This window comes from Grampus griseus (assembly GCF_964374135.1).
Source record: "Grampus griseus genome assembly, chromosome: 12".
NCBI lineage: Eukaryota > Metazoa > Chordata > Mammalia > Artiodactyla > Delphinidae > Grampus > Grampus griseus.
In genome coordinates this window covers 15820769-15941477 of record NC_139006.1, presented here as the reverse complement: position 1 = coordinate 15941477, position 120709 = coordinate 15820769, and the positions used below count along the sequence as shown (strand labels likewise).

The following is a 120709-nucleotide window of genomic DNA, read 5'->3' as shown; positions in this document are numbered from 1 at the left end:
ATTGGACTTTTTTCTTTTTGATATTGAGTTGTGTAAGTTCTTTTTATATTTGGATATTAACCCCATATCAGATATATGATTTGCAAATATTTTTTCCCATTCGATAGGTTGACTTCATTTTGTTGATGATTTCCTTTGCTGTGCAGAAAGAAGCCTTTTAGTTTGATGTAGTTCCACTGTTTTTTCTTTCCTTTTTTAATATTTACTTATTTATTTGGCTGCTCCGTGTCTTAGTTGCAGCATGCAGGATGTTCATTGCCACGTGAGGGATCTTCCTTGAGGCATGCAGGATCTTTAGTTGCAGCACGCAGGCTTTTAGTTGCGGCATGTAGGATCTAGTTCCCTGACCAGGGATTGAACCTAGGCCCCCTGCATTAGGAGCATGGAGTCTTAACCACTGGATCACCAGGGAAGTCCCTAGTTCCACTTGTTTTTGCATTTGTTGCCTTGGCTTTTGGTGTCAAATCCAAAAAGCCATTGTCAAGGCCAGTGTCAAGGAGCTTACTGCCTATGTTTTTTTCCTAGGAGTTTTATGGTTTCAGATCTTATTTTCACATCTTTAACCCATTTTGAGTTAATTTTTGTATATGGTATAAGATAGTGATGCACTTTCATTTTATGCATGTGGTTGTTCAGTTTTCCCCTTTATTGAAGAGACTGTTCTTTCCTCATTGTATATTCTTGGCTTCTTTGTTGTAAATTAATTGACTATATATGTATGAGTTTATTTCTGAGCTTTCTATTCTGTTCCATTGATCTATGTGTCTGTTTTTATGCCAATACCATAGTGTTTTGATTACTATAGCTTTGTAATATAGTTTGAAATCAGGAAGCATTATGCTTCCAGCTTTGTTCTTTTTTATCAAGACTGCTTTGGCTATCTGGGGTCTTTCATAGTTCCAAAAAAATTTTAGGATTATTCGTTCTATTTATGTGGTAAATGTCATTAGAATTTTGATAGTGATTGCACTGAGCCTACAGATTGCTTTGGGTATTATGGAAATTTTTTTTTTTTTTTTTTTGCGGTACGTGGGCCTTTCACCATTGTGGCCTCTCCCGCTGTGGAGCACAGGCTCCAGACACGCAGGCCCAGCGGCCATAGCTCACGGGCCCAGCCGCTCCACGGCATGTGGGATCCTCACGGACCGGGGCACGAACCCGTGTCCCCTGCATCGGCAGGCGGACTCTCAACCACTGCGCCACCAGGGAAGCCCTATTATGGACATTTTAACAATAATAATTCTTCCAACTCATAAACACAGAATATTTTTCTATTATTTGCATCTTCTTCCATTTCCTTCATCAATGTCTTATAGTTTTCAGTGTATAGGTCATTCACCTCCTTGGTTAAGTTCATTCCAAGTATTTTATTCTTTTTGATGCAATTATAAATGGGATTGTTTTCTTAATTTCTCCTATGATAGTTTGTTATTAGTGTATAGAAACACAACTAATTTTTGTATATTGATTTTGCATCCTACAACTTTACTGAATTCATTTATTAGTTCTAACAGTATTTTGGTTGAGTCTTTAGGGCTTTTTATATATAACATGTCATCTGCAAGTAGTGACAGTTTTACTTCTTCCTTATTTTTTTTTTTTTTTCCCCGTACGCGGGCCTCCCACTGCTGTGGCCCCTTCTGTTGCAGAGCAGGGCTCCGGACGTGCAGGCTCAGCAGCCATGGCTCACAGGCCCAGCCGCCCCGCGGCATGAGGGATCCCTCCAGACCGGGGCACAAACCCACATCCCCCGCATCAGCAGGCAGACTCCCAACCACTGCGCCACCAGGGAAGCCCACTTCTTCCTTTTTGATTTGGATGCTTTTATTCCTTTTTCTTGCCTAACTGCTCTGCCTATGACTTTTAATACTATGTTGAATAAAAGTGGTGAAAGTGGGCATCCTTGTGCTGTTACTGATCTTAGAGGAAAAGCTTTCAGCTTTTTCACCACTGAGCATAATGTTAGCAATGGGCTCAAATTTCATTCTTTTTTTTTTTTTTTTTTTTTTGTATGCGGGCCTCTCACTGTTGTGGCCTCTCCCGCTGCGGAGCACAGGCTCCGAACGCGCAGGCCCAGCGGCCATGGCTCACGGGCGCAGCCGCTCCGCGGCATGTGGGATCTTCCCGGACCGGGGCACGAACCCTTGTCTCCTGCATCGGCAGGCGGACTCTCAACCACTGCGCCACCAGGGAAGCCCAAATTTCATTCTTGAGTAGAATTCATCATTTGGGGTGGGTGTAGACCAAAATCTCACTGAAGTGTTCTCTTAAAAAAAACAAAACAAAAAACAAAGGCAATCTTTCTCCACCAATGAAAATGCTGAGCAACTTTAAAATAATTTTTCACCTGCTTCTATACATAAAGCTGTCAAAATATTTAAGCTCCATTATTACACAACCTAAATGTACAATGTTAGATGAATGGATAAAGAAGATGTGGTACATATATACAATGGAATATTACTCAGCTGTAAAAAGGAACAAAATTGGGTCATTTGCAGAGATGTGGATGGACCTAGAGTCTGTCATACAGAGTGAAGTAAGGCAGAAAGAGAAAAACAAATATTGTAAATTAATGCATATATGTGGAATCTCGAAAAATGGTACAGATGAACCTATCTGTAGGTCAGGAATAGAGTTGCAGACGTAGACAATGGACGTGTGGACACAGGGGGGTAAGGCGAGGGTGGGACGAATCAGGAAATTAGGTTTTACATAAATACACTACCATGTGTAAAATAGCTAGCTAGTGGGAACATGCTGTATAGCACAGGGAGCTCAGCTTGGTGAGCTGTGACGACCTAGATGGGTGGGATGGCAGAGTGGGAGGGAGGTGCAAGAGGGAAGGGATATAGGTATACATATAGCTGATTCACTTCACTGTACAGCAGAAACTAACACAACATTATAAAGCAATTTTACTCCAATTAAAAAAAAAAGGCTATCTTCCTCCAGCAACAAAAATGATGAACAACTTTAAAATAATTTTTCACCTGCTTCTATACATAAAGCTGTCAAAATATTTAAGCTCCGTTATCACACTCCATACTACATGTCATGGCTCCAGGTGATTACTCGGGAATGAGGAGATGAATCTTTCGTAACCCTCCCCCCAGAAATATGCACACTCCACCACCTTATGTTCTGTTATGGAAAATCTTTCTAATTCCAGATGCTGATTGGTGGGGGGAGCTAAATACTTTGACTATGACCTTACCTATGAGATAGATTTTGTGTCTTTGAAACCTGTAGCATAATGAACTATAATTACAGACATTTCAAATTCTCAGTAGTTTCTGCTTAATCAGAGTCAAAGGCAAAATCTGCATTTACTTGTGGGAGAACCTTTCGGTGAAATTTTAAGATAAAACTCAAGGCCTATTCCTCACTAGAGTGGTTGAGACATGATTTATATACAGCTCGACTAAACTTAAAGATGAGCTGTCTTCAGTGTAGGCAAAATTACATCCTTATGGAGCTCATTGTAATGTTGATCACTGAGAAGGAAGGATTTTGTTGAGAGAAAAGTTGGAAGTTGGGGACCTAGGGTTTGTTTAAGAGGGTCCAGGTAAAGGACCGAGGCACAAGAGGCTGGAAGATACTGCCCTCTGGAAGATTGCTGCCTCTTGAGTTTTGATGCATTGATGTCACACATCCATTATCTCCTGTTTTCTGAATTGTAATCCCTGTTATTTTCAGAAAGCCCAGACCCAAATACTTTTTAAAAATGGGATCCTATCCTACATGCTCCATTTATTTTGGACTCCCTCCCTTTAAGAAGATGCTATCTTAATTTATTTCATGATCATCTCCTTTTACCCCCTTCACTGGCTGCAGCTCTCCTCACTTTGTTCTTGAAAGTCACTGCTAACTTAGTGTACAACTTTCCATATCCTTTTCCATAGTCATGTAAGTATACATATATAGAGTGTGTATATATATATATATATATATATATATATATATAGTGTGTTTTAGGGGTAATCTTTTAAAACTGAGTTCACATTATTTATATTCCTTTGAATCTTGCTTTTCTCTGCATAGTGGCAAGCTCAGCAAGTCATCCTATATTTCGAAATCATTTCTTTTCATGACTGCATAGTATTCCATGGTATTTTGTTAAGTATCTTCTACAGTTAATTCAACCATTTTCAATAGTTGGCCATGAATTTTGTTTCCATGGTTTTGTTTTTAGCCTCTACAAATAATACTGCCAACAAAATACTTCTAAATACACAAATCTGAATATAGTACATCTAGGATTTTCTTCTGGGCCCTATTCTCCAACTGTGCTATCTTCCTATTATTCCTTTCTCTTCTCCACCACTCCTCTTGGCAGAATTCTACTCTCAGGATGACTGACAGACATGTTCAGGAAACTCAGACCAGGTGAGAAGCACCTCCCAGTATCATGCTTCAAGCAATCCTGTTACCTTGAGTTAACTCAAGCTTTGGCTGCTTGTGTTGTGCTGGTTCTGAGAGGCAGTAACTCCACAGCTAGAATTCATTATTGTTAGCAGGGGATAAGGCCGAGGTGATTTATGGGAGCCTGCCCCTCTCCTTTAAGGCCTTGCGGAGGTAGTTTCAGAGGACATCTCTCTATGAAAAAAAAATTAACAAATTTTCCCAGACACCTCATTAAGGGTTTAGGAATAGTACGTTGGGCTTTGGGGCCTTCTGCTCCTTCAATGCACTCACTAAAATGGAATCTAAACTTCTAATCCAGGCATACCACTTCCTATACCACTGGCCAACTCTAGGGCTATTTTGAGAGGTTGGCTAACTCATTTGGGTTTTGAAGTCATAGTGATTTAGGTTTGAATCTCTACTCATCTTTCTTAGCAGTGAGTTTGGATAACTTAATTTTACCCTATGAACATCAGTTTTTTTCAACCATAAAACTGGATAAATCATAAATACCCTGCAGTGTTATCGTGTGGATTACTAATATGTAAAACTTTTAGACTTCTGCTCAGAACAAAATAAAGTCAATAAATATTTGTCCAGGTTACTATTGTTTTCCTTTGTTGCATATCATATTAACAAATTAGGTCTTTATAGGGTATTTCCTGCCCATCCTACATCCTCTTAATTCTCCACAAGTTGTAACAAGTTATAAATCCCAGAAATTTCTAACTAGGGTCTACCCTGGAATGAGGACTCAGTTTATGCTTTCCAAAAATTCCACCTACATTTAACTAGATCAAACTGTCTTCTTTTTTGTAATACTTATCTTCTTAAATGAATATTTATGGGAAAAAAACCTGTCAGGAACTTATAGAAGAAGAGGGAACTGGTAGAGTGGTCAGAAGGATCTTCAGAGAAGGAAAGTAAGGAGCTGAGCTAGCCTCAGCGTATGTGGTTTTGCCTAGAGTTTAGTGGTCAACAAGTATTGACTAATAAGTCTCTTATCGGGACCCAGCTCCACGGTTGAGCTATTCACATTCATACCTGACCATCCATTAGATGTCCCAAACTGGTACTTTCTCATGTCTTTTCTTTTTTTTTTCAATTGAAGTATAGTTTATGTACAATGCTATATGTTACAGGTAGACAGTATAGTGATTCACAATTTTTAAAGGTTATACTCCATTTACAGTTATTATAAAATATTGGCTATATTCCTTGTGTTGTACAATATTGTCTTTTCTTATTAATAACACAAATGTCTTTGAGGTTAATAGAAATAGCTCAATTTTATATATGAGGCTCAGAAAGGAGAACTGTTTGGCAATGTCACATAGTTAATTAGTAGCAGAGTCAGGACTGGAATTTTAGGTCATTTGATTTCATCGTCAGTTTTCTTTTTGGTATTAGTGATGTGCTGGAGCAAGTTAATATTGCTGGTGAGAGCTCACTGTAGCATATCTTACCAATTCTGTGTTCAGTGACATCATACTGGTAGCTTGAAATTGGCCATGGTGGTGGGAGTATTTACAGCACAGAAATAGGTAAATCATACAAATTTGAGTACCAATTGTCAAACACTTACGAGCATATCACCACAATTATTTCTAGTAATACAAAGAAATTATAAACCATGTTCCCTGAATCCAAGGAATTTATAATCTACCTGTCTTTGTAGACAAAACAATATTATATGAACCCAACTGGTTGTGATATGTATAGGACTAACTGTAAGTTCATTAACAGAATAATGTAAGTTCATAACACCAAATAATGGTCAATTGATCAAATGTAGGCGATAAATCCATGGACCTTGACTTACCCTAGAATTATGAACCAGGATTAAAATTGAGGGACTTCCCTGGCGGTGCAGTGATTAAGAATCTGCCTGCCAATGCACGGGACATGGGTTCAATCCCTGGTCTGGGAAGATCCCACATGCTGCGGAGCAACTAAGCTCGTGCGGCACAACTACTGAGCCTGCGCTCTAGAGCCCACAAGCCACAACTACTGAGTCTGTGCCCCTAGAGCCTGTGCTCTGCAACAAGAGAAGCCACCGCAAAGAGAAGCCCGTGCACCGCAACGAAGAGTAGCCCCCGCTCGCTGCAACTAGAGAAAGCCCACGTGCAGCACCGAAGACCCAACACAGACAAAAATAAAATAAATTAAAAAATAAAAAAAAATTAAAAAAAGATTAAAATTGAGAAACTAATGGTCAATATCTTTACTGTGAATTGCTATTAAATATGAAATCTGACCTCAACACATTTGTTCATTTTTTCATTGATTCATTCTTTCATTCAAGCTTTCACATTCAAGCAACATTTATATGCCAGGAACTGCACTAGATGCTGAAGATAAAAACACAGATTCTGGATGTGGAAAAACTGGAATTTCTACATATCATTGGTGGGAATTTAAAAATGGTGCAACCACGTTGGAACAAAGTTTGGCAGTTCCACAAAATGCTAAACATAGAGTTACCATATGACCTAGCAACTCCACTCCTATAAACATATATATCCAAAAAATATGAAAACATACACCCATACAAAAATTTGTACACAAACGTTCAGAGCATCACTATTCATCCCCAAAGTGGAAACTATGTAAATGTCTATCAGCTGAAGAATGGATAAATAAAATGTTGTATAGCTATACAACAGACCATTATTCAGCAATAAAAAGGAAAGTAGTATTGATACATGCTACAGTATGGATGAATCTTGAAAACATTATGCTAAGTGAAAAAAGCTAGTCACATAAGGTCACATATTATATCATTCTATCTATGTTAAATGTCCAGAATAGGCAAATCCACAGAAACAGAAAGCTGGGGTGGAAGAAGCTGAGGGGGAAAGTGAGGAGGGACTGCTAACCAGAACAAGTTTCTTTCTGGAGTGATAAAAATGTTCTAAAATTAAATTGTAGTGATAGTTGCACAATATTTATTCTAAAAACTTTTGAATTGTGAGCTTTAAAAGGGTGAATTTTGTAGTAGCTTAATTATACATCAATAAAGCTATTTTTAAAAGTAAAAAAATTAGGGAATTCCCTGGTGGTCCAGTGGTTAGTACTCCACACTTCCACTGCAAGGGGCACGTGTTCGATCCCTGGTTGGGGAACTAAGATCCCGCAAGCTGCGTGGTGTGTACCAAAAAAAAAAAAAAATTATAAAAGTAAAAATATTAAATATAAGGCTAAAGTTCCCTTTTATCAGTAGTCCTAATCACTTCCTAATCCTCCTCATTGGGAACCATTATTATCAGTTTAGTGTATTTGTTTCTAGACCTTCTCTTAAGGTAGAAAGAAAATATATAGTATTGTTTCATGTATGTAAGTATAACATAAATAGTACCATGCTTTTTTTTTAACTCATTATGTCTTGAAGATGGGTCCATTTATATATAAGCTCCTCAAAGAAAGTGCTCTGGTGGGATCTTGGGCATTATAAATGCTTACTGTATTTGATGTAATTCAAATAAATAGCATCAAGATATTTGGGGAAAGGCATTGTCATTTCTGCAAAGGATTTCATGCCTGGCTAATTCCCTGGACCTCCATGGTGGGTTAAATATTCCTGATGATATAGTAAGAACTTTGCTACAATCTTCTTCAATTAAAAAAAAACTTTGCTCCAGCAAAGGGTTGAGAGTACAAGCCCTGGGACTTTGTATGGAGGAGCCATACTGGAGGTAAAATAAGAAACAGGAGAGGGTCACGTCTGGAAAGCCAAGTGCAAAAGTGTTTCAAGGAGTGATCAACAGTATTTATGTAGGTGATTAACCAAAAAGCTTAACTAAATGGGATTCTAAAAATTAATATGAACATACTTTAAACAACTTGAATATTCATCTATTGGACTATTGTTTGATGTGGTAGGTAAGAACCTTTATTTCTGTTTGGTTCATTAATGGAAGTAAAATGTAAATAGAGAATGATTCGTGATTTTTTTTAAAAGAGCCTCTCTGCCATTTACAGTTGTCGTGTTCACATCTAATGCTATAACATATATTTTCAAGTAGCTTTTCCAAATCATTTGACTCAATGCAAAAAAGTTTTCTCTTTACAGTCACATCTTAACACTTTATGTAATATTTAATTGGGTACTATAGTCATAGGTACCATAGTCATAAGTATAACTGGCACAAATAGGTTTGGAAATAAACATATCTTGGTACTTGGTGGAAGCAGATATGTAAGGAAAGTAGATATTAAAGTATAGCCTACTAATGCTAAATGTCCAGTGAGTTGTGACTGTCACTTTGTTTTAGAGAAAGAATGGAGAACATCAGTTAATGAAATGAGTAGGTCACTTTGTTTTACAGAAAGAATGGAGAACATCAGTTAATGAAATGAGTAGGTAAGTGAAGGGTAAGAGAACTTCCAGTACAAACCAAAATATTAATGTTAAATGAGTATGTTGGGCATTATAGGATACTTTAAAACAATTACAGTCATCACCCCAAACTTGTAAGGTCAATTAGGCTGCAGTTTAAAAATGTGTCCTGAAAAGACAGACTCTTCAGCAAGTGCTGTTGGGAAAGCTGGACAGCGCATGTAAATCAATGAAGTTAGAACATACCCAAAAATAGACTCAAAATGGCTTAAAGATGTAAATATCAGACATGACACCATAAAACTCCTAGAAGAGAACATAGACAAAACATTCTCTGACATAAATCATAGCAATGTTTTCTTAGGCCAGTCTCCCAAGGCAATAGAAATAAAAGCAAAAATAAACAAATGGAACCTAATCAAACTTAAAAGCTTTTGCACAACAAAGGACACGATCAACAAAACAAAAAGACAACCTACGGACTGGGAGAAAATATTAGCAAATGATGCAACTGACAAGGGCTTAATTTCTAAAACACATAAACAGCTCATACAATTCAATAACAAAAAACCAAACAACCCAATCAAAAAATGGGCAGAAAAGCTAAATAGACATTTCTCCAAATAAGACATACAGATAGCCAACAGGCACATGAAAAGATGCTCAACATCGCTAATTATTAGAGTAATGCAAATCAAAACTACAATGAGGTACCACCTCACAGTGGTCAGAATGGCCATCATTAAAAATTCTACAAATAATAAATACCAGAGAGGGTGTGGAGAAAAGGGAACCCTCCTACACTGTTGGTGGGAATGTACATTGGTGCAGCCACTATGGAAAACAGTATGGTGATTCCTTAAAAAACTAAAAATAGAGTTGCCATATGATCAGCAATCCCACTCCCAGGCATATATCTGGACAAAACTCTAATTCAAAAATATACATGCACCTGAATGTTCACAGCAACAATAGCCAAGACATGGAAGCAACCTAAATGTCCAGCAACATGAACATAAATGGATGTTCATGAATGGATAAAGAAGATGTGGTATAGATATACAATGGAATACTACCTCAGTCATAAAAAAGAATAAAATAATGCCATTGGCAGCAACATGGGTGGGCCTAGAGGTTATCATACTAAGTGAAGTAAGCCAGAAAGAGAAAAACAAATACCATAGGATATCACTTATATGCGGAATCTAAAATATGACACAAAATGAACTTATTTATGAAACAGAAATGGACTGACACACATAGAAAACAAACTTATGGTAACCAAAGGGGAAAGTGGGTAGGAGAGGGATTAGGAGTTTGGATTAGCAGATACAAACCACTATATACAAAATAGATAAACACAAGGTCCTAATGTATAGCACAGTAAACTACATCCAATATCCTGTAATAAACCATAATGGAAATGAATAAGGTGTATATATGTATATATATGTATAACTGAAGAATAGGTATATATATGTATAACTGAAGAACAGGTATATATATATGTATAACTGAATCACTATGCTGTACACCAGAAACTAACACATTGTAAATAAAGTATACTTCAATAAAAATAAATAAATAAGCAAATAAATAAATAAAACTGGGAAAAAATTCATGGGAAAGGGAAAATCCTAGGAAAGTTCTCAGTCAAAAGGGAATATGTGAAGGAAGTTGATAATAATATCCTGTGCCTGTGTAGCACTTTTTATTTTACAAAGCATTTTTACAAATATTATTGAATCATCAGAAAAGCTCATATAGATATTATTTCCACTTTACAAACGAAGAAGCTGATGCCCAAAGAGAGTAAATGACAAAAATAAAAAAATTTGCAAATAAACAAACTGAGTCTTGAATTCGGGTTTCTATGTTAAAAAAAAAAAAACAAAAAAAAACCTTGTAGTAAGGCTCCATATCACAGTCCATGAAAAAAATTGATTTACCATAGGATGTAGCATTCAATTTCTTAAAGGCTACAAAACAAATTTAAATATAAGGAAGAGACATTTTCAGAAGGTGGCAGCAGCAGTGCAATTTTTAAAACTCTCCTCAAGTCACCCCATAAAAACAGACAAAGCACTATGATGGTAAAAAATCAAACCCTACAAGCAACAACAAAAAAAGGTGATAAGTCATCTTACAAACCCCAAGGTATGGTGTATAAGGACAAACTACCAATAACTCCAAGACCCAAGTGGTAAATAGTACCTGTCATGGAGAAAGCAGAGAGAAGTAATGGGATGCCTATTGGACCTGAGAACAGGATAAAACCGAATATCCAACAGATACTCGCTGGAAAGCATAGTGAGCCAATTTGAAAAAAAGCACCTGAAACTGAAGTTTCTGACACTTCAATTTTGGGGAGAATGCAAGGGGTCGATTGTAAGGGGTGAAGGGGCCAGAGAAGTCTGAGGCCTACAACTTTAAAAATTAAAGGACAAGGGCTTCCCTGGTGGCGCAGTGGTTGAGAGTCCACCTGCCGATGCAGGGGACACGGGTTCGTGCCCCGGTCCCGGAAGATCCCACATGCCGCGGAGCGGCTGGGCCCGTGAGCCATGGCCGCTGAGCCTGCGCGTCCGGAGCCTGTGCTCTGCAACGGGAGAGGCCACAACAGTGAGAGGCCCGCATACCGCAAAAAAAAAAAAAAAAAAAAATTAAAGGACAAAGTCTTCTAGGACAAAGTCTTATGCTGGGGAGAATCTGCTGTTAGTAGAATTCAAATTGTCCAGGACGAAAAGGCAAAGGAAAGAGATTTTAACTGGAAACACTTCCATCGTTTCACTAATTAATATGTTATTTGGCATTACATTTTGGTAAGTGGTCTTTACCATGTTTATGTAGTATCTTTGTTTTCCCATTAAAGTTTTAAAATAGGAATAGCCAGTGAATTTTAACAACTTTTTGGCATGCATTCATATGTTTATATTTATTTCTCCTTTAACTTTTTTGTGTGATGAATTATGATGATACATTTCTTAATGCTAAACTCATGCTTATGTTTCTGGCATAAATTCTTTTTGAGCATGGTGTTTTCCTTGAATATACTACAAGGTTCTATTTCTAATATATCTTTTAAAATTATTTTAATCTACATTCAGAAAAAGTGAAATTTATTTTGGAGTTTTAAAAAATGCCATCTTTATCAAGTTAGGGAATTAAGATTATATTACCTCCAGGCTTCCCTGGTGGCGCAGTGGTTAAGAATCCGCCTGCCAATGCAGGGGACACGGGTTTGAGCCCTGGTCCGGGAAGATCCCACATGTCGCGGAGCAACTAAGCCTATGAGCCACAACTACTGAGCCTGCGCTCTAGAGCCCACAAGCCACAACTACTGAAGCCTGTGTGCCTAGAGCCCGTGCTCCACAACAAGAAAAGCCATCACAATGAGAAGCCCGCACACCGCAATGAAGAGTAGCCCCCGCTCGCCACAACTAGAGAAAGCCCACGTGCAGCAACGAAGACCCAACGCAGCCAAAAATAAATAAATACATTTAAAAAAATTATATTACCTCCATAAAGAATTTTTCATATTTTCCTTTGGATTTTAAAATTTAGCGATGATAGAGTTGCACAAATAGTTTTGTATAATTTAAAATCCTCTGTACCCATATTATACATTTCTAACATTCATTTTTGTACTGTGGTAAGAACGCAACAATTTTTAACAAAAATTTAAGTGTACAACACAGTATTTTTTTTTAATTGGGGTATAGTTGTTTTGCAATGTTGTGTTAGTTTCTACTATACAGCGAAGTGGAGTTCTCTGTGCTATACAGCAGGGTCTCATTAGTTATCTATTTTATACATATTAGTATATATATGTCAATTCTAATCTCCCAATTCATTCCCACCCACAACACAGTATTGTTGACTCTAGGTACAATGTTGTACAGCAGAGACCTAGAAATTATTCATCTTGCTTAACTGAGACTTGATGTCATTGATTGGTAAATCCCCATTTCCCCATACCCCAGCCTGTGGCAACCATCATTCAACTCTTTGATTCTATGAATTTGACTAATTTAGATACCTCATATAAGCAGAATAATGAGGTATTTGTATTTCTGTGACTGGTCTATTTTACTCAGCATAATGTCCTCAAGGTTCATCCATGTCGTCACATGTTGCAAGATATCCTTATTTCTTAAGGCTGAATAGTATCATATGTATATCACATTTTCTGTATCTGTTGATGAACATTTAGGCTGTTTCCACATCTTAACATCTGGTTATTGTGAATCTTGGCTGCAATGAACAAGGGAATGCTAATATCTCTTTGATATCATGCCACTCCTTTCTGGCCTGCAAGGTTTCTGCTGGAAAAAACACTGAGAGTCTTTTGGATGTTTCTTTGTATGTTACAAGTCACTTTTCTCTAGTCTCTTTCAAAATTCTCTGTCTTTGACTTTTGACAATTTGATTATATGCACCTCAGTGTGGATTATCTTTAGATTCATCTTGCTTGGTGATCTCTAGAGTTTGTGGATCTGTATGTCCACTTGCTTCTCTATATCTGGGAAGTTTTCAGTCAATTTTTTGAATATGCTTTCTGGTCTTTTTTTCTCTCTTCCGACTGGGACTCCTATAATGGTTGGCTTGATGATATCCTGAAAGTCCCTTAAGCTTTCTTCACTGTTTTTCATTCTTTCTTTCTGTTTTCTCCTCTGACTGCATTATTTCCAAAGTTCACTGATCCTTTCTTCTGGTTGATCTAGTCTAATGTTGAACCCTTCTAGTGAATTGTTTTTCAGTTCAATTATTGTGTTCTTCAGCTCCATGACTTCTGTCTGGTAGTTTTTAATATCTTCTATCTCTGTGTTGAAATTCTCACCTTGTTCATGCATTGTTCTCTTGACTTCAGTGAACATTTTTAAAACAGTATTTTTGGATTCTCTATCAGGTAAATAATACACGTTCATTTCACTAGGGTCAGTTTCTGGAGATTTATCTTGTTCCTTTAATGTGGAACATCTTTGCCTAATTCTTCATATCTTTGACTTTCTGTGTTGGAGTCTGTGTATCAGACAAACCAGGCACCTCTTTCAATCTTCATAGACTGGCCTCATACAGGAGAAGACCTCAACCAATAACTCTGGCCAGAGATTCTAGGGGCCTCTACCAACTCTTTCTCTCCCCAGGAAGCAGCAGGCATCTGTGTTTTTTATATGCTTGCTTTGTGCTAAGCCAAGGGGAGGAGCTGTCTTTAATTTCTGCCAATTTCATTACTGTGTGTCTTGGCATGTTCTTCCTTGGGTTTATCCTGCCTGGGACTCTGTGTACTTCCTGGGCTTGGGTGACTGTTTCTCTTCTCATGTTAGGGAAGTTTTCAGCTATTATCTCTTCCAATATTTCCTCAGGTCCTTTCTCTCTCTCTGTTCTCCTTCTGGGACTCCTAGTATGTGAATGTTGGTGCATCTGACGTTGTCCCAGAGGTCTCTTAGACTGTCTTCATTTCGAGTCATTCTTTTTTCTTTATTTTGTTCTGCGGCAATGATTTCCGCCATTCTGTCTTCCAGGTCATTTATCCATTCTTCTGCCTCACTTACTCTGTTATTGATTCCTTCTAGTGTATTTTTCATTTCAGTTATTGTATTCTTCATCTCTTTGTTCTTTAGTTCTACCAGGTCTTTATTAAACATTTCTTGTATCTTCTCGGTCTGTGCCTCCATTCTGTTTTCCAAGATCTTGGATCATCTTTACTATCATTATTCTGAATTCTTTTTTGGGCAGATTGCCTACCTCCACTTCATTTAGTTGTTCTTCTTTGGGGGTTTTATCTTCTTCCTTCATCTGGTACATAATCCTCTGCCGTCTCATTTTGTCTTACTTTCTGCAATTGTGGTTTCATTCTACAGGCTGTAGGGTTGTAGTTCTTCTTGCTTCTGCTGTCTGCCTCCTGGTGGATGAGGCTGTCTAAGAGGCTTGCACAGGCTTCCTGGTAGAAGGGACTGGTTCCTGCCCACTAATGGGTGGAGCTGGGTCTTGTCCCTCTGATGGGTAGAGCTGTGCCAAGGGTTGTGTCTAGAGGGCTATGGACTCAGGAAGACTTTAAGCAGCCTGTTGGCTGATGGGTGGGGCTGTTTCCACCCTGTTGGTTGTTTGGCCTGAGATGTCCCAGCACTGGAGTCTGCAGGCTGTGGGGGTGGGGCCAGGTCTTAAGAAAATGGTGGCCTCCAGGAGGGCTCAGGCTAATGAGTACTTCCCAGATCTGCTGCCACCAGTGTCTCTGTTCCTGCAATGAGCCACAGCTCCCCACTGCCTCCACAGGAGACCCTCCAATACTAGCCCAGTCTAGTAGGCCTGGCCCAGTCTCTTACGAGGTCCCTGCTTTTTCCCTGGGTCCTGGTGCACATGAGACCTTGTGTGCATGCTCCAAGAGTAGAGTTTCTGTTTCCCCCAGTCCTGTGGAATTCCAGTGATCAAGCCCTGCTGGCCTTCAAAGCCAGATTCTCTGGGACCTCCTCCTCCCATTGCCAGACCCCCAGGCTGGGAAGCCAGACGTGGGGCTCAGTACTTTCACTCCTGTGGGAGAACTTCTGTGGTATAATTATTTTCCAGTTTGTGGGTTGCCCACCTGGCAGGTATGGGATATGATTTTATCATGATTGCACCCTATCCTACCATCTCACTGTGGCTTCTTCTTTGTCTTTGGGTGTAGGGGATCTTTTTTGTTAGGTTCCAGCACTTTTTTTTTTTTTTTTGTCAGTAGTTGTTCAGCAGTTAGTTGTGATTTTGGTGTTTTCATAAGAAACAGTGAGCTCACATCCTTCTACTCTGCCATCTTGTCTCTGTCTCAAGCTAAGGTTCTTGACAAGAGCTTTTACTTTTGATGAGGTCCAATTTATGGATTTTTTTAATGGATCATGCTTTTTGGTACCATGTTTAAGAATTCTTCACCAAGTCTTAGATCCTGAAGATATTCTATGTTTTCTTCTAAAAAGTTTTATATTTTACCTTTATATCTATGATCCATTTGAGGTGATTTTTTTTTTTTTTTTGTAGTACGTGGGCCTCTCACTGTTGTGGCCTCTCCCGTTGCGGAGCACAGGCTCCAGACGCGCAGGCTCAGCGGCCATGGCTCACGGGCCTAGCCGCTCCATGGCATCTGGATCTTCCCGGACCGGGACACGAACCCGTGTCCCCTGCATCGGCAGGCAGATTCTCATCTGCTGCGCCACCAGGGAAGCCCCTGAGGTGATTTTTGTATGAAGTGTTAGGTTTAGGTTGAGGTTCCTCTTTTTTGTCTATGTATATCCAATTTTCCAGCACAATTTGTTGAAAAGATGCTCCTTCCTCCACAGAATTGCTTTTCCCCTTTTGTCAAAAATCAGATGAACATACATGTGTGGGTTCTCTATTTCTGAATTCTCTATTCTGTTCCATTGATCTATGTGTCTATCCCATCACCAATACTACACAGTCTTGAAACTCAGTAGAGTGGTCCCTCCCACGTTACTCATTCCCAAAATTATTTTAACTATTCTAGTTTTTTTGCCTTTTAGAAAACATATATTCACAATAAATAAATATTTCACACTGTGTACATATATATCAAATCATCATATTGTACACTTTAAATATATAAAATTTTATTTGTGAATTATACCACAGTAAAGCTAGGGGGAGAAAGTTGAGAAGAAAAAAATGCCAAGAGCTTGATAGAAAAAGGGGAAAAGACATTAACCGACAATTGTTAAAAGATATAAAAATGGCCTTTAAACATATTAAAACATTTCAAATTCACTCAAAATCAGAAAAATACAAATTAAACAATATCGACCTGCTACTTATCACCTATCAGTCTGGTGAAAATTAAAACGTATGGCATGGCAATATACTCTGTTGCTTAGACTCTGGGGAAACAGGCACTCTGATACACTGCCAGTGGAAATGAAAACTGGCAAAAACCTTCTGAAGGGGAATTTGGCAATATCAAACAAAGCTACATATGCAATTAGCATGAACACTACCTTCTCATTTCTAGGAATTTTCCTCCACAAAAATATATATGTGCAATATTATTTGCTGATGATAGTGTATAATTTCAAAATAATATAAACAATGCAAAAACCCATACATAGGAGAGTGATTGAATAAATTATGGTACATCTATAAAACTACTATGTAGCTATAAAAAAGAGAATGAGGAATATTTCTATAAACTGATATGGAGTGATTTACAGGATGTATCTTTAAGTTTAGAAAGGAAGTGGAAAATATTATGCTACATTTACATAAGAAAAAAGGGGATACAAGGAAATGTATCTGCTTATTTGTGCAGAAAGAAATACAGGAAAAATAAACCAAGTACTATTGAGACTGATGAATGAGAAGCGGGTGGAAAGAATAAGGACATGGGAACAGGTTAAAGGCTTTGAATACACGTTTTTGTATAGTACTGACTTTTAGAATCATGGAAACATTTCACATACATTTCCCTCCAAATCATCAGCAACATCCCAAATGTGGGGGCAAACCAGAATGAAATACAAACAGTAACATATGACCCTAACTGAATTAAAAATGAATAACATGACCATACTGAATAGGTCTGGATAGAAAAGTACCAATCTAAATAATTTTGGGAAACATTATTGCAACCTCATACTGTAAGGCTAAAGATAAAAAGAACTGAACATATTGGGTTGACCAAAAAGTTCCTTTGGTTTTTAAGTAAAAATAAAAGACACATTTTTCCTTTTCACCAAGAACTTTATTGAACAACGTATTCACCATTTTGTTCCACTACCTTCTGCCATTTTTCAGGCAACTTCATAATTCCATCTTCCCCAACCTTTTTAATCTTTTTGAGCAACGAACTGTTCCAGGTGCCTTTTACAGTCTTCCAGGGAATTGAAATTTTTTCCATTAAGAGAATTTTGTAAAGACCGAAATAAATGGAAATCCGAAGGTGCAATGTCTGGTGAGTATGGCAGATGAATCAGAACTTCCCAGCCAAGCTGCAACAGTTTTTGTCTGGTCATCAAAGAAACATGCAGTCTTGCATTATCCTAATGGAAGATTGTGCGTTTTTCTGTTGACTAATTCCAGATGTTTTCCATCAGGTGCTGCTTTCAGGTGGTCTAATTGGGAGCAGTACTTGTTGGAATTAAACGTTTGGTTTTCTGGAAGGAGCTCATAATAGAGAACTCCCTTCCAATCCCACCATATACACATCATCACCTTCTTTGGATGAAGCCTGGCCTTTGGTGTGGTTGGTGGTGGTTCATTTCACTTGCCCCACGATCTCTTCAACTCCACATTATTGTACGGTATGCACTTTTCATCACCCGTCACAATTTGTTTTAAAAACAGAACATTTTCATTATGTTTAAGTAAAGAATTGCATGCAAAATACGGTCAAGAAGATTTTCTTCACTTAACTTCTGTGGAACCCAAACCTCAACGTGAATAACATAACCAAGCTGGTGCAGATGATTTTCAACGCTTGATTTGGATATTAGGAGTATGTCGGCTATCTCCCATGGTATAACTTTGATTGTTCTCAATTAACGCCTCGATTTTTAAAAAATATTTTAATTAATTAATTTATTTGGCTGTGCTGGGTCTTAGTTGCAGCACGCAGGATCTTCATTGCAGCATGCGGGATCTTTAGTTGAGGCATGCAAACTTTTAGTTGCAGCATGTGGGATCTAGTTCCCTGACCAGGGATTGGACCCAGGCCCCCAGCATTGGGAGCTGGAGTGTTAGCCACTGGACCACCAGGGAAGTCCCTAATATCTCAATTTGATCACTAACAACTTCAACTAGTCTACCCGACCATGGAGCATCGTCCAGCAAAAAATCTCCAGCACGAAACTTTGCAAACCACTTCTAACACATTCAATCAGTCACAGCACCTTCTACATACACTGCACAAATCTTTTTTTGCATTTCAGTTGTGTTTTTACCTTTCTTGAAATAATAAAGCATAATAAGCCGAAAATGTTGGTTTTTTTCTTACATCTTCAATATTAAAATGGCTACGCAAAAATTCACCAATTTTGATAAGATTTTTTAAAATGCATGCTGATATGACAGCTATCACGATACAATCTACCAAAATTGTTTCAAATGAAGTTAGAGACAACTAAGCACTACTAGAGCCATCTTACAGAAAAATCTGAACGAACCTTTTGGCCAACCCAATAAACACTGTTCTCCAGTTCATATATTTGCTTTTCACAGAGGCATGGGTTAGTTACTCTAAAAATACTTTACATGTATCCTAGGATTGAGCAACTAAACAAACATATTGTGAATAATTTTTTTTAAAAAAAGGAAAAGGATTGGATGTTTGAAATGGGCTGTATGGTACAGAGTAGGGAATGGTGCAAAAGGCATTAAACAGCAGAGGCCTGTGACCTACCCAGAAATCCACAAACCTCTGCTCTGGAAGTTAAGTTTCAATGACTCAAAAGAGTACTGGATGACAGGAAGGGAAGGCTGTTCCATGGGAACTGGGACTAAGGGAAGAGGTTATATATTTTCTTTTCTTGGGGCCTGATCCTGGATCGTTGTACTGACTGGACCTCTGAAAGTTTCCTCTCCTTGGTATACTCCTCTATGAAGACAGCAGGAGCTCAGCTAAGGAGCACTAAAACTGTTGTTCTTTGAGGGTGGTTGCAAAGTAAGGACACTCCAGAAGAGAGAGAGCTCAAGAGGAGTAGGAAGAGACATAGTCAAAAGGTAGGTGTCATCATGTAATACTCTGAGGGTGGGAGCAGCTATCCTTCTGGCAGGCAGCATAGCTTTGATCTTTGGCCAAACAACTGTGTCACTGACAAAGACTTGGGTCCAAGGGAAGTCAACTCACAGACAGAGGTCTGGGATCATTTGCTGTTTCACTTGGGCCATGACAATGACAACCCCAGTTAGTTACTTTGCCTGCCCCCTGTCTTGTCTTCTATGAAATCAAGTGGTCATGGATAAGGTTTGGAGTGATGTTTCTTCAAGGAATGCCGCTTAGGGCATTTGAGAAAGGGCCCTTCCCATATTAAGCTGCATGTCACTTTATTGGTAATTGTGACTATTCTTCCAGGGATGCACTGTAGTGGGAATCTCTTTATTATGAAATAGTCTTCCCTAGGAACCTGATGATGTTCAGAGAACTAGAAGAAAAAGCAGAAAAGGTGTCCAATGTCCTGCTCAAACAAGAAAAATGGCATACTATTAAGTTGAAGCAAAAGAAAGAATTATTTGTCAAGAAGTTCCCTGTTTATACACATCAAAATGGGAAACTAAAAAAAAAAAAAAAAAAAAAAAAGGGGGAACTAGTCTTGCTTTTATTCAGGATGACTGAGTATTCAGAGGACGACCTGGATTCTTTTGTGACAATCAGCACTTGCTCAGGGCAAAAGGGAATCCTGACCTTAGATGGCACTGTCTTTGGTATCAAGCCTATATATATTGAGCATATATGGTTTACAGCATATCTTTAAAATCAGGTGAGTCTTGTGTAATCCGTGGAGATAAGCAAGAGGAGCTCTTAAGCACTTCACAATTTCAGAGCAAAATAGAACCTTCCTCAGTTCCTATGTCCTATATGTGGCCACTTCCCAAGTATGTACAAGTTGATTGTGGTTGACAATAAGTGATTCCAAATGTGGAATAATAATGTTACCAAGACCACAAAGATGTTAATAGATGTCCATGCTCTGGTCAATAGGTACACGAAGGATATAACATGAAAGTGGTGCTTACTGGGTTAGGGATATGGATAGAGAAAACCCTTGTGCAAATCTTCCTGAATTTGCAGGAAACACTTCAAAATTTTATACACTGGAAAGGCCGGAATCTCTTGAGAGGGGTGAAACATGGTGCTGCTCATGTGATTATTGGCCAAATTCTTGGGAAGTATGAGGGCCATGCATTTCTCAGTGGTTACCTGCATTGCCAAGAATGAAACCATTGCTGAATCTTTCTTTCATGAAGATACACCACATTTCACAGCTTTCATAGCTCATGAGGTTGGCCATGACTTGGGAATGAAGCATGACCACGTGGCCTGCAAGTTCCATGGCCAGCACCTCTGTACTACGCATGAATTTATTACTGTAGATATGGGCTTCAGCAACTGCAGCTTCCACTATTTCCACCAGCTGTTGCATAAGCACAGAGAGGGCTGCCTATTTAATAGAACTGAGCTCCAAAGCTCTTTTTGAAAGCCATATTGTGGGAATAAGATATTAGACAAAGGAGAAGAATTTGACTACGGCAGTGTTCTTGACTGTCAAAAGGATCACTGTTGTCTGCCCTCATGCCAGCTGAGGAAGGGTTTAAATTATGCATTTGGATCTTGCAGCAAAAACCGCAAATCTCTAAAAGCAACCACAACTTGCCACCTCAGCGTGGATAAGTGTGACCTCCCAGAATACTGTAATGGCACCCCCAAGTGCTGCCACACGGACACCTACAAGCAAGATGGCACTCCTTGCAAGGAACAAGGTTACTGTTGCCAAGGCCGGGGTTGAAGCCTGGAGAATCTGTGTGTTAAAATCTTTGAAAGGGGCACAAAGGTTGCCCAGGAAAGTTGCTAACATTAATGAATACCAAGGGAGACAGGTTTGGAAACTGTGGCAGTGAATCTAAAGGGATATTTAAAGTCTTCAGCAAGTGCAAGGCCAGAGATGTAAAAAGTGGGAGGCTGCTATGAGAAAACATCCAAAGGCTCCCATGCATTGAAAAACATCAAACACCCAGTTCCCCATGCAGAACACATGGTATTGGGGTGCAGAGATTTTTTGAAGCTACAGACTGGGCTGATGAGGAGGAGGTGAAGGATGATACAACATATGGTTCAAGGAAGATCTGTATTAATCAAAGCTGCATAGATACAACTGTACTCCACTATGACCGTAAACTGGACAAGTCATGAAGTCATGGGAGGGGTATTTGCAGAAATTTTAAGAACTGCCACTGTATCTATGTCTATGCCCCTCCTACATGTGAATTCAAGGGTTACATAGTTTGAATAGTGGCCCTCCTACTCTCAGCATGACGAAGAGTTGATAATCCCAATCTTGCCTACCATTTTATTATTTTCCATTCCTACTATCTTTTTATTTGCCTACATCTATAGAATATCTAAGACCAGTGTCAATGCAAAAAATTCATCAGAGAAGCAAGATGAACAAACCTGACATATATTTGATAATTATCTTCTTTCTGGTAATAAAGTCAAATATGAAGTGATACCAATAGGACATTTTAAGAATTGGACTCCTAAATTCTGGTGTCCCTCAAGGTCTACGGAAATGAGAATCTTGCTTCCATCTGTCTTTCTATATGCTGAATTCTTATTAGTTTTTAAATTAAAAGAAGTTAAAGCGGCTCTCTAGGTAAGGCAATCTTTCTTGTTCTGTGCTACCCAGTAATCTGTGTTATATGTCTTAGGAGGCCTCAAGATGTGTTCTTGACATAATGAAGTCAGGTTACCATCCATAGTAAGGCTGAAGCTCATGGCCTAAAACCTAAAGAACTATTATTGAGCTCCCTAACATTTCTACTGAGAACTCCTTTGGAAAGATCTCTGGAACTTACTTTTCAGAGTATACTGTCTAATGCACCATTATAATCTACTCTGTCAATTTCCTCTAATCTTAAGGATTTTGCCTTGCACTGATGAAGGGAATTTACCAGGTGAAAAGTATCTGATTATCAGTTCCAGATGTTTTAGTTGATTGTCATTCCAGTTTTTGTCCATTTGGCTTTCCCCTTTGTTTTGGCATCATAGTATCTGATGCCCTGGCCTCAGTTTGGCCTTGTTAATGACTTAACTGGAGAGACCAAACATCACTTGTTATGTGACTAAAGAGGAAGAAACATTAAACATCCCTACCCATGAATGAGGCTCTTCAGTGTGGGAATCTTTTATTTCCCCAAAGGTTAAATTCTACTTGTTAGTCATTCATTCATCTGTTCATTCATTTATTCAATACACATATATTTAGCACTTACAGCCAGATTGAACCATGTAAAATTGATATTAGACCATTTTCACCTACAAAAATGGCAAGTTCATATGGTTCAACCTAATTCTACGTCCAAGCACTATGAAACCTACCTTGGGTTTTTGCTTATAAATGAGAGTTGAGAAGTTTTTGATTCAGAGTTTTAGTCCTGATTTCTCTTAAATCTTATTATCCACTGTAACTTCAAAAGACTGGCCTTAATTTTATGGAGCAGGAAGGTTCCTATTGCTAAGGCCTAGAACGGCATGGAATATGTAAGAGACTAGGATGTGGTGTGTATGAGGATCCCACTATCACTTTTTTTTAAATTAATTAATTTATTTTGGCTGCGTTGGGTCTTCATTGCTGCACGCGGGCTTTCTCTAGTTGCGGCGAGTGGGGGCTACTCTTCTTGCGGTGCACAGGCTTCTCATTGAGGTGGCTTCTCTTGTTGCGGAGCACGGGCTCTAGGTAGTGCGGGCTTCAGCAGTTGTGGTTCGCGGGCTCTAGAGCGCAGGCTCAGTAGTTGTGGCGCACACACTTAGGTGCTCCACGGCATGTGGGATCTTCCCTGACCAGGGCTCGAACCCGTGTCCCCTGCATTGGCAGGCAGATTCTTAACCACTGCGCCCCCTACTATCACTTTTTTTGGCAGCTTCTGTCCTTGCTTCTTCTGAGTTTCCAAAACTCTTCAAAAAATGTAAACCCAGGACTTTGTACAACCAAAAGGAGAGTAATAGCAATGTGAAGATCTGAGAAAGTTGCTGCATGCCACACTACTTCCCCCACAACCATGGAGTAGAGAGCCTGGAAATACTTTATATAAATAATAACTTGGAATTTATTTTTTGTAGAAGAGACTTAGACAAATCTAATATCTATTGAAATAATGAGTCTATCTCTTAGGTGGAAAGTGGCTTCATCTCCCTGAATAGTGACTTTACTTGTGAATCAGAGAATAATGATTAGATCCCACCCACTTCACCTAGAGTGGCTACTAACCATGGCACTACACTCCCTTTCACTTCCGTAGTTTAAGGCATGGTTAGAAAAGACTTAAGATGTTCTTCCCAAACATTCCTCCCAAACCATTAGTGTAGAATCATTCCAGTTCTGGATGTTCCAGTTTTACAGTTTCAAAGAATGGTGGAGGTGCTAGTAGCAAAAGCAATGGTAGACTCCAGTGGATCTAGGCCTCTGCTATAGAATCTCTTCTGTGAGCATAATAATGGTGTCTGGGTGTCTGCATCATGCCGAGCTTCTTGCTTTAGTTGGTAGAACTTGTACTGTGTCCAGCTGTATACTCCACAGTTGAGCAGACCCTGAGATGATGCTGTTAGAGCCTGGAGGAGATGAAGGGGTGATGGAGCCCATCCTTCAGATTTTCAGAGATTTGGGGAATAGTTTCCATTCCTCTTATTTATAAATCACTGTTATATTTATTCTATCTCAAAAATCAAAATTTGGTATCAGTTTTTAAAAAATATTTTTCTAGCTCTTCCTGAACTCACTCTTCACACCATACCTTGTTATGGATGACTGAGAGTTAGTCATATTTCTTAGTATATACATAAGGATAATGAAGTCGTTTCAATGGCCCTCCTTATTGCCCCATTTCCCAGGTTAGGCTTGAAGAAACTGCCCTATCACCATAGTCGGATAGCCCAAAAAACCCTTCTTAAATCTGATAAAGGATGAAAAGAGAGAACCATTTTTTCTTTACTTCTCTCTCTCCATTCACCTAGAATAGCTAATTTATCCCATTCATTTCACTCTGGGTGAGAGAGAATCATGTCACTATCAGAGTTTCATAAGAACATTATCTGGTAGATCTTTTCTTTTGTTACCCATCCCTTAAAAAAAAAACACATCAATGAAATGAAGTTGGCCTGAGATATACATGCTCTGGAATGCATGGCAGCACTTTCACAAAGGTATCTACCTCATCTGTGAGGAAATTTCCACATTCTTCATGACTGAATATAAATAATATATTTCTCTCTTGCAATGCAGAAAGAAATACCCTAAGGGGAAAAATTGTGCTTACTGAATAATGGCAATGTAAGAGAACAGGATAAGAGAGTATAAGAACAGAAATGCTGGATGTTCAAGGTGTTACCTGGAGAACATAGAGGGCCATGTGAAGTTTGGTGTCCTGTGGCTTAGTCATCTTTATGATCATCAGAATGACAGCTGTGGAAACACAAAGTATAAATCTTGCTGCCAGCCCTGGCTGCCTGAGCATAATTTTTTTCAGTATACACGCCTAAGCATTGTGAGAATTATAGGCATAATGAAGACTAGCAGTGAGATTAACCAGTTATATAAACCACTGGCCTCAGATCTCCAACCGCCATTCCTCATTGATTAAACTTTGCAGATTATTAGAGTAGCAATGGTGGCAAGACATACTACAGGAACATCATAAGTTACAATTCTTAACTTCTTATGTTTACCAAGCCCTTTCATAAACATTATCCTATCTGATCCTTACACTTTAACTTTATGTAGTAGAAAGGGCAGGTGTTAATGTCTCTGAGTTCTGTCAGTACATTTCCTCTCATATCATCTCACATCTAATTCTCTTAATTTCTAAAACATAAGAAGATACGGGTGGAATGAAGGTAAATTTTACATGCTGGACAGAAATTTGTAGTCATCCTTCTTGGTGAGACTACTTTGCTTGACCACAATCTAATGGTTACCCTTTTCATTGCCCAAATCTTTCCATTAAGATACCCACCTGGGCCCCAGCAGCAAAAGAAGGCCACGGGGTAGAAGCGTACTCGCTGCTCCACAATGTGAATCACTGCCCACTGTTCACTCCCCAGAAAGCCAGTCGATTTCAGAAACTTCTTGTAAAGTGCCTGGGCTTGAATGAGTAAGACCTAAACATGAGTATAGCGGTGAGTAGTCTGCCTAAGGCTTACTAAAACTTCCCAGGTCTAGCCTATCATTTTGGAGAGATCCTTCTCTTAGGATCTGACAGCAGGAAAGACCATCCTCCTGTCTTTACCATCTGAGACCAGGCTTTTTTTGAGAGAAAATTATCTCTAGAGTGATCTTTTGCTTGGCCAGGTAAATTGACATATATTAGTCAAACTATATATGTTCAATACATAAACCTTACATCAACCCTCAGGCTTTCATTTTTCTCAATGAAGTTAATCACAATATGCATGGGAAGTTAAAACTAAGATCTAACCAGATTCTCTTTTAAAACACTTTATTAAAGGCTGTGTTGCAGGGAGATCAGCTCGGTGCTTTGTGACCACCTAGAGGGGTGGGATAGGGAGGGTGGGAGGGAGACACAAGAGGGAGGAGATATGCGGATATATGAATATGGTGAATTACATGTACAGTACAGCTGATTCACTTTGTTGTAAAGCAGAAACTAACATACCATTGTAAAGCAATTATACTCCAAAAAAGATGTTTAAACTAAATAAATAAAGGTTGTGTTATTAAGTGTTCTGTGCTTAATACCCCTAAAATAAATACTTTAGCACTGTGACAGAGCTTAAATTCTCAACTCCCAGAAAAAAAGTTTTAGGAAGTCTCTTCTTGCACTTAGATGGAAAACAGATTGTTTTTCCCTTCCATTTGGGAGCAATTTGAATACGGTTTAGTTAATGAAATAAATATAAATCAGTTCAATGTCCTTTTTGTGGGGAGTAAATTAGGTAATAAAATCTGTCCAAATCTGAAACTTTTTCTAATAATCCAGATCCACTCTGTAAGTTAATAACCCAATTACTTAAGGTTAGCCATGTGGTTTCCTTTCCCCACAGACATAGGAATCATAAAGAGGCTTGAACTTATTTGAGAATATTTACATCTAGTAGAATCAGTTCACCGTTTGCTGATTACAAAAGAATCAGAATGCCAGTCCTGAATGCCCACTGAAGCCTGGGTTATTCTGAAGGAGCAAACAGGAATCCCTAGGGTGCCAGGTTTTGGGACACATGTCTCTCCTGTCAATCAGTTCTAAATGAAAACCATCAAGGCCATTTTAATATAAACTAGTCATTGTGCATTCTTTACAAAGTTGCTGATTTGATCTAAGCTATCTCCATAACTTATTTTTGAATTGTCAAAGAAAATTTTCCACAATTGTATTTCATTCACAGATGTTAGTTGTGTTAGCAAAAGGAAAAAAACTGTGGGATAAAGTTGGTCTGCAACCAGATAGTTTATAATTCCTGAACTAGCATATGAAAAGTGGAGAAAATGATACTGGAAAGTAGATATGACAAATAAAAAGGCATGTTCACTTGCTTACTGATTTCGTACTGGGCAGTTATATATAAATAATGTATTGTCCCATGGATGATTACTTGTCCATCAGTCTGATGATGTCAAATGAGTATTTAATAACTGTCTGAGTCACTCAGCACTTTAAACCCAGTTAGACATAGCATAAATGCAAATTTATAGTCAATAAAGAATTGAGAAAAGAAAACTCTTTAATTATTTGGAAAATTAAAACAGAGAAGATGTCCTGTGTTCCAGAGTATCATACTTTATAAAGAATATACCCGACACATACTAGTTTTCTGGTCTGGTCCTCCATGAGGATCCACAGGAACACATTATTTCTAGAGTGAGCATAATTCTCGCATAATGAATATAGGCTCTTTTCCCCACTCATCATTTGATCTTGGGAAGTCCAAAAGACTGAGGTAGTAATTAAATTATCAATATCTGCTAGACACTTTCTTAGTTCTAGGACTATGAGAAGTGCCTCTCCGCCCCATCTTTCCCAGGCCTGGGTATACTGCCCCATCCCACCCAACCGCCCCCTCTCTTTCCATAAAGGCAAGTAGGGTGGCACCATACCACAATGGTGAGGAGGCTGAGTAGAAAGCTGGCCAGGAAAATGATAAGCCCATAAAAATAAAGTGTGCTACAGACTGATATGTTGGCAGAAGGCAGGACTTTAGCCATGGATGTTGGTGGTGAGTACATCAGGATACACCTAGGAAGAGAATCAATGGTCAGGAATGTTGCTACAGGTATAAGACCAGAGAGATACCTATTTGGTGCAACAAAAGTTAATGAGTATGTAATTTAACTTATCATTTAGCTAAGCCTTGCCCATAATACCTTATTCCTTCTGCCACATAATCATCTAGTCATTTTGTGTTGTATTTCTGCTTATATATTTTTGGCCTTGACTGTACAACTTGTCCAAAGCCCATTTCAAATACAAGCACCTTGGCCAGAATGTATGTACAAAGTCTTCCTCCATCTTTGTTTGTAGAAAAGAATAGGTGTAGTCTATTATAAAAATGATAGGTTTGGTCCTTACTTACCTGTGGCTCTGGCTGAAGTTGCGGAAACATTCACTGGCATTGCCCAAACAGAATACAGGTATCATCAATAGTAGAGGTATCAGGCTGGGAGGAAAAAAACTTATCACCCTAATATTCAAACTTTTTTATGCCATTTTCCCTTTGCAAAATATTCTCCTGTCCTTCTTCCAACTCCATCACCCCACCAGCTCTCCGCAAATACATATATTTAATTCCTTCAAGAAAAGTACCTCAAAAACTTTAAGTATACCTTCTCTTCAAGTTCTGGGGGAAGTGGAGTGGGAAATGTATTTTATACCTAGGTTAATAAACCCTAACAGAGTTTCACAGAGAGTCTCTGGGAGCTGTATGATCAGATTAAAAATCCAAGTGGGTAATCGTGAAATGAAAAAGCTACCAAGGAGCTCTGTGATCAGTCTGTTTCACTTTTCATGGTGACCAGTAATAACTTCATTCTCATCAGCTCCTTCCTGAGAGCTTTTCCAAAGCACAGCTTTAAGCAACCAGTTATTTATGCAGCTAAATATATCCAGATCCCTATAAGAGGAAAAGATCTAGGAGTAAAAGTTATAAAGTCTAAAACCAACTCAATGTGACTACCACTTTAGGTGAGATCCAGATCCTTTCTGAGCTTAATAATTTTAAGAGTCTCACCCAATGTTATAAAGGTGAATAAGATCTTGAAAACCACCTACTACAACTTTTCATGATATATGAAAAGGAATTAGAAGTCAAAAGACTTAAAGGGAACTATTTATTGAAGGTCACACAGAGTTAATGGCAGAATTGGGACTAAAACCTAATCTGAAACTTCAAATTGCTTGCCTATTTTACCTGGGAAAATGGAATCAATGATCACACATTTGTTGTTTCTTACTTAGTAAAGCTCTGTGAGGACTCAGGAGTGACAGAATCAATGGAAATAAGGGCATTGTCCTCCTATTTGTTCCTACCTAGACCCAAGACTAACAAGAATCTACGCCTTGCTAGGAAGGAAAGCAAAAATCTTACCTTGACAAAATGATGGCTATTTGACTAACTCGACAGGTATAACCTATAACCTATGAAAAGAATAAATGTGAGTAATGTCTTAGGATATTGCCAATCATATTACAATAAATACCAGATCATCACTTACCATTTGATAGTACAAAAATTCCCAACAGCAGGTTTACTTCAGTTAAGCAATATTTGATATAAAATTCAATGAAATAGGGGGCTTTCCTGGTGGTGCAGTGGTTAAGAATCCGCCTGCCAATGCAGGGGACATGAATTCGAGCCCTGGTCCAGGAAGATCCCACATGTCACGGAGCAACTAAGCCCGTGCACTACAACTACTGAGTTTGCGCTCTAGAGCCCGCGAGCCACAACTACTGAAGCCCGTGTGCCTAAGAGCCCGTGCTCCGCAACAAGAGAAGACACCGCAATGAGAAGCCTGAGCGCTGCAGCGAAGAGTAGACCGTGTGCAGCAACCAAGACCCAATGCAGCCAAAAATAAATAAATTTATTTTTTAAAATTCAATGAAGTAGATAGTTCCTTAGCACTGAAGATAACAGAATTTTATCTGTATTACTACATTCTAAAAAGTACACCAAAAGCCACAAAGAGGGTCTGTAGAAAGTAGCTTAATATAAGATTTGGATACCACAACAAATTCTCTTAAGAAGAAAGGCAAATATGAAATCACACCATAATCCTTCATCTTCTAATAATAGTTCAATCCTCTCCTCTTTTAGATCAAGGGAGGTGTAGACTTTTCAGACCATATGGTTGGAGTAAAAGTCTATGTATAAGACGACCAGCAGAAACCATTATAGGCCAGTTTCAGTATAATAGGGCAGAGTCAGAAAAGCCCTTTGAATATAAGACCTATCTAGAAGAAAGAACATTTCAAAAATTCCCAGTTGCATTAGACACTGTAAAACAACTTACAGAAGAATGGCCCATATCCACTAGGAGTCTATGGAGAGAGATTTTGAAGAGAACGTCTTAATATAATAGAAAACAAAATTTTTTCTATTGGGTTGGCCAAAAAGCTCCTTTGGTTTTTAAGTAAAAATAAAGACACATTTTTCATTTTCACCAGGAACTTTATTGAACAACGTATTCACCATTTTGTTCCACTACCTTCTGCCATTTTTCAGGCAACTTCATAATTCCATCTTCCCCAAACTGTTTAATCTCTTTGAGCAAAGAACTGTTCCAGGTGCCTTTTACAGTCTTCCAAGGAATTGAAATTTTTTCCATTAAGAGAATTTTGTAAAGACCAAAACAAATGGAAATCCAAAGGTGCAATGTCTGGTGAATACGGCAGATGAATCAGAACTTCCCAGCCAAGCTGCAACAGTTTTTGCCTTGTCATCAAGGAAACATGCAGTCTTGCGTTACCATGATGGAAATTTATGCGTTTTCTGTTGACTAATTCCAGATGATTTTCCTCAAGCGCTGCTTTCAGTTGTTCTAATTGGGAGCAGTACTTGTTAATCGTTTGGTTTTCTGGAAGGAGCTCATAAAAGAGGACCCTTCCAATCCCACCATATACACAACATCACCTTCTTTGGATGAAGACTGGCCTTTGGTGTGGTTGGTGGTGGTTCATTTTGCTTGCCCCACAATCTCTTCCATTCCACATTATTGTACAGTATCCACTTTTCATCGCCTGTCACAATTTGTTTTAAAAACAAAATGTTTTCGTTACATTTAAGTAGAGAATCACATGCAGAAATACAGTCAAGAAGGTTTTTTTCACTTAACTTCTGTGGAACCCAAACCTCAACGCGATTAACATAACCAAGCTGGTGCAGATGATTTTCAACACTTGATTTGGATATTTTGAGTATGTTGGCTATCTCCTACGTGGTATAATGTTGATTGTTCTCAATTAATGTCTCAATTTGATCGTTATCAACTTCAACTGGTCTATCCAACCATGGAGCATTGTCCACCGAGAAATCTCCAGCACGAACTTCGCAAACCACTTTCGACACGTTCGATCAGTCACAGCACCTTCTCTATACACTGCACAAATATTTTTTTGCACTGCGTTTTTACCTTTCTTGAAATAATAAAGCATAGTATGCCGAAAATGTTGCGTTTTTTCTTCCATCTTCAATATTAAAATGGCTACACAAAAACTCACCAATTTTGATCAATTATTTTAAAATGCATGCCGATATGACAGCTGTCACAATATGATCTAACAAAATTGTTTCAAATGAACTTAAAGACAACTAAGCACTATTAGAGCCATCTTACGGAAAAAGCCAAATAACCTTTTTGGCCAATCCAATATTTTAAGGCAGAGATCATATTATATTCTGGAATGCCATTGCTAGGGATCAATAAGGATTAAGTGAGCAATTAATCAATAATCAGAGCTGGGGGCTTCCGTGGTGGCGCAGTGGTTGAGGGTTCGCCTGCCGATGCAGGGAACACGGGTTTGTGCCCCGGTCCGGGAGGATCCCACATGCTGCAGAGTGGCTGGGCCCGTGAGCCATGGCCGCTGAGCCTGCGCGTCTGGAGCCTGTGCTCTGCAATGGGAGAGGCCGCGGCAGTGAGAGGCCCGTGTACCGCAAAAAAAAAAAAAAAAAAAAAAAATCAGAGGTGGGTAACTGATTTTCCCTAAGAACTTTGGATCAGGAATAGCAAATGATTTAAAGTAGAACAGCCAGTGTCGACTTCAGGTAAAATGGGAAATAAGTAAAATTAGTCTTTGGTGACCTCTCCCACTCACGTTTCTTCTTCTCTTTTTATTCTATCTTCTATCCATCATCACGTGGCTACCCTGTGTTTAACTGCTGTTCTTATCCACTGTCAATGAATCTCTGGTAAAAAGCTTACTAGTAATAGTTTAGGGCCGAAGTCTTCCTGGGGTATTTAAAAGAGAACTCAAAAATGAAAAACAAATCTTCAAGGCTCCTGATATAAAGCTATAATGACAGAATAATAGGCAGTGGGGGCAAATTTGGAGATAGAGTTTGTTTTCTTGGAATTAGTGTCATAGCATGGGTTATAAAGAGAAGTATCAATACTGCATTTGTATGCATAGAAAGCAACAGAATATTATATATGAGAGTTAATCTTACATCTCTCCTTCTATTTTCCTTCAAAAATTAAATTGCTCTGTAAGCAACAAGGATATATTATATGGCACAGGGAAATATAGCCATTATCTTGTAATAACTTTATTTTTTATTATTATTATTATATTTTGCGGTACATGGGCCTCTCACTGTTGTGGCCTCTCCCGTTGCAGAGCACAGGCTCCAGACATGCAGGCTCAGTGGCCACGGCTCACGGGCCTAGCCGCTCCGTGGCACGTGGGATCCTCCTGGACCGGGGCACGAACCCGTGTCCCCTGCATCGGCAGGCAGACTCTCAACCACTGCACCACCAGGGAAGCCCCTGTAATAATTTTAAATGGAGTATAATCTATATAAATATTGAATCAATATGTTGTACACCTGAAACTAATATTGTAAATCAACTATACTTCAATTTAAAAAAAAGGTTAATTTGTTCTACTACCAGGAGCCCAAGACTCAGGATAATATTCCCCCATGTTGTCTCCATCCTTGGCTTCTGGTCTCATGACTACTTCTTTAGAGAATAACTCTGTGCCTGAAGAACTTCTCTCAAATTCCAGTTAGTCTCTTAGCTTATGAGTGAATGAATGAATAAAAACTTTAAATACTATATCTATACATTTCTTGAACTTCTTTGATATTAATCTGCTTGAAGGGAGGGAACTGAACTAATTGTTTCTTTGTAGTATCTTCTAGCTCCAGGATTGTAGGATTATGTAAACAAACATGTAAAATGGATATATAGCCGTGGGTCATTACTAAATTGCAGGGAGTTAAGAAACTATACAAGTTGAAAATATAAAAGAATAATTATAAGGGTTGAATCCTCAGAGGTAAACAAGAGATAAAGGGATCAGAATATAGTCCTGGGCTGTACAATACAGTAGCCACTAGCTTCATGCGGTTAAATTAAAATTAAGATTAAATAAAATAGAGATTAAAAAAAATTAAATGAAATAAAAATTCAGTTCCTCAATCGCATCAGCCACATTTCAAGTGCTCAGTAGCCACATATGACTAGCGGCTATAGAACTGAACAGTACATAAAATATTTTAATCATTGCAAAGAGTTCTATTGACAGTACTTGTACAGACTGTAATATCCTGTCTGGGATGCTGATAAGGGGGTCTCGTCATATTAATTTTTCAAGGATTTCCTTACCGCACTTTGTCCTTACAACAAAAAAGAAAAAAAAGAGAGGAAAAAATTTAAAAGCATTCTATACTCCTGCCCTTTTCCAGCAGTATGTATCTAGAGCAAGGCTACAAAAAGCAAGAAGAGTATCTTCTTAAGAAGTCAGTCAAGTGAGAATTTAAGAGTATTGTAGCATTTTAGAGCTGGAAGAAGACATTAAAAATCACAAAGACCAGCACTTCATTTTTATGATGAAAAGTTGAGGCCCAAGAAAGGGAGATGACATGTCCAAGGACATACAGGAGATAAATGACAGAACTAGGTTTATAAGACAGATCTCCTGATTCACTTTCAAATGCTCTTTTCACAGTGCTATAATACCATTTATTCATTCAACAAACATTTGCTGAGTTTCCCCATATACGTGACAGTATACCACTTTCATTTGTTCTAGAACTGATGTGTAGGCTCTGGAAGAAGTATGTTGGGAGGATTTCCAGATTCACTTACTCCATGGTGCTCTTGAACAAAAATTTCCCTTCAAAAAGCCACAACAGAATGGATACTACAGAAATAAAAGGGCTAGAATATTTGTAAGATATGTATAGTAAGATTAAAATACATAAAGACATTTAAAGAAATGAAAATTGCTAACATCAGAAAAATGTCTTCTGTTAAATCACTTAGTGATTTACTGAAAGAATCAGAAATAAGAAACTAAGTGTACTATACAATAGAATACTACTGAGCAATAAAAAGGAATGAATTACTTAGACACACTACAATGAATGAACTTCAAAAGCATTATGCTGAATAAAATAAACCAGACACAGAGACTACATTTTGTATGATATATGAAATGTCTATATGAAATGTCCAGAAAAGGAAAATCTATAGAGACAGAAAGTATATTAGTGGTTGCCTAGCGTAGGGTATGGAAAATGGATTAACAGTAAATGTGCATGAAGGATCTTATTGGGGCAAATAAAATATTCTGAAACTGATCTATGATGATAATTTTACAACCTGGTAAGTTTACTTTTAAAACCACTGAATTGTACACATGAAATAGGTGAACTATGTGACATGTAAGATATGTATACACAAAAAAGAATCCAGATGTACTGACTCACTGACTTTGTGTTCTCCTCTCTTTTTGTAATGCTAGACAGTGCCCCAAACTCTTTGTGAACCAAAGAAGGAAAGACAGTTGCTCCCTGGATCCATCTTGTTTTCTGATTACCACACATGAATTCCTCTGCCCTTCTTCACACCAATACCTGTTACCCACACATACCAAAGAAATACATCAGAGAAGAACAAACACCCTCCCTTTCCAATACCTGTAACCCAAATCCCATGTTAGCTGGCTGAGCACTTTCCCTAACTGCTCTCCAAGATCTTTTTCTTTACTCTAAAAATAATGACAGATTGGCATAGAGCCAAGAAGGAGTTCCCTTACTGAAGGGAACCAGGCAGGAATGGCAATACTATAAATAATATTTCCTATAATCAAATCCTGTTGGTGGTGGCGGTGACGGCAAGAGAGAAGAGGAAGTCATGTCAACAGACTGGAAACTACGCCAGTGTTGTTTGAGTGCTGTTTGTCAAGGATGTATGGGTTTGTCTTAGCATATTGTTCATAACTATTAGCTCTGAATAAAACTTACCAGTGGAACTGTGCTCTGTCCACTCTGGTGGGGTTTCATCCTCAGCTCTTTGTACAGGTACCAGATGTAATTGACAGTGTAGAAAAATGAGGAAATGTAGAGTATCTAGGTGAAAATCAAAACAGCCCATCATAACTGTCCCACTATGGCTTCCTTCAATTTTCTACATTATTTTCTGCTGTAAGAATCCTACCTACTGGTCTATTAGTAACTTACCATCTACTATCCATACCATGCAAAACAGGGCCAAGTCTGGAAAACCTACCCAAGGCCTAAAATATGTCCCAGGTTTCTTATTTTATCCTTTTGAATATTCAGAGGAACCACAGCATTATCTACCTCCTCTCACCCAACTGTTCTAATTTTATGAGGATATCATAGAATCTTCTTCTATTTTATTTTTTAATTGCAAAGGACATAAGAAGGGTACAAATGACCTTGTTTACAAAACAGAAGTAAAGTCACAGATATAGAAAACAAACTTATGGTTACCAGGGGATAAGGGGTGGGGGGAGGGATAAACTGGGAGATTGGGATTGACATATACACACTACTATATATAAAATAGATAACCAATAAGGACCTACTGAATAGCACAGGGAACTCTACTCAATACTCTGTAATGGCCTATATGGGAAAAGAATCTTAAAAAAGAGTGGCTATATGTATATGTATAACTGATTCACTTTGCTGTACACCTGAAACTAATACAACATTGTAAATCAACTATACTCTAATAAAAATTTTCAAAAAAGAAAAGGCCATAAGAATTTCCATTTCTAATAATGATAGCCTAGGCTGTCTTAACCAAACTTTCCAATCAAAAGAACAAAATATGTTGAATAAAATGTTTTTTAAATCTTTAAAAGCATCAAAGAGCTGACAAAATCACAATGAACCAGCAGCACAAAATCCAAGAGAAGGAATTTCTGCTTCCACCTTTGATGAAATAACATGAATAGAATTTGTCTTTCAGCCTTAAAAACTAAAAATTGGACAAAATATATGAAAACACCCTGTTTTCAAACACTGGATAACATCATTACAGAACAGTAATCCCTGAAAGAAGAAAAATGAACAAATTGAGTTCATCAAGTTCCCCAGCTACCTGGCTAGGAAAAGTGAGTACAGTGATGGGGAATCCAAACAGAGACAAGCTGTCCTGGTGAGTTGAGGAGACATTTCAGTGTTTGGGGAGGCCAAGGCAGCTAAAATGTGTGAAGCAAATTATCAGAGAAGAGGCAGACACACAGAGACATAGTGCTCTGGAGATGTGCAGAGGTACCTTCAAGTCTTTGATTAAGTATTGATCTACACACATGGGAGAGAAAACCATGAAGAGAAGAGAAAGAAGCACCAGAAAGGAATAGGTGGAACAATCTCCAAAGGAATCCCTGAAGGAGTAGTTTGTGTTCCCATCAGCCAGTGTGGAATGACTTCCTAATCCATAGGCTGGAAGGGCAGTACTGTAGAATAATAAGGTAGAATCATAAGAAGAGTATTGCCTTACTATTGGGACCAAATTAGCTGTACATGAAATACTTTCCTAACTAAAGCTTGAAAGCAAGCCTTCAAAAAATAAAGGATCAAACAGACTCAGTTAACTATATATAAGACAAAATCCCCAAATTTAAATGGGATTTATATATGTATATAAAATTTATGCATGTATATAAAACCTAATACCCAACAATGTTAAATCTAGAATGTCTGGTGTCTACTAAAATATTGTAAGTCATATAGATAAGCAGGAAATTATGGCCCATAACTAAGAGGAAAATTAATCAACAGAAATGGACCCAGATACAACATAGATTATGAAAATTAGGAGACAAAAATGTTAAAGGAACTATTGTAAATATACTCAATATGTCCAAGAAGGTAGAGGAAAGCATGAGCACAACATTGAGAAATGGAAGATATAAAAAAGATCCAAGTTGAAATTCTAGAGATTTTAGAAAAATTCTAGAAAAATATAATATATGGAATTTAAAATATGGAAAATTAAAAACCGCAAAAAATTAGTAAACTTGAAGACACAGAAATAGAAATTAAAATGAAACATCTAGAGAAAAAAGACTGAAAAAAAATGAACAAAACTTCAGTGAGCTGTGGAATACAAGTGGGCTAACACACCTGGGATTGGAATTCCAGAAGGAGTAGAGAGGAAGGGAGAAACAAAGAAAATATGTTTGAGGAAATAATAACCAAAAATTTTCCAAATATGATGAAAATATTAACCACCATGTCCAAGAAGCTTAACAAAACCAAACATAAGAAACATGAAGAAACCACACCAAGGCACAAGGTAATCATGAATATAGATGCAAAAATCCTCAACAAAATATTAGCAAACCAAATTCAACAACACATAAAAAGAATCATACACCATGATCAAGCTGGATTTATTCCAGGGTCACAAAGATGGTTCAGCATATGCAAATCAATCAATGTGATACACCACATCAACAAAAGGAAAGGCTAAAACCACATGATCATCTCAATAGATGCAGAAAAGAGCATTTGACAAAATTCAACATCAATTCATAATAAAAATTCTCACCAAAGTGGGTATGGAGGGAAGACATCTCAACATAATAAAAGCTACTTACGACAAACCCATAACCAACATAATACTCAATGATGAAAAGCTGAAAGCCTTCTCACTAAATTCAGAACAAGACAAGGATGCCTACTCTCACCACTTCTATTCAGCACAGTATCGGAAGCCCTAGCCACAGAAATGAGACAAGAAAAAGAGATAAAACGTATACAAATTGGAGAGGAAGAGATAAAACTGCCACTATCTGCACATGACATGATACTCTATAGAGAGAACCCTGAAGTCCCCCACAAAAACTGTTAGAACTAATAAATGAATCCAGCAAGGTAGCGGAACACAAGAATATATAGAAATCTGTTGCATTTCTTTGCACTAACAATGAAATATCAGAAAGAGAAGGTGAAAAAACAATCCCATTCTAAATTGTATCCAAAAAAAAAAATACCTAGGAGATGAAAGACCAAGGAGATGAAAGGTGTATATACTGAAAACTACAAAACATTGATAAAGGAAATAGATGATGATTCAAAGAAATGGAAAAATATCCCATGTGCTTGGACTGGAAGGCTTAATATTGTTAAAATGGCCATACTACCCAAAGCAATCTACAGATTTAATGCAATCCCTACTAAAATAACCATGACATTTTTCACAGAACTAGAACAAATAATCCTTAAATTTATATGGAACCACAAAAGACCCAGAATTGCCAAAGCAATTCTGAGGAAAAAGAACAAAGCTGGAGGCATAATGCTTCCAGATTTCAGACTATACTACAAAGCTACAATAATCAAAACAGTGTAGTATTGGCACAAAAACAGATATGTAGTACAACAGAACAGAACAGAGAGCCCAGAAATAAACCCACGCACCTAGAGCAAAAAGACACATAACATACATAGGTCAACTAACCTATGACAAAAGAGGCAAGAATATACAATGGAGAAAAGACAGTCTCTTTAACAAGTGGTGATGGGAAAGCTGGACAGCCGCATGTAAATCAATGAAGTTAGAACACTCACTCACACCATATATAAAAACAAACTCAAAATGGTTTAAAGCCTACATATAAGACATGACACCATAAAAGTCCTAGAAGAGAACATAGGCAAAACATTCTCTGACATAAATCGTAACAATATTTTCTTAGCTCAGTCTCCCAAGGCAATAGAAATAAAAACAAAAATAAACACATGGGTCCTAATCAAACTTAAAAGCTTTTGTACAGCAAAGGAAACCATCAACAAAATGAAAAGACAACCTATGGAATAGGAGAAAATATTTGCAAATGATGCAATGAACAAGGGGTTAATATCCAAAATATACAAACAATTCATACAAATCAATATCAAAAAAAAAAAATCAAACAACCCAATCAAAACATGGGTAGAAGACCTGAATAGACATTTCTTTAAAGAGGACATGCAGATGGCCAACAGGCACATGAAAACATGCTCAACATCACTAATTATTAGAGAAATGCAAATCAAAACCACAGTGAGGTAACACTTCACACCAATCATAATGATTACCATCAAAAAGTCTACAAATGAAAATGCTGGACAGGGTGTGGAGAAAAGGGAACCATCCTACATTGTTGATGGGAATATAAATTGGTACAGCTACTATGGAGAACAGTATGGAGGTTCCTTAAAAAACTAAAATTAGAGTTACCATATGATTCAGCAATCCTACTCCTGGGCATATACCCAGAGAAAACTCTAACTTAAAAAGATACATGCACCCCAATGTTCACAGTAGCACTATTTACAATAGCCAAGACACGGAAGCAAACTAAGTGTCCATCGACAGATGAATGGATAAAGAAGATGTGGTTATACATACACAATGCAATATTACTCAGCCATAAAAAAGAATGAAATAATGCCATTTGCAGCAACACAGATGGACCTGGAGATTATCATACTAAGTGAAGTAAGTCAGGGAATTCCTTGGTGGTCCAGTAGTTAGGACTTGGTGCTTTCACTGTCATGGCTTGGGTTCAAACCCTGGTCGGGGAACTAAGATCCTGCAAGCTGTTCTGCGTGGCCAAAAATGAATAAATAAATAAGTGAAGTAAGTTAGACAATGAAAGATGAAACATTTATATACGGAATCTAAAAAAATGATACAAATGAACTTATTTATAAAACAGAAACAGACTCATAGACATAGAAAACAAACTTATGGTTACCAAAGGGGAAAGGTGGGAGGGGGATGGATAAATTGGGAGTTTGGGATTGACGTATACACACTACTGTATTTAAAACAGACAACCAACAAGGACCTACTGTATAGCACAGGGAACTCTGCTCAATATTCTGTAATAACCTAAATGGGAAAAGAATTTGAAAAAGAATAGATATATGTATATGTATAACTGAATCACTTTGCTGTACACCTGAAACTAACACAACACTAAATCAAAATAGTCCAATATAAAATGAAAACTTTTAAATAAAAATAAATTAAAAAAATAAAAATTAGGTCTTCGCTGGTGGCGCAGTGGTTGAGAGTCCACTGCCAATGCAGGGGACATGGGTTCGTGCCCCAGTCTGGGAAGATCCCACATGCCGCGGAGCGGCTGGGTCCGTGAACCATGGCTACTGAGCCTGCGCGTCCGGAGCCTGTGCTCCACAAAGGGAGAGGCCACAACAGTGAGATGCCCACGTACCAAAAAAAAAAAAAAGATGGAAAAAAAAATTAAAAAAAACGTTTTTAATTTTAAAAAGTTTTAAAAAAAGATGTGGTATATATACAATGTAGTATTACTCAGCCATAAAAAAGAATGAAATATTGCCATTTGCAGCAACATAGATGAACCTAGAGAATATTATCCTTAGTGAAGTAAGTCAGAGAAAGACAAATATATATGATATCACTTATATGTGCAATCTAAAAATAATACAAATGAATCTGTACACAAAACATAAACAGACTCAGATATATGAAACAAACTTATGGTTACCAAAGAGAAGAGGGAACGGGGAGGGACAAATTAGGAGTATGGGGTTAACAAATACAAACTACTGTACATAAAATAGATAAGCAACGAGGATTTCCCATATAGCACAGGGAATTATAGTCAATACCTTGTAATAATCTATAATGGAAAATCTGAAAAAACATATATATAGAACTGAATCACATTGCTGTACACCTAAAATTAACACAATATTGTAACTCAACTACACTTCAATTTAGGAACTTCCCTGGCAGTCCACTGGTTAAGACTCTGCACTCCCAGTGCAGGAGGCACAGGTTCGCTCCCTGGTTGGGGAACTAAGACCCCGCATGCCTCATGGCACGGCCAAATAAATTAATGAATTAAAAAAAACTATACTTCTAATTAAAAAAGCGGACATCATAATCAAATCACTGAAAGTCATGGGAAAACAGAAAATACCAAAAGCATCTAAAGCAAAAAGACACATTACATACATAGGAACAAAGATGAGAATGATAGCAGACACAATGCAGAAACAATCAGAAACAATGCAATCCAGAAAACATTAGAAGCAACATCTTTAAAATACTGAAAGGGAAAAAAAAATCTGTCAACCCAGAATTTTATACACAGTGAAAATACCTTCCAAACAAAGGAAAAAAATAAGGACTTTTTCAGACAAACAAAAGCTGAGAGATTACACCGAAGCACACCATTACTATAAGAAATGTTAAAGGAAGTACTTCAGGGAAAAAATGTAATAACAGATAGAAATTTGGATCTACACAAAGGAATTAAGAGCATCAAAAATGTGAATCATTTGGTGCTTCCTCAAATAATTAAACATAAAATTACTGTATGATTCAACAATTCCACTCTTAGGTATATACCCAAAATAATTGGATATAAGTATTCAATCACATGCACGTGCATGTATATAAAGGTGAAAAGGTAGAAGCAGTGCAAATGTCCATAATCAGAAGAATAAATAAGCAAATTATGATGTATACACACAGTGGAATATTATTCAGCCATAAAAAGGAATGAAGTACTGATACATGCTACAATGTAGACGATCCTTCAAGACATTATGCTAGGGCTTCCCTGGCGGTGCAGTGGTTAAGAAGCCGCCTGCCAATGCAGGGGACATGGGTTCAAGCCCTGGTCCAGGAAGACCCCACATGCTGCAAAGCGACTAAGCAACAACTACTGAGCCTGCACCACAACTGCTGAAGCTCGTGTGCCTAGAGCCTGTGCTCCACAACAAGAGAAGCCACCGCAATAAGAAGCCTGCGCACTGCAATGAAGATTAGCCCCCACTTGCCACAACTAAAGAAAGCCCACACACAGCAACGAAGACACAATGCAGCCAAAAATAAATTTATTAAAAAAAAAAATCTTCCCTGTGTAAAAAATAAAAAAAGACATTATGCTAAGTGAACAAAGCCAGACACAAAAGGTCACATTTTGAATGATTTTATTACTACATCAAATAATATAGAATAGATATAGCCATAGATACTAAATTCAGACTGGTGGTTCCCAAGTGTTGGAGGTAGGAAAGACGGGGAGAAACTGTTTAATGAGTAAGCTGTTTTACTTTGGAAGGACAGAAATGTTTTGGAACTAGATAGAGATGGTGGTTGCACAACACTGTGAATGTACTAAATACCACTAAACTGTTATTCACTTTAAAATGGTTAATTTCATGTTATGTGAATTTCACCTCAATAAATTATTTTTTAAAACCTTCGTGCATGAAAGGACATTATTAAGAAAGTGAAAAGACAACCTAAAGAATGGGAGAAAATATTTGCAAATGATATATCTGATATGGATCTATTATTCAGAATATATTTTAGGGCTTCCCTGGTGGCACAGTGGTTGAGAGTCTGCCTGCCGATGCAGGGGACGTGGGTTCGTGCCCCGGTCTGGGAAGATCCCACATGCCGCAGAGCGGCTGGGCCTGTGAGCCATGGCCACTGGGCCTGCGCGTCCGGAGCCTGTGTTCTGCAATGGGAGAGGCCACAACAGTGAGAGGCCCGCGTACCGCAAAAAAAACAAAAACAAAAAACCAGAATATATTTTAAAAACTCTTACAACTCAACAACCAAAAGACAAAGCTGTGGTGTCACTCTACACAGCTCACCTCCCAATACACACCGAGAGTCCACACAGGCCTCCACCAGCTCTATGGAGCAAAGAGGGCCGAGAGCAGTGGAGGCTGGGAAAGTGATTGGCTGTGAGGGACAAAGGACACCTGCATCCGAGGCTGCATCTGAGTAGAGTCGCAGGCACTTACACAGGCAGCACATCAGACCTGTATCTGCACATGGGCCCCCCCCCCTTGCTTTGGCACTCCCCTCCTCAGGGGCAAGAGACCTGGTGTGGGGAGAGCGAAAAACACACACTTAAAGGGAACAGAGCCAGCCTGAGTCCAACCCTCAGGGGTTCTGCTCCAGTAACTTGGGATCAGACCCTGCCCCACGTAGGGTCATGATGGCCACTGAGCAGAGGGAAAGCCCTGCCTCACACAGTGCCAGTTCGCGCCCCTCCATCTCCAGCCCCACTCCCTACTGGGGTGATAGCTGCCAGCACACCCTGTGGAAATATGTGACTGGCATACAAGTCAAATCCAGCTCTCCCACCAAAGGCACCGGACACATGCAGTCCGTATAGGGACACTCCCTCATAAGAGCACCCCTTCAAAACTGCAATAGGTAACTATTTCACCTAAATTCATAGAGGCAGAGAAAGTTACACAAATGAAAAAAGCAGAAGAACTACTCTCAATTGAAAGAGAAAATCCCTGAAAAAATGAAATAATGAAATGGAAAGAAACAATTTACCAGATAAAGAATTCAAAACATTGGTAATGAAATTACCAATGTTAACTGAATTAGGGAAAAGAATTGATGCAAACAGCGAACATTTTAACAAGCAACTAGAAGATATAAAAAAAGACCCAATCAGAAATGAATAATTCAATAGCTGAAATAAGAAACAACACACTAGACGGGATGAATAGCAGACTAAGTGATACAGAAGAATGCATAAGTGATCTGGATGACAGAATAATGGAAACAATCCAATCGTAACAGCAGAAAGAAAAACAACTTTTTAAAAAATTAAAGCAATTCAAGAGATCTCTGGGATAACATTAAGCATACCAACATTCACATTATAAGGGATCCCAGAAGGAGAAGAGAGAGTGAAGGGGATCTAAAATGTAATTAAGGAAATTATAAAACTTCCCAAACCTGAAGAAGGAAACAGATATCCAGGTACAGGAAGCACAGAGGGTCCCAAACAAGATCAACTCAAACAGACTCACAATAAGACATATCATAATTAAAATGGCAAAAGTTAAAGAGAATACTAAAGTCAACAAGAGAAAAACAAAAAGTCATATACAAGCGAATCTCCATAAGGCTAAGAGCTGATTTCTCTGCAGCAACTTTACAGGCCAGAAGGGAGTGGCATGATTATTCAAAGTGCTGAAAGGGAAAAACCTGCAACCGAGGATACTCTACCCAGCAAGACTATCATTTAGAATAGAAGGAGAGACAAAGAATCTCTCAGATAAGCTAAAACTAAAACAGTTCATCAATATTAAACCTACCCTAAAAGAAATGTTGAAGGGTCTTCTCTAAGTGGAAAAGAAATAAGAATCTACAGGAAAGGGGAAATCCCACTAGGAAAGGCAAATATATATATGGTAAGGACTGGGGATCAACCATTAAATAAGCCAGTATGTAGAATAAAAGATAAAAAATTGTAAAAGTGACTATGACTACAATAAATAGATAAGGGATAAGCACAAAGATGTAAAATATGGCATCAAAAATAAAATGTTGGGGAGGTGAGTAAAAAATGTAAATATTTTAGAATGTGTTTGAACTTAAAAATTACCAGTTTAAAACAAGTTGATATAATTATAGGTCAACATATATGAGTCCCATGGTAACCACAAATCAAAAACCTACAATAGATACACAAAAACTAAGAAGAAAGAAACACAACTATACTTCTAAAGAAAATCATCAAACATAGGGGAAGAAACTAAAAGAAGAAATGAACAGAGAAGAACTATAAAAACAATGAGAAAACAAGCAATAAAATAGCAATAAGTACATATCTATTAAAAATTACTTTAAATGTCAAGAGACTAAATACTCCAATCAAAAGACAGAGTGTGGCTGACTGGATGAAAAAAACAAGACCCTTCAATATGCTGCCTACAAGAGACTTCACTTCAGGGCTAAAGACACATACAGACTGAAAGTGACAGAATGGAAAAAGATATTTCAAGCAAATGGAAATGACAAGAAAGCAGGGGTAGCAATACTCATATCAGACTAAATAGACTGTAAAACATAGGCTATAATAAAAGACAAAGAAGGGAATTATATAATAATAAAGGGATCAACACAGAGGAGGCTACTACACTCATTAACATATATGCACCCAATACAGAAGCGTCTAAATATATAAAGCAAATACTAACAGACATAAAGGGAGAAACTGACAATAATAAGTAGGGGACTTTAACACCCCATTTACATCAATGGACAGATCACCTAGATGGAAAATCAGTAAGGCAACAATAGACTAGTTGGACTTAGATATCAACAGGCCGTTACACCCCAAAACAGCAGAATAGACATTCTTTTCAAGGGCACATGGAATGTTCTACAGTATAGATCACACGCTACACCACAAAACAAGACTCAACAAATTTAAGAGGATAAAAATTATATCAAGCATTTTTTCTGACCACAAAAGTATGCTAAATACATTAAAGGGATCATACACCATGATCAAGTGGGATTTATCCCAAAATGCAAAGATGGTTCAATATCGGCAAATCAGTGTGATACATCACATTAACAAATTGAAGAACAAAAATCATGTGAGAGGGGCTTCCCTGGTGGCACAGTGGTTAAGAATCTGCCTGCCAATGCAGGGGACATGGGTTCGAGCCCTGGTCCTGGAAGATCCCACATACCATGGAGCAACTAAGCCCGTGGTCATAATTACTGAGCCTGTGCTCTGGAGCCTGTGAGCCACAACTACTGAGCCTGCATGCCACAACTACTGAAGCCTGCATGCCTACAGCCCGTGCTCTGCAACAAGAGAAGCCACTGCAATGAGAAGCCCGCACACCACAATGAAGAGTAGCCCCCGACTGCCACAACTACAGAAAGCCCGCACACAGCAGTGAAGACCCAATGCAGCCAAAAATAAATAAATAAAATAATAAATTTATAAAAGAAAAAAGATCATGTGACAATCTCAACATATGCAGAAAAAGCTTCTGACAAAATTCAACATTCATTTATGATAAAAACTCTTAACAAAGTGAGTATAGAAGGAACATATCTCAACATTATAAAGACCATTTATGACAAGCCAACAGCAGCATCATACTCAACAGTGAAAAGCTGAATGCATTTCCTCTGAGATCAACAACAAGACAAGAATGCCCACTCTTGTCACTTCTATTCAACATAGTACTGGAAGTCCTAGCCACAGCAATCAGACACGAAAAAGAAATGAAAGATAAAAGGAATGCAAATTGGAAAGGAAGAAGTAAAACTGTCACTGTTTGCAGATGACATGACACTATGCATAGAAATCCTATAGACACCAAAAGACTATTAGAACTCATAAATCAACTCCATAAATTTTCAGGATACATAATTAATATGCAGAAATCTGTTGCGTTTCTATACACTAACAATGAACTACTAGAAAGAGAAATTAAGAAAACAATCCCACATACAATAGCATCAAAAAGAATAAAATACCTGGTAATAACTCTAACCATGGAGGTAAAAGACCAGTATTTGGAAAACTTTAAGACACTGATGAAGGAAACTAAAGATGACACAAACAGATGGAAAAATATCCCATGTTCATGGATTGGAAGAATTAATACTGTTAAAAAGAACATAGTACCCAAGGCACTCTACAGATTCAATGCAATCCCTATCAAAATACCAATGGTATTTTTCACAGAACTAGAATAAATAATTTAAAACTTTGTATGGAAACACAAAATACCTTTAATAGAGAGAACAATCTTGAGAAAGAAGAACAAAGCAGGAAGAATCATGATCCCTAACTTCATATTACACTACAAAGCTACAGTCACCAAAACAGTATAGTACTGGCATTAGAAACAGATACACAGATCAATGGAACAGGACAGAAAGCCCAGAAATAAACCCATGCACTTATGGTCAATTAATCTACAACAAAGAAGGCAAGAATATACAATGGAGAAAAGACAGTCTCTTCAATAAGTGGTGCTGAGAAAACCAGACAGCTACATGTAAATCAAATTAGAACATTCCCTAACGCCATATAAAAGAATACATTCAAAATGCATTAAAGACCTAAATGTAAGACCGGATAATATAAAACTAGAGGAAAACATAGGCAGAACATCCCTTGACATAAACACAGCAATATTTTTTTGGATCCTTTTCCTAAATAAAGGAAATAAAAGCAAAATAAACAAATGGAACCTAATTAAACTTAAAAACTTTTGCAAAGCAAAGGAAACCATCACCGAAACAAAAAGACAACCTACAGAATGGGAGAAAACATTTGCGAATGATATGACTGATAAGGGATTAATATCCAACATACATAAACAGCTCACACAATTCAACATCAAAAAGCAAATAACCTGATTAAAAATGGGCAGAAGAACTGAATAGACATTTTTCCAAAGAGGAAATGCAAATGGCCAACAGAAACATGAAAAGGTGTTCAACATTGCTAATCATCAGGGAAATGCAAATCAAAACCACCATTAGAGAGGAGCTTCAAGATGGCGGAAGAGTAAGACGCAGAGATCACTTTTCTCCCCACAAATACATCAGAAATACATCTACATGTGGAACAACTCCTACAGAACACCTACTGAACGCTAGCAGAAGGCCTCAGACCTCCCAAAAGGCAAGAAACTCCCTACCAGGGTAGGGCAAAAGAAAAAAGGAAAAACAGAGACAAGAATAGGGACGGGACCTGCACCAGTGGGAGGCAGCTGTGAAGGACGAAAGGTTTCCACACACTAGGAAGCCCCTTCGCAGGCGGAGACTGCAGGTGGTGGAGGGGGGAAGCTTTGGAGCCACGGAGGAGAGTGCAGCAACAGGGGTGTAGAGGGCAAAGCGGAGAGATTCCCACACAGAGGACAGGTGCTGACCAGCACTCACCAGCCTGAAAGGCTTGTCTGCTCACCCGCCGGGACGGGTGGGGGCTGGGAGCTGAGACTCGGGCTTCAGTCGGATCCCAGGGAAAGGACTGGGGTTGGCTGCGTGAACACAGCCTGAAGGGGGCTAGTGTACCACAGCTAGCCGGGAGGGAGTCAGGGAAAAAGTCTGGAGCTGCTGAAGAGACAGGAGACTTTTTCTTGCCTCTTTGTTTCCTGGTGCGCGAGGAGAGGGGATTCTGAGCACCGCTTAAAGGAGCTCCAGAGACGGGCACGAGCCGCGGCTATCAGCGCGGACCTCAGAGACGGGCATGGGACGCTAGGGCAGCTGCTGCAGTCACCAAGAAGCCTGTGTACAAACACAGGTCACTCTCCACACCTCCCCTCCCGGGAGCCTGTGCAGCCTGCCACTGCCAGAGTCCCATGATCCAGGGACAACTTCCCCGGGAGAATGCACGGCACACCTCAGGCTGCTGCAATGTCATGCCGGCCTCTGCCACTGCAGGCTCGCCCCGCATCCGTACCCCTCCCTCCCCCCGGCCTGAGTGAGCCAGAGACCCCAAAGCAGCTGCTCCTTTAACCCCATCCTGTCTGAGCGAAGAACAGATGCTCTCAGGCGACCTACATGCTGAGGCGGGTCCAAATCCAAAGCTGAACCCCAGGAGCTGAGCGAACAAAGAAGAGAAAGGGAAACTTCTCCCAGCAGCCTCAGGAGCAGCGGATTAAATCTCCACAATCAACTTGATGTACCCTGCATCTGTGGAATACCTGAATAGACAATGAATCATCCCAAAGTGAGGAGGTGGACTTCAGGAGCAACGATATATATATATTTTTTTCCCTTTTTCTCTTTCTGTGAGTGTGTATGTGTATGCTTCTGTGTGTGATTTTGTCTGTATAGCTTTGCTTTTACCATTTGGCCTAGGGTTCTGTCTGTCCAGTTTGTTTTGGTTTTTTTTTACTTAAAAATATTTTTTTCTTAATAATTATTTTTTAAATAACTTTATTTTATTTTATCTTCTCTCTTTCTTTCTTTTTTTTCTCCCTTTTATTCTGAGCCGTGTGGAGGACAGGCTCTTGGTGCTCCAGCCAGGCGTCAGGGCTGTGCCACTGAAGTGGGAGAGCCAAGTTCAGGACACTGGTCCACAAGAGACCTCCCAGCTATACGTAATATCAAACGGCGAAAATATCCCAGAGATCTCCATCTCAATGCTAAGACCCAGCTCCACTCAACGACCAGCAAGCTACGGTGCTGGACACCCTATGCCAAACAACTAGCAAGACAGGAACACAACCCCATCCATTAGCACAGAGGCTGCCTAAATCATAATAAGGCCACAGACACCCCAAAACACACCACCAGATGTGGACCTGCCCAACAGAAAGACAAGATCCAGCCTCATCCACCAGAACACAGGCACTAGTGCCCTCCACCAGGAAGACTACACAACCCACTGAACCAACCTTAGCCACTGGGGACAGGCACCAAAAACAACAGGAACTATGAACCTGCAGCCTGCAAAAAGGAGACCGCAAACAGTAAGTTAAGCAAAATGAGAAGACAGAGAAACACACAGCAGATGAAGGAGCAAGGCAAAAACCCACCAGACCTAACAAATGAAGAGGAAATAGGCAGTCTACCTGAAAAAGAATTCAGAATAATGATAGTAAAGATGATCCAAAATCTTGGAAATAGAATGGAGAAAATTTTTTAAATGAAGAAACATTTAACAAGGACCTAGAAGAACTAAAGAGCAAACAAACAGTGATGAACAACACAATAAGTGAAATTAAATATTCTCTAGAAGGGATCAATAGCAGAATAACTGAGGCAGAAGAATGGATAAGTGACCTGGAAGATAAAATAGTGGAAATAACTACTACAGAAGAGAATAAAGAAAAAAGAATGTAAAGAATTGAGGACAGTCTCAGAGACCTCTGGGACAACATTAAATGCACCAACATTCGAATTATAGGGGTCCAAGAAGAAGAAGAGAAAAAGAAAGGATCTGAGAAAATATTTGAAGAGATTAGACTTGAAAACTTCCCTAATATGGGAAAGGAAATAGTCAATCAAGTCCAGGAAGTACAGAGAGTCCCAACAGGATAAATCCAAGGAGAAACATGCCAAGACACATATTAATCAAACTATCAAAAATTAAATACAAAGAACAAATATTAAAAGCAGCAAGGGAAAAAAACCAAGTAACACATAAGGGAATCCCCATAAGGTTAACAGCTGATCTTTCAGCAGAAACTCTGCAACCCAGAAGGGAGTGGCAGGACATATTTAAAGTGATGAAAGAGAAAAACCTACAACCAAGATTACTCTACCCAGCAAGGATCTCATTCAGATTTGATGGAGAAATTAAAAGCTTTACAGACAAGCAAAAGCTAAGAGAATTCAGCACCACCAAACCAGCTTTACAACAAGTACTAAAGGAACTTCTCTAGGCAGGAAACACAAGAGAAGGAAAACACCTACAATAACAAACCCAAAACAATTAAGAAAATGGGAATAGGAACATACATATTGATAATTACCTTAAATGTAAATGGATTAAATGCTCCAACCAAAAGACACAGACTGGCTGAATGGATACAAAAACAAGACCCGTATATATGCTGTCTACAAGAGACCCACTTCAGACCTAGGGACACATACAGACTGAAAGTGAGGGGATGGAAAAAGATATTCCATGCAAATGGAAATCAAAAGAAAGCTGGAGTAGCAATTCTCATATCAGACAAAATAGACTTTAAAACAAAGACTATTACAAGAGACAAAGAAGGACACTACATAATGATCAAGGGATCAATCCAAGAAAAAGATATAACAGTTGTAAATATTTATGCACCCAACATAGGAGCACCTCAATAAATAAGGCAAATACTAACAGCCATAAAAGGGGAAATTGATAGTAACACAATCATAGTAGGGGACTTTTAACACCCCACTTTCACCAATGGACAGCTGATCCAAAAAGAAAATAAATAAATAAACACAAGCTTTAAAGGATACATTAAACAAGATGGACTTAATTGATATTTATAGGACATTCCATCCAAAAACAACAGAATACATATTCTTCTCAAGTGCTCATGGAACATTCTCCAGGATAGATTGTATCTTGGGCCACAAATTAAGCCTTGGTAAATTTAAGAAAATTGAAGTCGTATCAAGTATCCTTTCCGACCACAACGCTATGAGACTAGATATCAATTACAAGAAAAAAATCTGTAAGAAATACAAACACATGGAGGCTAAACAATACACTACTTAATAACCAAGAGATCACTGAAGAAATCAAAGAGGAAATCAAAAAATACCTAGAAACAAATGACAATGAAAACACAATGACCCAAAACCTATGGGATGCAGCAAAAGCAGTTCTAAGAGGGAAGTTTATAGCAATACAATCCTGCCTTAAGAAGCAAGAAACATCTCAAATAAACAACCTAACCTTACACCTAAAGCAACCAGAGAGAGAAGAACAAAAACCCCCCAGTTAGCAGAAGGAAAGAAATCATAAAGATCAGATCAGAAAAAAAATGAAAAAGAAATGAAGGGAACGATAGCAAAGATCAATAAAACTAAAAGCTGGTTCTTTAAGAAGATAAACAAAATTGATAAATCATTAGCCAGACTTGTCAAGAAAAGAGGGAGAAGACTCAAATCAATAGAATTAGAAATGAAAAAGGAGAAGTAACAACTGACACTGAAGAAATACAAAGGATCATGAGAGATCCTTTGTACAAGAGAGATCATTTGAGATCCTAGATACAAGCAATTATATGCCCATAATATGGACAATCTGGAAGAACTGGACAAATTCTTAGAAATGCACAACCTTCCGAGGCTGAACCAGGAAGAAATAGAAAACATAAACAGACCAATCACAAGCACTGAAATTGAAACTGTGTGTAAAATCTTGCAACAAACAAAAGCCCAGAACCAGATGGCTTCACAGGTGAATTCTATCAAACATTTAGAGAAGAGCTAATACCTATCCTTCTCAAACTCTTCCAAAATACAGCAGAGGGAGGAACACTCCAAAACTCATTCTACGAGGCCACCATCACCCTGATACCAAAACCAGACAAAGATGTCACAAAGAAAAAAAACCACAGGCCAATATCACTGATGAATATAGATGCAAAAATCCTCAACAAAATACTAGCAAACAGAATCCAACAGCACATTAAAAGGATCATACACTATGATCAAGTGGGGTTTATCCCAAGAATGCAAGGATTCTTCAATATATGCAAATCAATCAATGTGATACACCATATTAACAAACTGAAGGAGAAAAACCATATGATCATCACAATAGATGCAGAGAAAGCTTTTGACAAAATCCAACACCCATTTATGATAAAAACCCTCCAGAACGTAGGCATAGAGGGAACTTACCTCAACATAATAAAGGCCATATATGACAAACCCACAGCCAACATCGTCCTCAGTGGTGAAAAACTGAAAGCATTTCCACTAAGATCAGGAACAAGACAAGGTTGCCCACTCTCACCACTATTATTTAACATAGTTTTGGAAGTTTTAGCCACAGCAATCAGAGAAGAAAAAGAAATAAAAGGAATCCAAATTGGAAAAGAAGTAAAGCTGTCACTGTTTGCAGATGACATGATACTATACGTAGAAAATCCTAAAGATGCTACCTGAAGACTACTAGAGCTAATCAATGAATTTGGTAAAGTAGTAGGATACAAAATTAATGCACAGAAATCTCTTGCATTCCTATATACTAATGATGAAAAATCTGAAAGTGAAATTAAGAAAACACATTTACCACTGCAACAAAAAGAATAAAATATCTAGGAATAAACCTACGTAAGGAGACAAAAGACCTGTATGCAGAAAATTATAAGACACTGATGAAAGAAATTAAAGATGATATAAATAGATGGAGAGATATACCATGTTCTTGGATTGGAAGAATCAACATTGTGAAAACGACTCTACTATCCTAAGCAATCTACAGATTCAGTGCAATCCCTATCAAACTACCAGTGGCATTTTTCACAGAACTAGAACAAAATTTTTCACAATTTGTATGGAAATACAAAAGACCCCGAATAGCTAAAGCAATCTTGAGAAAGGAAAACGGAGCTGGAGGAATCAGGCTCCCTGACTTCAGACAACACTACAAAGCTTCAGTAATCGAGACAGTATGGTACTGGTTCAGAAACAGAAATGTAGATCAATGGAACAGGATAGAAAGCCCAGAGATAAACCCACACACATATGGTCACCTTATCTTTGATAAAGGAGGCAAGAATATAAAATGGAGAAAAGACAGTCTCTTCAATAAGTGGTGCTGGGAAAACTGGAGAGCTACATGTAAAAGAATGAAATTAGAACACTCCCTAACACCATACACAAAAATAAACTCAAAATGGATTAAAGACCTAAATATGAGGCCAGACACCATCAAACTCTTAGAGGAAAACATAGGCAGGACACTCTATGACATAAATCACAGCAAGATCCTTTTTGACCCACCTCCTAGAGAAATGGAAATAAAAACAAAAATAAACAAATGGGACCTAATGAAACGTCAAAGCTTTTGCACAGCAAAGGAAACCATAAAAAAGACAAAAGGACAACCCTCAGAATGGGAGAAAATATTTGCAAATGAAGCAACTGACAAAGGAGTAATCTCCAAAATTTACAAGCAGCTCATGCAGCTTAATATCAAAAAAACGAACAACCCAGTCCAAAAATGGGCAGAAGACCTAAACAGACATTTCTCCAAAGAAGATATACAGATTGCCAACAAACACATGAAAGAATGCTCAACATCATTAATCATTAGAGAAATGCAAATCAAAACTACAATGAGGTATCATCTCACACCGGTCAGAATGGCCATCATCAAAAAATCTACAAAGAATAAATGCTGGAGAGGGTGTGGAGAAAAGGGAACCCTCTTGCACTGTTGGTGGGAATGTAAATTGATACAGCCACTGTGGAGAACAGTATGGAGGTTCCTTAAAAAACTAAAAATAGAACTACCATATGACCCAGCAATCCCACTACTGGGCATATACCCTGAGGAAACCATAATTCAAAAAGAGTCATGTACCAAAATGTTCACTGCAGCTCTATTTACAATAGCCAGGACATGTAAGCAACCTAAGTGTCCATCAACAGATGAATGGATAAAGAAGATGCGGCACATATATAAAATGCAATATCACTCAGCCATGAAAAGAAACGAAATTGAATTATTTGTAGTGAGGTGGATGGACCTAGAGTCTGTCATACAGAGTGAAGTAAGTCAGAAAGAGAAAAACAAATACCGTATGCTAACACATATATATGGAATCTAAAAGAGAAAAAATGGTCATGAAGAACCTAGGGGCAAGATGGGAATAAAGATGCAGACCTAGTAGAGAACGGACGTGAGGATACGGGGAGGGGGAAGGGTAAGCTGTGACAAAGTGAGAGAGTGGCATGGACATATATACACTACCAAACGTACAATAGATAGCTAGTAGGAAGCAGCTGAATAGCACAGGGAGATCAGCTCGGTGCTTTGTGACCATATAGAGGGGTGGGATAGGGAGGGTGGGAGGGAGGGAGATGCAAGAGGGAAGAGATATGGGGACATGTGTATATGTATAACTGATTCACTTTGTTATAAAGCAGAAATTAACACACCACTGTAAAGCAATTATACTTCAATAAAGATGTTAAAAAAAACACCATTAGATTTCACCTCACACCTGTCAGAATGGCTATTAAGAAAAAGTCAACAAATAACAAATGTTGGCGAAGATGTGGAGAAAAGGGTACACTTGTACACTGTTGGTGGGAATGTAAATTGATGCAGCCGCTATGGAGAACAGTAGGGAGGTTTCTCAAAAAACTAAAAATGGAACTGCCATACAACCCAACAATTCCATTCCTGGGTACATATCTGAAAAAAAACAAAAACACTAATTTGAAAAGATATATGCAATGCAATGTTCATATCAGCATTATTTACAATTGCCAAGACATAGAAACAACCTCAAAGCCCATCAGCAGATGAATGGATAAAGAAGAAATAGTATCTATATACAATGGAATACTGCTCAGCCATAAAAAAGAATAAAATTTTGCCATTTGCAGCAACATGGATGGACTTGGACAGCATTATGCTGAGTGAAATAAGTCAGACAGAGAAAGACAAATACTGTAAGATATGTGAATTCTAAAAATACAACAAACTAGTGAATATAACAAAAAAGAAGCAGACTCACAGATATAGAGAACAAACTAGTGTTTACTAGTGGGTGGGGGCAATATAGGGATGAAGGAGTCAGAGGTACAACTATTGGGTATAAGATAGGCTCAAGGATGTATTGTACAACACAGGGAATATAGCCAATATTTTATAATAACTGTGAATGGTAACCTTTAAAAATTGTATAAAAAATAAAATAAGTAAATTAACTGCAAAGAAAAAAAAGGAAGATTCTGAACATCACTGAGATCACTCAGCATCACTGAACATCATCTGAGAAATACAAAATCAAACCACCATGATGTATCACCTCCCACCCATCAGAATGACTATTATAAAAATGACAACAAATAACAAGCGTTGTAGAGGATGTGGAGAAAATGAACTCTAGTGCACTGTTGGTGGGAATGTAAACTGGTGTAGCCACTATGGAAAACAGTAAGAAGGTTCCTCAAAAAAACTAAAATTTGGGCTTCCCTGGTGGCGCAGTGGTTGAGAGTCCGCCTGCCGACGCAGGGGACACGGGTTCGTGCCCCAGTCCGGGAATATCCCACATGCCGCGGAGTGGATAGGCCCATGAGCCATAGCCGCTAGGTCTGCGAGTCTGGAGCCTGTGCTCCGCAACGGGAGAGGCCACATCAGTGAGAGGCCCACGTACCGCAAAAGAAAAATAATAATAAAATAAAACTAAAAATTGAACTACCTTATGATCCAGCAATTCCACTTCTGGGTATTTTTTGAATACAACAAAACACTCGAAAAGATATATACACACATATGTTCACTGCAGCATTACTTACAATAGGCAAGATATGGAAGCAACCTACATGCCTATGGATAAAGAAAACATAGTGTCTGTGCATGTGTGTGTGTGTGCGTGTGTGCGTGTGTGTGTGTGTGTGAGAGAGAGAGAGAGAGAGAGATGGAATATTACTTGGCCATAAAAAAGAATGAAATCTTACCATTTGCTACAACATGGATGGACCTAGAGGGTATTATGGTAGGTGAAATAAGTCAGACAGACAAGGACAAGTACTGAATGACTTCACTTATATGTGGATTCTAAAAAACCAAACAATGAACAAACATAACAAAACAGAAACAGAGTCACAGATACAGAGAACAAACTGGTGGTTGACAGAGTGGAGAGATGTTGGGGGATGAGTGAAATAGGTGAGGGAGATTAAGTGGTACAAACTTCCAGTTGCAAAATAAATGAATCTCGGGGTGAAGTGTACAGCATGGGGAATATAGTCAATAATAATGTACTATCTTTGTATGGTGACAAATGGTAACTAGACTTATCATGGTGATCATTTTGTAAAGTATAGAAATGTAGAATCACTATCTTCTGCATCAGGAACTAACATAGTGTTTGTAGGTAAATAATGCTTCAAAAAACAAAGTCATAGAAAAAGAGATCAGATTTGTGGTTACCAGAGGTGGGGGTGGGAGGAGGGGGAACTGATGAAGGTGGTCAAAAGGTACAAACTTCCAGTTATAAGATAAATAAGTACTAGAAATGTAAAGTACAACATGATAAATATAATTAAAACTGCTGTATGGGGCTTCCCTGGTGGCACAGTGGTTAAGAATCCGCCTGCCAATGCAGGGGACACGGGTTCGAGTCCTGGTCCGGGAAGATCCCACATGCTGCAGAGCAACTAAGCCCGTGCACCACAACTACTGAACCTGAGCACTAGAGCCCACAAGCCACAACTACTGAGCCCGTGCCTCACAACTACTGAAGCCCGTGTGCCTAGAGCCCGTGCTCTGCAACGAGAAGCCACCACAATAAGAAGCCTGCACACTGCAACGAAGAGTAGCCCCTGCTTGCCGCAAGTAGAGAAAGCCCGTGTGCAGCAACAAAGACTTAACGCAGCCAAAAATAAATAAATTAAAACAAACAAACAAAAAAACTGCTGTATGTTATACATAAAAGTTGGTAAGAGTAAATCCTAAGTGTTCTCATCTCAAGGAAAACTTTTTTCCTTTTCTTTTATTTTTATCTACATGTGATGATGGATGTTCACTAAACTTATTACGGTAATAAATTCCTGATTTATTTAAGTCAAATCATTATTCTGTACACCTTAAACTTACACAGTGCTATATGTCAATTATATCTCAATAAAACTGGAAGAAAAAAGTTTATCTCCTATTGACAGCAAATAGTTGGATCTCTGCCTCGATTCAATTGTTTAATCCGTTCACATTTAATATTATTATTGATATAGCTGTATTTTATCTGATATTTGCCATTTATCTTCTATTTATCTCATGTCTACGTTCTCCTTTGTTTCTCCTTTATTACCTCGTTTTTGCTTAAGTGAATATTTTCTAGTGAGCCATTTGAATTCTTTAATTTTTTTTTTGTGTGTGTGGTATGCAGGCCTCTCACTGTTGTGTCCTCTCCCGTTGTGGAGCACAGGCTCCAGACGCGCAGGCTCAGCGGCCCTGGCTCACAGGCCCTGCCGCTCCGTGGCATGTGGGATCTTCCCAGATTGGGGCACGAACCCACGTCCCCTGCATCGGCAGGCGGACTGTCAACCGCTGTGCCACCAGGGAAGCCTAATTATTTTTTTTTAAACATCTTCATTGGAGTATATTTGCTTTACAATGGTGTGTTAGTTCCTGCTTTATAACAAAGTGAGTCAGCTATACATATACATATATCCCCATATCTCCTCCTCTTGCGTCTCCCTCTCACCCTCCCTATCCCACCACTCTAGTTGATCACAAAGCAACGAGCTGATCTCCCTGTGCTATGCGGCTGCTTCCCACTAGCTATCTATTTTACATTTGGTAGTATATATTAGTCCATGCCGCCAGTCTCTCACTTTAATTATTTTAAACTATACTTTTGGAGCTAATTTCTTGGCGGTTGCCCTAGGTTTTAAAATGTACATTTTAATTTATCAAAACTGACCTCATATTTATACTAACTTAATTCCAATAGGATATACTCCTATATAATCTTTAGATACATATTTATACTAATTTAATTCCAGTAAGATTACTCCTATATAGCTCCATCTACTCTCCTTTTTATTTCTATTTTTTATTCGTATTACATCTGTATATGTTAACTATACATTGTTACAATTATTGCTTTCTATAATGTCTTTTAATGAACCTAAGAGAAGAAAGGGGAGGACAAATCTATAAAGTTATATTAACCTTCTTATTTATCACTTTTGGTTCCCTTTATTTATTCATATGATTTATCATCTAATAAAATGTTCTTACTGCAATATAGCCTTATTCCCACCTTAACTTTTGTGTTGTTATTGTTAAATATATTACATTTATGTATGTTATAGGCCCAACAATATAATACAATTTTATAGATAGTTTTATGTGATTGCTTTTTAAATGTAAGCTGGGACAAAGTGAGAGAGTGGCATGGACATATATACACTACCAAATGTGAAATAGATAGCTAGTGGGAAGCAGCCACATAGCACAGGGAGATCAGCTCGGTGCTTTGTGTCCACCTAGAGGGGTGGGATAGGGAGGGTGGGAGGGAGACGCAAGAGGGAGGGGATATGGGGATATATGTATATGTATAGCTGATTCACTTTGTTATAAAGCAGAAACTAACACACCATTGTAAAGCAATTATACTCCAATAAAGATGTTAAAAAAAAAGAATTGAGGGCTTCCCTGCTGGCGCAGTGGTTGACAGTCCGCCTGCCAATGCAGGGGACACGGGTTCGTGCCCCGGTCCAGGAAGATCCCACATGCTGCAGAGCGGCTAGGCCCGTGAGCCATGGCCGCTGAGCCTGGACGTCCGGAGCCTGCGCTCCGCAACGGGAGAGACCACAACAGTGAGAGGCCCGCGTACAGCAAAAAAAAAAAAAAAAAAAAAAAAGAATTGAGAAGAAAGAAGCAGAAATATGTAATCACACTGTCTTTCACCATTACCTACATAATTATTTTTATTGGAAATCTTTATTTTTTCATGTGGATTCACATTATTGTATTGTATCACTTCCTTTCAGCCTAAGTAACTTCTTTTAATATTTGTTGTTTTTTTTTTGGCCACACCACGCAGCTTGTGGAATCTTAGTTCCCTGACCAGGGATCAAACCCAGGCCCTTCAGAAATTGAGACACAGATGTAGAGAACAAACGTATGGACACCAAGGGGGGTAAGCGGCAGGGCGGGCAGGGTGGTGGTATGATGAATTGGGTGATTGGGATTGACATGTATACACTGATGGGTATAAAATTGATGACTAATAAGAACCTGCTGTATAAAAAAAAATTAAATTTAAAAATTAAAAAGAAACGAATATATATATAGGAATACAAAAATATCCAGCACCCAATTAAAAATTACCAGGCATGCAAAGAAGTAGGACATTAAGGCCCATAATGAGGAAAAATATCAATCAACTGAACCTGACCCAGAAACGACACATATGATAGAATTAGCACACAAAAATAGTTATAAAAACAAAAACCCGGGCCCTTGGCAGTGAGAGCACGGAGTCCTAACCACTGGACCACCAGGGAATTCTGTTTTAATATTTCTTGTCTGCTAGCGACCAATTCTCTCCATTTTTATTCATTTGGGAGTGCCTTTATTTAATCATCATTTGTAAGAAATAGTTTTGCTGGGTATAGGACTCTCTTGGTTGGCAGAATTCTTCCTTCAGCACTTTGAATAAATATTCCTCCACTTGTTACATGTCTTTAGGAAAATTCCCAGGGGCTTTAAATAGTTGTTCTTTGTTTTGTGTTGTTTATAATTTTGACAGTTAAATAGCTGCTTCACTGGGGATAGTGTCTGCCAGGCTCTTCATAGCATCTTTCCAGAAATCCGGCCTCTGTGATATTCAGATTTTTAAAAATATCTTTTAATCACCAGGTTCCCCTTCCATTTTTTGGTCTTTTTTAAATAGAAGAAACAAGATTTTTTTTCCCTATAGTTCCCCACAGTCTAGATTTTTCTAATTGCATCCCTATTGAGACAGGCTGGGACCTGGGACCCAGGTCTCTTTGCTGCAGTGCTTGCACCTGGGTCTCCTCAAGCAACAAAATACAAAGAAACTACACAGGACTAAAAATAACTGTGTACACGTGCAGTTGGGGCAAATTATGAACAAGATACAAAAAGACCAAAACCCCACATAGCACCACCAAGGGGATAGGCAGACCACCTAAGCCACCCCTCTGCCCCAACCCCTGGACCACCCTTACCCTCACTACCCTCAGGGAGTGAGGAAGGGAACCTGTTACTTGTTTTTGCTCCCCCTGCTGCAGCAGGGGCCCCAATAAAGCCTTGCCTGAATTTTTTGTCTGGCTTCTTATCAATTTCTATTGATTAGGCCAAGAACCCTGGTTGATAACACTATGGTATAGTTTATCATATTTTTCTGTCTCTGTATTTCCCATATATTAGATATATACCACCGTCCCAATAGGTCAATTTCAGGTTTGATAATTTTTTGCCAGTAATACTTCGTAGTTTGTGTTGTGTTCTTCCATCGGAGACACATAAATCAGATACTCTCTCTTTTTGTAATATAAGCAGTTGTCAGTGTTCAATACTTCCATCTTCTAGTTTATTGGGGAAACATTACTTTTAAAGGATGGATACTGTTCACTACGTGCATGTACCATTATTTAGTAAATCATTCCGTAAGAGGGATATCTGGGTTCCAACTTTTTGCTATTATAAAATATTATGTATGAATATCCTTGCAATTCTTTGCCCAGTTGTGCATACATTTCCTAGATTCCTAGAAGTAAAATTGCTGTAAGATATGAAAAATTATTATTTTGAGAGATGTCACCAAATTGCCTACCAAAAATTTTTTTACCAATTTATATTTCCATCAAATATGCCTGTTTTCTCACATTCTTACCAGCTGGCGTTACCTGTCTTTTAAATTTTTGCCATCTCATTATCACCTTAATTTATACTTTAATTATTAGTGGGGTTGAACATATTTTCATTTATTTGCCTTTGTACTTCTTCTGGGAGTTGCTCATTTACACATTTTGTGGGTCAAATTCCTTCACCTCTTGCAAAGTCCACCAGACTCAGCCAAACAATCAAACTCACATGACTACCATTAGCCACATTTTATACTCAGAAAGATACGGGCCAGGAGACACAGTGTAGGAGCAGGGCAGCATCAGGCATTTCTCTTCATTGAAGACTTTGTGGCACTCCAGGAACTAGTCACTGCCCCCATCCACACCAAGTGAAAGCTTAAGTATTAGGGGACACAATCACATTGTCATTATCACGGTGTGAAAACCATCTTGGTTTATGTCTCAAATAGGAACCAATATCTCTTTTACTGTCCATGAACTTAGCTTCCAGGTTCTCTGTAAGGAACATGCCTAATTCCAAGATTCACTGTATTCAGAGAAGCCTAAAGATATCACTTCCTAACAGATATTTATATTTTATCTACAATCTTCCTGGTCTAGGTGTATTTTATCTAGCAGAGGTCATTTTTACCATAATCAATGTTGCCTGGTAACAGAACTGATGTTCCATCTTATCAGGTATCCAGGAGAAGAGAGTAGAAAATTAATTCAAGGTCACATTTGTCCACAGAGACAGAGAAAGGAGTTTTTCTTAATACTTTTCCCACACCTTTCTAAGCCTCAGTTTCAGTACAAGAATAAAAGTATCTACCTTTGTAGGGTTGCTGTAAAAATAGCATGAAATAATATATATAAAGTACTTTTTGTAGTCCATGGCACATAGTTTAAGCATTCAAAAACTAGTATGTGTCATTATTTACAGGGATTTTGCAAAGTTATATTGTGATATTTAAATAAAACTAACAGGGAAGTTGTTATTAAAAATAACAGAGAAAATAATGGATGTCAGTTGAGTCACAAAAAGATATGGGGTGTAGCAGTCTCAGTGTCAGAAAGGAAATCAGTGGCAAGAATTTGGGTGAACTACATGAGCTCGTGTACAAACAGCCTGAATGAGATCACTGGGTAAAATGCCAGGTCTCCATTTTTCAGTGGCTAATCATAAAGTCATGTACTACCTATATCTGCACTGCCCAATAAATTAGTTACTAGACACATGTTGTTATTTAAAATTAAACTAATAAAGTTGAAATATAACTTAAAATACAGTTCCTCACTCATTCTAGCCATATTTCAAGTACTCAATAGCCCAGTGTGATTACCGGTTACCATACTGGACAGCGCAGACAAAGAACATTCCTATCACCACTTATCTTGAGGCCTGACGTTACATCCTTCCTTACATTGCCTGGCTTCAGACCATTTTACTGTTCAAGTTGCTCAGGAAAATAATGAAAGAGAGGAACCTCAGATAAATACATTTTGTTCCTAAGATGTATAGTAAGAAGAGGCTGAAACTTTTGGTTAAGTGAAACTTTTGGTTTTGTTACCCTTTCTGTGATATTTTTCTCAATTTCTCCAGTTAGAATCAATCACTTCTTTCATATTCCTAGTTTATACTTTTATTAAAGAACTGAATTTGCTTTGTGCTGTAATGATTTATATAAAGTATATATGTCCATCCTCCCATTAGGTTTTAAGCTCCTTGAGGTGAGGAACCATATTTGTATCTATATTTATACCACCATACACAGAGCCAATCTCACCTTCTAGAAGCTTAGCACAGAGCTTTATATACAGCAGGCACTCAACAACATGAGGTGAATTATTACTAGAACTGTAAACTCCATGAAGGTAGGAAATTTATCTTTTTCATCAATGTGTGCTCCAGAGTGTAGTATAGTGACTGGCACATTGTAAACACTCAATAAATATTTATCTAATAATTTTGAGTTCCTTTATCCAAGGCCACAGGCAGGTACAAATTTAGCTTTCTGAGAAGATGTGTAGAGAAAGATCCCCCAAACCTAACCATCATTACTAAGGTAGACATGTGAGAGAAGTGATGGTCTATAATAGGAAATAATGTCCTCTAAATTACATGGCTCTCCAACACTGGCAGTAAAATTTTAAATGTGATCTGATTCCCTTGTCTTCCCCTCTCCTATTGCTTCCATGCTGAGGCTGAAGTCTTATGAAGCAGTAGGTAATTTCATTCAAGCCCAGTAGAGGGAATCAGGATGTCATTATATCCGATACATTCCTCCACCCTCACACTAGACACATAAACATTCTAAATTTGACCTTTCTTGCAATTTTCAGATTTAAAAGTTTGTTAAAGCCTGAGAGGTATTCTTGTCAATAACCTTGACCATTATGATTAATGTTAACATTCTACAATGTCAAACAGAATTGACTAATCATAAATTTATCATCTTAACTACTTTGTATTCTTTTGAGAAACTTAAGACTCATCAAATCCATCATCTTTATTTTCCTAAAATCCCAGTAAGGCAAATAGTTATTGAATGGTTACCATGTACAAAGGAGAATCTATAATAGGGAAGACAAACAAGAACACTCCACTCAATCTTATATTTGTATGATGCTTTATAACTGAAAAGTACTGTAACATATATGCTGGCATTTATTTACCCAATTTTTGTGATGAGAAAACCAAGACTATAAGTGATTTAGTTTTTTAAAGTGACTGAAGGTCTGTTCGGTGGCGGAAAGTATTTTGCTTCTATTACTAAATTAATAAAAAACTAATGTAAAAAGTTATTTGCCCAAAATCTCTCCTACACCAGCTGGAGGCAGATCCAAGAAGGTAACTCCAGAGCCCTGGTTTTCAACCAGACTTTTCAATTGCCTGTGTCTAAATGAGACCTCAATAGCTTATTTAGTGCACTCTTTTACAAGATGAACATATCTAAAACTATCTCAAACATGTAGTTTTCTACTTCTTTGTAAAATTGTCTTGAAAAGATGGCAGCCCAACCTTGTCACAGAAAATAGAGACAGAGTACAATTAAGTACAAAAATACTCTCAGATGAGGTTTTCCGAACAATTTAATTCTGCCTCTATGCAGTCAGAAGCCATTTTCTGAGGAACAGAATAAAAGATGGGAGAGTTCCACTCTAATGTAGACTCTAGACATCCCAAAACACTTAGGATGATAGGTAAAGCTATTTCTATTACATGGACCTAGGGTACAACGGATTTTTGTTGCTGTTTTTCAGTGCTTACTCCTAACAAAGGGAATTGGTCATGATACAAATCTGTTCTGCTGCAGATCAGACATGGTGCCACGGCATTAATCAGATGTTGGCTAAAAGAGGTAAAAGCTAGCTCAAGGGGGCTAGGATCAGAAATATACCCATATAGAATGGCCTAGTGCCTCTCAGCATAGCATTAATCCAGGGAGGTGAGCTATGAAATAGCAAAAATTATTTGAACTCTTTTGATATTTAATCCATTAGAAGACCCTAAAAATCACAGTAAGAATGTTATGTAAACCCCCAGCCACTCTAAAATTTAAGCCTTGAAGTTAGGCAGGTTAAGTCCAAGAGGTCAGAGGGGCAGTGAGAATACATTAACTAGCAAAGATCATGAAATCTAATCCTAGATGAAAGAATCTTTTATTAGACCCAGATTTCTATTGCCAGACAGATTCAGAAAGTAACAGATAAGTAGCTACGTGGAGGAAAAGAAAGGCCTGACGGTCAATTCTGTTCTTAAGGAGGTAAGCAGAGATTCTATTTTACCTCCAGAAATAATTATAATTTTAAAAACAACAATAGTTTACTCTAAGGGCAAGCACTTTGCATTTGTTATCTATTTAATCTAATAAAGAATCCTACCATTATTCCTATTTTACATGGGGAAACTAAGACTTAGAGAAATTAACCTGCTTAAAAATCACACAGATAATCAGAGATGGGATTTGAACAAAGGTCTGTTTGACTCCAAATCCTTTGCCTTAACTCTAAGCTACAAACTTCAAGTCATTTGCGATCTAAACTGGTATCTCTAAATTACCTGACTAGCACATTCTTTCAGGAAATGAAACGGTTCATTCAGAAAAGATGACTGTTGACATTTCAACTTGTGCCAAAATAAACACTAGAATAGCCAAGAGTAAATAAGAGAGGCTGGACAGTGTCTGGCGCTGTCATTTCCCCCCCATCTTGTTTCTCCATAGCAGTTATTTTTGATAAACAAAAATATTAGCACAGTAATACTTCCAGACCCTTTTGGGAAAAGCATGGAATTTTTTCCTGACCCCAAGACTGATCTGGGGGACAATCATACACAACCAAATTAATCCTCTCAGTGAAGAGCTAGTCATCTAACAGAATTTTTTAAATCTCAGTATTTTAGACTATGGATCAGATTCCATCTTTCTGAGCCTGATGCTGGAGTCTAGACAGAGTATTCTGATCCAAATACTATTCCAGTACTGTAACATCTACTTAGCTGGTTGCCTGAGCTCACAAAGAAACAGCACTTGGAAAACCCCACATCTCAAGTTCTTAATCAAAGACTAAAATTACTTCTGATGGTTTGGTTCTCAAACTTACTTTGCTCCTCAGGTAAGTTCCAGAACAAAAGACTGAGATCGGCTGGGACCTGGGACCCTTTACCAGAGTGCTTGTACTTGCACCTGAAGAAACATCTCCTCCAGCAACAGAATACAAAGAAACTATAAGGGACTAAAAATAACTGTATGCATATGCAGTTGGGGCAATTATGAACCAATAAGATACAAAAAGGCCACGAATCAACTGCCATTTCTGAGGTGCTGGGAGCAAAGGCAGGTACTGCGCATGATCCCTGCACACAGCATCACCAAGGGGGTGGGTAGACCACCTAAGCTGGCCTCCTGCCCAACCCACGGATCCACCCCTACCCTCACCAGCTTGCCACCCATCCCACGAGCAAGGGCACCTGTTACTTGCTTTTGCTCCTCATGCTACAGCACGAGTCCCAATAAAGTCTTGACTGAATTTCTTGTCTGGCCTCTTATCAATTTCCATTGATTAAAGAGTCCAATGATCCCAGTCTGTAACAATAATAGCTCTTGGTAAATGGTTGATTTCTTCTGTTTCAGTTCAGTGAAGTGGCATAAGAGTGACCCAGCTATATTGAGCCAGTTCTCTCCCCAGTCAGCTCTGGGTTTCCTACAAAACTCTTTTCATTATCTGAATCAGGCAGGAACCCAATAACTGTAGGCACATAATAAAGTTATAAGAAGTGAATAAGCCTGGTTCTAATTTGCACCCCACATCCACCCCAGCAGAGGAGAAAAAGCTTAAAACAGAAAAATATTCATGCGTCCTGAAGCTTTAGCATCCTAAACCTGGAAAAAACTTTGAAAGGAGATTTAGTACAATAATTTCCAAATGCTGGTTTACAAATTAGTGCTGATCCCTGACAAAACAGTCATTAGTCTAAGAAATACTGAGAAAAATATAGGCTATGTTGTAAGTTTTGCATACGGCTAAATTTACTGATTTAAAGAAATGATCCTTTATTCTGAGATTATATTTTGCCCAGTTTTTAAGTATCAATTATTATTCCCACAACTAGGGTGCCTGTAGGCTGCTGGTGGGGGACTCTGACGCCCAAGGAGATGGGAAGAACCCCAGAGTGAACCGGTAGGATGTAGGGGGACTGAGGGGGGGAGGAGGAGTGGAGGCCAGACAGGATTGGCGACCCTGAGATGAGGGAGATCAGGAGAGGCAGGTGGGAGGGACTCTCCGGGAGGAGCTAAGGGTGATGGCCTGGCCCACTCGGGGCGGGGAGCCTGCTGAGCTCCCAGGCTGGTCCCCTGCCATCCAAGGCACTCCCTTACCCACCTGGCCACATTGGTCCTGGGGCCATAGGAGGGAGGCCAGGAAGATCAGGAGAGTCAGGCAGGAGGGGCCCTCCCAGACCCCAGACCAGAGGAGCAGGAGAGGAGAAGAAGGCGTTTGCCCTGCCCACTCGAACCCAGGAAGACTGCTGGGCTCCCAGGTGAGGTCTGCTGCCCTCTGAAAACAGGGGTTGGGGGCATGCCTGGGCCCCTTCTGTTCCTTGAGCCTAAGCCCCACTGCCCACAGCCCACAGGGGTCCTAAGCATTGGCCCTGCCCACCACCCAAACCTCGCCCTTTTTTTTTTTCTTTTTTTTTTTTCCTCCTCCTCTTTTTTACTATTGTGGTACTGATGTACCTTCCGGTTGTGATTCACCTATATTTTTATTTTTACATTCTTTCTATCATGTCTGTTAGTTTCCTAGTCTAATCTTACTTTTTGACTTTGGTATTGTTTTTTTTGCCACCCCACGTGGCTTGTGGGATCTTGGTTCGTGAGCCTGGGGTTGGGGGTAAGCTCCTGCGCTGGGAGCTCTGAGTCCGAACCACTGGACTAACAGAGAACCTCAGAACCCAGGGAATATTCATTGGAGTGAGGTCTCACAGAGGTTCTCATCTCAGCACCAAGACCCAGCTCTACCCAACAGCCTACAAACCCCAGTGTTGGGAGTCTCAGGCCAAACAACCAATAAAACACGAACACAATGCCACTCATAAAAAAAAAATGAGATGGCAAAAAAATATGTCACAGATGAAGGAGCAAAGTTAAAACCTACAAGACCAAATAAATGAAGAGAAAATAGGCAATCTACCTGAAAAAGAATGCAGAATAATGATAGTAAAGATGATCCAGAATCTCAGAAACAGAACGGAAGCAAGGATTGAGAAAATACAAGAAAAATTTAACAAACATCTAGGAGAACTAAAGAACAAACAAACAGACATGAACAACATAATAACTGAAATGAAAAATACACTAGAAGGAATCAATAACAGGATAACTGAGGCAGAAGAACGAATAACTGAGCTGGAAGACACAATGGTGGAAATAACTGCTGAGGGGCAGAATAAAGAAAAAAGAATGAAAAGAATTGAAGACAATCTCAGAGACCTCTGGGACAACACTAAATGCACCAACATTAGAATTATAGGGGTCCCAGAAGAAGAAGAGAAAAAGAAAGGGTCTGAGAAAATATTTGAAGAGATTATAGTCGAAAACTTCCCTAACATGGGAAAGGAAATAGTCACCCAAGTCCAGGAAGCACAGAGAGTCCCATGCAAGATAAACCCTAGGAAAAACACACCAAGACACATATTAATCAGACTAACGAAGATTAAATTCAAAGAAAAAATATTAAAAGCAGCAAGGGAGGGCTTCCCTGGTGGCGCCGTGGTTGGGAGTCCGCCTGCCGATGCAGGGGACACGGGTTCGTGCCCCGGTCTGGGAAGATCCCACATGCCGTGGAGCAGCAAGGCCCATGAGCCATGGCCGCTGGGCCTGCGCGTCCAGAACCTGTGCTCCGCAACGGGAGAGGCCACAACAGTGGGAGGCCCGTGTACTGCAAAAAAAAAAAGCAGCAAGGGAAAAACAGAAAATAACATACAAAGGAATCCCCATATGGTTATCAGACGATTTTTCAGTGGAAACTCTGCAAGCCAGAAGGGAGTGGCAAGATATACTTAAAGTGATGAAAGAGAAAAACCTATAACCAAGATTACTCTACACAGTAAAGATTTCATTCAGATTCGATGGAGATGTCAAAAGCTTTTTGACAAGCAAAAGCTAAGAGAATTCAGCACCACCAAACCAGCTTTACAACAAATGCTAAAGAAACTTCTCTAGGCAGGAACCACAGGAGAAGAAAAAGACCTTCAAAAACAAACCCAAAACAATTAAGAAAATGGTAATAGGAACATACATATCAATAATAACCTTGAATAAATGGATTAAATGCCCCAACTAAAAGACACAGACTGGCTGAATGGATACAAAAACAAGACCCGTATATATGCTGTCTACAAGAGACCCACTTCACACCTAGGGATGCATACAGAATGAAAGTGAAGGGATGGAAAAAGATATTCCATGCAAATGTAAATCAAAAGGAAGCTGGAGCAGCAATACTCATATCACATAAAATACACTTTAAAAAAAGACTGTTACAAGAGATAAGGAGGGACACTGCATAATGATCAAAGGATCAATCCAAGAAGAAGCTATAACGATTATAAATGTTTATGCACCCAACATTGGAGCACCTCAATATATAAGGCAAATGCTAACAACCATGAAAGGAGAAATCGACAGTAACACAATAATAGTAGGGGACTTTAATACCCCACTTAACAGCAGTGGACAGATCATCCAAACAGAAAATAAATAAGGAAACACAAACTTTAAATGACACAATAGATCAGATAGTTCTAACTGATATTTATAGAACATTCCACCCAAAAGTTGCAGATACACTTCCTTCCCAAGTGCACACAGAACATTCTCCAGGACAGATCACATCTTGGGTCACAAATCAAGCCTCAGAAAATTTAAGAGAATTGAAATAGTATCAAGCATCTTTTCTGACCACAACGCTATGAGACTGGAAATCAATTACAGGAAAAAAACTGTAAAAAACAAAAATACATGGAGGATAAACAGTGTGATACTAAATAACTAAGAGATCACTGAAGAAATCAAAGAAGAAATTAAAAAATACATAGAAACAAATGACAACAAAAACACAACGACCCAAAACCTATGGGATGCAGCAAAAGCAGTTCAAAGAGGGAAATTTATAACAATTCAATCTCACCTCAAGAAACAAGAAACATCTCAAATAAACAATCTAACCTTACACTTAAAACAACTAGAGAGGGCTTCCCTGGTGGCGCAGTGGTTAAGAATCCGCCTGCCAATGCGGGAGACACGGGTTTGAGCCCTGGTCCGGGAAGATCCCACATGCCGTGGAGCAACTAAGCCTGTGCGCCACAACTACTGAGCCTGTGCCCTAGAGCCTTCAAGCCACAGCTACTGAAGCCCACGTGTCTAAAGCCCATGCTCCCCAACAACAGAAGCCACCGCAATGAGAAGCCCATGCACAGCAACGAAGACACAATGTGGCCATAAATAAATAAATTTAAAAAAAAAACTAGAGAAAGAAGAAAAAAGAAAACCCAAAGACAGTAGAAGGACAGAAGTCATAAAGATCAGCGCAGAAATAAATGAAATAAAAATGAAGAAAATAGCAAAGATCAATAAAACTAAAAGCTGGTTTTTTGAGAAGGTAAAGAAAACTGATAAAGCCTTAGCCAGACTCATCAAGAAAAAAAGGAGAGGACGCAAATCAATAAAATTAGAAATGAAAAAGGAGAAATCACAACTGACACTGCAGAAATAAAAAGGATTATAAGAGACTACTACAAACAACAATATGCCAATAAAATGGACAACCACAAAGAAATGGACAAATTTTTGGAAAGGTACAATTTTACAAGACTGAATGAGGAAGAATTAGAAAATATAAACAGACCTATCACAAGTAATAAAATTGAAACCGTAATTAAAAATCTTCCAAAAAACAAAAGTCCAGGACCAGATGGCTTCACAGGCGAATTCTATAACACATTTAGAGAACAGCTAACACCAATCCTTCTCAAACTCTTCCAAAAAATTGCAAAGGGAGAAACACTCTAAAGTTCATTTGACAAAGCCACCATCACCCTGATACCAAAACCAGAAAAAGATATCACAAAAAAGAAAATTATGGACCAATATCACTGATGAACATAGATGCAAAAATCCTGAACAAAATACTAGCAAACAGAATCCAACAGCACTTTCAAAGCATCATACACCATGATCAAGTGGGATTACCCCAGGGATGCAAGAATTCTTCAATATATGCTAATCAATCAATGTGATACACCACATTAACAAATTAAGGAATAAAACCATATGATCATATCAATAGATGCAGAAAAAGCTTTTGACAAAATTCAGTACCCATTTATGATAAAAATCTCTCCAGAAAATGGGCATAAGAGGGAAACTACCTCAACATAATAAAGTCCATATATGACAAACCCACAGCAAGCATCACACTCAATGGTGAAAAACTGAAATCATTTCCACTAAGATCAGGAACAAGACAAGGATGTCCACTCTCGCCACTCTTATTCAACATAGTTTTGGAAGTCCTAGCCATGGCAATCAGAGAAGAAAAAGAAATAAAAGGTATACAAATTGGAAAAGAAGAAGTAAAACTGTCACTGCTTGCTGATGACATGATACTATACATAGATAATCCTAAAGATGCCACCAGAAAACTACCAGAACTAATCAATGAATTTGGTAACGTTGCAGGATACAAAATTAATGCACAGAAATCTCTGGAATTCCTATACACCGACAAATGAAAAATCAGAAAGAGAAATTAAGGAAACACTCCCATTTACCATTGCAACAAAAGGAATAAAATATTTAGGAATAAACCTGCCTAAGGAGGCGGAAGACTTGTACTCAGAAAACTATAAAACACTGATGAAAGAAATCGAAGATGACATAAACAGATGGAGGATTATACCACGTTCTTGGATTGGAAGAATCAATATTGTGAAAATGACTATACTACCCAAAGCAACTTACAGATTCAATGCAATCCCTATCAAACTACGAATGGCATTCTTCACAGAATTAGAACAAAAAATTTTACAATTCATATGGAAACACAAAAGACCCCGAGTAGCCAAAGCAATCTTGAGAAAGAAAAATGGAGTTGCAGGAATCAGGCTCCCCAACTTCAAACTATACCACAAACCTACAGTAATCAAGACAGTATGGTACTGGCACAAAAACAGAAATGTAGATCAGTGGTACAGGATAGAATGCCCAGAGATAAACCCATGCACAGATGGTCACCTAATTTACGACAAGGGAGGCAACAACATACAATGGAGAAAGGACAGCCTTTTCAATAAGTGGTGCTGGGAAAACTGGACAGCTACATGTAAAAGAATGAAATTAGAACACTACCTAACACCATACACAAAAGTAAACTCCAAATGGATTAAAGACCTAAATGTAAGACCAGACAATATAAAACTCTTAGAGGAAAACATAGGGAAAACACTCTTTGACATAAACCACAGCAAGATCTTTTTTGACCCACCTCCCTGAGTAAGAGAAATAAAAATTAAAATAAACAAATGGGACTTAATTAAACTTAAAAGCTTTTTCACAGCAAAGGAGACCATAAACAAGACAAAAAGACAGCCCTCAGAATGGGAGAAATTCTTTGCAAATGAAACAACAGACAAAGGATTAATCTCAAAACATACAAACAGCTCACGGAGCTCAATAACAAAAAAAACAAACAATCCAGTTAAAAAATGGGCAGAAGACCTAAATAGATATTTCACCAAGGAAGACACTCAGATGGCCAACAGGCACACGCAAAGATGCTCAATATCACTAATTACTAGAGAAATGCAAATCAAAACTACAATGAGGTATCACTTCACACCAGTCAGAATGGCCATTATCAAAAAATCTAGAAACAATAAATGCTTGAAAGGGTGTGGTGAAAAGGGAACCCTCCTGCACTGTTGGTGAGAATGTAAATTGATAGAACCACAGTGGAAAACAGTATGGAGGTTCCTTAAACAACTAAAAATAGAAGTACCATATGACCCAGCAATCCCACTACTGGGCATATACCCTGAGAAAACCATAATTCAAAAAGGGACATGTACCACAATGTTCATCACAGCACTATTTACAACAGCCAGGACATGGAACTAACTTAAATGTCCATCGACAGATGAATGGATAAATAAGATGTGGCACATATATAAAATGCAATATCACTCAGCCATGAAAAGAAACGAAATTGAATTATTTGTAGTGAGGTGGATGGACCTAGAGTCTGTCATACAGAGTGAAGTAAGTCAGAAAGAGAAAAACAAATACTGTATTCTAATGCATATATATGGAATCCAAAAAAAAAAATGGTACTGATGAACCTAGTTGCAGGGCAGGAATAAAGAAACAGACACAAAGAATGGACTTGAGGACACGGGGTGGGAGGGGGAAACGGGCAAAGTGAGAGTAGCATCGACATATATACACTACTGAATGTAAAATAGTTAGCTAGTGGGAAGCAGGTGTTAGCACAGGGAGATCAGCTCAGTGCTTTGTGATGACCTAGAGGGGTAGGATAGGGAGGATGGGAGGGAGGCTCAAGAGCGAGGGGATATGGGGACATGTGTATGCCTATGGCTGATTCACTTTGTTGTACAACAGAAACTAACACAGTATTGTGAAGCAATTATACTCCAATAAATATCTATTAAAAAGAAAAACCTAAATGATGAAAATATTCCTTTTTTAGGGAAGTAAGTATTTCTGTCTTGATATCCAGGTTTCTAAAGAGTATTAAATTAGGTACCAGGATGCTCCAATAACATGGAAAAAGAAAAAAGAGTCAAATTTGGGTTTGCTTTTGTGACATAATAAGAAATATAAGAGTAAGCTGGGACAAAGTGAGAGAGCGGCATGGACATATATAGAGTGGCATGGACATATATACACTACCAAATGTAAAACCGATAGCTAGTGGGAAGCAGCCACATAGCACAGGGAGATCAGCTCGGTGCTTTGTGACCACCTAGAGGTGTGGGGTAGGGAGGGTGGGAGGGAGAGAGACACAAGAGGGAAGAGATATGGGGATATATGTATATATATAGCTGATTCACTTTGTTATAAAGCAGAAACTAACACAACATTGTAAAGCAATTATACTCCAATAAAGATGTTAAAAAAAAGATTAAAAAAAAAAAAAAAGAAAGAAATATATATTTGGTCTCTGTCCCTGGTTGCTGACACAGAGCTCAAAAACCCTTGGAATTTCCTGGGTGACAGGAGTGTCTTTTGTTCTAATGAGGCAATTCGTGGTAGGCTCCTGGCTAGCTTCAGGATTGGGGCTGGTCACCAAACAGATCAAGCCATAATTAGAGGCTTGGAACTTTCAGCCCTATGCCCAATCCTCCGGGGAGGGGAGAGAGATTGGAAATTGAGTTAATAATTGATCATGCCCACATGATGAAGACTCAATAAAAATCTCTATAACAGTGGAATTCGGAAAGCTTCCGGGTTGGTGAACACATCTGTGTGCCAGGAGGGTGGCCCACCTCAGCTCCATGGGGACAGAAGCTCCTGTGCTAAGGACCCTTTTGGACCTTGCCCTCTCTCTCTTTTTAAAAAAAATTATTTATTTATTAATTTATTATTATTGGCTGCACTGGGTCTTCGTTGCTGCGCACAGGCTTTCTCTAGTTACGGTGAGCAGGGGCTACCATTTGTTGCAGTGGGCAGGCTTCTCATTGCTGTGGTTTCTCTTGTTGCAGAACACAGGCTCTAGGTGCATGGGCTTCAGTGGTTGCGGCAAGCGGGCTCAGTAGTTGTGGCTCATGGGCTCTAGAGCGCAGGCTCAGTAGTTGTGGTACACAGGCTTAGTTGCTCTGCAGCATGTGGGATGTTCCTGGACCAGGGCTCAAACCCATGTTTCCTGCATTGGCAGGTGGATTCTTAACCACTGCACCACCAGGGAAGTCCCCGTATCTCTCTCTTCATCTGGCTATTCATCTGTGTCCTTCATTATATTCTTTATAATAAACTGGTAAATGTTAAGTATTTCCCTGAGTTCTGTGAGCCATTATAATTGTATTATTAATAGCAAATTACCAAACCTTAGGATGGGGTCATGGGAACCGTGATTTGTAGCCAAGTTGGACAGAAGAGAGGGTAACTTGGGCACCCACTTCTTGCAATTGGTGTCTGAAGTGGAGACCAGTCTTGTGGGACTAAGCCCTTAACCTGTGGGATCTGTGCTAACTCCAGGTAGTTAGTGTCAGACCTGAACTGTAGGATACTCACTTGGTGTCTGGAGAATTGAGGAACTGGTTGGTTGGGAACAACACATTTGGTGTCAGAAATGTTGTGAGTAGAGAAAGTTTTCCTTTAGCTTTTTAATGTAATAATAGAACAATTATATCATCTAATTCCCAGCTCAAAAGTGGAGAAAATAGAAAGTATTCTTAAACAATTCTTACTGAGTAGTGGTAAAGGTGAAGGTTAGGTCCTAAAGACCTACTTAAAATATTTTCATCTGAATTTGTCTAAGGAGAAATTTAGCTATGGTACCAGACTCAAGGTGATCTCTTAACTAACTAACTAGTTATGATCTCATAAGTAGTGCTAGGAAACTCTGATTCTGTAAAACTGATGCCTGGGTGTGCTCTCAAGTTAAACAGGTAAACAGTAATGGATTATCAGAAGATCCAGACTGGCTATATAAAAAAAAATGACTCTGAATGGAAATTTCCACTCTATAGACAGGTGAAAAGGGAAGAAACGAGGGTCTCTCAATCCACCCTTTTCCACTGGATTCCAATCAGGTAAGGGAAGAAAAAGGCAGTTCTCCTTTCAGGGGTGGCTGTGGCTCACTATGGGGACAAGGACACAGGTGGTAATGGGGAATATTCATTGGTATGAGCTCTCCTGAAGGCTGCCATTTTGACACCAAGACCTGGCCCCACCCAACAGCCTATAGGCTCCAGTGCTGGGACATCTCAGGCCAAACAACCAACAGGGTGGGAATGCAGCCCCACCCATCAGCAGACAGGCTGCCTAAGTCTTCCTGAACCCACAGCCATGTCTAAACACACCCCTTGAAATGGCCATGTCCACCAAAGAGACAAGATCCAGCTCCACCCACCAGTGGGCAAGCACCAGTCCCTCCCACCAGGAAGCCTGCACAAGCCTCTTAGACCAGCTTCACCCACCAGAGGGCGGACACCAAAAGCAAGAGGAACTACAATCTTGCAACTTGCAGAACAGAGGCAGCAAACACAGAAAGTCAGACAAAATGAGACAGCAGAGGAATATGTTCCAGACAAAGGAACAAGATAAAACCCCAGAAGAAAAACTAAGTGAAGTGGAGATAGGAAATCTACCTGAAAAAGAATTCAGAGTAATGACAGTAAAGATGATCCAAGATATCGGAAAAAGAATGGAGGCACAGATGGAGAAGATAGAAGAAATGTTTAACAAAGAGCTACAAGATATACTGAACAAACAGAGTTGAACAATACAATAACTGAAATGAAAAATACAGTAGAAGGAATCAATAGCAGAATAAATGAGTCAAAAGAACAGGTAAGTGAGTTGGAAGACAGAATGGTGGAAACACTGACATGGAACAGACTAAAGAAAAAAGAATGAAAAGAAATGAGGACAGCTTGAGAGACCAACATTAAACACACCAACATCTGCAGTATAGGGGACCCAGAGAAGATAGAGGGAAAGGGCCTGAGAAAATATTGTAAGAGATAATAGCTGAAAACTTCCCTAACGTGGGAAACGAAACACTCACTCAAGTCCAGGAAGCACAGAGAGTCCCATACAGGATAAACCCAAGGAGGAACATGCTGAGACACACAGTAATCAAACTAACCAAAAATTAAAGAAAAAGAGAAAATATTAAAAGCAACAAGGGAAAAGCAACAAATAACATACAAGGGGATCCCCATAAGGTTATAAGTTGATTTTTCAGCAGAAACTCTGCAGGCCAGAAGGGAGTGGCATGATATATTTAAAGTGATGAAAAGGAAAAACCTACAACCAAGAATACTCTACCCAGCAAGGCTCTCATTCAGATTCAAGGGAGAAGTCAAAAGCTTTACAGACAAGCAAAAGCTAAGAGAATTCAGCACCACCAAAACAGCTTTACAACAAATGCTAAAGGAACTTACCTAGGTGGAAAAGAAAAAGCCACAACTAGAAATAAGAAAACTACAAATGGGAAATCTCACCAGTAAATGGAAACATAAAGTTAGGAAATCATCCATAAACAAAGCCAGCAATCGTGAGAAGAGGAGAGTACAAATGCAGGATATTGGAAATTTATTTGAAATAAAGAGACCAGCAACTTAGAACAATCTTTTATATACATAGACTACTATATCAAAAGCTCCTAGTAAGCTCAAACCAAAAATCTACAATAGATGTACACACTAAAAAGAAAGAGGAATCCAAACACAACATTAAAGATAGTCATCAAGTCACAAGAGAAGAGAACAATAGAGGAAGGGAAGGAAAAAGACCTACAAAAACAAGTCCAAAACAGTTAATGAAATGGCAATAAGAACATACATATTGGTAATTATCTTAAATGTAAGTGGATTAAATGCTCCAACCAAAAGATACAGACTGGCTGAATGGATACAAAAAACAAGACCCGTATACATGTTGTCTACAAGAGGCCCACTTCAGATCCAGGGACACATAGAGACAGCAAGTGAGGGGATAGAAAAATGTATTCCATGCAAATGGAAAGCAAAAGAAAGGTGGAGTAGCAATACTCATATCAGACAAAATAGACTTTAAATAAAGACTGTTACAAGAGACAAAGAAGGACACTACATAATGATCAAGGGATCAATCCAAGAAGAAGATATAACAATTGTAAATATATATGCACCCACCAAATGAGCCAGAAAAGGAGAAATTGACACTAACACAATAATAGTGAGGGACTGAAATATCCCACTTACATCAAAGAACATATCATCCACACAGAAAATAAATAAGCTAACACAGGCCTTTAATGACACACTAGACCAGACAGACTTAAATGATATTAATAGAGCATTCCATCCAAAAGCAGCAGAATACACATTCTTTTCAACTGCACATGGAACATTCTCCGGGACAGATCACATGCTAGGCCATAAAGCAAGCCTCAGTAAATTTAAGAAAACTGAAATCATATCAAGCATCTTTTCCAACCACAATGCTATGAGATTAGAAATCAACTAGAAGAAAAAAAAAAACTGCAGAAAACACAAACATGTAGAGGCTAAAAATATGCTACTAAACAATCAATGGATCACTGAAAAAATCAAAGAGGAAATAAAAAAAATACCTAGAGGGCTTCCCTGGTGGCGCAGTGGTTGAGAGTCCGCCTGCCGATGCAGGGGATACGGGTTCATGCCCCGGTCCGGGAAGATCCCACATGCCGCGGAGCGGCTGGGCCTGTGAGCCATGGCTGCTGAGCCTGCGCGTCCGGAGCCTGTGCTCCGCAACGGGAGAGGCCACAACAGTGAGAAGCCTGCGTACCGCAAAACAAAAACAAAAACAAAAACAAACCCTAGAGATAAATGAAAATGAAAGCATGATGATCCAAAACCTATGCGATGGAGCCAGCCCTTCTCTGGCTGGAAGCAGCATTTCTCTGGGCGCCAAGGTGAGAGTGGAAGTGGTGTTGTGCAGGGAGTGGGGGGCAAGGCACCACGGGTCGGCAGGCAAGGCGCGAGGTTCACGGTGCTGGGCTGGATGTCAAGGATGCATTCCAAGACAGTTCTAAAAATATGTCACCAGCTCCAACCTTATAGTTGACCTAGCCATGGAAAACCTCATTGGAACCTCACGAGATCAGACCATACTGAAACTCTTAAAAACCCTTCCCATCAAAAAGTATCGGGGGGCTTCCCTGGTGACACAGTGTTTGAGAGTCCATCTGCTGATGCAGGGGACACGGGTTCGTGCCCCGGTCCAGGAGGATCCCCTGGGCCCGTGAGCCATGGCTGCTGGGCCTGCGCGTCCGGAGCCTGTGCTCCGCAGTGGGAGGGGCCACAACAGTGAGAGGCCCGCATACCGCAAAAAAAAAAAAAAAAAAAAAAGTATCAGGAAAGAAAATCAGGAATGATATATACCTACGACTTCAAGAAAGTTCCTGTATAAGCTAACAGTTTAGCAGATCAGCTAGCTTCTTTGATCATCAAGCAGACGTAGTCAACCCAGTAACACAAAAGAGGAAAACGTCTCTATATCAGTGTTTTTCACATTATGCATGTGACCCATTTAGTAGGTCATGAAATCAATTTTGTGAGTCACAATGAACATTTTTAAAAACAAAATAAAAAATATCAGAGTGCTTTGCATGAATCCTTTCCCAGAATTTTACACCTTGCAAGGAATACTAAGGTCAGTTTCAATATGTGGAAAGATATTTGATGGAGGGGATATGAGGAATAGAATGTACATTGATTGCCTAAGAAATGGTTTTTCAATCATTTGTCTGCTGATGTCTTATTTGGTTTTCATAATAACAGGTTGATGTGCAATCTAGTTTATATATTACCATGACTTGCAACTGGATATAAAGTCTGAGATGTTCCACTGAGATGCAGCTGCAAACTGCATTTTTTGGAAAGATGTTATCTAGGCTATAAAAAAAATATATATATATATATACATGAATGGCAATTATAGTTAATGGCAAATATTATAACTGCCTCTTTTCAAAATTGCTTTTAAAATGGATCATTTCTTTTTTAAAAGAAAGAGGAATAATGACGTGAAATATGCAGAAACATGTTCAAGTTCTACAGCTGGATCTCCAAGTATGAATAGTGACAATACTGAGAAAAATGTTGACTCTAATCTGCAAACATCAACTTCGTTTGAGCCACATTTCAAAAAGAAAAACGTAACTGCAAGACATTATAATGAAGATTATTTAAAATATGGTTTTATCAAAAGTGAAAAACCCTTTGAAAATGACAGTCTTCAGTGTGTTATTTGTAATAATATTCTTGCAAATGAAAGCTTAAAACCTTCAAAATTAAAAAGGTACTTAGAAACACAGCATGCTGAACTTATTGATAAGCCTCTTGAATACTTTCAAAGAAAGAAAATAGATATAAAGTCATCAACACAATTTCTTAGTTGCTCTACTACTGTTAGTGAGAAAACATTATTATCATCATATTTAGTTGCATATCATGTGGCAAAAGAGAACATGGCTCACACAGATGCTGAAAAAATTATTCTTCCAGCATGTTTGGATATGGTGCATACAATTTTTTACTATAAATCTGCTGATAAAGTAAACACTATTCCTAGTGATAACACAGTATCTCTTCAAATTTGTACGGTTGCCGAACATTTAGAGGCAATGCTTATTACTCAGTTACAGTCGGCAATAGACTTTGCAATCCAGCTTGATGAAATCACGGATACTGGAAGCTGCACAGCACTTTTAGTCTATGTCAGATATGCGTGGCAAGGTGATTTTATGGAGGATTTTTTGTGTTGTTTAAACTTAACCTCACACCTAAGTGGATTAGATATTTTCACAGAATTAGAAAGGTGCATTGTTGGTCAGTATAAATTAAACTGGAAAAACTTCAAAGGAATTACAAGTGATGGAACAGCAAACATAACTGGAAAACAGAGCAGAGTAATTAAAAAATTGCTACAAGTTACTAGTGCTGCGTGGAGTCACTGTTTTATACATCGTGAAGCGTTAGCGTCCAGAGAGATTCCACAGAAGCTCATGGAAGTACTGAAAAATGCAGTGAAAGTTGTTAACTTTATTAAAGGAAGCTCACTAAATAGCCGAATTCTTGAAACATTTTATTCGGAGACTGGAGCTAATTATACCCACTTACTGTATCATACCAAAGTTCGTTGGTTGTCACAAGGGAAAATACTAGGCAGCGTTTACGAACTCAGGAATGAGATCCACGTTTTTCGCATTGAAAAGAAATCTCATTTGGCAACTATTTTTGAGGATGATATTTGGGTAACGAAACTGCCATATTTAACTGATATTTTTGGAATCTTTAATGAACTACGTTTAAAGCTACAGGGGAAAAACAGTGATATATTCCAACATGCCGAACGTATCCAAGGACTCCAGAAGGCATTATTGTTGTGGCAAGTGAGGCTTAAAAGCAACCGTCCTAGCTACTACATGTTTCCAAGGTTTTTGCAGCACATTGAAGAGAATGTTGTTAATGAAAACATTTTGGAAGAAATAAAACTAGAGATATTGTTGCATCTCACTTCTCTATGTCAAACTTTTAACCATTTATTCCCAGAAGAGAAATTTGAAACATTAAGACAGAATTGTTGCATAAAAGATCCGTTTGCTTTTTGAAACCTAGAATCAATAATTGAGTTAAACTTGGTGCCTGAAGAAGAAAATGAATTATTGCAGCTCAGTTCTTCATATACATTGAAGAATGATTATAAAACACTAAGTTTATCAGCATTTTGGATTAAGATAAAGGAAGACTTCCCTTTGATAAGTCGAAAGAGTATCCCGCTATTATTACCATTCACAACAACTAGTTTGTGTGAACTAGGATTTTCAGTCTTAACCCAGTTAAAAGTAAAGGACAGGAATGGATTAAATGGTGCAGCAGATATGCTAGTAGCATTATTCTCCTGTGTTCCAGACTGGAATGAACTTATGAACAGGCAAGCACGCCTACCACGTTAAATAAATCTTTTTTTTTAATTGGAGTATAGTTGCTTTACAGTGTTGTGTAAATAAATCTTACCTGGGGTTTTTTTTTTTTTGCAAAAAAAAAAAAACCTATGTGACACATCAAAAGCAGTTCTAAGATGGAAGTTTATAGCAATACGACCTTACCTCAGTAAACAAGAAAAATCTCAAATAAACAAGCTAACTTACACCTAAAGCAACTAGAGGAAGAAGAACAAAGAAAACCCAAAGTTAATAGAAGGAAAAAATCCTAAAGAGCAGAGCAGAAATAAATGAAATAGAGATGAAGAAAACAATACAAAAGATCAATGAAACTGAAAGCTTGTTCTTTGAAAAGATAAATAAAATTGATAAACTGTTAGCCAGACTCATTAAGAAAAAAAGGGAGAGGGCTCAAATCTATAAAATTAGACATGAGAAAGGAGAAGTTACAATGGACACCACAGAAATGATCCTTTGATCATAAGAGCCTACTACAAGCAACTCTATGCCAATAAAATAGACAACCTAGAAGAAATGGACAAATTCTTAGAAAGGTACAATCTCCCAAGACTCAACAGGAAGGTACAGAAAATATGAACAGACCAATCACAAGTACTGAAATTAAAACTGTGATTTAAATACTCCCAACAAACAAAAGTCCAGGACCAGATGGTCTCACAGGCGAATTCTATGAAACATTTAGAGAACAGTTAACACGTATCCTTCTGAAACTATTTTTTAAAATTGCAGAGGAAGGAACACCCCCAAACTCATTCTATGAGGCCACCATCACCCTGATACCAAAACCATACAAAGATACCACAAAAAAAGAAAATCGTAGACCAATATCACTGATGAACATAGATGTAAAAATCGTCAACTAAGTACTAGCAATCCGAATCCAACAATACAATAAAAGGATCACACACCATGATCAAGTGAGATTTATCCCAGGGATGCAAGGATTTTTCAGTATTCTCAAATCAATCAATGTGACACACCACATTAACAAGTTGAAGAATAAAAAACATGATCATCTCAATAGATGCAGGAAAAGCTTTTGACAAAATTCAACATCAATTTATGATAAAAACTCTCCAGAAAGTGGGCATAGAGGGAGCATAACTCAACATAACAAAGGCCATATGTGACAAACCCAGAGCTAACATCATACACAACAGTGAAAAGCTGAAAGCATTTCCTCTAAGATCAGGAACAAGACAAGGATGTCCACTCTCGCCACTTTTATTCAACATAGTTTTGGAAGTCCTAGTCATGGCAATCAGAGAAGGAAAAGAAAGAAGAGGAATCCAAGTTGGAAAAGAAGAAGTAAAACTGTCACTATTTGCAGATGACATGATACTATACATAGAAAATCCTAAAGATGCTACGAGAAAACTACTAGAGCTCATCAATGAATTCAATAAAGTTGCAGGATACAAAATTAATACACAGAAATCTGTTGCATTTCTATACACTAACAGTGAAAGGTCAGAAAGATAAATTAAGGAAACAATCCCATTTACCATCAAATCAAAAAGAATAAAATACCTAGGAATAAACCTACTAAGGAGGCAAAAGACCTGTCTCTGAAAACTATAAGATGCTGATGAAAGAAATCAATGATGACACAAACAGATGGAAAGATATACCATGCTCTTGGACTGGAGGAATCAATATTGTGAAAATGACTATACTACCCAAAGCAATCTACAGATTCAATGCAATCCCTATCAAATTACCAATGGCATGTTTTGCAGATCTAGAACAAAAAAATCTTAAAATTTGTATGGAAACACAAAAGACCCTAAGGAGCCAAAGCAATCTTGAGAAAGAAAAACGGAGCTGGAGGAATCAGGTTCCCTGACTTCAGACTATACTATAAAGCTACAGTAACCAAAATACTATGGTATTGCACAAAGACAGACTTATAGATCAATGGAACAGAATAGAAAGCCTGGAAATAAACCCACACGCCTATGGTCAATTAATCTATGACAAAGGAGGCAAGAATATACAATGGAGGAAAGATAGTCTCTTCAATAAGTGGTGCTGGGAAAACTGGACAGCTACTGTAAGGGAATGAAATTAGAACATTTTCTAACACCATACACAAAAATAAACTCAAAATGGTTTAAAGACCTAAAGGTAAGACCAGATACTATAAAACTCCTAGAGGAAAACATAGGCAGCACACTTTTTGACATAAATTGCAGCAAAATCTTTTTCAATTCGTCTCCTAGAGTAACGGAAATAAAAACAAAAATAAACAAATGGGGCCTAATTAAACTTAAAATCCTTTCCACAGCAAAAGAAATCATAAAACGAAAAGGCGACACAAAGAATGGGAGAAAATATTTGCAAATGAAGTGACTGACAAGAGATTAACCTCCAAAAGATGTATGCATCTCTATGTTCACTGCAGCACTATTGACAGTAGCCAAGACATGGAAGCAACCTAAATGTCCATTGACAGAGGAATGGATAAAGAAGATGTGGTACATATATACAATGGAATATTACTCAGCCATAAAAAGAATGAAATAATGCCATTTGCAGCAACATGGATGGACCTAGAGATTATCACACTAAGTGAAATAAGCCAGACAGAGAAAGACAAATATATGCTATCAGTTATATGTGAAATGTAAAAAAAAAAATGATACAAATGAACTTATTTGCAAAACAGAAACAGACTCAGAGACTTAGAAAATAAACTTATGATAACCAAAGGGGAAAGATGGGGGGAGAGAAAAATTAGGAGGTTAGGATTAACATATACACACTACTATATATAAAGGGAACTCTACTCAATACTCCGTAATAACCTATATGGGAAAATATTTTTTTAAATTGGGGTATAGTTGTTTTACAATGTTGTCTTAGTTTCTGCTGTACAACGAAGTAAATCAGCTATATGTATACATATATCCCCTCCCACTTGGACCTCCCTCTCACCCACCCCTATGCCACCCATCTAGGTCTCCACAAGGCACCAAGCTGAGCTCCCTGTGTTATAGAGCAGGTTCCCACTAGCTATCTATTTTACACATGGTAGTGTATAAACATCAATCCCAATCTCCCAATTCATCCCACCCCCATTCCCACCTGCCGTGTACACATATCCACTCTCTACATCCGTCTCTATTCCTGCCCTGCAAATAGGTTCATCTGTACCATTCTTCTAGATTCCACATATATGCATTAACATATGATATTTGTTTTTCTCTTTCTGACTTACTTCACTCTGTATGACAGACAGGAAAAGAATTTGAAAAAGAATAGATATGTGTATATGTATAACTGAATCACTTTGCTGTATACCTGAAACTAACATGACATTGTAAATCACTTATACTCCAATATAAAATTAAAATTTAAAAAAAGGAAAAGAAAATGGCTCTGCCTGTTTACCTAGGGCTGGTGGAAAACTATACTTAAGCCAGACTTGGAAAGTTTCAGGCTTCAGTGCTATTCAGTTTAAAAAGAGACTTCAGAGACAAGAGAGGTCTCACTGGGTGGTTAGAACCTTAACTCTTAAAAGAGGTGTTGAGGGAGTTCTCTGGTGTCCTAGTGGTTAGGATTCCTGGCTTTCACTGCTGTGGCCAGGATTCAATCCCTGGTCAGGGAACTGAGATCCCGCAAGCCGTGCGGCACGGCAAAAAAAAAAAAGAGGTGTTGAACTATATACAATGCAGTTCTGGTTTGATATTGACCAAGATTTCCTAATCTCTGATTCAGTGTACTTTCTACTATTTCTTTTCTAATGGATTGTACAGCTGGAGCATATTTTATCTTCTCATCGGCTCTCCTGGGCCTGTTAGCTTTTGGTAAATGATTGATTTCTTCTGTTCCAGTTCAGTGAAGTGGCATAAGGGTGCTGTGGCTGTATTGAGTTAATTCTCTCTGACCAGCTCTGGCTTTCCTATAACTAGCCAAACATCTGGAACAGAACATCTAGGCAATTTCTGACCAATTTTGGGAGGAGGCACTAATGCCTCGACAGATCAGCACAGTCAACCTATCTTGTCAAGAGAAGTTTCTGCCTTATCAAACATATTTCTCCATAGGAAAGTATCAAAAATGAGGTTCTGAAACCTTGCCAAGTAGAGAGATAAACTGAATCCACTTTCAGGACTAGGAAGAAGCAACTCTTGGTATAGGATACAAGATTAACATACAGAAATCTGTTGCATTTCTTTACACTAACAATGAAGTATCGGGAATTCCCTGGCAGTCCAGTGGTTAGGACTCTGCACTTTCACTGCTGAGGGCCTGGGTTCAATCCCTGGTTGGGGAACTAAGATGCCAGAAGCAACATGTGGACATAAATAAATAAATAAATAAGTAAATAAAGTGTTCATCTGTTTTAAAAAAAAGCAATGACGTATCAGAAAGAGAAAGTAAGAAAACAATCCCGTTTAAAGTCACATCAAAAAAAACAATAAAATACTTAGGAATAAACCTGACCAAGGAGGTGAAAGACCTATATACTGAGAATTATAAAACACTGATAAAGGAAATTGAAGATGATTCACAGAAATAGAAAGATATCCCATGTGCTTCGATCGGAAGAACTAATATTGTTCAAATGGCCATACTACCCAAAGCAATCTACAGATTTAATGCAATCTCTATCAAATTACCCATGACATTTTTTACAGAACTACAACAAATAATCCTAAAATTTCTATAGAACCACAGGAGACCCAGAATTGCCAAAGGAATCCTGAGGAAAAAGAACAAAGCTGGAGGCATAACCCTTCCAGACTTCAGAAAATACTACAAAGCTATAGCAAACAAACAGTGTGGTACTGGCACAAAAACAGATGCATGGATCAATGGAACAGAACAGAGAGCCCAGAAATAAACCAACACACCTACAGTCAATTAATCTTCAACAAAGGAGGCAAGAATATACAATGCAGTGTATAATTCAGCCAGTGGTGTTGGGAAAGCTAGACAGCCGACATGTAAATCAGTGAAGTCAGAACACTCCCTTACCCCCTACACAAAAATAAACTCAAAATGTCTTAAAGACTGAAATATCAGATATGACACCATAAAACTCCTAGAAGAGAACATAGGCAAAACATTCACTGACATAAATCGTAACAATGTTTTCTTAGGTCAGTCTCCCAAGGCAAAAAAAATAAAAACAAAAAAATAAACAAATGGGACCTAATCAAACTTAAAACCTTTTGCACAGCAAAGGAAACCATAAACATAATGAAAATACAACCCACAGAATGGGAGAAAATATTTGCAAATGATGCGACTGACAAGGGATTAATCCAAAATATACAAACAGCTCATAGAACTCAATAGCAAAATACCAAATAACTCATTCAAAAAATGGGCAGAAGACCTAAATAGACATTTCTCCAAAGAAGACACACAGATGGCCAACAGGCACATGGAAATGTGCTCAACACTGCTAATTATTAGAGAAGAGCAAATCAAAACTACAATGAGGTACCACCTCACACAGATCAGAATGGCCATCATTAAAAAGTCAACAAATAACAAATACTGGAGAGGGTACGGAGAAAAGTGAACCCTCCTACACTGTTGGTGGGAATATACACTGGTGCAGCCACTATGGAAAACAGTATGGTGGTTCCTTAAAAAACTAAAAACAGAGTTGCCATATCATCCAGCAATCCCACTCCTGGGCATATATCTGGACAAAACTCTAATTTAAAAATATACATGCAGGGCTTCCCTGGTGGCACAGTGGTTGAGAGTCCGCCTGCCAATGCAGGGGACACGAGTTCGTGCCCCGGTCCAGGAAGATCCCACATGCCGCAGAGGGGCTGGGCCCGTGAGCCATGGGCGCTAAGCCTGCACGTCTGGAGCCTGTGCTCCACAACGGGAGAGGCCACAACAGTGAGAGGCCCACGTACCGCAAAAAAAAAAAAAAAAAAAAAATATATATACATGCACCCAAATGTTCACAGCAAGACTATTTACAATAGCCAAGACATGGAAGCAACCTAAATGTCCATTGACAGATGAATGGATAAAGAAGATGTGGTATATATACACAATGGAATACTACTCAGTCATAAAAAAGAATAAAATAATGCCATTGGCAGCAACGTGGATAGACGTAGAGATTATCTTACTAAATGAAGTAAGTCAGAAGGAGAAAAACAAATACTATATGATACCAAATTTGTGTGGAATCTAAAATGACACAAATGAACTTATTTATGAAAGAGAAATAGACTCACACACATAGAAAACAAACTTATGGCTACCAAAGGGGAAAGGGGGTGGGGGAGGGATAAATTAGGAGTTTGGGAATAGAAGATACAAACTACTGTATATAAAATAGATAAACAACAAGGTCCTACTATATAGCACAGGGAAGTATATTCAATATCCTGTAATAAACCATAATGGAAAAGGATATGAAAAAGAATAGGTATATACATGTATAACTGAATCACTTTGCTGTACAGCAGAAATTAACACAACACTGTCAATCAACTATACTTCAATTTTTAAAAAAGAGAGAACATTGGACAACAACAACAAAAAAGAAAAGAGCCACGTAAAATACTATTTTTTTTCCCTCCAAACTGGCAGAATTTATCAGGAGGAAATGCAACGGGGAATATTAAAAGTTTTACTTTAATCTGGAAGAAACTGGACATTTTTTTCTTTTCTAAAGAATAATTTAGACATTCACTAAGAATTATTTATATAGTATATTCTCCTGAATCTGCCAAGTTAACCCTGAATATCAAAAGGCTTAAGTTTTTTAGCATAATCTCAGTCCCTGAGCTTTATTTATGACATCTGTACCAAGCACCTGTGATTTAAAAAACACTTGATATTACAATAATAACACAATGAATCCTGGCCTAATAAACATCACATAGGTGGTTAAAAAATACACTTTATAGGGTTTCCCCGGTGGCGCAGTGGTTGAGAGTCCGCCTGCTGATGCAGGGGACACAGGTTCGTGCCCTGGTCTGGGAAGATCCCACATGCCGCAGAGCGGCCGGGCCCGTGAGCCATGGCCACTGAGCCTGAGCGTCCAGAGCCTGTGCTCTGCAACAGGAGAGGCCACAACAGTGAGAGGCCCGTGTACCGCGAAAAAAAAAAAAAAAAAAAAAAGAATCTGCCTGCCAATGCAGGGGACACGGGTTTGAGCCCTGGTCCGGGAAGATCCCACATGCCACGGAGCAACTAAGCCCGTGTGTCACAACTACTGAGCCTGCATACCACAACTACTGAAGCCCGTGTGCCTAGAGCCTGTCTCCGCAACAAGAGAAGCCATAGCAATGAGAAGCCTGCACACTGCAACGAAGAGTAGCCCCCACTCGACACAGCTAGAGAAATCTTGCGCACAGCAACGAAGACCCAATGCCAAAATAAATAAATAAATAATTTTTAAAAACCCACACACGGGGGCTTCCCTGGTGGCGCAGTGGTTGAGAATCTGCCTGTCAATGCAGGAGAAACGGGTTCGAGCCCTGGTCTGGGAAGATCCCACATGCCGCGGAGCAACTAGGCCCGTGAGCCACAACTACTGAGCCTGCGCGTCTGGTGCTTGTGCTCTGCAACAAGAAAGGCCATGACAGTGAGAGGCCCGCACACCACAATGAAGAGTGGCCCCCGCTCGTTGCAACTAGAGAAAACTCATGCACAGAAGCAAAGACCCAACATAGCCAAAAATAAATAAATAAAAATTAAAAAACAAAACCCACACACGTGTTTAAAAAAATAAATAAATTTATATAAGATAGGTAACATATTAGTACATGGATTTCATACCACTAACTACATATTAGTATTTTCCTACTACATTGAAACAAATTTCCCCTCTAGTAACAAATCCCAGAGGAAGCATCCAGCAGTGAGTACAGACTGCATATTAACCTCTACTTTTTTCACATCCCAAGTCTCAGAAACATTATATACTGATGGTACTATGTGGGTGAATCCATTGATAAAATCTATGAAAGATATATAACTCATATATAATCATATGTAGTATTTCCAAAAGTTAATGTTTATTAATGTAATAAAAAACATGCAATGATCTCAAAAGATGTAGAAATATATTCCATTACATGGAAATATGGTCACACTATGTTGAATAATAAAAGCAGATTACCAAAAGTATTAATGTGTTATTTGTTCTAAAATGCATATACCTAAAGAGAAGAAGACTGGAAATATATAATATACATAAAATATTAAAGAATGATTATATCTGGGTGATTTTAATTATCTTTCTGCTTCTCTGAATTTCCCAAATTTTCTGTAATAAATAAGTAGTTTTTTAATGGGGAAAAACAATAAAAGCTATGTTTCAAAGTATAACAATAAACAAAAGGGTCCTGCTTCCCAGGATGGATTATCTTTGCTTCTTATTTAAATAAGCGTGTGCCTTTCGTACAAGGTACTATCACAATCTAGAAGCACTCACCTGTCCAACTGCTTGCAAGTTATAGCAGACGATGTCCTTATTGGCTGCTGAAGTTCCATAGAGAAGTGCCTCAATGAGCCAGTATATCCCCAGGAGGAGGTCAGAGAAGCTCAGATAAATGAGTGGCCTTATCTGTAAAGGAATAAAATTCATAATTTCAAAAATGATATAGACAGGAGAATGTAACAATTAATTACTTTTATGTTTTACCCTTCTAGTAGAAATCTGGGCGTAATTTTTCTGGGGCCTCTGCTATTGGTTGACTGGGGAATATAAAGGAATACTCCAGGTAGGAAGTAATCTGTAATCACAACTATCCCAACTGTTCTGGAACCAGACTATTCATGGAAGTATTAGCATTGGAAATTCTTCCTCAAGGAAAGAGTGAAAAGATGAGAAATTCTGTGATGGAGACATACCACAAATGGGAAATTTTAACTGCTCTAGCTGCACAGTCAACATCTTCTAACAATAAGAAATGAGGGGCTTCCCTGGTGGCACAGTGGTTGAGAGTCCACCTGCCGATGCAGGGGACATGGGTTCGTGCCCCGGTCTGGGAAGATCCCACATGCCGCGGAGCAGCTAGGCCCGTGAGCCATGGCCGCTGAGCCTGTGCATCCGGAGCCTGTGCTCTGCAGTGGGAGAGGCCACAACAGTGAGAGGCCCGCGTACCACAAAAAAAAAAAAAAAAAAAAAAAAAAAAAATGAGATTATCACCTGAGTGTTTTAGGATATGGTTGAGAACTCAAAGAAAATGAAAACAGGTTTTTTTTAATCTTCATAGAGTTTAATTTGCATTTTTCTTTTTTTCTTTATTGAAGTATAATTGCCAAATAAAACTGCAAGATAAAGTATATGTGATGATTTGATGTACATATACATTGTGAAAGGATTTCCCTCAAGTTAATGAACACATCCATCACCTCACATATTTACCTTTTTGCATATGTGTGTGAGAACATGTACGTTCTATTCTCTGAGCAAATTTCAACTGTACAATAGTGTTATCAACTATTATCACCATGTTATGTACTAGATCCTAAGACCTTATTCATTTTACAGGTTTTCATATCAATGAAAGTCAAGGCGGAGAAAAATATCAGCATGAATTGTATATGTTGTCTTTCAATTTCTATCTACATTGCTGAAGTCTGTCTTTCTCATTTTTAGTATCCTTCTCCTTTTGGCCTCCCCAATCCCACTCTCCTGAAAATAGTTTTGGCCCCTCTGTAGAGAAAATTATAATATGTTTATTGAAAGATACCAAAGATCTAAGGTGAAGAAATATACCATGCTCATGGACTGTAAGATCCAATGTTATGAAAATGTCAGTTCTCCTTAAAGTGATACACAGATTAAATGCAATCTCAATTATGTATCAACATATCTTCTTGTGGAATTTGACAAAGTTGGCTCTAAATCTGATACTGAAATACAAAATATCAAGTTAACTATGACACTCGAAGAAAAAGGAGAAGGAGGACTTGTCCTACACATACCAAAACAACATAAAGCTGGACACAATATAAAGCAGATGCAGTGGACTAGCCCAGAGATGGACAAATAGACCAATGGAACAGAACAGAGAGCCCAAAACAAGCCTAAGCATATATATATAAACGTTTTTTTAAAAATAAGTTTATTTATTTATTTATTTTTGGCTGCACGTGGGCTTTCTCTAGTTGCAGCAAGTAGGGGCTACTCTTCATCACAGTACGTGTGCTTCTCATTGTGGTGGCTTTTCTTGTTGCGGAGCATGGGCTCTAGGCAAGTGAGCTTCAGTGGCTGTGGCACGTGGGCTCAGTAGTTGTGGCTCACGGGCTCTAGAGCGCAGGCTCAGTAGTTGTGGCGAACAGGCTTAGTTGCTCCGTAGCATATGGGATCTTCCCAGACCAGGGCTCAAACCCATGTCCCCTGCATTGGGAGGTGGATTCTTAACCACTGCGCCACCAGGGAAGCCCCTATAAACTACTGATATATGATAGAGGTGGCTTTTTAGATGAATGGAGAAAGAACAGTCTTTTCAAAATGTGATACTAGAACAACTGGGTATCCATATGGATAAAAATTAAATTGGGCCCCTACTTTCTACCTCACATGCTCAAAAATCGGTCCCAAGTAGTTTAAAGGCCTAAACGTGAAAGACAACATTTATAAAGGTTTTTTTTAAGATAATATAGGACAATGTCTTTAATTACTGGTTAGGGAAAGTTTTTCCTAAGCAAAACACAAAAAGATCTAAAAGAAATAGTTGAAAAATTTGCCCACATTCAAATGAAAAATGTCTGTGTCAAAAGACACCATAAAGAAAGTGAAAAGACATGCCACAAAGTGGGAGAAGATATTTGTTAACACATATGACTAACAAAGGACCAGTATCGAAACAATATTAAAAACAAAGCACGGACTTCCCTGGTGGTCCAGTGGTTAAGAATCCGCCTGTCAATGCAGGGGACATGGGTTTGAGCCCTGTCCTGGGAAGATCCCACAGGCCGCAGAGCAACTAAGCCCGTGTGCCACAACTACTGAGCCTGTGCTCTAGAGTCCACGTGCCACAACTACTGAGCCCACGTGCCACAACTACTGAAGCCCGCACACCTAGAGCTTACGCTCGGCAACAAGAGAAGCCACTGCAATGAGAAGCACGTGCACCACAGTGAAGAGTAGCCCCCGCTCGCCGCAACTAGAGAAAGCCTGCGGGCAGCAACAAAGACCCAGCGTAGCCAAAAACAAATAAATAAATAAAATTTACTTTTAAAAAACAAAGCAAACAAAAACTCTTACAGAGCAATAAGAAAAACCAATAGAAAAAAAATGGACAAAAGATTTGAACAGGTACTTAAGAAATCCAAGTGGCTGTAAAAATGTGAAAATATGCCTGACCCCATCAGTAATCAAGGAAATTAAAAAATTAAAACTATAAGGAGAACAAAAGTCAATAAATCAATCAATCTACAATGGGATGAAAATTACACACCCATGGCAAAAATTTTTAAAGTCTGACAATATCAAATATTAACAGGAACATGAAGCAATAGGACATTTCATACACTGCTGGCACAACTATTTGGAAAAAGTCTGGCACTATCTAGGGGATATGAATATCCTATATTCTGTTATTAGGTAAAATCACTAGAGAAATTTTTGCATGTGTGCATCAGAAGACATGTACAAGATTGTTTATAGCAGTACAGATAGATATATTGTGGTATGTTCATAATATAGAATGCTAAGCATCAGTGAAAAAGAAATGAACCAGAGCTGTATGCACACAACGCCATGGACAAATCTCAGAAGTGATACTGAGGGAAAAAAGCAAATCACAAAGCAATACATACCAAAAAATAGTATTATCCCATTTATGTCAAGTTCAAAAATGCAAAACTAAATTGTTTAGGGATATATACATTACTGGTAAAACTATACATAAAAGCCAAGAAATGATTAAGCAAAAATCTGGATAGTAGTTACTGCTAGAGGTGAGGTTGTGATTGGGAAGGAGCACAGTAGGAATGTTTGGGGATATGAGCGATTCCTATTTCTTGTCCCAGGTTTGGTTTATAGCCATCCATTATATAGCACACATGAGTTTTATGCCTTCTAAACCATGGCTGGTATATCTCACAGTAAAAAAGTAAAGTTAAAAATTTTTGGTGCCCCCACCACTGGGCCCACAGGCTGGCCCGGTCCCTGGGATGTGCCCCCCCTGCAAAAAAATTACTAAGTTATCAACAGATACTACCTGATATAAGAACTAATCTCCTCAACTGTACAAAAGGGAATTTTTCTCATACTTTTCTTCCAAATGAGAGGAAAGTTAAGATGCTAATACCTTGCTAATAGGGATAAATGGTCAAGCTGCTTTGGCTAACACAAGCAAAAACAAGTGAAATAATATTTTAAACTGTATTTACTAAATATCAGATACAATTATTTTAACAACATATATCCTTTGCTACAAGGAAGCCTGTTAAGGTTCCAGCCAGGTGGCATATTCATAGATTTTACTGGTCTATGACCTATCACAAGTTTATAACTGTTAATGGGTGAAAAATTAAAACTGAATACAAAATAAACTCTGGAGCAGAAAGGCGGCCAAGCAGCTTTTGTGAGCAAGAACATAATTATGGTCATTGAGTCAACAAATAGCCTTATATATAGGGAACTGTTGGCCATTAAAACACACCTAAGGTCTTTGGCACAGAAATAAAGGATAAAAAGAGGTTTATATACTTTCACTCATGGTTGGAAAATCATGAGTTGTAGTAACAGGAGATAAAATCAATCAATTAAACAACAAAACTTAACTGAGCACCTAGTATTGAAATTAAAAAAGATTTCACCCCTTCTATGTTTAACAAGATACTGTGTCAAAGGTAATACAGAGAAATGTATGATACAGGTCATGCTTTAAGAAAAATACAAACAATAAAAAATTTTTAAAAAGGGACTTCCCTGGCAGTCTAGTGGTTAAGACTCCATGCTTCCACTGCAGGGGGCACAGGTTTGATCCCTGGCTGGGGAACTAAGATCCCACATGCTGTGCAGCGCAGCCAAAAATATTTTTTTTAATAAAAAAATTAGGGCTTCCCTGGTGGCGCAGTGGTTGAGAGTCCGCCTGCCGATGCAGGGGACGCAGGTTCGTGCCCTGGTCCAGGAAGATCCCACGTGCCGTGGAGCGGCTGGGCCCGTGAGCCATGGCCGCTGAGCCTGCGCGTCTGGAGCCTGTGCTCCGCAACGGGAGAGGCCACAACAGTGAGAGGCCCGCGTACCGCAAAAAAAATAAATAAATAAAATTTTAAAAATTAAAAAAAAATTTAAATTAAAATAAATAAAAATACAATCAGCATAGTGCATGGTAATAAGAAGAAAAAGCTTAAAACATGATCCTAAATATGAAAGCAAAAACTTTAAATATATTTGTACTTGTTTCATTTAAATCAAGAGCAAAGTAAGGTGCAGGGACGGAATGCATTGTGTGAAAGGCTTTCCCTAAGGAGGTCCTGGGTCCATGTCTAACCTGGTAAGGTAAAACACCTAAAGCAACTCATATTTATACTCTTCCAAACCCTGCTTCCTGATATTTCTAGTGAAATCAAGTTACAAAGAATATCAAAAGTGACCTTCACAAGGAAATGAAGTGCACTTCACACAAGTGCAGCAAAGTATATCTGCCTCGTGTTTTTTTTTTTTAACACTGGCTGGCCTGGGTTACTTTCTTCTCTCTTAAGGTTGCCTCTCTGAGTTACTCTGAGTTACTGTCTAATCAGCTAGTCCCCTCAAAGATTTCCCATGGATTTCTCCAATTTACTATAATCATTAATTTAATAATTTTTGTCTTTTTCAGATTATGCCTTCCATGTGTTTATGCTGTTAAAAATGTTATCTGATGAAGAAATAAAGGAAAACGGTGGAGCATGGCTGACATTTTTAAGGTGGAAAAATTGGAATCTTCCCTATGCCAAAAAAGCAGAATGTGTAGGAACCACTGAATTAATGATTACTAAGGTCCTTCAGGCTCTGGTTATGTGAAAGGTATGAGAACCGAAGCCAGAGAAATTAAAGGTCACATCCCAGGCCAAACCAGACCCTACATCTTTATAAAGCTCTAACCCACTGTTATGGCAGAGGTCACCCTAGAGCAGTGGTTTTCAACCAGGAGTGACTGCCTCTCTCAGAAGACATTTGGCAGTATTTGAAGATATTTTTGGTTCTCACAACTGGGTGAGGAAGGTTGCTGCTACATCTATTGGGTAAAGTCTGCTAAATATCCTAAGATGCAGGACAGCCACCCATAACAAATAACCATCTAGCCCAAAAGGTCAGTAGTACTGAGAATCTCTGCTTACCTCTCTCCACAACGTAACTTATACTTTATTAACTTAACCACATCTGAACTCAAATTTCAACAAACATTCAGGAAAGAAACATTAGGGAAATCCACATCACAGGAAGATGTGTGGCCTAAGATTACTTTGGCAGGCAATTGACAATACAGTATCAAGACTTCTACTTTCTAGTTTTACTTACATAGTCACATTCTACCTCTGAAATTCAAAATTCTCTTTTCATTAGACATTATATTTCAGTGGTTTAAAAGTGTATGTGAGAAGAAGCTTTGGAACAAGACAAGTCTGCCTCAACTTCTAGCTCTAACACTTACTAGCTATGAGACCTTAGCCATAGCTAAGCTAAATGTGTCATTTTCCACTTTACAAAAGCTCTCTCATACATGTCCTAAACTACATTTTGCTTAATTTTGTGCCACTTGGCCTGATTAGAAAAACAGTTTTGTTACATTTTTCTTAAAATCTTTTTTTTTGGGGGGGAGCACACCATGCAGCTTGTGGGACCAGGGATTGAACCTGGGCCACAGCAGTGAAAGCCCAGAATCCTAACCACTAGGTCACCAGAGAACTCCCTGATTGATTTTTTTTTAATACCTTAAGTATATACTATTTTTATTTGTCAATTATACCTCAATAAAAGGAAGCTTTTTGACTTGACTTTTTCGGTATGAATAGTTTTACATAGGATGTATTTTTGTCCTATTTTCACCATTAAATTGTAATTGCCTAGAAAGCCAGAACAGCAAAATAAATACCTTTTGTATAGCAGTGTTTGAACTATTTCCAGCCCCACCAGCAATTTTACCAAGATATGAACATCAGAAAACTCACCTCTAGGCAGGACCCTACCATGCTTAGAATGAATATAGGCTTCAAACAATACTCTGTTTCTTTGACTTTAATAATTAATGCATACCCCCCAAAAATCTACATTTATCCACTAATCCACATTTAGTCAATTCCTCAGTATTCAAAATTATAATTAAAATAACTACCTAAAAGAAAAGGGAGACCTTTGGGGCAATGTCTAAAATATCTCAATGTATTATATCAAAACGACAAATTTACAAGCAAGTCATAGCATTATTCCATCATTTATAGGGGACACCTTTCTTTTTTATTTCAAAGGCTAAGTCACAAAAAGTTCAAATCCAACACAGAAAGAGACTGCTCACCTCTGGAGATTTCTGTATGTTCTGGAATACAGCATAGGCAATAAGTGAACTTGAACCTATAACACTGGCAGAGATAAAAGACTATCATTAAACAGGACAATTGGGGCTCCTTTGTTTTTGCTACTTTTTTTTACAGCTTTATTGACATATAATTGATGTAAAATAAACTGCATAAATGTTTTAAAAATATGGAATGCTTCACGAATTTATGTGTCATCCTTAAGCAGAGGCTATGCTAATCTTCTCTGTATCATTACAATTTTTAGTATATGTGCTAACAAAGTGAGCACTTCACAACTGATTTTGCAAATCAATCCTGTTGACCAAATTGTCCTTTGATTTTCAGATGTTACCCTTCAATCTGTTTTTTTTTGTTATTATTGTTGTTGATGTTATTACATTTTATTAATCAGATAATGTCAACATGGTAAAGAACAGCATTTCTAACTAATGAGTAAAAGCAAATCCCCAGGGAAAAAATATATCTATAGACACTTCAGAATTCTCCAGTTTTGCTTGTCTCCAGTTTTGCTAGTTATACTAGTTCAAACAGTCACATTACATGAGGTTAAATAAACTTACCTCAGAGTAGCCATAACAAACTGTATCCACTGTATTGCAGGAAATAACTAAATAAAAAGAGAAAGTAAGAATAAAATTAAGCCTTTTAAATTTAATATTCAACCTTTCTCTAATTTCACTGTTTGTTAACTATCTGTGCAAAGCACAAACTCTTCAGTGCCTAATCAAAACACTCTACAAGTCTGAGAATGAGTAAAAAGGGTGAATAGGCCCCTGGAAAGCCAGGGTGGCTCCTTTCTTCCTCCCTTATTGCTACATTGCTGGGAAACAGTAAGATAAAAAGAACAGACAGGTGGATAGAAAATGACTGAAGGAAAAAAAGAGAGTTGGATGAGAAAATTAATAAAGGGAAGAATAAAATGGAAAAGAGGTAGAAAAAGTTAAATTTTTAAGAGAGAACAGACAGATATGTGGAAAGAATGGGTAACAGTAAAGGCAAACAAATATTAAATAAAGTTAACTGACAGAGAGCTAGACAGACAGAAAAAACAGAATAGTAAGCAACAGGGGAAAAGGAAGAAGAAAAGTTAGTATGGAAAGAGATGCTGTGAGTGAAAAATACAGAACAGGGAGGAAGGAAGGGGGATTGAAAAACGAAGAGAGGGGCTGCTTCTAGTCTCACCAAGTTCCAATTATCCTCCAAAATGCTAGCCTCCAGTAGGCAGGCCATACGGACTTCAGCCTCAGCTAAATTCAAGCAGCCTGATCCTTCCTGGTCAGGTTCTGAATCCCAAGCAGTAAACAGGTAGCTCCACCCTTAACCCAGCTGGGCTCCTCCCTACCCAATCCTGCCCCGAATCTTGAGGGCAAGGAGAGAAAGTAGCGACAAGTGGAGGAGAAAGCCAAGCAGAAAGAACAAAAATAGAAAGAGCAGGTGACAAGGAAACAAAGTTCTAAAAAGCATTAGGAATTGTAAAAAGGGGCAAGATGTAGGACTAATAAAAAGTACAGAGAATGAGTTACCATGAAAAGGTAAATAGAGCTGCAAGAGAGAAATAGAATAGAAAAAAGGGAGAGAAAAATAGGGAAGAAGGGAGGTCTGTTTGAAACCTGTCCTGTTTAGGGACAGAAGCCTGTGTTGGGGAAGACAGACTATATATTTACTCAATCAGTAAGTTTTTAGTAATATCTGGAAAAGGTGTGAAGAGAAAGAGTTATTAATGTCTCATAATACGAATGTTTTCTTAAATATTCTGTACCAAAATTCCCACCATAAATATAATAAATGTAATATTATATAATATTTGTAATATTATATTTGTAGTAATATTACATTTATAAATGTAAATATATTACTAAATTATACAATTCATTGAATATGCTTATGTTTATATATCAACTTTGTGTAAAATGCTGTGTTATGGAAAATATAAAGACAAAAAAGATCAGACCCAGACTTCCAGGAGCTTATAATATAGTAGGAAAAACAGCTTGAATACCAAATCTCAAATAATCTGTACACAAAAATAATATACACTGATTGGCATTTGAACATTATTTGGAAGAACTGATAAAATTTGGACAAAAACTGGGGGAAGGAGAAAGCAGAAGGAAGAAGGTTTCATTTACATAACCATTTATCTTTCATCTAACCATACACTCATACATTTTACAAATATTTATTGATAACATAAATTAGATCATTTGCATGGCTTGAGTAATTTAAATATATTATTCATTTATTCATATGAAATTAAGAATATCATGTGCAGTGGAATACAGGACATTGTTAAGTAGAGGTAGGCTCTAATCACTTTGCTTACATTATTAGATAAACAAATTAAAATACCAGTATATTTCTGGATCAGAAATCCCTACCATAAAATCTTAGGGAGTCTTTTGAGGCCTCTAATCATGTGTCTATCTAATAAGGGTGAGGGGACTAATGACAGTCTCACCAAGTGATAAGAGAATGCTTTTGGACAAAGGACTCTTGTCTCAGTCAAGAACAAATCTCAGATTGTTCAGAGAACAACCATAGCAAATCAGTCTGCTGCTCTTGACAAGAGAACTTTTCTCTTTTGGCATCTATTCTAAAATGTCTTATGCCACCAACCAACATTTGGGGGTTTACTTTTCTATTTTTCTCTCTAAATTAAGCCCCTCCCTTCTGTATATTTAGCACTGTTCCCCTTTGAAGTGTCTTTGGAATCATAATTCTCCCATTTCCTTTTCTACAAGGGCTAACCCAAGCCCAAATGATGAACTGGGTGAAATTTATTTTCAGTTTTGTCTTTTCTTTTTACTTAGCTCCTTAGCAAGCTCAAACACATCTCAGTTCTCAATGTAATGGGCTACTACTATATATTATATATCAATTTCAGTTAACAGATATTCATTAAACTTCTACCATGAGCAAGTTACTGCAGTGGATACAAAGTCAAGAAAAACACCTACGTAGTAAAGTATTTTAATTTAAGTAAAAATAGTACTTAAAGAAAATTTCTAGTAATAATAGCTACCAATTATCAAGTGCTTTCTCTGTAAGCATTTTAATCCTCAACACAACCTTTGAGGTAAGAAGTATTATTCTTATTTAACAGATGAAGAAACTGAGGCTTAAAGAAGTTGTGTCATTTTCCCTCTGGTTACAGAATTATCAAGTGGTGACACCAACATTCAAACTCAGTCAGTCTGATCATAGTTCTCACTCTTAACACATACAGTACTCTTAACAGGAAACTGGTCAATGGGAAAACAGGGAAAGGTAATTTAAAAAATTAATGGGACATCAAAAGAATTATTAGGCAATTGCTTCTTAGATATGACAACAAAAGCACAAACAACAAAAGAAAAACATAGATAAATTGGTCTTCTTCAAAATTAGAAACTTTACTGCTTCAAAGGATACCATCAAGAAAGTAAAAAAGACAACCTGCAGAATAGGAGAAAGTATTTGTAAACCATATATCTAATAAGGGGCTTTTATGCAGAATATATAAAGAATTCCTACAACTCAATAACACAACCCAATTTAAAAATGGGCAAAGGTTTGTTTTTTCGTTTTTTGTTTTTTTGGCTGCACCTCACGGCTTGTGGGATCTTAGCTCCCCAACCAGGGATCAAACCCGGGCCCTGGCAGTGAAAGCATCAAACCCTAACCACTGGACTGCAAGGGAATTCTCGGGCAAAGGTTTTAAATTAGAGATTTCTCCCCAAAATAATACGAATAATTAATACACATGAAAAGATGATCAACATCATAAGCCACCAGGGAAATACAAATTAAAATCACGAGATGACATTTCACACCTACTAGGATGGCTATAATAAAAAGACAATAGCAAGTGAATGTTGAGAAATAGGAAACCTCATACACTGCTGTGGAAATATAACATATTGCAGCCACTGGTCAGGGAACTAAGATCCCACATGCTGCGGGGCAACTAAGTCCATGCGCCACAACTACTGAGCTTGTGCACCTCAACTACAGAGCCCACGTGCTCTGGAGCCTGCGCCACAACTAGAGAAGAGAAAACCCGCACACCACAACTCGAGAGAAGCCAGCGTGCCGCAACAAACAGCTCACATGTCGCAATGAGCATCACAACGAAAGATCCCACATGCTGCAAGGAAGATCCCACGTACCGCAACAAAGATCCAACGCAGCCAAATAAATTAATTAATTAATTAATTTTTAAAAATGTCCCAAACAGGCAGTTTACAGTGACAGAAAGTAGATTAGTGTTGCCTAGAGCTAGAAAGGTAGTTTGGGAGGGAATGGGGAGTGACTGCTAATGGGCACAGGCTTTCTTTTTAGGATGATAAAAATATTCTAAAATTAGATAATGGTGCTGGTTGTACAATTCTACGAATATACTGGAAACCACTGAATTGTACACTTTAAAAGGATGAATTGTACGGTACGTAAATTATATCTTAATAAAGCTGTTATCCAAAAAAATGACGTTTGGGACAAAAGCAAGGAAGGATATAACCCATTGCTGAAACTCATGGTATAGTGATTAATGGATAACATGTTTCTGTCTCTCCTACTGAAAAGAATAATATTTAGAATAAAAAGTGCAAAACGTTGTAAGAGGGAACTGAAGATAAAGATTGTAAGAGAGCATCTGACTGCTCTAAATGAATACAGTACTCCTGGCCTGAACAAATTACACTCCAGGGCTTTGGTAAAACTTGCAGGTTAACCGAATAAACCACTGAATGAAATCTGAGAGTTCATGTAAAACTGGAAAAATTGCTAGAAATTGTAGAAATTTCTAGAAGTTGTAGAAATTGTAGAAAGCTGTTGATAACTAAAAATTTTTTATAAGGAGAAAGGATAGTAGAATCTGCAAAGATCTTAGTATTTATCTCAGACAAGATTCTAGAATGAACTATCCAAAAGATGTGTTTTTATCAATTTATTTATCATTGGCTACATTGGGCCTTTGTTGTTGGGTCTTACTTGCTGCACACGGGCTTTCTCTAGTTGTGGCAAGTGGGGGCTACTCTTCGATGCAGTGCACAGGTTTCTCATTGCAGTGGCTTCTCTTGTTGCAGAGCTTGGGCTCTAGGCGTGCGGGCTTCAGAAGTTGTGGCACATGGGCTCTGTAGTTGTGCTTGCGGGCTCTAGAGCACAGGCTCAACAGTTGTGGCACACGGGCTTAGTTGCTCCACAGCATTTCGGATCTTCCTGGACCAGGGCTCAAACCCGTGTCCCCTGCATTGGCAGGCAGATTCTTAACCACTGTGCCACCAGGGAAGTCCCAAGATGTGTTTTTAAAGAATTAGAAAAAAGTAACCATTAATTCAACATGGATTTATAAAAAAAATCATGCCAGACTAACCCCATTCTCTTTTTGGACAGAATTACTAGACACAGTGTATATGGTATTTTGACAAAACATTTTGTGAGAAATTTCATGATATAAAAATAAGAAAATATATTGGGAATTTCCCTGGTGGTCCAGTGGTTGGGACTCAGCACTTTCACTACTGGGGCCCAGATTCGATTCCTGGTCGGGGAACTAGGATCCCGTAGGCCGAGCAGTGTGGCCAAAAGAAAAAAAGAAAGAAAGAAAAGAAAAGAAAATGTAGACCAAGTAGAAGCACAATTAAGGGCATTTCTAAATAAACCTAAGGTAATGCTAACTAATTGATAAATATCAACTTAAAAATGGCTTCTAAAAAAAAATGGCTTCTAGTGGAGTGAACCAGAATTCTGACTTGACACTGTTCTGTAAAACATTTTCATCAATAACTTGAAAGAAAATACAGTGAGCATATTTATCAAATATGTGTGTTACTTATCTATTGCATCATAACAAATGTCCACAAATTTAGCAGCTTAAAACACACGTATTATCTCACAGCATCTATGAGTTAGGAGTTCAAGAATAGCTTAGTTGGGTCTTCTGCTTCAGTGTCTCTCACAAGGTTATGACCAAGATGTTGACCAGGGCTGGGTCTCGTCTGAAGGCTCAAATGGAGAAGGATCTGCTTCCAAGTTCATACAGTTGTTGGCCTAATTCAGTTCCTTGAGGGTTGTGGGCCTGAGGGCCTCAGTTCCTAACTAACTCTTGGTGCAAGGCTACACTCAGGTCTTTGCCATGTGGACTTCTGCAAGATGACCTCCTAGCGACATGGAAGTCTCAATCTTATGTAAGCAAATGACTGAAGTGACATCCCATCACCTTTCCTGTATTCTATTCATCATAGATCTTGTCAACACTCAAGGGGAGAGGATTACACAACAGTGTGAATACCAAGAGGCAGGCATCATTGGGGGCTATCTTAGTGTCTGCACACCACTGTGTGTTTATCCAACATGTCAAATACTTTTCCAATTCAGATAATTTGCAATAGCTCTTCCCTCTCTGGAATGCTCTTCCCCCAGATAATCACATGACTAGCTCCTTCTCATCCTTCAAGCATCAGGTCAAATGTCATCACCTCAGAGATGGAACATTTATTTAAACTCCAAAATAACTTGTTTGTATGTGTGCCTATTTCTCCTTACTAGACTGTAACTTCCTTGGGTCCAGGCAACTTATCTGTCTCATTAACCTCAATATCTCTAGTGCCTAAAAGTGACTAAAATAGGCATTCAGTATTTATTGAATGAATGTACCAAAGTTGTGAGTGATAGATCTTATACTTTAGAATAATGAGTTTTATTTAATAATGTAATAATATAAAAGTTAATAGAAATAAATGCAAGTATACTGCACTTGGGTCTAAAATATCAACTGGACAGAGATTAGGATGAAATGGTAACCCAATCCCATTTACCATCACATCAAAAAGAATAAAATACCTAGGAATAAACCTATCTAAGGAGGCAAATGACTTGTACTCTGAAAACTAAGACACTGATGAAAGATATCGAAGATGATACAAACAGATGGAAAGTTGTACCATGTTCTTGGATTGCAGGAATCAATACTGTTAAAATAAGCATACTACCCAAGGCAATCTACAGATTCAGTGCAATCCCTATCAAATTACCAATGGCATTTTTCACAGAACTAGAACAAATTTTTTTTAATTTGTATGGAAATACAAAAGACCCCAAATAGCCAAAACAATCTTGAGAAAGAAAAACTAAGCTGGAGGAATCATGCTCCCTGACTTCAGACTATATTACAAAGCTACCATCATCAAAACAATATGGAACAAAAAAAGACACACTGATCAATGGAACAGGACACAAAGACCAGAAATAAACGCATGCACTTATGGGCAATTAATCTATGACAAAGGAGGCAAGAATATACAATGGAGAAAAGACAGTTTCTTCAATAAGTGGTGTTGGGAAAACTGGACAGCTACATGTAAATCAATGAAATTAGAATATTCTCTAACACCATACACAAAAGTAAATTCAAAATGGATTAAAGACCTAAATGTAAGACTAGATACTACAAATGCTGGAGACAGTGTGGAGGAAAAGGAATCTTCCTACACTGTTGGTGGGAATGTAAATTGGTGCAGCCACTATGGGGAACAGTATGGAGGTTCCTTAAAAAACTAAAAATAGAGTTACCATATGATCTAGGAATTCCACTCCTGGGCACATATCCAGAGAAAACTCTAATTCGAAAAGATACATGTACCACAGTGTTCATAGCAGTGCTGTTTACAATAGTCAAGACATGGAAGCAACCTAAATGTTCATCAAGGGATGAATGGATAAAGAAGATGTGGTATATGTATACAATGGAGTATTAGCCATAAAAAAGAATGAAATAATGCCATTTGCAGCAACATAGATGGACCTAGAGACTATCACACTAAGTGAAGTCAGACAAAGACAAATATATGATACCACTTATATATGAAATCTCAAAAAATGATACAGGGACTTCCCTGGCGGTCCAGTGGTTAAGACTCCATGCATCCACTGCAGGGGGCATGGGTTTAATCCCTGGTTGGGGACTAAGATCCCACATGACATGACGTGCAGCCAAAAAAAAAAAAAAAATACAAATGAATTTATTTACGAAACAGAATTACACAGACATAGAGAACAAATTTATGGTTACCAAAGTAGAGAGAGGGGAGAGGGATAAATTAGGAGTTTGGGATTAACATATACACACTACTATATATAAAATAGGTAAACAACAATGTCCTACTGTATAGCACAGGGAACTATATTTAATATCCTGTAATAATCTATAATGGGAAAGAATCTGAAAAAGAATCACTTTGTTGTATACCTGAAACTAACACAACATTGTAAATCAACTATACTTCAATAAGAAGAGAGCAAAATTTTTTTAGAAAAGAAAAAGTTAGCAACATTTTACTTTAAAAATCTAGAGTCATTCTATCCAATAAATATGTAATGTGAGCCATATATGTAACTTAAAAGTTTCTAAAAAACTTTTAAAAAAGTAAAAAGAAACAGGTAAAATTAATTTTAATAATATATTTTATTAACCCAAATATTTAAAATTTTGTCATTTCAACATATAATCAATATAAAAATCACTGCAATATTTCACTTTCTTAATTTTGTACTTTGTAATTCAGGTTGTATTTTACACTTATGTCTCAATTCCTGTTAGCCACATTTCAAGAGCTCAGTAGCTACATGTAAATTTATTTATTTATTTATTTATTTCTGCATTGGGTCTTCATTTCTGTGCACAGGCCTCCTCTAGTTGTGGCGAGCGGGGGCTACTCTTTGTTGTGGTGCGCAGGCTTCTCATTGTGGTGGCTCCTTTTGTGGCAGACCACAGGCTCTAGGCCTGTGGGCTTCAGTATTTGTGGCATGTGGGCTCAGTAGTTGTGGCTCACAGGCTCTAGAGCGCAGGCTCAGTAGTGGCACGTGGGCTTAGCTGCTCCGCGGCAGCTAAGATCCTGGGAAGATCCTGGGATCTTCCTGGACCACGGCTTGACCCATGTCCACTGCATTGGCAGGCAGGTTCTTAACCACTGTGCCACCAGGAAAGTCCTACATGTAATATTATAAGTGGCATTTTTATTTACAACTAGATTGTAGAGGCTCTTGCATTTGAATTTTATCCTGCAGAGGTGCCGTTATAAACTTTTGAGCAAATAAATGACATGACATAATTACCATATAACTCGTCCTTAGTGAGTATGTAGTATATGCCAGGCCCTATTCTAAATGCTTCCTATACATTAATTTAATCCATTCACAATCCTATGAAGCAAGTATTATTATTATCCTTTTACATGATACTATCATGAGTAACATGTTGGCAGTGTGCAGGATAGATTAAAAAGGGAAGAGACTGGCAAGAATTAGGTTATTTTTATTTACTTTTTTACATCCCACTTTGACCTAGATAGTATTTCAGGTGGCTTATGACAGTGCATAAGATAAGACAAAACAACATGAATTGAACATGGGACAAAAGGAGAAAGAAAAACATCTCTGCTGAAATGATCTGATCCCTGGATGTTAAAATCTCTATGCATTTTTTTAATGTTACTTTATTGAAAAAACAATATTGAAATAAGAGAAATCTAAAGTAAAAAGTTTGCTGCAATCTCATCTAGTCAAAATGAGTTTTACTTTTGTTACTTTAAGTCTTTGTCCTTATGCATATTCAATTTTTACATGTTTGTAGCAATTCTATAGCTAGTATTTTATATTTTACATTTTTGCTCAACATTATTCCATAATAACCTTTTTTCCTTTTATTAGAGTCTTATTTTCTTTCTCTCCACTCCCCTGAACTGTAACCAATGCAAAAAGCCTGGTATATTTCTCTACATCATTCTCTGTTCTTATTAAAACACACCCAAATATATATATATACATATATATATATGTGTATATATATATATATATATATATATATATATACTTCTATACACACACACACACACATATACAGAGGTTGTTGCAGTGGTATGGTAGGTTTTTAAAAATGGGATCATATATTTCTGTATACATTGCTGTTCTCACCTGTTATTTCATGGATATCTCTCCACTTTAATATAAATAGTTCTAATCAATTTTGATAGCTGTATAGTATTCCACATAAGAAAATTTATCCAACAATTCCTCTCGTGATGGACATGTAGGCTTTTTTCAGGTTTTGTTTTTAATTTCCTTTATTTATTTTTCGTTCTGCAAACAATTCTGTGGTAAACATCCCTACATCCCCGCATATATAATCTCCTTCTTTGCTGATGTTTTTATTACAAAAAGACAGATTCCAGAATGGAATTCTTTTTGTTCCTCAAGTATTTCAAGCTCTTTTTCATTCTGTATTATTTTATTGGTCACACCATGCAGCTTGGGGGATCTTAGTTCCCCCACTACAGATCGAATCCAGGCCCCCAGCAGTGGAACCACAGAGTCCTAACCACTGGACCGCCAGGGAATTCCCTCTTTCTCATTCTAGAACCTTTGCACATACTAGGTTTTTTTCCTAAAATGCTTCCTAACATAGTAATGTGTAATTTAAATTTATTTATATAATTATTTAATGTTTGTTTCATCAATCAAGGGTAAGTTCCTTGAGAGCTGAATCCCATTCATGCTTTAGGTCTTATATCAGCTCAAATATAATTGTTTGTAGAGGTTTTCCATGCACCTCAATGCAAATTTATTCCCCCTATCATATTCTTTCATAAGCCCTCAACTTTTCTTTCTTAGAAATCATCACAATTTGTAATTATATATTTATTTGTATACTTATTTAATGTTGGTCTCTCCTCTAGGACTGCAGGGAGCACATCTATTTTGTTCACCAGTGTAACCCTTGCCTCCAGAAGTGTATGTGGTGTGTAAAAGATGTTCAGTAAATAGTTATTAAACATTGAAAGCTTCTTGGGACTTCCCTGGTGGTCCAGTGGTTAAGAATCTGCCTTCCAATGCAGGGGACACAAGTTCGATCTGTGCTTGGGGAACTAAGATCCCACATGCCATGGGGCAACTAAGCCCGCTCACCGCAACTACTGAGCCCGCGTGCTCTAGAGCCCGCACGCCACAACCAGAGAGCCTGAGCGCTCTGAAGCCCACACGCCGGAACTAGAGAGAAGCCCACAGGCGGCGATGAAGAGCCCGCATGCTGCAACAAAAGACCCCACGTGCCGCAACTGAGACCCAATACAGCCAAATAAATAAATAAAATATATTTTTAATTGGTATGATGTGAATAATCCTGCTATTAAAAAATATTGAAAGCTTCTTAAAGGAGGATGGGCGTGAAGAAAATCATACTGTGGAGTAAATTTTCCTTCTATAACAATTTTTTAATGTGAAATCTGCTTTAAGTGTTCATTAAGACATCTATGTCAAAAAAAACTAGTGTTAATATCACCAAAACCTTGCAGGGGAAAAGCAATTAGCTCTAAGGGATGGGATAGCTCCAAAGTACAATATGTGATCTAAGAAGGGAATGCAGCAAGGACCAGTGGAATTTTGAGAGACAGCTATGGAATAGTTCCTCTTTCATTGACTTGATTCATTTATTCACAGCACAAGAATGTACTGAGCATCTACCATGTGCCAGACACTGTTCTAGGTGCTGGGGATATAACAGTGAACCAAAAAGACAAAACAAAAATAAAAACAAAAACAAACCCATCCCTCACGGGAAACAGATACTTAGAAAAATAAGCAGGGACTTCCTTAAGTGGTCCAGTGGTTAAGAATCCGCCTTCCAACGCAGGGGACGCAGGTTCAATCCCTGGTCGGGGAACTAAGATCCCACATGCCGTGGGACAACTAAGCCCATGCGCTCTGGAGCCCGTGCACCACAACTAGAGAGCCCATGCGCCAAAACTACTGACCCGCATGCCCTGGAGCCCACAGCCCACAACTAGACAGAAGCCCGCACGCCGCAACGAAGAACCCACGTACCGCCACGAAAGATCCCGTGTGCCACAACTAAGACCCAATGCAGCCAAATTAATTAATTAATTAATTTTAAAAAAGAAAATAAGCAAATTATACAGTATGTTAAGCTGAAGAGTGCTATGGAGAAAATAATAACAGAGAAGGGAGATGGAAAGCAGGAAGGTATCAGGGAGGAGCAATTTTTTTTTAAGTATGGTCAGGGTAGATCTTAGGAAGCTGACATTGGGTCAAAGACTTGAAGGAAATGAAGGAGCCGGCCATATGAATATCTTGAAGAAAAGTGTTCTAGAGGGAGAAAGCCAGCACAAAGGCTCTGAGGCAGGAACATGCCTTGTGTATATGAGAAATAAAAGATGTCAGTGCGACTGGGGGCTCACCAGCTTGATGATGTTAGAAAAAAAGATGGGAGAATTTATGTATTAGTTGTCTTAGCAGACCATGCCATTTTCCTTCTCCCTTACTCCAGCTGCTACATTGAGTCATATGCACACTCAAGTAACATACCTTGTCATCTCCTCCTTCCTACCTCACCCAGGTGAGCCTTTTGATTTTCCACAACAGAGTCAAGTGTGGGATTTTATGACTTCCTAAATATGGAGAGTTTTACTTGGCTTATTTGTGTAGATTGTTGTTGTCAAGGTCCTGAAGCCAAGAATCTAATTATACCATGAGGTAACTGACTGGGACCAGGGCACTATTAAAAGGCAGCATTAAGATAATTACTGCACTTTTGCAATTCATAACAAAAGTACCAATATTTCCCTTCCCTCTCCAACCAATCCACCTCTTGCACTTTTCTCAAAACCTACTTCTAAACTAATCATGACTAAAAAGTCACTCCTGATCAATCATAGTAACTACTGTAGATGTACTCAATGCATTTATATACTCAGAAGTGGATACTAGCTCCTTATTGACTACAGGACAAAATAGCAATTTCCTAATTTGATTTTCAAGATTCTCCCCTACCTGGGCTTAAAACTGTCTTACTATCTACTGTTTTGAGAACTCCCTCAAGCAAGTCGGTCATTCCCCAAAACATCATGCTCATTTCCACTTCTGCTCTTTTTTCACTTGTTCTCCACCTAAAATGTTCTCCGTTTCCACCTCCTACATGAAGCTTTCTTTAACCACCTTAGCTCACAGTAATTATCCCTTCTTCTAACTTCTATTCATTTGTCTATGTGGTGCATTTTCTTTAATAATTTATTAGGGCAAACTCAAAATAAATTTTTCTGAACCTTCCCAACACACACACACACTGGACTCTCTCAAAATTTCTATCTAAACTGGCTGCCCAAGATTGGCGATTATCTTTGATGACTACTTTATACATACATACATACCTACACACACATTTATTGGACACATGCAATGGTTAACTTGGTGCTAAGCCCCTTATAATGCATTATATAATTTATTCTCTTACAAGCATATCCATTTGTTCAAGTCTTGTGAATTTTACCCTATAAAAGTTTCTCAATTCCAACCTCACCTTTTCATCTTTCTATTAGGTTCTATTACAGGACCTTAATCTCTCCCACCAAGACTATTGCAGTGAACCTCCCTGACCTCAGCTTTCTCCATTCCAATGCATCCCCTTTATTCCCGAGTGACAGCAAATCTAACGTCACTCTCCTAGCTACAGCCTCTGGTGGCTCCAAACCCTTTAGCTTGATAAGACCCTTTACAACGTGCCCATTTACCTTTACAGATTCATCATGCTTTCCCCCTTGCTAGAAATATCCTTTGGTGTTTGCCCTGCAAACACCTCCTCTTCTCTCAAGATCCAGTTCAAAAGTCATCTCCCGTCTATAACTTTCCCTGACATTCCTGAGCAGGGCTGACTGAATCTCCATTTGTGCTTTCACGAGACTGTAATATAGTCTTATTTTCTACCGATTACACTATAATGGTTATATTGCTCTTCCCACGTCTCCTTCCACCACTGAGTTTGTTCAGTACACTGCTATCTCTTTCCTCTTGACTCTGTATTACCGCAGGCAAAAACCAGGATCTGGTGTAAACTATCCTGAACAAACACCTGTTGAAGAGAATTACTAGGATTTAAAAAAAATATATCTTCAGGGCTTCCCTGGCGGCGCAGTGGTTGGGAGTCTGCCTTTCGATGCAGGGGATGCGGGTTCGTGCCCCCCGGACCCCACATGCCGCGGGGCGGCTGGGCCCGTGAGCCATGGCCGCTGGGCCTGCGCGTCCGGAGCCTGTGCTCCGCGGCGGGAGAGGCCGCAGCGGTGAGAGGCCCGCGTACTGCAAAAAAAAAAAAAACCTTCAGAGAGCCCAGGACACAGCTCGACGGGTACTCAGCTTTCAGGGAAGCCTGTTTTTATAGGAGCCTGGAGCCTCCCTGGTGAGGCACTCACCACAGAGTAGGTCTCATATCGGACTGGGAAGCGGCAGGAGTGGCCCTGACTGCCATACTGACGAATAGCTGAGTCTCACTTACCACCTCGGGTCGTGGCTAAGGGAGGGAGAGGAGTATGACTGAGGGGTAGTAGCACAGTCAGACTGACAGACTAACCGAAGGTAGCAACAGGTCTCAACCGACTGCCTGACAGACCAAAGGCAGGAAGAAATGACGGCTGGCCTCGTCATCTTCGAAAAAGAGGATAGCCATCGAAGAGCTGCAAGGACGCCAAGCACGCGCTTCACGCCGCGGCTCACGCGGAGAAGGACGGGAAAACAGCAGGCTGGTAGCAAGCCTCGCTGAGTGCGCGTGCGCGGCAGTCTCTCCTTCCTCCTCTTCTTCCTCCCCTCCCCCAGCCTCCCCGGCACTGCCGTCCAACTCCCACACTGCCACGCGGCCAGGCCCGCTCTCCCTAGGCCTGCTGGGGCTTCGCCGAGTGCGCACGCGCGGCAGCTCCATTTCCCCGCCCCTCACGTGGCTCCTCCCTCTCACCACGCCGGCCTGGCTGTACACGTGAGCGCACCCGTGCCCGCCTTCCTAGCCACGTGACTCCCGGCTCCGCGCTTGCTCCACTACAGCCTTCCTATCCCTTACTGCCAGAATCCGGCGTTATGGCTGCCGCCGTTCCCCGCGCCGCTTCTCTCTCCCAATTGTTTCCCCTTCTCCTGTTCCTCCTGCTCCTCTCTGCTCCGCAAGGAGGCAGCGGCCTGCACACCAAGGGCGCCCTTCCCCTGGATACAATCACTTTCTACAAGGTAACGGGGCGGGGGACATCGCGCACAGGTGCAGCCAGACTGCCCAGGGGAGCGCGCACCCGTGGGGGACACAGGGGACAGAGAGCTGGCAGGAGGTGGTCTGTAGCGACAATCCCGTGACTTCCCACCGTCCTGTAGGACTGGTGGAATCTGGGCCGAGGCCGTATCATGACCATGGAGCATACGTGTTCCAGGGTCCTCGCGCACCTTTGCAGTATTTGCACTTGCTTCCTCTTTTGCAAGAGAACTGCAGAGGTGCAGCCGAGGGAGCCGGGTGCCTCTTCCCGTCGCATATGGGAAGAGGGCGGTGCCGCGCGAGATCCAATCCTCAAATCCCAAGTAGGAGACTCGGAGGGCGGTACTAGGCGGACGCCACCCGTCTGTGGTGGGGCAAGGTTGGAAACGCGGCTCGTTAGCCTGCGTTTCAGCGCCCCTCTCCCTTTGGCTTGGCTTGGATTGCAGCCACTGTCCAGATACTCTGCGTCTCCTTAAAAAGTGCTAGGGTTAAGAATAAGCTTCGGTTCAACCACCCTACAGTGAGTGTCTTGGGCCTGGTGACAAATCAAATCGGGTCGAGACATGGAAGGAAGGATTCGCCTCTACCCCCGCCTTCATATTTACAGAATTGGGGTTTTGGCCTCGGTAAATGGACGTTGGAAATATTGAAGGCTGAATGCAGTCCCAATCCCTTAATTTTACACCCACTGGCACCTTTTTAACTTCGCCTATGAGATGGGCAAGCTAAGTGTTGAGATTTATTAATTTATTTTCTTAATTTGTACCCACTGCTGGGAAGTGAACCAAGAAGTGAAACCAAGAAGTGGAGCTCTAAATCTCTAAATCTATCTCAAGTGGTTTAACTACTCTTCGTATTTTCAAAAGGGTTCCTTGTGGAGTTGGCACCTGTGGCTCATTGAATGCAAAGTTTCAAGAATTTAAAACTTTGCTGGTTGTCAGGCACACACCCCACAGCACCCTTTGCTTTAGGGGGCTTTCCTGGCAAAGTGACACCCCTACCACCCAACATGGATATGGGGTAACATCACAGACCACATGTGACTTAGAGGGAAACTGCACTGTAACAGTAGTAGTATTTCCTAATCAATTGGTGTGCTTCCATCTTTACAGCTACCACCCTAGTCTAGCCTATGGTTATGTAGCCTCCTCACTAGCCTCCCTGTTTTCACTCTGGAGCCTCTCAGTCCAGTAGCCTAAGTCCTACATGATCTGACCCTTGCTTCCCTCTCCTCTCATCTCCTAATCATTCTCCTCTTTGTGCCCTCTGCTCCAACCACATATGCCGTGCCCTCTGTCCTTTGGCTGTTCCTAGCTCAGTACTGCCTTAGGCCCTTTGTACTGGCAGTTCTTTGTGACTAGAACATTCTTTGCCCAATCTTTGAAAGGCTGGTTGCTCCTCGTTGTTCAGGCTTGGGTTAAATGTTACCTTCTCAGATTTCCCCCTCCCCCAGTCTAAAGTGCCAGTCACATTACCCTGTTTGATTTCTCTGTAGAGCACGCATCACTGATTTTTTTTTTCTTGTCTAGTGTATTGTGTCCCACGCTAGGATATTATATGCTTGTGAAGAACTACCTTGTGTATCTTGTTCACTGATCATCTGCACAACCTAGGAGGTTACCTGTTACATAGAAGATGCTCAATAATAATTTGTCGAATGAATGAACAAATGTTTTCTCCAGTCCCTTCCTAAATCTCACTCTCTTCCTTCACTATTGAACAAAAGGGGAGCTTCCTAGGGTTACCATATCCAGGAGACTTGTTCCGTGCTTTGCCTTTCAGAGATTTCCAGTGTCCTTTTTTGTTTCTTGCCCTTTACCATCACTAAAAATGAGAAACCCTGTCTGTTTTCTTTACTGCTGTGTTCAATTAGAACAGTGCCTGGCACATGTTAGGTCCTCACTACCTTTTTATTGAATGAATGAATGAATAATGAATTCATCTATACATTGAAGAAGCAAGTCAACTAAATGTAGTTTATGGTGGAGCTGATTCCTCAAGGATGAAGAAAGGAGAGACTTCTATTTCTTTCTCTTTTTTTTGGCCGCGCTGTGCCACATGTGGGATCTTAGTTCCCTGACCAGGGATCGAACCCGTGCCCGCTACATTGGAAGCACGGAGTCTTAACCACTGGATCACCAGGAAAGTCCCGAGAGAGATTTCTAAAGCAGTTAAGAGGTACAGGTTGAGTAAAAGAACAAGAAAAAATTAGCTGTGCAAATGTTTGCCATTCAAAACCATTCTGCTGATGGCTAAGAATGGTGAAAATAAAAGATGAAGGCCTCTCAATTCTATTTCAGTGTTACACCACTGTATGATTATTAATATTATTTCATAATATAAATGTAGGCCCCTTGAAGTTAGGTTTTCATGTGTTCTTTTATAAAATTTTCCTGGACATGTAGCATCTGCTATCAAAGCCTGCCCTGGTTTTGTTCATTTATCAGATATTTTCAGAGCATCTGCCACATGTCAGGGCACTGTTGGGCACTAGGGATAATACAGCAGAAAACAGGTCAGAGACGGTCCTTATTCTCATAAATTATATTTTAGTGGAGAGGACCGACAATAAGCAGATAAGGATTTCAGAGAGTGATTAATGCAGTGAAGAAAGTCGAGGGCAGTAGCCTGCTAGAGTATGATGGAAATGAAGCAGAATTAGATGGTATGAGTGGGGGAGGCCTCTCCGTTAGGAGATGACATTTGAACTGAGCTTTGACAACCATGGAAAGAACCAGGGAAAGGGCACTCTAGCCAGCAGAGACAGCAAATGAAAAGGCCCTGAGTGGGAATGTTTGGTGCGTTGAACTGAAATAAGGCCAAATGGGCCAGAGGGATGTGATCTGATTTATATTTTTAAGTCTTCCCTGCTCTTAGACTCCAGAACTCAGAATTTTTGGGGTCAGTGACCACTTAAGGATTACCTGTTCTGGTCCCTTCTCCCTCTTCCCTTGTGTCCTCTGGTACTGTTAAATATTTTTTAAAACCTAAAACGAAATGGACAGCAACCCACAGTAAGAAACAAGGACTAACAAAAACTGGACTGATGTCAGCTTGACTTAATTATGGCAGGGATTGCCTGTGATGAAAAATTAACCCGTAGTGATGACTTTGATTAGAAAAATTAAAAGTTGTAGGAGGAGGGGAGGCAGTACTACCAACCAGAGGCAGCTTATTAGATAAAATCTATGCATTAGGGGCTTCCCTGGTGGCGCAGTGGTTGAGAGTCTGCCTGCCGATGCAGGGGACACGGGTTCATGCCCTGGTCCGGGAATATCCCACATGCTGCAGAGCGGCTGGGCCCGTGAGCCATGGTCGCTGAGCCTGCGCGTCCGGAGCCTGTGCTCCGCATCGGGAGAAACCACGACAGTGAGAGGCCCGCGTACTGCAAAAAAAAAAAAAGAGTAGAGCAACTGAAAATCTATGCATTGGGTGAAACCATCAAAATGAAGTTTTAGAATTCCTCAATAAGTTAAATATAGAATTGCTATATGACCCTGCAGTTCCACTCCTAGATATATTCCCAAAAGAGATGAAAACAGGTGTTCAAACAAAAACTTGTACACAAATGTTTATAACAGCACTATTCACAAATAACCAAAAGGTGGAAACAACCCAAATGTCCACCTACTGGTGAATGGGTAAACAAAGTATGATATATCCATACAATGGAATATTTGGCCATAAAAAGGAATGAAATACTGATGCATGCTACAACATGAATGAATCTTGAAAACATTATGCTAAGTGAAAGAAACTAGACACAAAAGGTCACTTATTGTATGAGTCCATCAGAATAGACAAATCCATACAGACAGAAAGCAGATTAGTGGTTGCCGGGGGCTGGGGGAAGGAGGATTGGGGAATGACTGCTTAATGGATACGTGGTTCCTTTTCGGGTGATGAAAATGTTCTGGAACTAGACGTTAGTGATGGTTGTGCAACACAGTTAATATAATAAATCCCTGTGATGTAAATTTTACCATAATTGAAATAGAAGTCTGGATCCTGGCAGTTTAGGTCTTAGAGATCTAACTTCAAGGAAACTAGTTTAGGGAGGGGACATTGTCCGAAGCCTGGCCTCTCAGCAACTTCCTATGAGCCCTGAAATTGCAGAGTGCAAACTCTGGACTCCCTAGCCAGAGCATCCTCCGTGGTGCCAACTCCTTTATAGACGGTTGTTTGGTTTGGCTCAGATTTCTGGTTGATTGCCAGAGAAAGGCCCCTGGGATGATGGGCACGACAGGGGCCAACGTAAAGTGGCTAAGGATGCGTTTCCTTAGCCTTACCAAAAGGGCCACTGGAGGAGAAGGCCTTAGTACATCTATAGCATTGTTTGTTCCAGACAGTTTGATTAGTGTGAGCAACTACTTAATGGGGTACTCAGTAGCAGACACCGTCAAATTGTTAAGTGAATCAATGGGTGAATGAATGAATGAAGGTTAGTATATGAGAGCTTGTCTCCCTTGTGGGCTTGTTTTCCACTCTGTTTCTTAAACAGGGGTCACTTGGGAAAGGGAATTAGCCCCAGAGGCCCTTGGGAACCCCCACTTGCTCAGCTCTGTATGCCCTCAGGTCATTCCCAAAAGCAAGTTCGTCTTGGTGAAGTTTGACACCCAGTACCCGTACGGTGAGAAGCAGGATGAGTTCAAGCGTCTGGCTGAAAACTCGGCTTCCAGCGATGATCTCTTGGTGGCAGAGGTGGGGATCTCAGGTATGGATAAGTCTGGGATGACTGAGGAGGGCAGAGAGGGAGGAAACTAGGAATTATTTCCCTACTTATAGGGGGAATACCCAGTGCCTTTCTGTCTGAGCCACACATGAGGAGTATAAATGGGGTCATGTCCTCTCAAGGAGTCTGGTACCCACAGTAAGCTTAGCTTGAGCAGATTCTGTGACCACAGAACCTCAGCTCAGCCTTGCAGGTGCCTGAGGGGAGGGAATTCACCGTCCTTCACCCTTCACCCACACTGACATCAAACTTATTGTGAGAGCTTGGAGCTCTCCTTGCAGGGGACTGTAGTCAGAGGGGGTGCCTTGCCTCCCGGGGGACAGCATAGTCAGTTTTTCCATCTTCATTTCAGCTGTTTTGTACCAAAACTATTGGGTTTGGGCTTTAGCTCAAATCCACCAGAGCTGCCACTAAACCAAGGGTAGCTCTCAATGATAGGGACAACTTTAATACATAGTTGCCAACATTTAGTGGTTTTTCAGTCTGTAAAGATGTACACAGACATTGCATTTTTAATCTTCACTTGAACCTCGCCTGAGAAGCGAGATGCATTATCTCCTTTTTATACTTGAGGAAAACTGAAGCTCAAGGAGCTTAAATGATTTGTCTCAGGCCATGGGGTAGCAAGGGGCTCATTCAGAACTCCTCCTAAGTGTGTATTCTTAGGAGGAATGCAGTAGGTTCTTCCCTCTCTGCTTCCTCCCAGCTGAGATGCCACAGTTCCCTAGTGAGCTCTTGAGTCTGGTCTTGGATAGAGGTAGCTGTCACACTTCTTCAGGGCAGTTGATCAAGTCTAACTCAACTGTGAGTCCACTCCTTTGGGGCTTTAATAATATTAACAATAGCTGACATTTCTGAAATGTTTATTATGTGCCAGGCCACTGTGCTAAGTGTTTTACATGTATGTCATCCTGTGGCAACTCTGTGAAGAAAGTTTTATGACTCCCCAAATGAAGAAACAGATGCTTAGAGTAACTTGCTCAAGATTATAAAGCGCCAGAACTAGGATTGGAACCCCACACTTCCTTTACTACTACCCAGTAATAGGTGGTCTTGGCCATTTCTTCTTGGCCAGGTGTAAGAAACCAGTTGTAGCCCTTGGGGCTGCTGCTGCCTTTTGGGAAAGACATAGCAAATACTAACAGCTACCACATATTAAACACTTAACTCTGCCGGGTTAAGTGCACATATCCCCTCATTGGGTCCTCCCAACAGCCCTCAAGTGGTAGGGACTGAGTTCGTTACCTACCACATATTCACTAAGCTCCAGCCAGACTATGCTTTGTAATCCTTAAATATACCCAGCTCATTCCTGCCTCAGAGCTTTTGCACTTGCAGTCCTTTCTGCCTGAGACACTCTTCCCACAAATTGACGTGTCTGCTGTTGCTGTGTCTGATATGTCTCCTACATGTTCAGGTCCCTCAGTTCATGTCATCTTCACAGGGAGGCCTTCCATGACCGACCGAAGTGGGCCTTCTCACCCAGTCACTGTGTCATATCACCATTTTATTTTCGTCATAGCACTAATCACTTTGGTTCATTTGTTTATTATCTCTCTTCTCACTTTTTGAAGAGTATGAGCTCTTTGAGGTCAGCGAGCTTGATACTCTTAATCACTCTAAATCACAACTAAGTCCCCAGCACTTAGAGCAGCCCCTGGCACATAGTGGGCATATAATAAATATGCAGAATTCCCCTTTTTCAGATGAGGAAAATGACGTTCAGAGAGATTAAAGGGTTTGACTAATGCCACATGGCTAGGAAGTAGCAGAGGAGGAATTCAAAGAGCCGAGATTCTTCTTCCCCTCAGCTCAGATAGGCTTCACAGCAACCTCCTGCCATACCTTCCTCATGTTTTATTCCTCATTTCTGGTTTCTACTCACAGATTATGGTGACAAGCTGAATATGGAGCTGAGTGAGAAATACAAGCTGGACAAGGAGAACTACCCAGTCTTCTACCTCTTCCGGGATGGGGACTTTGAGAACCCAGTCCTATATAGTGGGGCAGTTAAGGTTGGAGCCATCCAGCGCTGGCTAAAGGGACATGGGGTTTACCTAGGTATGCCTGGTTGCCTGCCTGCATATGACACCCTTGCTGGAGAGTTCATCAGGGCCTCTGGTATGGAGGCCCGCCAGGCCCTCTTGAAGCAGGGGCAGGACAACCTTGCAAGTGTGAAGGAGGCTGAGAAGAAGTGGGCTGAGCAATACCTTAAGATCATGGGAAAGATCTTAGACCAAGGTGAGGACTTCCCAGCCTCAGAGATGACCCGGATCACCAAGCTGATTGAGAAGAACAAGATGAGCGATGGGAAGAAGGAAGAGCTCCAGAAGAGCCTAAACATTTTGACTGCCTTCCAGAAGAAGGGGGCCGAGAAGCAGGAGCTATGAAGAGGCACTCCAGGGTTTTCAAGGGTTTGGTGGGGTGGGGAGGGGTAAGCTACCTGCTGGCTGTGAGACCCTCCTGGGATATAAGGGAGTGGTAGGAAAAGTGGCACTAAACCAGAAATCTGAGTATGCCCAGATATTGATGCTGGTGTGACTATGCTTGGAACATCGCTGTAACCAGTCTGGTATAGCTGGTACATTTACTCAGATGGCTTGTGAAATTCCCCCTCAGAAGGAACTGGTGCTATAAAGAAGAGTGTACTGCCCAGGTTTTTGATAGATATAATTCTGATTCAATTAAAGTTTCTGTGTTTTGGTTAAAAGGACCTGAAGCCATTCAGTTTTCTTTTACAAATTATACTTTGGCCTATGACCTGCTTTCTCCTTTGAATTTATTTTTTAATCTAAGGTGGTGTGGACTCTGCTCTACCGGGGTAACAGACTACCAATAACTGCTTTTCTCATACAGAAAATAGTACATTACCCGGGACCCACTTTTACTAAGACATATGGAAGCGGAGGTTGCAAAACTCTGTTCCCCAAGCATAAACTACTATAGGTACCCCACAAATAATTTTTATAAGCATTTGGCTCATGGTTGCTTAGCCTCCACTTGTTACTATGAAACACATGTCTGCATTGAGGCAGTGACAGCATCTCAAAAACAGGGAACATGAAAAAGTATAAACCTGAGCCCACCTTTTGGGGAAAGTCAAAAATGGCAGTGAGGTATATCCAAGTGCCCACTTTTTGTTAAAGGAAAAAGAGAATGTTGGGGTGGAGTTAATTCATAACTGAAGAAGCAGGCAAGAACTTTTTCAGGGCTCAAATAAGGGCATTTAGTATCATAGGACAGAAAGGAAACTAGGAGGAAAAACAAACAGCTCCTCTTTCTATTGTGTGTGTGTCTGAATAAATGATCTCAGCCTATGGGTTCATATACCCTTGGATAAATCATGTCATCCGCCTGCCTGAAATCCTCCAGTAACTTCCCACTAAATTTAGAAATCTCATTTCTTCCCCTGGCTACAAAATCCTGATTGCTCTAATCCCCACTCCACCTTCTATCTCAATCTGTACCCCTTTTCCGCTCCTTTCATTAAGTCCCAGGCACTTGAGTCTTTTTTTTACAGTCTCTGGAACATGCTCAGCAGTTTCCTGCCTTGGGGCCTTTGACTTGCATTCGCTTTTCAATAGCTGACTCTTCATCATTCAGGTCAGATGGCACCACTCAAGAGGTCCTCTTGTGACCCCACGTATCACATACCCTGACATATTTTATTAATCAGGACTTAATTACAAACTAATATTTATTTTTATTGTCTCTTCCCCCACTTCAGCCACTAACTAGGATATACAGTTCATTTACCATTATATCAGCAGAGCCTAACACGGAATCTGGCACGTAGTAAATAAGTGCTCAACACATAAATGTTGAATTAATGAATGCGAGCACGCAAGGTACTTTAAACAAAATAACTAGTGGCCCTGGAATAATTTTAAATTCACAAATATTACCTTCTTGCTGAGGAATATAACAATACAAAATTGAGATGACTTACACCATTTAAAAGGTTGTGGCTTCTAGGAATCTGAACAAAAATGAACCAGGCAGAAATGCCAACTTAAGATGAAAGTGTTTAAATAAATTAACCCATCCATTTTAAATAGATTTGCTATGCTTCACTTAATTCTGAAGAAGGAAGAATATATACTTCCCATATTAATAAATCACAGCAAAAAAGTAGGAAGAGTTTCAATAACAAGGCTGTAGATACATTGAAACCCCTTTTTATATTAAAAGTTAGAATGAAAGACAAATCCAGATTGAACATAGTGATTGCAAAATATAATGCAATTTTGAACAATTAAAATTATGAAAATATACAAAATTGATGGGCAACACAGCTAGGCATTTGTACATTTTCCATTATGTGGAGAACACTAAAAAGTTCTCTACCTTTTATCCACATCAGATAAATGATTTAAACCAAATGTTTGCTTTGGAGAGTCTTAGGATCTCAGTAGTATAAAAAGCAGTAATTTTTCAGTCTGTAAACAGTAGTCGTGTTTTTTCTCCTTTTCTTTTTTTTAAATATCAGTTTTCCACACAAA

At 39.0% G+C, this 120709-nt stretch overlaps 2 protein-coding genes across 2 annotated transcripts; one reads left to right on the top strand and one right to left on the bottom strand.

Moving 5' to 3' along the window:
- Positions 1 to 23840: 23840 nt before the first annotated feature.
- On the bottom strand, positions 23841 to 97648 carry TMEM116 (transmembrane protein 116; the record flags this gene model as incomplete). The annotated part of the gene is made up of 11 exons (XM_082667924.1): positions 97609 to 97648; positions 96987 to 97033; positions 96405 to 96468; positions 89381 to 89512; positions 34911 to 35015; positions 29031 to 29080; positions 28020 to 28103; positions 27544 to 27682; positions 25448 to 25592; positions 24824 to 24897; positions 23841 to 24047 (listed from the first exon to the last, which is right to left on the bottom strand). The coding sequence occupies exons 2-11, from the start codon at positions 96998 to 97000 to the stop codon at positions 23841 to 23843; spliced, it is 1014 nt and encodes a 337-aa protein (XP_082524050.1). The 5' UTR covers positions 97001 to 97033; positions 97609 to 97648.
- A 13615-nt stretch (positions 97649 to 111263) lies between these two features.
- ERP29 (endoplasmic reticulum protein 29) lies at positions 111264 to 118917 on the top strand. Its single transcript, XM_082667193.1, has 3 exons — positions 111264 to 111459; positions 116051 to 116189; positions 118095 to 118917. The coding sequence occupies exons 1-3, from the start codon at positions 111316 to 111318 to the stop codon at positions 118595 to 118597; spliced, it is 786 nt and encodes a 261-aa protein (XP_082523319.1). The 5' UTR covers positions 111264 to 111315; the 3' UTR covers positions 118598 to 118917.
- Positions 118918 to 120709: the final 1792 nt, after the last annotated feature.

What these genes read in the sequence shown, in the direction of transcription:
- ERP29 (XM_082667193.1), top strand. Translation starts at nt 111,316, where the DNA reads ATGGCTGCCGCCGTTCCCCGCGCCGCTTCTCTCTCCCAATTGTTTCCC. An exon ending in ATACAATCACTTTCTACAAG is followed by an intron (nt 111,460 to 116,050) that starts GTAACGGGGCGG and finishes GTATGCCCTCAG; the next exon opens with GTCATTCCCAAAAGCAAGTT. An exon ending in GGCAGAGGTGGGGATCTCAG is followed by an intron (nt 116,190 to 118,094) that starts GTATGGATAAGT and finishes TTCTACTCACAG; the next exon opens with ATTATGGTGACAAGCTGAAT.